Below are 121,896 nucleotides of genomic sequence, written 5' to 3' on the forward strand. Positions count from 1 at the left end.
CAGGCTGAATTTTAATGCATTTTACCCTCTTATTGTTTTGTCTAATAAAAATGTCCTTAGCTCATGACAAACACAATGATGAAAACTGATGGCTTGATATGCAAACTTTGACCCACAGCGATAGCCTACTATGGCACCAGCCGGGAAAATTCCAAGTGAAAACGCTTTTGACAATAAGCAATAAAGGAACAGCATTCCAGGGAGGAACTCACACTTGAGGCTGACAACTAGGCGAGAGATTAAAAAGGAGAGAGAGAGTGAATTTTAATGACTTGGAATGCTCTGGAAGATACGTCTGGTTTAAGTATCAAAAAATTGCAACAAAGAATGTAAACATGATAGAGCTTTAATACTCGTGAAACTCTAAAGGTCTAAAAAAAATGGAGAAGTTAAGTAATGTTTCATTGCTCCTTCATTGCATACCGTAATTTTAAATACGTCTTTGCCAAATTTAAGAAGGAAAGCTTTGGTCGGTCTTCTACTTGTTTTCTGTCGCTTATGAACTTCTCTAGGAGGATGACTTCTGCCTAGTTATCCTCTCAAACTAACTCCCTCTCCCACCTTGACACAATCGGGGCTGTATCAAATCCCCTCGTGCGTCCCGAGGCTGTCAGATCCTCTCCCCTTAGCTGCACAAAGTGTGACTTATACTTAAGAACATTTTGGAGTTGGGTGGCAAGGCGGAAGCTGTAGTGAGGGGTGACCAGCTGAAACACCACCTTTACCTGGAAGAGCACAGAGGTCTCTTTCAAATAAAAGGACAAAGCGGGACAGGTCAGAGGCGCACCCAGCTCAGCATCCCCTTGCTCACATGGCCAGTAGCAAACGCCTGATGGAAAAAGGGGAAGAGAACAAGCACAGCGCTGTGTTTCCCTTGGCATTAGAAGTTGTACCTTGGTGGGTCACAGCCCTGCTGGACTTTTGTCCCATGAATTTGCCTCGTCCCTTATCAGAAATTTGAACATGATTTCTGAGCCACCTGTCTAGAGAAAGATAATGTCTTTCACCCAAAGACAAGAAGATGACAATATTTTGAAGTCAGGAATCAGAAGGACCCCCAGGAGAATCAGGGCAAAGATCCTTGGGTTGGTGGCCAGGGTCCCTATCCAGCTTGTGCTCTGGTGCAAGAGCAATCTAGGGGACATACACATGTACGTAGAGATAAACATGACTTGTCAAATCCCACACGTCCACCTCAGTTAAAGGGGATGCCTCAACTAATATTCTTCTAATCTTCCTTTTCTAAAAACTCAGATCTGCCTGCAATTCAGAGCAGAAGCTGAAGGTGTTTTGTAGGGCTGAAGACTTATGAGGCTGTTATAACAATTAAAAGCACCAGGACCCAGACACTTCAGAGAGCGCACCACTGGTTTGCCCAAAAGCTCTAGATAGATTATTAAGGTTTCTTGTGGACATTTGACCATGAAGGTACTTGGTTTTTCTTCCCTCTACCAGCTTCTGCAGTCCCTAAGCACTAGCATTTATTGAACTCTCTTTTCTTCTAAGGAAAAAAAAAAAGAAAAAGAGGAAAAATTGTACAAAAAAATAAATCCTGCTTTTGTTCTGGATAAAACTAGGTCAGCGTTTTCCATCCTCACTGTCAGTTTTCTGCAATGTGTTTCGTACAAAGCATCATCATTCTGGCAAAAGGTATTTATGAAGTGAGCTTTGACAAAACAATTGTATATGTTTTTTTCCAGAAAGGCTTTGGCATCTCTCACTGCCAGGAAAGATTTAAGATCTAGGTAGAATTTTCTTCTCTCATGACGACTTGGCCTATATTGACCTAGATCTAACAGATCTGATATTTTAAAACCCCTTGTGCAGTAAAGCACTATAAATTGCAGCTGTTTAGAAATCCCCCTCCTCCATGGAAAATTTTCAGTGGAAAAAGTATAAATGTTCCCAGGATTTATTTTCACCCGGCACCCCCACAACCCCCCCAGTTCTTTTGATTCAGAGGCAAGAAAATAATACCACAAGGGAGCTGGAGTGTGCCAAAAATAGTACCCCATGGGACAAGGAGGATGCCAAGAACAGAGACTACCGTGGGCAGGGGGCATGACAGAGGTTTTGCTGAAAGAAATGAGAGAGCATTTTCACCAGAACTGGGGAACAAAGACAACTTTTTTCATTTCTTCATAATTTGCAACCAACTGGTAAACCAAGACCCTTTTCTGCACACATTTCAGTGCAATTACACACAGAAAAAAGTGATACTTGGAATTTAAAAATAAAGAGAAAAATATCTGTAATTTTCTTGCCATCTGTTTCAACGTGCACATAATCGGGACTAGTTAAGGCTTATTCACTCCGGGGCATTTACTCCATTGTGGTGACGCATAACCCACTGCAAAGGCAACGTCTCCACTTACCCCACTCTTCCCTCTTCATTAGGAATATGCTGTGTCTGTAGCAGTCTTGGAGCCCCTCACCTGTTCGATGAAAGAGGATTTGCAAGTATAAGATGCAGCTGGGGTCGATGCTTATCATCAGTTCTCCAGTCAGATCATCCCTTAAAAACAAATATACGAGAGAGTCATCCACTGCTGATACATTAAACAAGCACAGAAGATCTACATCAGGCACAAAGACAAAAGAAAAATGGACCGAGAGGCCTGGAGCTCGCTAACATCCCTACGTCCGGTTAATAATAGTGGGGTACAGGACTGATCAGCAAGACGGGAAGAGTTGGAAAGCAGAGACATGCACCAGAGAGAGAAGCATAGGAGACCTGCACTGGCAAGAGGAAGAGATGGATGAAGGACCATAGGACTGAAGTCAACAGGTTTATCTGTAGAAGCATTAGCAAAGGCATCACAATCTGGCCTGCATTTTCGCTGAGGTTCTTGCTCTTGGTTAGAGTCAGAGGAGAAGACAGAGTAAGACCTTAGATGGAAAGCGGGAGGAAAGGCAGAGGGGAGTTCAGCACATCCCACAGCTCTGGAGGCAAGGCAGGAGCCAAGACACAGCCATAAACTATTTAATCCCAAAAGCTTCTTCTGAACTGTCCTAAACCAAACATGCCACCAGAAAACATTCCTGCAGCCCCATAATAGTTCAGCTTCGCTCACAATAGCCACAGCATGTCCAGCAGAACAGCAAGGTTAGTCAGTAAATCAATATTATGTCAAATCCCAAAGTCAATCTGAGGTTGATTCATCTTGAAAACACAGCTCCCATGTCTTCAAACACAGCCAAATTCTTTACAGGAAAAAAGTCTCCGCTTCCCTGGGTGTTGTGAACAAGTAAATAAGTCTAGTAAAATCCAAACACAATTTGGCAAGATATAATATTTGTTGGAGATAATCCTACCTGCTGAAATTTCCTTTTAACCTCAGTGAAGACTCCAGTAGATGCTAAGAATAATCAGGACAGATACCAATTCTTTCCCACTGGAAGGAAGAGCGAACAGTCTTCAAAATATTATTCTTTCAGCTCAGAGCATGGCAATAAAGGAAAAGTTCTAGAAATAGTTACTTTGGGCAATTTTCTCTTGAAAAGTAGGCTGGGTGATTTTGGCTGCGGTAGGTCCCCCAGGGTAAATCAGCCCATGTTTTTCAGGCAATGGAGAACCAGGTTGTTCCCAGGTAGGGGGGCTGCAGATTCCCACAGCAGGAGTTGGTCTGGTTTCTCCTGAACCCACAGTGGGTTGGGAAGGACCATGGCAAAGCTGTTGTCGAAGTTTCTTACCAGTTGAAATCCCCTCACTACAACTTCTGCCTTGCCATCCAGCTTGAAAAGGGCTCTCAATTATTACAGGGCAGGGATGACTGCTGTGGTCATCTAAAGATACACTTTACAAATAAATTGCCCCGAGAGTCTGCAAAGAAGTTTTCTGGAAATGCCCGTTACGTTACACAAAGTGTTTATTCAGCTTCAATTAAAGCTCTGATCATGCATTAATTGTAAATTTTGTTGCAAAACAGCCTGAGTTCCCTGGCGATTAAAGGACTGATATCGCTATTATTAATTATCATTTGTAGCATGGAAGGCTGCAGTGCTATACACGGCACCTACAGAGGTAGGTGCCGTATATACCCTCTTGAAGAAGCATCCTTGGCCCTGGAAAACTTAGAAATCTAAACAGACAGCGCAGACAAAAGAACTGCCATTATCTTCCTTTTACAGATGGGGAACTGAGGCACAGAGAGATTAAGTGACTTGCCAACATCTGTGGAAGAATGGAGGATTAAACCTTGATCTCCTGAGTCCAAGTCTGGTGTTCAGTCACCGGACCAGCCTTCCCGCTCCTGCTAACGTGTTATTGCTATCATCTGCTCAGTGGTTTTTTCTACCCATTTCTACCTAATCCCTTTTCAAGGTAGCCCTTCAGGGACTGTTACTTATGTGGGTCAGGGCTTGATACAGCCATGCCGAAGAGAGACATACTGTTTCGTCCTGTGGGCACCACTGGCTCGGCTGGGTGGCATCGCAGGAGCAAGGACTTACAAAGTCATTTGTAGTTCAAGGCAGAAAAACCTGCCGTGAAGTCACTGGGCAGCAGGGAAAGAGGAGACTCTTTGCTGTGGCTTTCGCTGCATCTGCAGTTGCCATCCTGCAGAAGCCAAAAGAGCGTGTTCATGTAGGGAGAAGGGCTGTGAGACAAGAAGAAAAAATCTTGAAAGCTGTATACTGGATGGATCCCTGGGCTTTTATCAGTATTTATTTCTTGCGCTGCAATACCACCTGCAGGCCCCTGTCCAGGGCTGGACGCTGCAGAGAAAAGATGGTTTCACAACCCAAGGGGGCAGGTCCCAGCCCTCAACCTCCACAGGAGGCTTTCTGATGGCTAGGGAGGGTTCGGATGATGCTCTGCGCACACCGCCAGACAGGCATCCCCCATGCTGCATCACTGCACGCATTGTCCAAACCCATCCCCACAACCCAAACTTTGCCTTGCAAAAAAAACCTGTATGGAGAAGGGCTGCAATGAAAACAAGCCTCAAAATGGTCTTTGAGGTGGAAAGCTGCTGGTCCTCCCAAGGAACCAAGCAATGATTCTATTTCCCATGCCGTTCGCGAAAGGTCAAAACTTCGTCCTTTGCTGGCAAGTGATGCGTTGGCATGCGGACCCCAAATGGGGCTGCCCCGCTCCCCCAGCCCGTGCCAAAATGGGGGACGAGGGTGGAGGGTGCCACCGCCAAGCCTTCGCCTCAACGCCTGTCACCCCGATTGCGGTGGGCGAGAGATCACAGGCGAGCGGCGGTATCTGCTCAAGAGACATCAGACGGCGTCGGAGCAAGGGTAATCCATTTATTTTTAGAGAAGTTTTTCCACTCGGAGATCATACACACTGCAGATCACAGAAACACATGCAAGCATGAAATTTAATTTTTAAGAATTCTTTTCCTGGGGCTTCCATGTAAAGCGGCAGTGAATGGGAAAAACTATAATCATGACAAGACAATTACAGAGCAGTTTTTTGCTAAGCATGAAACTTTGAAAAAAATGTTTAAGGAAAGGGGAGGAAAAAAAAAAAACTGGAAAAGTAATTTTTGTCCAGTTGTCTTGTTCCACTGAAGCAGAATTAGACATCATGTCACATAAGTGACTTTTTAAGTAATAATCAGCTTTAAAGTACCTGAGGAAAAAAAAAATTAAAATGTTTGAGTTTGAACTACTTATCCTGGTCTGGCTCTTTTAGTGGCACAGCGTGTATGCAAATGTGGAAACTGTCTGCAACCTCCTAAATGCTGCAAAACACACGCGCTTGTGCTTTTAGCATGAAAGGCCTGGGATTTGTGGGATTATGGTGAGAAAGCAGGAGTGATAACTTTGATGTCCTTTAAAAAAAAAAAAAAAAAAAGGTGAAAAGACAGAAAACCGCGAGTAGTTTTTCTCTTCTTGGCAAAGCCCCCCAGGAAAGAGCTAGCATGGAAAATGAATCCCCTCTCATCTTCCAGAGGCAATTTCTCCTCTTCCAGTCTAAGTTCACCGACTGCGTGGGGAGCTCAGACGCTGCGTGTCTGAGCCCTGCTTAGCCTGTGGATAAACAGAGAGGTTAGTTTCTACAACAGGCAGCCACGTAAAACTTCTTAAGTAGCAAATATTCCCTGCAAAATAAATACCTATTGTACATCCGGAAACGTAAAATAGAACCAATTTGGTATCGGCGTGAAATGCCTGATCGCCGCCTCAGTGGTCACTGAGGGGAATTTTAACTCTGGGGAAGGTTTCTAACTTGCTTCTCCAGTCCTTTCTTGGTGTAGGTCTCTTCTGATGTAGCAACAACTGCTTAGAGGCTTTCACAGCTGCCCTATTCATAACTGTAGCATGCCAGCGGCGTTAAGTAAGAAATAGAGATTCTGGTAAAAAAACCAGCCCGTCGATTCACAGCGGAGGAAATCAAGATGTTTAAAAATTGCTCTGAAACTTTTCAGCTGTCCTTATTGAAGAGGCAAGGGTCTTACCGCTGATCACTTAGAAGGAAAACGGTATAAAGCAGAAAGTCTAAAAGGATTTACCTTGATTTTGTAGCATTGCAGCATCCCTTTGGGTCTCTCATCCCTGCACCAGGCAACGCTCAGCCGCAATCAAAGGTGGGAGCGCCCCGCTCAGCTCCTCCAGGTCTAGAGACAACACAGCAAAATAATTTGTCAAATTGTCAAAACTTAACAGACATGGTAGAGGAGCAGACCGGGGAAATTTGGATAGACTGTGCCTTCACCCAGTCCTAATCTCACCACTGGAGGCTGTAAACATGATGGGTAAAGTGACAGTCTGGCTACAAATCTGTCTGGCAGCTTCATTAGACATCTTTCGCCTGACTGATTAAACTGCATTTAAGACCCACTTTCATTTTTTCAAGTCTTTTGTTTAAATTAAAAGGTCATGTTTTCAAGCGAGTGATCCGCTGCCCTCTCCAGTCTCCTGCCACAATACAGTTACATTAGTACTGGTGTTGCACAAAGCGCCGTGAATAAGATCCACAGACACCAACAAATGTCGCAGCCAGCGGAGGTTACAGAAAGGGGTTTTTGTCTGTTCGTTATATGCCACAGCAGGGACACAAGCTTGAAAAGTCCCCCAGCCTCAAACTTGGACTATTTCTGCTGTGCACCGGGGGACTTGCAAAGAGGACTTGCTACTTTTGCAAATTTATTAAAGCACCCGGGTTTGCCCGGTGCGTCTCGCTCCACCTTGGTTTTGCTGCTTTCGGGAACTGAAAGGGATTTTTGGTGGTTAGACAGAAAAAAAAGAAAAGGACCTGGGATTTGGGGTCTAATGCTGCCAAGTGCTGAGTGCCATCTGTTCCCACTGGCTCCGAGCGGCCGCGGGGCTGCTCCGGAGCTCACGGGATGGGGCCCCGGCGCGGCGGAGCCTGTCGGAGCGGGGCAGCTCTCCAGAAGATGTAACACGGCGTCTTGGGAGCGCTCCCAGTTTACACCTCTGCGTCTCTGGCCCGCAGACAGACTGCACTTAACCTGCCGCCCCGCAGCCAAGTGCTTCTCTGAGCTCTCAGAAAACAGCAAGTGAAGCTGGGAGAGTTGTCCTGGCTGCATTTGAGACTTATGTACGTTTTATTTCTTACTAAATCTGAGGAGGGAGTCCCTTATTACCTGTGCTGGGAGGTGACGGTGCACTGAGCAGCGCAGTTTCTTACACCACGCTGATGCCACTGATGCTGGTCTAAAAAAATCCCCCGACCTCACTCGCGCTTTTCCGTAGGTTTTTGCTTGGCGGAGGGGAGCACAGGGATGAATCGGAGGGTCGAGACATGGAGCAGCCGATCCTGAGGAGGGTGATGGCTGAGCTGTCTGCTCCTCTCAGGTGAAAAGCAGAAATCAAGGGAATTGAACCAATTCAATTTGGTTTTTCGGCTGTCCTTATTGAAGAGGCAAGGGTGCTGGGTCAAATGCTGGGTCACTGCCTCGGCGGAGTCCTTGCTCCCTGCTCATAAGTTTAACTCTAGCCTGAAGGAGCCAGTTCAGCGCCTTGTACGACAGCCCGCGTTACACCAAAGGGGATGTAAAAGTTGACTACATTTTTACGAGCTAAGAGGAGCCTTTCACAAGCACTCTGCCACAGATGGCTCTGCTCTGCCCAGTGACCTCTTGTGCCCTGTTATATTCCCTAAACTGCAGTTCTGTTAATCGAGAACGTTATAAATGTGACAATAAACTGAAATGTAGCTCGGATTGCAATATTCATTGTGCCCGACATGCTTCTTTCCAAGTCCTTTTTTATAAATCACATTTCATTGGAACTTTGGCTATGAAATTGTACACAAAAATGTGTTTGGTAGAGGGCTAGTTCCCTTCTTTTTCAGATCCAGTTAAATCCTCGATAATCACTGAGGTTTTCAGCAGTGGTGGTGACATCAGAATCTCCCAGAAATAGTGTTTCTTTCGGATTGCAATGGGATTCGATCTATAACGAGGTACATACTGATATTGCAAATGCAACCCTGACTGTCTGCTGCATTTTTCACTTATGGCAAGGGCCAAAGGCTGGTTAGATACAACATCTACATTATTACTCTAAAATCAAGCTGGCTTTTCTGACCCACCGGCACGGAAGCTGCTGAAATCCTATGGTGTAACATTTGCTTTAGGACTACATTTCTCTAATTGATGGGCCTAAGATTCACATGCAGGTATTGACAGGAGAATAGACCCCTTAGCATTTAAAAGTAAATCCTTGACATTTCTATCTCATACAGTAAGTCCAATTATCCTCCTTTTGCTCTGTTCCCCAGTCAGCAATCTGAAAGGCAGAAGAAAATCCAGAATACACAGTAAAATTTTCCAAGTTGCGTGGATTGCTGTAAATAAAAACAGCGAATATGATCCAGCAACAAGTAAGAATATTTTGGATAGCAACAGGGCTAAAGCAGTGTTTAAGGCTTTTCTGAATGGGTTTGCTTTTGTAAAGCCAGAGGACATTTTGCTGCTGAGTGTTCATTTATAAAAATGAAATAAAGTAATCTTTCTTTCCCGATACCAAAGAGAAATGTTTCTGAATACCCTTTCCTTTTCTACACACAGGCTATGCTTTTTCACAACTAGCTGACTATGAATAGGCACAACCATTCCAGTAAGCCGTCAGTTTGCATTGCCAAAAATTATATCAGTTATCCAGGCCCTTACGTGTCATTTAATACCTACTTTTATAGAGGGGGAGATGAAAAGAACAACTACAATAAGATGCAGTTAATTATGGATATGTTTAGAAACAGTCTAATGAATAATAAACAACGTTTTATTTCCTCCGTCTATGACACAGTGGCAAATAATTAAGAATCAAAAGAATTCAAAGTATTAGGTAACAATCACAAAACTTGTGCAAGATTTTTTTCTGCTCAAGTTTAATTGGTTCATTGTTCCCATGAACTACAAACCACGGGGTTGATAGCGGTGCTAAAGTTTACTTCTATAAAGGAAGATTAACATATTCGGGAACTTTACCCTAATCCTTGTTTTGCGTTAACTCAAGCAGATTGGATTAGTAATTCTTACCTACCACCCACTAGAAGAAAACGGGTTTCTTTTCTCAGACAACTGGCTGTATTGTACCTTCCTGTGCATTATCTGCACTGAAAGCGTTCTGCAGAAAGAAATAATGTGAAGTGAAAGGGAAAAGAGTTTTACACTGTGATGGCAAGAAACAATTGCTGACGTTGCAGAGCCTGAACTCTACTGAAAGGGTAGACCTGTTCCTCTCCGGTTCATGTGCCGTTATTTCAGGCAAAATGAGAAGAAACCTTCCCCAAACTTCTCATTCAGGAAAATCATGAAAATGAAGGAAAGTTGATTTACTGGTTCTGATCTGGAGACCTGTGGGGTGCGCTGGTTTTGTGGTTCAGCTCTGCTGAGCGTTGGCTGTTCATGCAGGCGTTGCAAACCCACCGGGCTCCCGCGTGCTCAGTCCTGCTGGGAAGGGGGGCAGCCGCTGCGGGAAGCATCCCGTCCCGGTGATCTTCCCAGCGCGTGGATGTGGTGCAGTGCAGACCAACCACAAGTACCAGTATAACCCTGGGCCCGAGGAAATATCCCACTGAAGAGTTAGATCCAAGTGTTTCCCATCCAGCTGAAATCCCATTTTCAATACTGAACAAAGCCAGGTCTTACTTGTACTGAACTCAGTGCTGCATCTTCACCCCAGGAAAGAAGTTGCAGTTATTTGCTTTGCTTGCAACTGCTTCTATAGCCCAGACCCTCCTGCTCCCTCTCCATATGCATGACCTATCCTTCTACTCCAACAGGAGCAGGACAAGATCCCAACGAGAGATAAACTGACATGAAGGCCAGCAGAAGGACTTGATACCATGCAGGTTTCTGTGAAGCTTGGTAAGCCCCAAGCATTTTCCAAATGCTTCACTGAGGGAAATTCCCTTCACGCATATATGGACACACTTAGCCAGATCCTTTCTATCATTCTTCAACAAATTATGCCAGGAAATTTGAGGGTTTTTTGAATAAGCAGAATGAAACTCTTTTACACAGTGTTTATGAGCAATCCAATGCCCCAGGTGAACACAGCAGCTCCATGGATCACGTATAGAGGACCAAACCATGCAGGGCTGTGGAAGAGCCCAACATAAGTGATGATTTCTGTCCAAGCTCCATCCAACCACAAAACTGTGAAACTCCCACAAAATGTGGCAGCAGCACATAGAAGCAAATGCCAAGGTATAGAATGGCAACTCTTTGCTTGCTTGTTGGTGCTGGTTGCCTCTGCACCTCAACAAAGCTGATGGCCTTCCCAAAATGATGGAAGAAAATGAATTACTATTTGGGTGGCTTCTCTCTTTTTTATGGTATTAAGCAACGATTGTAATTCGGGATACCTTTAAAAATATTCAGTTGCTAGGACTTTAAGAGGTAAAGAGCTAGCAAACATATGTGCCCTAACTGTTGAAAAATAGTTGGTACAAGCACAACTATAGCGATGAGCTTTGTGCTAAACTACAGTGAGCAACAACAGGGATTTCAGGGGCAAAGAGCAATGTCACCTACTAGCTGTATGTGAAGGAGCCAACTGGCTAAATGGTGGCCCATTTTAACCCGGATTTCTAATTGGACCTTAGTAGTTATCAATAAATCCCATTTACTCACTAGTTATCATTCCTGCTCATTAGCAGAGAAGGATACTAACTAGTTCTGCACCTGGGAATGAAAGAGAGCACCTTGAAGAAGCTCCATCTATTTCCCCCTCCTTCCAGCCCGGTGCTGTCTCAGGTGGTCCAGGACTGATGCTTCCATTAAGCCAAGCTTGATATTTTGGAAAGCAGAAGCAGGCCACCAGAAAGAAAATTGTAGAGGCAATACTGCGGTCTGAGGTACCTCGCTTCAGTATCTCGAGGGTAAAAGAAAAAGCACCCACTATCCCCCTAAAACAGCAAGAGACACATGAGATTGACACCTAAATCTGCCTGGATGCACAAAGCAGACAAGAAATTCCTTAAAAGTTGATTTACTGTCCCAAAGGACATGGGGGCTGCGTGCCCGTCTCTGTCCCCATCTGTAAGCCACAAGCCCTGGTGCACCTCTGTTCACCAGCCCAGCTGCCTGCAGAGCGTTCAACCTCCGCCACCCTTCATTTGGCTACAAAAAATACAAATTTTGGGATGCAACATATATGCAGTGCCTCCCGCAGCAGGATCCTGACCTCAGGTATAGACCTGCTCAGTACAATTTGAAAGCTCGTTAGCTTATAGCCAGAGCTGTAGGGAGTTACTTCTCGGTGTCTGGGGAACAGCAAGGAAACCCCAGCGTGCCCCAAGGGTCCCGCAGAACTTGAAACAATTTCCCAGGGGAAATTTCAGGGTTTTCAGGAACACATACATGAACTACCTTTGAGTTTTGCGCTGCCTTCACTTGAAACCTTTTTCTTCCTGGCGAAACTGTTGCTTCTGCCATATCAATAAAAGAAAAATGAGGAGTGGATCAATAAATTACTCAGACACTTTGCACTACCCGTTAAGAGAGCTGCCAGTACGAATTTTCCACCTTCCTCCTTTTCCACGGTTTTCCACCAAGCTGTGCAAAACACACTGTGTATCGCTTACTGTTTGGGATTTTATGAAGAAAAAAATAAACAGAACCTCCAAGTACTAATTTCAAACTGTTGTAGTGAACTCTCCCTTTTTTTATTACATAATAGAGCCTTTTGTCCTCAGTTTTCCATCTGTTTGCTAAGCATTTTTCACTTGAAGACTCAATTAGGACAAAAAAACCCCACACAATCATTCAATTCAAAAATTAATTTGGAGATCAAGGGACTGACTTAGGCCTATACCAGTGACTAAAAGCGATTCAGGCTTTGTCACATGATCCAAGAGAACTGAGCAACAACAGTTTAGCTGCTTTAATCCTGCTTAATTTGAGTGCAAAGAAATTCACATGTGCTACTAAGAACATTTTGCGAGTACACTGTGTCCATTTTTCTGGGTCCCCACATCCAAAGACTTTGTTTCATTGAGAGCTCATGACATCCTTAATTAACAACCCCCTTGCAGACAAATGAAACACACACTATTTTGCAGAGGTAGTGAGCGACCTACTCAGAAAATATCCTGCCAAGGAAGAGGTGGTTTCAGATAACACATTTTACAAGCAGGAGTGATAGCAAAACCAGCACCTTTAGGGGTTTTGGCAGTGAAGTAGGTCCCACTGTGCCAGGGACAGCATAAAACGTCAATGACCCAAAGAGTAGATTTAAAGAAATAATACAGCTATGTCACGGGAGGTCTTAGCAATATAGCACTGGTTTTATAGCTTTTTGCACATGCTTTGCAGAGGCTATAGGGTCATGAGCAGTGAAAGGCTACCCCCCACCAGGTATCACCACCCGGCACGATTGTGTGATCCTGGGGACACACGACGGGGAATCAGCCCACCTGAAGCTTGGCTGCAGCCTATATCAATGGGGACGGCCAAGCAAATTTTCATTAGATGAAGGAAAACCTGCAAAAATCCCATCCGGCAAACAGACGCGCGCACACGTACCCTTTCCCTGTCTAATGCCTTGTGCATTTACTGGTTTTGGAAGAACTTAATTAAAGTAAGTTGTGAAATTTCCAAGGAAAAAAACGTAATCCCTTACAGTAAATGTGCTGTGATTGTTCTGGGTTCGCCTTCCCTCTCCCCCTTGACTGGTCTCATGGTGAGACAACATAATCTGAGAGATCAAAAAGCTGAAACCGGCCATGCTTGCTTTTCATCCTCCCTCCAACAAAGCAAATGGCAGTGGAGAGGACTTGAACTGCTTGATCCAAGCAAGCAGCCACGCTCATCCCTGGATCCAGCAGTTCCCCCAGTTCAGTACCTGGCTGCCCAGTTCAAATAAACGCCTTTCCTGGACACAAAGAGGTGTCCCTGCAGGAAATCTCCCTTCCCAGAAGCCAACTTCTGAAAATGTCCTGGCTTTGCCCTCTGCCTGCAAGAGAAGTGCAACATGAAGGTATAACATCTTTTCTTTCATCCCCTTCAATCCCTAGATATCTGGTGAGGAGTCCCTAGGAGTTGTGTGGCGTGGGTGGCAGCCCCCCTGCTTAACCTGGAGAGGACACAACTGTAATTCTTCAGCTGAAAAAAGTGGGCTGGGGCAAAGGGATGAAAATGGGGTGAGGAACCCAAAGAAAACTCCTGGGCAGCAGCCCTGAGCAAGGTGGGACATGATGGCTCTGTGCTCCAAGGCACATATTGCTCCCTTCTTGCTACCCTGCTGGGACCCGGACTCTCCAAGCCCGTGTTTCTAGATCTGTGACTTTTCTGAAGGCCCCGATTTTCCGTGGAACGTGCAGCTGCAGATGGAGTCCCACTTCCAGTTGTTGCACAGCAAGCATCACAGGCAGATAGCTGGGGTTTAGCACGGAGAAGTCTCAAGGGCCTCTTTGTCCTCACCTTTGCTTTAATTTACAGCTACGTCAAGATCTGTGGTTAGCTGACGTTTTGGGAAAAAAGTGCCCAGACACAGCCATTCGCAGCAATCGATTCATTTAAATTACCACCCTCCGAAATGCTGGGAGGTCGATTAAAGAAACAACCAAACGAAAGCCACAATGACAACGATCCTGTGGCTCTGTTAAAGAAAGAAGCCATACAGAAAGGTCTGTGTCGGAAAACCAACCAATTCAGCATCAAAGAGAGAAGAAATAACAAGCAAAGCTTGCCCTCCTCTCCTTACCGGCGCGGTGTATTTTATCTAGTCAGAGTGGCGGTGCTGGCGTGGCGCCAGGGATCTCACCGATAGATCCAAGCGGTGCTGACGAAGAAATGTAACCAAAGTAATTAATGATGGGGGAGGACTGACTCCTGGTGCTGACTGCGGAGCTGGGATCTGACTCGTTCTTTGCAAGAGTTAACCCCAGAAAGAGTCAATTAGAGCAGGACTTCCCAACCTTTTGCCACAAACGTTCTCACTTTCAATTAAAACGGCTCGCTAGGAACCCAGAGCAGCAAGTTTGAGTCAGCAGGCTGCACAGAGCATCAGGCTTCCCGTGCCTTTGTAGTTTCTGACTGTTTTTCTCTGACATGCCAGTTTTTAATTTGCAAAAATATTGTCTGGATATCACCCAGGATTTCAGATGGGTTTCAGCGCTCTCTGTGCTCTCTTCAATATTCTGGACAAGGTTCCAGCCTCTGCCGATTTTAGCAATGGCACTTGCTCTGATTTTCAGGACAGCACTTGGTTCTCCCTGTATTTAGGTCACTGCTGTCAATAAGGTCCATGTATGTTAATGCTGGGTCAATATTCTGGACCGCTGCGGAGATGTAGATGCTCAGTTCTGTCTTCTGGATGGGTGCGGGTTTGTCCATCCTCAGATCATAACGCAGGGTGGGTTTTGGGGTGTTGAAGCTAATTTCAGCCTCCTAGATTCATTATCATTTTGGTTCAGGTATTCTGGCTAAATTCAGTAACAGCTCTAGCCGGTTTCCCTCAATACAGAGCAAAAGCATGAGCTAGGAAATCTAGGCTGAAAAGCAAACTTTATTTGTTCTCTCTTACATCCTTTCTGTCAAAATAATAACATATGAGAGAACTGCAAAGGAATCAGGGTATTTTTATTTTTTCAATTTGTTTTACTTTTTTGTTGTTTCTTGGAGGAAATCTGAGTGTTCCTGAGCAAATCTCAATCTGCCACAGCAGGTCCAAAAGACTCAGAAGCTTCTGGCTCTTCCTGGCCAGCCCTACTGGCTCTGCCAACAGGCAGACATGGATTTACCCCTTGTTTTCCTTTACTTTCCCCTTGAACTTCCAGACTGTCCATGTCCTGCTTAAGGGGCAATATGCAGAATTCACCATGAGATGATACCGAAACCAGGCACAGGTTTAAAATAAAGGCTGATTTATTGCACACTGGAGTCTGAGTCTCTACTTCTGTCCTTCAAGCTCCTATTGCCATTTGTGCTGGAAGTCTGTAGGCAACTTCCACACAGGCAAAAACTCCACCGGCTTGCAAGGAGTCTCTGCGCTGTTTCCTTCACAAGTGGGACTTGGTTTTATTTAGCCTTGGTTTATGATCACGTAGAAAGACTGCATTTGCTGAGCATCAGCATCATAGTGGAGAGGTAACATCTTAAGCTTTATCCTCCATTTTGGTCCAGACATAATCACCCTAAAAACCCAAACTGCTGAATATTTACCCTATTACTGGAGACACTCACGGATTTAGTCTCCTTCCCCACACCCTTTTTTCAACACATAAAACCAAGGTTCATTTTCGTGACATTCTTTTATGATCTTCATCTCAATTGGAGAAAACATTTTCTAGCCTAGAGGGTAGAGGCTTTGCTTTATATTCTCAAAAGTAGCAAGTTCAAGTCCTGTGGTGAGGGTCACATTTTTTATAATAAACCCTTCATATCCTTTATTATCTCCTTGTTAAATGGTTCAGCACATTAATTATCGTTATCATCTAATATATTTTGCACTGAATGAAAATATTTCAACAAGGCTTTTGGCTGAAGAAGCAAAACATAATATACCATTTTACGAGTAATTTTCATGAAATTTTGCATGCATCCAGATCTTGTGAGCTAGGGAACACACTTTGTTTGAACTTTATAGCCTTCTCATTCAGTTTTCATTAATAATTTTTCCTTTAGTTCTCAATAGGTTTCTCTAGCATTGAGGGAACAATATCAGAGCCCTCCTGTAGCTAATTTAATATCTGTAAATTTCCATGGCTGATAAGCGACAACTGCGCAGACGAATAGAAAAGTAAAAGAGTGAATGTGGGAGAAAAAAAACGCAAATGAAAGTGGAGACTGCAAGATGCTACGAAGTGATAATCATTGCAAAAAGTTTGGCTTCATCAGGTAAAACTACTAGCAGAAGAACAGTGATTATTATTTGTCCTCTAAAAGAAAATCAAAGTTTTAAATTTGTTTGTTTGTCTCAAAAATAATTCCCTTGATAGAGAGAAAACACTTTCTAGTGGAGTTTTTCACCAGCCGCTGTTCTGAGCCATGCTCACATGCATCCCCAGCTTGCTAGAGACACTGGCAAGGACAGACGTGTTTCCTGGCCCAAGAAATCATTTTCTACCACACCTTTCTCTCTCCCAAAGGAAGGCTCTGACCCATACTCATAACTCTACTCTCTTCCTCTAGACAACCAACCCCCAAATCAGGATCCAAGCCACCTTGCCCTTGTCAATCCTTCTGCCACATATTTCATGACCGCTTACTTGCAAAACCTTTGCATTCCCTCTCTGAACTACGGATGATGCAGTTGGTCCCCCCCATCCTTCTCATCTCCCTAAGCCCAAAATCCAGCCCCTATTAATTACATTTTTGCCCATCCTCCTTGCCCCTGTGCTACTTCTTCTTCTCCCCATTCTGCTTTCCTCCACTCGTGCTCTCAGCCGCAGGCTTTGAGGAGCCCACAGCAGAATTTGGAGTTGGAGTTGGGATCAAGCAACTGCAAGAAGATGCCCAACCCAACTGTTGTGGATGAGCAGGATCCAGAGCAGCCATGTAACATGGCCCACCTCTCGCTCCCTGTCCTCCCACACCACTGCAGGCAGCGTAAAGACCTGACCTGCACACTCACATGAATCCCACATGCTTTGGTGACCACTTCAAAGTCTGAACACACCATCCTGGACAAGAAGCAACTCTACAAAAACCATAGAGAAACCCAGCAGCTTTGCAGTGTCTGATGCTATTGCCCTCTCCAGGGAAACTCCACCTTTAGTAGACACATTAGTTGCAGCTCTACAGCAAAAAAATCTTCCAACAACAGGTTTGCACCACAATAGCTTGGGGAAAGAGCCCCCCTGGAAAGGATACTCACGGGTCTATCAATTTAAGATGTGTTTTTAAATCCTTGCCTGCACAACATAACTTGTTCTCATGAACACTCCCAGCTGCACAGTCCTTTGTTGCAGCCATCAAGCACAATAAAAACTATACTGAGATAGAGGACAGTATATTGTGGGTTTTTTAATAAGGGGAAAGTCTGTGGAAGGACCACAGACCTTGCTGCACTTAAATCATCCCTCCACAGCAAACTGCAACTGGTCTGTAGAGAAATGCAAGCTGAAGTGAGCAGGGAGGGTGTAGTTCTGCTGTCACTGGACCTGTCACCTACAAGCCAACCCATCCTGTCCAGGCAGGATTGGAGCCTAACACTGGGCCACCGGAAAGACAGGACCTGCAGGAGGAAATAAATTCCCCTGGAGCCACGGGACCAACCATGGTGCCGGTCACCAGGATGTATCAACAAGCAAATTCTTTTCCAATCCTGCAAATACCCAAAGCCCTGGCACCCGCAGACCTCACATCTCTAATTAAAAATGGCCATGAATACTTCAATAAACAACGCAATCCATCATGTTCAGGACATAATAAAGGGACACGGAGTAGAAAAGAAGCTTTGCCCCTGTCCTGTGTGCCATACTGTATGTGTTTCACCACGGGGAAGCATGTGCTAATTTCTTACCTCTCTGCTGACTGCACTGTCCTTTTGCATAGTTGCTGCTAAACTGCATGAAAGGTATTTCTAATCTCGTGACGGTGACTGAAAAGGGTTGAAGGACACAAATTAAGTCTCATAGCAATAGAGCAGCCCAAGAATGGAAGGTCAGCCAGTTGACTCTTCCCAGAATCCCCTGAACAATGCAATTATTCATGAAGGAAATTTCAAATTATTTTCATTAGACTTCTGTTTTACCAATCTAACCAAAGTGATTAATTAGGGATTAAAATATTTACTCTGCACATGCTGCCTTGGCACGGCACTAGAATATTTAAGCATTGTGCTAAAAGGGTCAGCTGTCTCCAGTACTGTTTGGAATTCATTCTCTATTTTCTGTGTAAAAGGGCATTGACACTCATGTCTATACTACACTTAGGATCCCATTAGGGACACGGAGAGAGAAATGAGTCTCTCTTCCTGCCCTTGTAGGTGCCCCAAGCTCCCCAACTTCTTTACTGGGCTACTTTGGCCAAGAAGCAGGCAACAGCAGCAGCAGCAATGACTACAGCACGCTGTGCAGCAGATTTAAGGTTCGACACCTATTCCACAGAACCAGAAAGGAGGGAGATGCTCATGAGAACCTGGAAGGACCAGCTAGGAAAGAGAATGTTGGGATGGAAGACGGAAGAATTGGACTCAGATTTTGGTCCAGTTATGGATATCTTGCATGACCCCGGCCAGTTTCTTATTCTAACTTGTGCCTCAATTTCTTAGTTTTAATTTGGGGCTTGCCAGCAGCAGGGTGAGAATTTGTCATGCTCGTAAAGAAGAATGGTGCTTTGATTTGGGCCTGCCAGGGAGCAAAATACTCTTCCAGTGAGGTTATCAGGATGTGGCCCAGGGGAAGGTGACACTATTGCATATTCTGGTGTGGACATCTCGCAAATGTTTGTCCTTTCCTGAGCTTTGAGTCAGCATTAGATACAATTAACACACAGCTAGGATATGGTATACACTGAAGTGGGAGGTCACATTAGTGCAGAGATTTAGGAACCTCAGCCCTCTAAAAAGAGAAACATGGACTTACCCAAAGTGGCAAATGCTTTCACTGGGTATGAAGTTTAGAGATTGCTTTGCACCCCCCTGTGAAACCGCCTTGCTGGAAATGCCTTGCTTGCTGCACTCCCTTTCCAGAGCTGCAACCAGCAACCCCAGATGAAAGCCTGGGGCAAATGCCAATTCACGCTGACCTTCTGAGGCTCCTGGAATCGATTTGCAATTCATCCCTCACCCCTGTTTGTCTAACTAAATCCAAAGCAATGGGATGCGTAACAAGGAAAGACTCCAAAAAGGGTGAACACGAGAGACCATGCAACTGATGGTGCATCAGGCCACGACGGCTCAGCCAGTCTGCACAGGGACGATTGCATTCGCTTCAGCCTGAGGATTCGAGCGGTTTTGCTGGCATGGCAGTCTGACACATCTCAAGCAAGTGTGTGTCTCTGCAGCATAGTTAAAATGCACGGTACCTCAGAGCTGGCAAGTGCTGCCACTGCAACCTCACCAAGATGAAAAAGATGTATAACAGGATTTGCATTCCTTTCCAGACTGACTGCTGCAAGCAAACATTTCAGCACTTATTTGTTACCAATATTATTAGAAGTCTCGACCCATTTCCTGGTTGGGGCATGTTTCCTCGAGGGGACCGAAGTCACCTGTCACTTTCTTTCTCATGTTACTTAATCATTTTAGTCCAAGCAGTAAGCTGCCAATCATATTTAATATTTAGTCACCTTGAATGCATTGCTACTGATTAAATAGACTGCTATTTCAGTAAACAACGGATGAGAGAATACTTACAGCTTCATTATAATTATTCCACCAGATATTAGAGCATTATTCATATGTAAGTCCAAAGAATATTTAGGCCTTCTCCTATTTATTTCACAAACAACATTTTAATTGCTGCCATATTAGCAGAGCTATCAGTACTAATTGGATAATACCTCTTCAAAGATTTTTCTTATAGCAACCTCTTTCGCTTGCATGCTTTTAAAGCGTCTCTGTTTTTTAGGATCTCTGCTGATTACCCACAAAGAAATTCACCCTTATGAGTTTATCAGCCAGTATTTTTTTGGGACTGGTTTGTTGTCTGCAATACAGTGAAAACAAGGGGCTTCTACAAGAGGGAAGAAGAGGATGATAGGACAAAGCCTGTACTGCAACTCATGGCAGAGGCATGATGAAAAATCCAGGTCTTAGAATCATAGAATCATAGAATGGTTTGGGTTGGAAGGGAACTTTAAAGGCCATCTAGTCCAAGCCCCCTGCCGTGGGCAGGGACATCTTCAACCAGATCAGGTTGTTCAGGGCCCTGTCCAACCTGAACCGGAATGTCCCCAGGGTTGGGGCATCTACCGCCTCTCTGGGCTACCTGTTCCAGTGTTTCACCACCCTCATTGTAAAAAATTGCTTCCTTATATCTAGTTTGAATCTGCCCTCTTTTAGTTTAAAACCATTCCCCCTTCTCCTGTCGCAACAGGCCCTGCTAAAAAGTCTGTCCCCATCTTTCTTATAAGCCCCCTTTAAGTATTGAAAGGCTGCAATAAGGTCTCCCCGGAGCCTTCTCTTCTCCAGGCTGAACAACCCCAGCTCTCTCAGCCTTTCTTCATAGGAGAGGCGTTCAATCCCCCTGAGCATTTTCATGGCCTCCTCTGGACCTGCTCCAACAGGAGCAGGTCTTCTGAGATCATCCATGGCTTTATCCATAGTACAACCCCTACCCTGGGCAATGTACTCCTGGGGGCTTGGAGGATCCTTTTAGAACATCCTTGAGAAGTTCATTAGGAAAAGTAAACTGATATTGTTAGTAGACTTAAAAGCAGGGGTCTTGCTTCCAGCAGAAAATATCTTACAGGGTCCACAGTTTGGGAAGTGTTGGAAAACGATACTGCAGAATCACATTGAAGCTGGGCAGCAGGTTTTGACAAATTATATGTTTAATAAAGGTCTTTGCACTCTAATGGTAAATTTATTGAGTGGGCTTGGCCAGGAAAGGAAAGGTGAAGGAGAAATTTCAGAAAAATAAAGATGTTCTGTGTCACCACCATCTAGGCAGGATCTTCAGGCCTTGCTTCTACAAGGAAGGTTTTGTTCAGAAACTCAGCTAGAGCCATTTTTCAAAGGAACAGAAAATATATGTGTTTGTTTCGCTTCAGTGAGAGAAAATGAGAAATTTTTACTTAAGGTTGACCCAAACATTTCTCCTTGTTTCTTCCCAGCCCACTCACCTCCTCTCCTTCCTCCCTCAGAGTTTTTCAGTTTGACCACTGAACTGAAAAATTAATTATTCTTACAGCTCTATTAAAGGATGTCTTACGCCAGGCTGCTTACAGAACGGTCTAGCTGATGTATATTAAATATCTCTATTTTTTATTTGTTTTTCCCTTTCTTTTAACATCTATCTCTTCTTTTGATAATTTCAAAATGCCCAAGTGCTCATAGGGTGCCATGGATTGTATATTAAGCAAATATGTGCTAAAATAAAATAAAATATGAGCCCTAGAAACACCAATAATAATAAAGTTGAATTTGAACCGGAAAGGTAAAATTGCCTCATCACTTCGTAATCAGAATTTTGTGTTACACACAAAATCTTTAGGCACACATGGTCTTCACGGTGCACAGTGATGATTATCTGCGTAGGAAAACAGCCTAAAATGCAAAAACCGAACCTTCATGCAGCTCGTTAAGAGGAGCAGCACACAAGTAAAGCATGAGGAGTGCTTCTTTTGCCTTCTACTTCTGCTGCTGCCTTCTATTCGTCTCTCCTCACAGCAGTGCACTGTCCTGGGATGCTCCACTGTGTAGCAGCAGAAGAGATCCACGACCACTTTTCTGCAGCCAGCAGCAACCCACCTTTATGCACAAAGTGAGGCAATTCCAGGCTTTCGGCTGTTTCTGTTTCCAAGAAATAGCAAAATTTGAGCAAAGGAGAGCACAAAAGCATAGCTTCCATAGGAGAAACTTCTAAGCACAAGCAACGATATGGTGGGAAGAGATATCACATACAGCTGGGGGAAACCAGGACACTCACAGGCAAGATCCAGCAGTTAGGATAAAAGCATCAGCTGCTTCTTTTTGTAGCTCAGTCAGATCTTCCTGATTTCTCAGGAAAACTCACTAACCTTACCATCTTCTTGTGTAAATTATTCAGCAGGAGGGTAGGGAACACAGGGCTTAAGAAACAGAGTGAAGTGATCAACAGAATTAGTATTCAACTAGAACTAACTACACCTTGTTCTTCACTTGTCTCTCCCCATCCTCTCAAGGAGGTCTGTGCTTTGGTCACTCTCTGCTAAGGTCAGTTAAACCACTTTTCCAGCAGAAGAACTTGAAGATAGAGAAAGGCACAATTTTAGCCTGGGCAGAGGAACCCTAACTGCCTCCACCACGGACAAGGCTGTCAAGCCTGTGCTTTTCATAGCCACAAAGCCTCAAACGGATCTGTCCATTCCTACAATAGAGGCTACATGTCCAGCTATGAACCAGCAAGGCTGCGGGGTTCACTGCAGATGTAAAACCAAAGATGAGGCAGCTGAAGTAGACATGAGGCATCCTTGGTCTATGGGGTCCAAGCTGGGAAAGCCCTTCCGGAAGAAATTAAACAAATGTAGGGTCCAGCTGTATTTACATCACATCATAAAACATCTAATGCACTTGGAAGAACCTATAGTGAGCAACCCCAGGCAATGTCTTGCATTGCTGCAAGAGATGGAAATGTTCACAAATCCTATCAGCTGCTCTCCTTGCTTGGCTCAGCCACAGTAACGCTGACCACTGGTTCAAAACACAGACAACCAAAGGCTCAGATAAGTTACATTGCTATGTAACTTATTACATCATCTTAAGCGGTATTCCAGGGTATAGAATACACCCACTGTTCTTAAACTGACTGAAAAGGTCTTACTTTTTCCTCTCGTTTAATTTCAAACAGGTGTATGGAAACACTCACTTTCCAGCTAAGAGAGCTGGCAGGAACAAACATTAAAACATTCAGAACATCTTAAAGAGCAGAGTTAGAGCTTTTTATTGTTGTTTTATAACTTTGCTTTAATCAACTTTTTATCCATTGACTCCCTTGCAAGTTCCAACCAATATAATTAGCACTATCTAAATTAGTTATCACTCAAAATTACTTCCTTCTTGGAAAAAACAGTTTTATTTTAAAATTATAGGTGTTGCCATAGGCTATGCTAGAACTATATGCATGGGCACGTTTTAAGTAGATAATATTTTTAATCCTAATTAAAAAAAAAATTCCTCCCCTCCATAAAATGTTAAGATTTGTGAATGACCTTATTTTCATTTTGATAGACACACGGTAACAAGCAACTGATTTTCATTCATATACGTTCTCTGCACCTTCCATTGGAACACTATATTGTTCAGCTAAGGTCTTATATAAACTGAACACATATTTTCATTGTCAGGTTTGGTCTCATTTCATTGCACACTTGATAGAGAGCAGAGAAGCTAACGTTTCCAAACCTGTTTCAGAACCTGTTATTTACACACGGCCATCAGTAAGCAAGACTGTGTCGTCAGTAGGTGCCAAACACCATCAATTCCTATTGAATTCAATGCGAAGCGCAAGTACATCAGTACATCTGATAAAACATCAGGCGGCTCGCAGCAGCGTGAGCTGAGAATGGAGATGCTAAGATACCACATCTCCCAGATGTGGTTTTGGACCCAGGACCTACCCAGGGTGGCTAGTGGTCCTGGGTAACCCAGTTGAGTCACTTCAAAGCGACCAAACTGAGCAGTCAAAAGAAGTCCGCAAGATTGTTAGCTGGCTTTGAAAATGTTGGCCCTGATGGAAATTTTTAGGCACCCAAGTTTGGAAATACTGCCTGGAGATTTTATACATCCTCACATTGCTCAAGCCGATGGGAGGCATGCAAGCTCAACACTGCTGCAAAAGACCTGTTTGTGGATCTGCTCTGAGCAGATGACAGGATAGGCTTTAGCTGTTGATCTCCTGTTATCTTAAATCGATGTGAAAGGGGACAGCTACTCCTTTGGAGCCCCAGCTCCAAATCTGAATGTAGCTGACAGCCATGAGCCACACGCTGTGTTCTTGGAGCCCAAGGGGAGGAGATGTTCAGGGAACAGTTTACAGGCAGAGGACGACAAAAGACATCCCATTTCTCTGTGGAAGGGTCTTCTGGTGACTTGGGGATGTTTGCCTTTGCATTCCTTGTTGGCTCTCTTCCTCTTAGAGAAGAATTTGAGTACACCCATCCGCCTGCACAGCACCTGTTATTTATCCCTTGCTTAGGGAAAGAAACATGGGATGGGGATGCTGGAGAATGGCCTGAACTCTGAGTACAAACTCCTTCAAACACAGAAGAAGAGCAAGATGAAGCACAGGATGGGGGACGTTGGAGGAGACCCGAGCAAGACAGGCTGTGGGCACATGGCTGGAAGGTTAGCTGCAGTGCCTCACCTGGGAAAGCACTAGCCATACCAAAAGACCACTTTAATTCTTACATCGCAGTGTCCTTCAATGCTATACTGCAGCGCAGGGTACCCAGATCAGCTTTATCATTCACTCGATTCATCGCAGTAACTCACTGCAATAACAACATCCACCACAAACTGCCCCTTCCACGTATTCATCCTCCAGTCCCACTCCCTTTCTCTCTCCCAGTTTCATGTCATAGGAGTAAGAGTGGAGGGGTGGGAGGTGCAACAGGAATGAAAGCGACCTTATCATTTAAACGTATCATTTGAAATTTGGTGGAGAGAAAGCTGAATAATTTCCCACAACCTGAGGGCAGTGCTATCTTTCATCCTGACTTGTTCTGCTATTTACAAAAAACTGCATAATTACCAGAGCAAATGCCACGTCACAGCCTGCACCTGCTATGGGCAAGATAGAGAACATGTTTCTGAAAGTAATAATTAAATAAACCCATCCATCAATCAGCTTCATGTAGTTTTGTAGCTTCTGTGTGCTTTAAAAGGAGCGAAACAATGCATTTGTGCAACGAGCTTTCTCTCCACATTTTTAATGGCAATTATTGCATGTAAACTAGCTTTTGTAAGAACTACGAAGCAGATGGATGCGGTCTGAAAAAAAACCCAGGCAAATACACCCACTGGAAAATCAAAAAGATAAAAATGCAAAGACAGTGCGTGTGTAGTTGTCTGTATGCTCTGAAATGGTTCTTTTTAGCCTCAGCATCTGAATATTCCCAATGGAAATGTTATTATAAAAGACAACAGGTTGTTTCAGCAGAACTGATCAAAAAGTGTGATTGCAATTTCAGGCATGGTCCCATGATGTGACTGACAAACCCAAGCAAAAGAATTATTTTTTCCCAGCAGCTCACTCTCGAATAGAAGAGCCATCCGGGAAGAGATGAAGATGCTTGAAATCCTGGGAAGCAGTGAGAGGGTAAGGATGTGAGGAGAGGATTGACTGCAGGGAAGCATCTTCTCTTCTACCCTTCATTTCTCCTTTGAGCTATGCCACTAATGCTGCTACCAGATCTGCCGAGGCTGCATTCAAAGAGAGGATTCAGGCTTTCTCTGGGGCTGTAGCAGTTTCCTGATTCATCCTAGAGATGGGTGCTGGACCTTCACGTAGACAAAGACTTAATGTTTGGGCTCAGATATCTAGACGTACTCCACATCTGCCCATGTGCATCTTTCTACATCTCTTCATTACATATTTTCCTCTCTACCAAACTGACATCTGTGGTGCGCATGCCCTTTATATTGCACTTTAACGTACAACTAGGATGAGCAACTGGATGGGACGTTTATCCTGTGTCACCACTGGAGAGAGCCATATGTCATTCCTTCTTCTCTGTCAATGGACAAATTTACAGTATTAAGCCATTCTGCATCACAATTTTGGAAAGTTGCATGCAAGGTAGGATTATGAGGATTAAAGGAGTGGAGGGCTCTACTTCCCAGTAACGATTTGCTGACAAAGAAGCTGTTGGCAATTAATAGATTAATAGATGTTTCTGTAAATGTCTCATGAATTCTTACTGAGCTGAGTAAGGCAACGATCCCAGTTCACAAGCCCACCGAGCACTCTGGTCTGTGGTATTTACAGCTGTGGTTTGCAACTCTTTTTTTCACAACTTTTGATGCTTAAAATTTTACTGCAATGGTCCAGCCCCTGCCCAGTGTATTTAAACCAGTTGCCCATGTTGTTCTTTTTCATTACCTCCAAAGACCTTTCAGAAGCAGTTATTGGGTGACTTTGGAAAGCCTTGCTTCGGACCAAGCAAAATAAGCAAATCCTGACTTCAAAATGCTTATTTTTATTGCCAATTAAGTCTTTACAAAGTACTGAAGATTCAATTCCTGAAACACAATGTAGCTAGGAAGCATATTTGAAAAGGCACGACATTCTAAATGGGAAGGCAACAGAAATGGTTCAAGAAAATCCCAACAGATGACTCCTACAGGCAAACAGCCCTCAGGAAATACCCGTCATAATCACCTCTTCAGAGAGCGAGGAAATGACTTCTAGGAAGGATTTACTTCCTTTCCTTTTCAGTACCCTAGATATTCGGAAACTCTTCCTGAGATCTGCAGTGGTTCCTACTTAAAGGGTAATTTATTGACATTCCTAAGAGAGAATGCTTTAATTCACAAAATATTATTCATCAAAACGCTACAAAAATGGCAGTTTTATTCTGATCCTAATCTATAAAGCTTTTTGTCTATCTTTAAAGCTATGGTTATCTTGAAGTGCTTAGTCTCATATTCATTGCTTTTATAATTGGACAACATAGAACAATGGGAGATTTACTAGTTTATTAAGAACCAAAATGAATGTAATCCAATATCACCCTTTGTTGAAAGCCACCTACAAAAGAATTGCATGAGGATGTGAAATGAATAATCTTTCTTGGTTTTCTCCTCTTGAAAGCACTATAGTACCTTTCCAGAGCATAATAAATGGCAATACGTTATGGAAAATTACTACAAGTCTTACCAGGTAAACAAGATCAGTAGATTTTTGGGAAGTGGTGCAGCTTATTTCTGAAAAATGTTTTCACAGAGGAATCCTTTTTTTGAAATGATTCTGATGGTCCAGGCTTAAAAAAGAAAGCCTTAAAATCAACAATCTGGTTCTTGTTCTACAGACAATAATATGGTCATTCAACCCAAACTCATTTGTCTTTTTCTCACCATTAAAGATGGACTTGTGCATGAGGCAACGTTTCTAAGGTGGGAAACTAAAAATTTTACCAGAAAAAGGTAGGGCAATTCAGCACCAGGAAATAAACCAGAAAGAATTAGCTCACTTCACAAGATCTAAATCATCCTCTGCACCAGTCTCATTAGTCCTTTAAAGACTAACTGAATGATCAGTGCTGAGCAGGAATCAAATCTTCAACGATAAGAGCAATGAAAAAAAGGGAACAGTGTGTCCCAAAGATGCGTCAGAGTTTAAACCAAGTAGTCAAACAGACAAAGGGATTTTGATGCTTCCTTGCCATGGACAGAACTAATTTTTCAAGTCCCATGTCCTTTCTAGGTTGGGATGAAGCTAGAATAGGTTGAAAAAATATTCTCAAATCCTGGTTTGGATGAAAATGGACTTTGATTCTGCACTAAGCTCAGAAAGTGTCTTTTACCACCTTGGCCTCCTGCTTCCAATCAGAGAACCAATTTTCTATTGCAGTGCTCTATCACTGTTCAGCTATACCATTAATTACAACATTTTGTTCCCTGGCCCTCAAAGAGCTTTTATAAAGAAAGAAAATGGCATTGTGCCTATTTTACAATCAGAGAAAAAAAGACAAAACATTACTTTCTCCTTGTAGACTGGACCTTGAGACCAGATAAATGCAAACTGTTAAGAATCATTGCTGTCTGATACAAGGAAAGGTCTGTTCTCTGAACCAAGCGGTCACCAGGGACGCAGACCGATCTTCGGGTTTGATTTTGGTGCGTGTGTTGTTTCTTCAGCTGTCAAGCTGTCCTGTTGACCGGGTGAACTGCACACCAAAGAGGTGTCAGGCGGTCGGTGCCTGATCACACACACGACCTGTCACATGTATGGGTGTGCTGCTCCCTGAGAGGTCAATGGTGAAATAGCACTTGACTTCATTGAGTGCCTCTTTGGACCACTCCATCATTTCTACATTACCATTACTCATCTTCAATAATCTGCCTTTTCCTACCCAACCCAAGAACAACAGCACCATCCGTGCCCATTTGCTGTGTTTTGTGTTCCTGGGAGCGCTGACCATCTCCCTGCCAGCTCAACCAACTCTAACCTTGCCCTGTAGCTTCTGGGTTTGTTGTAATGCAAGTAAAAAATGCATCGAGCTACTTGGAATAGACCTTCAGAGAGGTACTGAGAGATTCAGGAAGGAAACCACAAAGCAGAGGTGTAATAAGTTAATTCTTTAGTTTTACTTTATTTAACGTGGTGTTTGTGATAGCCCTTATTCCTACCTCACTTTCCTGCACCATGAGCTTGCGGTCTTCTCATCTCCTGGGTGAACAAACAGGATGCTGCTGTCCACAAGAATGATGGGCAAAATCTCTTCTTCTGCAAGACGGGGTTCAGCTCCCCACCTCCAGGAGGGGTCTGGGCTGATGCTTCCCTGGAGAGAAAGATGGGAAAGGCTCAGCACACGGACTGCCACGGCTCAGCTTCTCCCTCCCAATGGCTAGTACTGGAAATAAGCACCAACGGCCACCGGGCTGATGCATTTAAATCCTTCCCATGCTGAAAGTCAGGGGCAACATGCTGGATTGGTGCCAAAGGCTCCACTGGCCTCAGCGGATCCTATGGGATCTCCGTGCATTTACACCTTGCAGAGAATCTGGCCGGTTCTCGGAAATGCCTCGAAGGAGAACTATCGCTTCAAGCTCCCTCAGGCAGATCATACCTAAGAACGTTTATCAAGTTAAACTTTACTTATTGGCTTAAAGAATAAATAAACGTTATTGTCGATTTCCCTGCTTTATTGCAGCTAATGGCAGGGCAGGATGTCAATTGTTTCTTTCCTCAGGACTTGTATGCTCTTCTGCTTTTCCCCATAGATGCTTTCTTATAAAGAGTAAAAAATGTAATGAATAAATTGAAAAAAAAAAATGCTTGTAGACCCAAAGAAGGAACGCATCTATTATAAAATAAAATCTCTTTTAGTAGCTATTAGAACGCATTAAAAATATTCACAGGACTCTCCCCTCCAGTTATGTTGCAAAAGCCATGCAAATAATAATTGTGGCTAAGTGCACTACAGTGACAGTCAATATTGTACTTCCCAAGCTAGTACTCATTATTCTTTATGGAACTCATGCATTTTGTGAAAGATCAAAAGGTTTACATATCATATAGAGTGCTTTAGGGAGTGACTTGCTGTGCACTTTAATGCGCAATGTTCCACAGCCATTTAAATACAGATTTCATTTCTCTCTTCTGTGTGATATTAAATTTGAAAAAAGAGGGAGAGAGAGACAAAATCGACTTGGGTACCTTTGTTCACCTCATGAAATACAATTTTAATTTGGTTCCGATACAGAAGTTTAATATTTTTATGGGATGTTATTGAATAATCTGCTAGGCTCAGTACTGGCCTTTGCTCAGGAAAGAGATGAAAGAAATCAATTTTTTTTTATGAGCGCTGCAGGCAAAATCATCTGCTCTTCCATACCCCGGAGAAGGGGACGGACTCCGACACATCGCTTGGCCTCCCTCCACCACCAGCTTCCCTGCAGCCTCCCCCAGATAGTCTAGGCTGTGCTCGTGGATGGAGGGTAACAGCACATGAAGAAGGAGCTGCAACCTATTTCCTTAGTGCAAGAAAGAAGGAAAATGCCGTGATTTCTGTGCTGCCTCAGGCTGCGGGAGACAAGGCAGCATCATTCTGCTACAGCCCGCTTGCGTGCCCTTGGGTGAGCCACTGCACACAGGTTCCTCTGTGCAACATGGAGACAAAAGCACTTTTTTACCTTGCCAGGATGTTGTGAGGATAAAGAAATACATTAAGGATAGCTGAATGGTCAGTTACTATGGCAATAGGGCCACACGGCTGCGCCGAGGGGCCTTGAGGCCATATTTGCCATGCCTGCACTCCACATATTCGTGCTCCTGAGACCTGCTCTTTAGCGTGGGCCCAGCTGTGGAAGGACCAGCTGCTTAGACCGGTCTCAGCCCCTCCACCTACTTTGTCTGTCCCTGTGGTTGTGTCATGGGGCCAAAGACAGGGTACGAGCCCTGGGGACATAGGAGGTGGCAGGCAGGGGACTGTTCCTTGGACGTTTCCCACCTGAAGGTGAGATGGGATCTACAGACAGCCTCAGCTACTCTCCTGGGAGACCTGGGAGTACACCAAGGTCTGGGCCACTCCTAAAAGTAAGTTTTTCATAATGATCTTCATGATCAGAGGAGGATTATAGATGAATACCATTTTTGGGTGGTACTTAAAGAAAAGATTAAAAGGAGAACAGGCTGTGCCACCCTGGGTCTACTCACCGGCAATGGGAGGAGTTGGGCACCACCCAACAAGCATATCTACACTAGCAAGGTCCAAGAAATGTATCCCTATTCCTCCTCTGAAGGAAGAAAAGAAAGGCTTCTGAACAAGTAATTAGCCCTTTATTTCTATGGAAGAAAGAAAAGGGTTTCATGAATAGGAAATCTACCCAATTTGTTTGCTTCTGGTACATTCTGCACTATTTTCCGAATGAAGCAAACGGAAAACCTCTTTAATGAAGCATAACTATATTGTGATTAAAGATTATTCTGTCTAAATATTGACTCAGATAACATTTTCTCAGGACGAACAGACCATATCCAATGAATCTGGCATCAAAGTCAGGAAGATTAATAGGAAAGATGAATTTTCGGGTTGTCTGAAGAGAAGCTTGACATGGCCAAGGCAACAGTCAGAGACTTTTCTCATTACTTATGAGATCCAGCCAGAGAATTTTCAAGAGGCTGTAGCTTTCATGTTCCATGGGATAGTTGAAAGCTCAGGGAAAAATAGCTCTGTCCTTCCCTTGCTGGTTAGCACAGAGATAGGAACGGAGCAGCAGGAATTTCTGTAAAACCACCCCATTGTCTTGGAGCACAGATTAACCAGGGAGTCTTGCAAGCCCTATTGAAGTACCACCACTGGTTCTTTGACCTGCACCTGCAGGTAAAATCAGAATAAGTCAGGCATACGGATACTAATCCTGGCCTAAACAATCCAGAGGAGAAACAGGTTGACTGGTGCTTGGGTAAAGAAAAGGGTAATTAGAGCAAAGGGTGTTTGGAAAGTTAGCTCAAAAGGGAAAAATAAATTTTCATGGATATAGTTGGTCTTCTGCCAATTTGCATGGTGTGACATTTTGTCTCTCTCATTCAAAAAGCACAGATTTGTGTTTCTGTAATAAATGAGCTTTATTCTCAAGAAGGATCCTGTTGTGAGGGAAGGCACGTGAAAGATTTTTGCTTTCGCCATTGTTATATGCATTACAGTCAGGCCCAGAGACCCCAGCTCAAACAGGATCCTATCTTGCTAAAAAATAAACAACAGGAGTGAATCTCTGCCCCAGAAGGCTTACCACATGGTGAGGGAAGGCACACAAAACAGGTAGGACACTACGATTCTGTTTGTTGGGAGCTCAGACCTTTCTCTCTCTGCCTGCAACCAGCAAAGCAATGATACCTCGCACAGAAATACCACCTCCAGGGCTAATCAACTGTCATGGATAAGGATATCTCAGAAATATGCATAAATAGACAGAAGAAGATGAATTTTTCCTACAAACACTTAACAGAAAAACCTTCCTGGGAAGAAAAAAAGCTCCCTGAGAAAAGTATTAGCTCCTTGGTCCAGGGGAGTTTTTGATCATTCTTAGGATTTTTGGAATTAAAAAAAAAATCATGACAACAGACTATGTGTCAAACAGAAAAGCAATGAAACTGCTGCAGCGGTATAGGCACGGCAGTGCACTGCAATTCAGGTGTCTCTTGGCCTGTCTGGTACTCACTTGGGCAGGGTGAGAAGCTGGGAGAGTTACAGGAATTATTTGATCAACAGTTTAATTCTTTGAGATTTAGTTGCTCATTTTAGCTTTCAAAACTCTTAAAAAGACAAGCTGAAGTTTGGGCATACCTCTAGGTCTTAGTGTGGACAAGTGATGGATTTACACTGTGGCCTTTTTACAGGGCTTTGGAGACGCAGACAGGCTTAAAGGAAAGTCAGGAAGAACTGGGAGGGTGTGGTCCAGGACATGAACCTACACCCGTTGGGCGCTTTAGGAGGAAGATCGTCTAAACCAAATTCTCATTACTCTACAACTCCATCTCTTCTCTCCATTCCTTGTTTGTATAGAGAGCGCTTTTAGTTCATGAAAAATTGTCTTTGAAAAGAGAAATTCCCCTTCCAGCTGTGAGCTCTTTCATTCCTCATTGGGTATCACCAGTGCTATGGATGGCACGCAAGTCCTCCGGAAACCATTTGGAAATATTTCCCTATAGCATTCTGCCACTGCATTTCCACCTTACCACCTGTCTAGCCCACCTAAACTTTCAAATTTCAGCTCCGTTCCCATTGTAAACTTCCCAAAGCTGGGCTCTGCAGTTGCAAGGATTTCTAGACGGACAGGCAGGAGAAGTGTGCAGGTTAGCTAACTGTTTGTAGAAGATAAAATTATTATTCTCTGGAAAAAACAACAACAACAACAACAGGAGAGACACAAAATAATAACCCAGCAGATCTCACAAGCCAATTGCCAAAAACCTTTACAGTGATGCTTTGTCTTCCTACCAGCTGCAGATCCCAGCCCTTACTGTGGGCTCTGCGCTGCAATACTGGGCTTTCCTTTGCACTAGAAGGAACTAGAAATAAAAGAAATACAGAATCGTAAAGCCTGAAATTAAAGTGGAAGAGCAGCGGGAGCGTGGCAGTAGTGGTGTTAATGCTGAAGTATTCCCTGGGAGCGCGAGCTGGCAAATGTAGTGGACACCCAGATATTTGAAATGCAGCCAAATAATTTGGCACATCTCTAACTGGCACAAAGCAGTCTTGGTAGAGCTTCCTACTGCTGCTGGCACTTTTACAGCTGTCTTTCTTCATCTTGCTCTTCCCACTGCAACAGCTACTCAACAGGTGTTTCCACAGACACAGTGTGTTTGGCAGCGGTAACCCTTCAATATTATCGCTGGAATACATTTTTCTCCCTCTCAACAGCATCGCTCGGGTCCGTTGCCCAGAGGCCGGCATGGCAACGGGGACAGCTGACCAACTGGATTTGGGAAAAGGGGGTTGTGTGTTTGGGCAGCCAGATGTACGAGTCGGTAAAGCAGTCGGAGAACATCAATGCTTGGCGTGGCCCTGGGAAGCTGGAATGATGCTTTACTGAAGTTTATCTGGAACCCATCTTCTGCTTACCTGGGCCTTCCCTGTTTTTTCTGTTCTTGCCCTGAGACCTCTTGGTCCCACGTCCATTTTCTTCATTGCAAACAAGTCCCCATACCTTTGGGTTTCCTGTCCTTGATTTTTCATAAGGATTGAGCGTTTGCTCAGATCACGATGGATTTTCGTTGCCCAACCCTACTCAGCCTTCAGCCCAAATGTGCTTAGAGAAAAAGACAGGAGAGCTCAGATCCTGGAGAAAAGCTGTGAACTGCAAGATTTTCAGACACAGAAAGTACCCAGAGAGATTCAAAGGTGAGTCACTTTGGAGTAGAGTTCATGAGAACATCAAAATTTACAATTGTCTTGTTTTCTTCTTTTTTAGCTTACCCCTGTAGTTTTTTGCCCTGGCGTAGCCTTTCCTGTTTTCTGATCTCATACACACCAAAGCAGTCTCAATTCCTTCAGCAATGCAGTCCGTACTTTGCTGAATGTCATCTTCTTTAGGTCTCTGGTACACGGTATATGTGAGAGAAACAATGCTGAATGATTTTCTTACGGGAGTCTGTGCAAGGTCACAAAAAGAGATTTTTTAAAAATATCTTTTGCTGATGTATATGCACATACACACACATATGAAAACATAAGAACGACCGTGCTGGTTCAGCTGAAATGTCTATTTGACTCATTATCCTGCCTCCAATAGCCACAGAAAGCAAATGCTAAGGCAGGTTTACAAACCAGACTGATGTTTCCATAGCACATTTTCCCAGTGTGCAAAAACTTCCCAGTGTGCTGAGAAACTTCCAGAGCAAGAGGAAGATGGTGCTTAATAGCTCTCAAACAACTTTCTTTCCATGAATTTATCTGCTTGCTTTTTGAACTTATGCAAACTTAGAGCACCCACAGATCCTGCAGCAAGGAGTCCCACCACTTCACAACGCCGTGTGCGAAGAACCACTTCTTTCTGTTTATTTTGACCCAAGAGTTTTGTATGGTGTCTCTAAGTCTTGTACTGGAAGAGGGGTGGAAAAACGAGTTTCTGTCCCTCCCAGCTTCTACAGCAGCCATGATTTATTTCACAGGTATGATTTTAGCGGTACGTCCTCCCTCCGTCCTCCTCCCTTTTCCACAAAGTGATTGACAGGGGCCTTCAGAAATTTAAGTGTGGAAATGTCCCTGTGGATCTTTACTCTCTTCCCTCCCCAGAACATCTCACCTCTCTGAAGAGTCAGAATAATATTTCTAGCCCCTATTTTGTCCATGTTTATATATCTATATGTAGACAGACACTTGCTAAACTACAGCTACGGCAATTAAAGAGCATGTCTCACGGTATCTCTGCCACAGAATAAAACAGTGCATTAAATCTTTGTCCAGAGCATCGTAAGCACTCACTCTCTGATTAAGGCCGGAAGGCCGCAAGGCTGTTAAAGCCCTCTTTCCACTCTCCCCAATGTTGCCATTAATATGTAAAAGCTTAAGCTTGCTAAAGGGATTATTTCCCATCCTATCTGATTGTAAACTGGCATTTCAATGATTACATGTATCTTTTTGTCATTTTCTCGTAAAACATCTTATTCTTGAACAGCATAATTGGCCTCTTACTAATGTTTAATGAGTGATTAAATCAGCATAAATGCAACATAGAGCTCTACATGGAAAGCATGTTTGCAACCTCCAGAGCCAGAAATGTATTTTTGCAATATAGGTTTTAAATCCTTATAATTTTCTAATTATGGCCTTTCTGGTATATTTCACATTAAGTACATGGGAAAGTAAATGTGAATTTGCCTGTATGAGCTCAGAAGCAATTCAGTCACTTATCATTTTGTTTGCAATTTCTAACCTACATATTAACAACACCTCTGTGATTTTCATTTAAGTATATTATATAATCTTCCCAAATTAAAAGCCAATTAAAATCACATAATTGCAGAGCTCAGGCAGACAAGTCCTTGTAGAGATGGCCAAGCAAGGACACTTCTTTGCACTGACACATCACATTAACCAGCCTCACGGAGAGACTCTAGGTTTTGCCCAGGCAAAGGAGTCCAAGTGAAATGAAGCAACAAATGTTTATCTGAGTGTAAAGAGAAATTGAAAGGTATTTCTTCAAAGGAGGGAGAAATATGGGAAGATACAAATTCCGTTTGCTGAAGATATGAGGTTGAGAGTCATTTAGGAGAAGTGGAAATCCTGGGGAAACATGATGATGATCTCAGGAGTCACAGATATAAGAGTAGTTTAAGAAAGCCCACTTTAAGAAAGGCCCCTTAGCTGACAAAGAACAGATGCATAAAACTGGGAGATGCTATTACCAGGGTGCTTACAGGACCCCAGCATCCTGTGACAGTGGAAAAGCCAAGTGCAGTCCTAGGGGATATCTGACCAGGAGATGGGGAAGTGTCACTGACCCTCTCCAGGGACACTGGTAGAGCAGGGAGCCTCATTCAGGAGAGATCCTCCCGTGTCAACAAGTGCAGCGGTGAGTGAGTCAGGGAGATGGGAATTTCAATCTTCCAAGAGAAGACGCAAAAACATCCAGCTTTCCCTGTAGAAATATGGCAGGGAAGTAAGCATAACAAAGCAAAGAAGCCTACTTAAACAGAAAACTGGCATTAGCACAAGAATATACCAGAACAAGCCAAAGGGTTGGAAGTAAAGGGTGGAAGTAAAGTTACAGCTCCCAAGCGCTAAGGTGCTGAAGCAGCTCTTTGACAGATGCTGCAGGGCCAAGAACACGCCCGGGTTTTAAAGTGAAGCTGGATTTGTTTATGAGGGGACCAGGGGGTCAGTTTTCCCTTCAAAGCTACTATCTGCATTGTTCAAAAAAAAGTCTGTTTACGAGATCAGGAAGCAAAGCGACCCTGCGTAACGGCATTCGTGAGATGGATAGAGCACGCGCCATGCTGCTGGGTTGAGCAGCTCTTCTAACCAGGCTGAAGACATGACCCACGCTGAGATACACCAGAGCTGAACACCTGAGCCCTCCAGCATCCTTCAGGCTCATTCACATGCCATGTATTCTGTTCTACTCCAGGTGCATTTAGATAACATCAGATGACAGCTTGGGTTTATATGGGGTGGTCGACGTTCGTGAGAGGTGAAGTTCATCGGATGGAATTGTCAAAGCCTTGTTTGAGAGTGACACCGTTGCAAAGGTTACTCTTCCAAGCACAGTCTGCTGCCTGGCTTTTCACTGCAAATCTGTACGAGTACCTGCTCACGAGTTATTGAACAAGAGTTAACGTATGTCAGCAAAGCTTTGCAAATGCTTATGCAGTGAAAATAGGGGCCAGCAGGTTCAAAGACAATGAATATAGGCAATTGCTTTAAGAATCACCACTGTTTACTCCCAAACAATTCAAGCTCAGGAAAAGCTGTGAAAAATATTTTAAGATACATGTGAAGGTCCAGTTAAAAACAAATGTTGGACAATGCAGGCCAGCAAACTGTCTGAAGATTTTCTCAGCTCTCTCTGGACTCTTACTCAAGAAATATCTGAATCTGGAGAGGAGAAGAAAGGGATTTTTTATCCAACCAGTCCAGTGTGATGCTCACCCAAATGTCTTTTTCCTTCTGCTCTCCAACAGCTGTAGCTATTCCTCCCATGTTTGTACGGCATGACTCCACAGTCAGGACTCCCTCTTTCTGCCCACTACCTCACCTGTGACCTTGTCCATGGAGCCCAGCTAACAGGAATTCTGCCCTGCAACCTGCTTCACCATGTAACCCTCCCATCTCTTGTTGCCCCCATCCACTTCTGGACTGCAGCGTACTCTCAAGGCAGTAAAAAAGAAGATAATTGAGTGGCCTGTTTTGGTGACAAATGCAAATGAAACAAAAGAAAAAAGTTTAAATAATTCATTGAAATGGCAAGACACTGTTTTATAGAAGGAATTTCAATATTTCAAAAAAAGGTAGGAAATTAATTTTCCGTTTTCTGAGGCATTCCTGTAATTCTTCAGAAGGGACAGGGCAGCCTTACCAGAAAATAACATGGTCCAACTTGTATTTCAACACTTCATCCAGCTACAACTGCACCACAGACTAAATCTGAGTTTGGCAAACGCTTTCCTGGTCTCATCATCTGGTTTACAAAATCACTGAGGGATTCTAAAGGACTACAGGCAGGTGGACTTTTAGTTGGCATCACAGTTTGGATTAATGGAATACTCTGCCCACCAGCAGGAGCAAGTGTTACAGCTCTCAGCAAAACCAGCCTGGACTTATTAATTACCGTTATAAGGAAGAAAAGGCAGGCACTGAAACAGATACAGATTCACCCATTAGAAATAACAAAAAGCCCAAGTAGGAAATGGGAAAGCATATTATTTTTACCAAAATGCAAGGAAAAGGTATCAACCAAAACTTTTGGAAATTTCTGGCCAACCTGTCTGATGTTGTCATGGCAAGTCCACAGGCTGAAGTTAGCGTTCCAATTTTCAGCACGATCCCAAGTTGTTTTTTAAATGATAAACAAAACCACAGTATCATATCATCACTCTTCAATAAGCCTTTGCCCCTGCATTCCCCTCTCTGACAATTCAGCACGGGGTGCTGTGGCTGTCTAAAGGGCTGCTCTGTTTTGCAGATCTTCTAAGAGATACTGAAATGTCCAAGAAAGATGTTCCTGGGGAAATACCAGGTGGAGAATTAGAATTGAATGTCTGAATAACCATCTTTCCAGCCAAACTGATGCAAGATGCCTTATTTGCATTTTATATAAACTCAAGTAAGCCAATCTTGTATTTTAGGAAAATAATGGTAATAAAATAGAAAAATCATGCAAGGTCAAACTCCTTCAAGCATCCACTGATCTGTCATTAAGGAAATCCTCATCAGCCGTGTTTGAGGGCTTCACGTGAACCATAACAGTATCTGCTAAGCTGCTCTGTTTGCACTCACTGCCACAGTACGGTGGTTTCAGTCAACACAGATACCTGGAGACGACTGACTTCAAACATTGTTTATTAAGCAAACATCCACCATACAGCTCAAAAGACAAAGAAAGGGAAGAGAAAAAGATGGGCAAGTACCCCTCTGAATGCGACTCAGGAGGGACACAAACCAGCCAAGGACATTGAAGAGTCAACGGCAAATATCCTATTGCCAGAAGCATTTGCCTAACAAAAGAGGCCAAGGATAAAATACCTGGTGTACCAAAACCTAGAACCACAAATGGACTTGGGTGTCTAGATTAAAAGCCCTGCCAAGCTGGTGTTTAACTCTCAAGATAATGAAATTCTCTGGATACTCCAGTTTCCACCAGAAAAGTCTTCATAGTACCTGAATTTCAGCTGCTGGGCACTCACTTGCCCATCCAAGTCCTGCAAAGCACTGGTGGGATTCTTATACTGGATTCTTCTAGAGAGGAAACAGGGAGGCTCTACTCAACCAAAAATAAAAGGGAAAGGACATCCTAGCAGTTAAAATGTTCTGTTACACCACCCCAGACTTCTCACATGTCCTGTACTGAACCTGATCCTGCTCGTGTAAAATTATTCAAGATTCAGAATCAGAGAGAAAACAGTTCTTGCCTGCATGTTGAAGGTACTAATTTGCCAGATCTGAAGGAATGTATAAATATTTATGTAAAGCAGAACAGTTTCTGTGGCAAAGATAGAGAGAGACTAAACTCAGAACACATCCCAGTGGCCGGGGCTTCCTTCCAGAAAGGGGTTGGAGAGGAGTTCAAAGCCCTGGTTCTTCTCACAGCTCAGGTAACTGCTCCCACATCCACCCAGTCACCTTCCTGTGCGTTCTGTAGGAAGAGGCTGTCCTGCCCAGGTACCTAGTGCCAGCAGAGTTCACCTGCGTGAACCTGGCGTTGAGGGAGCCACCATCACTGCTCCTCAGCATTTCCCAGACGTTGGGAACAAGCTACGCCTTTTTACCTCCAAGACCCTTCCCAGCCCCTTCTAACGCAACCTACTATCTCTCTATTGCTATCAACAATTAATATTGCCTCGACAGACCTGATTCCTGCCTTATTGCCTACAGTTCCACATGTGCTTTCTTCCAAGCTGCCTCTCATGCCTGTGAGGACATTCTTCATGTGCATCCTATATCTCACCATGCTTCCCAAATCTCTCCTCTGTGCTCTGGTAAGTCCAAATGGTTTGACAGCTGTCAGACTGCTGGATCAGTGTAACTGATGGCAACCGTGTCAGCCAACGCTGTCTCCGTCTTGTTTCCACCTTTCTACAACACTCCCTCTTCCACTCTCCTCCTATACCGAGGTTATCAGCTCCTTGCGGCAGGCATAATCTTTTTGTTCTCTACCCATACAGTACCTACACAACAGCACCCTCTGATTTTGAGACCCTGCAATATCATATTTGAGTGACAAAGGTGGAGCTCGGCTCGAGTCCCTTCCTATTTCCACCATTATAGCTTAGCAGGACTGCACTGCACCGTGCATAAACTGTGCGACCTAGGGATGTTTCCAGCTTTGAGGTTCAGACAAAGGCTCCAGCTGCATCCCTGACTCCATTTGGGTGTGTGAAGTCGGTGCAAATCTTCCTTCCCTGAACCTGATTTCCTTTGCAAAGAATCACAGCATTTATCTGTGTCATTCACTGACTCCCCAGTTAAAACCATTCAGGGAATAGGATTTGTGGGGCTGACTTGTTTTTTTAGCCCAGTCATGACCCACCCAAGACGTCCAAGAAAGATCTGGTCAGACAAAGAGCTCTTGCCTCATTCTTCAGCCCTTTTCCTGCCACGTCTTAGCCTCAGATCCACTTAAATCATGGGGAAGGGTTATGTTGTGTGGCAAGGTTACATGAAAGGGACACCATGTCTTCTGAGTCCTGGCAACTTCTTGGTCTTTAACCACAGTGGTTTAGTTTCTAAATAACTCACATTCCTTAGCTATTCAATCACATCATTCCTGTGAGAGGACACACCATTATTATCATGTTGTAAAGCCAGACGAAGGAAGCAGAGACAGACTAAGAGATCGCTCAAACTTATTTCGGTCATTTTAGAATGATTTCCAGGGGGTTACACATCTACGTGCTTTTGACATGACTTACCTGGAGAGGTACATGGTATAGTAAAGTCCTCCTTCTCTGGAAACATCAGCCCCTCTATTGCTCAGGTCACTCTTCTTTTGTTCACAACAAACAGCAGAGCCTGGAAAAAGAACTGGAAATGGAGTCAGGATTATACTTGTGGGACATTACAAAGAGGACTGTGAAATAGAAGGATATATGCAGAAAAGCAGAGATGGGCACGAGGCAGAAAGGGAATATGGAACATATAACACTCATTAAGAAAAGCATTGAAACCTTTCTGAGTTTCCCCATATGATGATGGCTGAAGGCTGTGCAACTGGAGCCCCTTCTGTACTGCATATTAGAGGGAGAGAAAATGCAAGAGAAAGACCAAACTAGGCAATAGGTCATGAAAGAGAAGAACAACATATTATCCTCCATTCATCTGCAGGGAGAAGAGATGCCGGCATCCCATTCCGCTCTAGAGGAAGGCTGGACAGTACGTCTCCTCACTGCCTCGTTGTTGTCACTGTTGGTCATCATTGCCGAGCAAGCGTTAGCAGTTGGTCTGTGTATGGGACTACCCTGTACCCCTCCTTCCCGAGGAGGATGTGCCCTGCTTCCTTCTCAGGGCAGAAGAACTGGCATGGCAGAGCCATCGCAGATGGGTGAGCAAAACCACAGCTGGCATTGCAGCTTGCGTTTAGACAATTAAATAGCCTGCCAGCAGCCATGCTTCTTGGAAGTGATCATGCCGTAAATATTTCACCGAGTGTTGCCCATAGCCATTAAATACTGACAAATGCTTCTATAACAAAGACTTGGTATCCGGACCTCAAATCTCTTCAGTCCCAAACTTGCTCCCATCGACTCCCATAACTCGTCTTCATCCTGGTAAGATCATTTTGGTGGGATTAGATCAACACAGCTGCACCTACTTCCTGCAGTTCTTTTTATTCTTTCTGCTTTCTTTTTTAATTCTCCAGGTTTTATTGTTTCTGGAGAATTTAATTTAAGGAAAAGACTTATTTTCTGGTTTCTGGGGTTTGGATTCTTTTTCAAATCAACAAAAAACCCCACAAACCTGTGCCTCCAGTGAAAGGAAAACTTTCCCTGCCAGAATTAAGTGGAGGTGGTAGAAACAAGGATATTTGAACAAAGAAAGCAGGAGTGATCACCACCCCATCGCTGGAGCACACAGGGAAAGCAGAGAGAGAAATGGAACAGCAGCAGTGAGAAATATGCATGCATATTCAGCCCCTTTGTCAAAAAACCTTGTGCTGTAGCATTTCAATTAACAAAGTAGGATGGTTTACCTGATAAAATGCTCCCTGTGTGAGTGTAATTACATATTTATGCCCCACAGAGATTTTTTAATTTCTCTTCAGTTTGTTTGCCTTGAAAGTATTTGTCACTGGAAATGTTCTTGATGTGTAATTTTTAAGGCAGGGTTGGCCAAATGTGTGGTTTGTTTTCATTTTAGATTTACTTCACTGAAGAAGGATTGGAAGATAATGTATATTTTCAGTGCAAAGAAAAAAAAAATCAATAAGAAAGGTGATACATCAACCAGCAGCAGAAAAAAATACATTCAAGTGCTGCTTCAGAAATTTCACTGGGTTGTTTTTTTTCTCTCTCTTGCTTGAAATATATTCTCAGGTGCTTGAAATAGCTTATTGTTCTGCCACTTTCATTTTGTCCTTGCTCCCCAAACACACCTCTTGTGTTTTCAGAGAGGCTGCAATGAACAGACAGCTTTTTGGTCATTATTTTCCTATTATTTGAGCCCTTTACTGAGCAATCCCTGCCTTGGAGTCTTGGTGCTGAGCACCAGCCCACCTCCAGCAAGGCGTTACAGATGCGCTCAAGCCTAAGCTTGCGAGCGATTGCATTGCGCTCGATAGGCTTCAAGTTACGCTCGTCTAAGTAGTCTGCTGGGTCAGGGCCTAGCAGAGTTTAACTGTTGTAAATTCATTGTCACGGCTCCGTTTAGCCATAGAAAAGCACAGTTAAGACTCGGAGAGCTGCTCGAATGCTTAGTAAAGTGCAGAACCCTAGCTCCCATCAAAACCTAGTCTGTCCTTGTTTGGTTTTCTTCCTTATTTTCCCTGAACCTCTTCAGAAAGGATGAGAAAGGATCCGAAGGTCAAAGGTGCACCAGTTTTGGCTGGAGAATAGCACCACAGAAGGTCACTGCTGGCCACGGAGGTCTGTATCTCTCTAAGAGGTTACTAGAGAGGTTTCCTCAAGCCACGCAGTAGTTCAGCCAGTGTTTGAGAAGCCACCAGTGTGTGAACCATTTTACTGAGGATTATGCTAGTTTAACCTTGCAGACAGGGAGAAAGTTTGGGTGGAGTCAGGAGGCAAATCTGTGAGACCGCATCCGCTTCCCAAAGAGCAGGTACGCTGCCCTGGGTGGTTCACTGGCACAGGAATGATGCTGCTGGGGCAGGCAGAGCTTTTAGCTCTGGAGATGACAAATATCCATATTCATCTCCTAGACCTGACAGCAATTTTTGACTCTGGCATGATTGAATTCATCTTGTAGACCTGGCGGAGATAGACGGAGTCATGAAGCTGGCTTTGCTTCTTCCTCTCAGACGGATCCCGGAGGGTCATAACGAGCATCTGCTCTGTCTCTTCGAGGATGCACAAGGCGAACTTGTGTTTTCTTTTTACTACCAGTGCGAGAACTCCAGGAGCGAGGCTCAGAGATGTTGTTTGACTTTGGTGCCTGCCAAACTGTGACACTTCCCTATCACAGCCAGAATTGTCTTCTCTCCCCCAGCTGTCCCGATGCCCGTAAAAGAAAAGCTCCGAGATGAAAGACAAAGAAGCTGGCTAAGGCCCAACACATGGTCATGGGAACTGATGTTGGGGATAAGGAAAACAAGCAAAGGAAATAGCCTAAAATCTCAACCCCTTCAACATGCCATCAGGATGACAGTGCTCTGTTATAGCTCCTATCCAATGTGGAATGGAGGATTTTTCCCCACTTTGGTTACCCAAGAAACGCAAACATCCTTTCAGCTACAAACCTGGAGCCATCGCCACCGTGCTGTATCTGCATTTGGTTCCTGCTCCACCCAAGGGTGATTGCCAAAATCCAATGGAAAACTGAGAGGGGTTAACATACAACGGGGAGAGCATTTTGCTGCTGCACGAGGTCCCTGCACCCCTTCAAACCAGGTGTTCACCTGCAAATCATTCACTGGGCCATTCCCATCTCAGACATCAACCCTGTAACCCAAGACGCGGTGTGAAACTGAGGCAAGCAGCTCTCGGGTGCACAGAGCCACATCTGACCACCCAGGCACACAGAAATTTGGGCTCTGCACCCTGGCTTAAGCTTCACCCATCCTGTTGGGTGAGATGTCTCACGCTCTTTGTACAGTTCCATGCAATGTTTTGCAAATGTTTGCCTAGACAAGAAACGCTACCATATGATCACAAGCATCCTCAGTTAAGCTGGACACTTATTAACTATTGCAAGCCTAGCGGTTAGCAGTAGATGTTCCAGCTTCCAGGGGCAGCCATTTGGCTCTCACCCAGTTCGAGTGCAGCTCCCCTGGAAGACAGCATCCCAGGGCTGCCAGCCAGCCCTGTGCCAGCACAAGGGCTGCTTGGCAGTCCCACTCTGGTTTTTGGAGAAAAGGTAGCAAGGACTGCTGAGCCAAGCATCACTGCACCCCAACCCTGCCTAGCCCAGCCCCATCCTGCAGCATGGCACCATGAGGAGTCATTGCCACCTCCCATTCTTGAAACCCCCACCCCCCGAGCTCCCAAACGCATGAGGTATGCCTGTTGGGACTCTTTACATGTGAAGACTTTGACATTCAGCCTGTAGGGACAGAAGAGACACCTGTTCATTGATTATGTGATCTCCTGAGATTCCTTCTGGCCCCATCTTTCTGCGATTACTCACCACCGCCTGCTGTCAGGATGGTTTTGCGATGCTGGCAGCTGTTTCCCAGCAGCTAGGCTGAGGTCAGGCACCAGTTAGTTGTTGACACCAATTAGTTCTGGCTTGAATGGCCCAAATGATCTGTTCATGTTGCAAGCTAAGACTACCAATTACAACAACAACAAAAAGCAACCCAAAACAAATAAACAAACAAAAACCACAGCCTCTTAAAATGTATTAGCTTCCCTTACTGTCTCAGTAGCACTGTAAAACTCAATACACTCTCTAGTCTTATGTTCCAGTGATTTCTTATTATATTCTCATGAGACAGACCTACCACGCTGCAGCCACGCGTCCCTCTCAGAAGTGAAAGGCTGCTCACAAGCTTCCAGTTCCAATTCTGGCGTATTCTGCTTCTTCGCCTACACTTCTCTTTGGCTTTCCCATCCTCTCTTTTACTCCTTAACCAAAGATGCTCTATCGGAGGCCCACGTCATTGCTGGGTATGAAAAACTCCTGAAGGATTTTGGTTTCTTTGAGAGGCTTGCACACAACTTCACATATCATCTTAGAAATATCTGCTTTTTTAAGCTATATGGTAATGCACACTGTGCATCTGAGATTAGAATATGGCCCTGAGGAACAAAACGCTCTTCTCTCTTTACAGCTGACAATGCATAGCTTATTTTTGTAAGCTCCACATTTTCAAGAGATTCAACTCCATTGTTTGGCAGCCACAGTTTCAAGGGAAATTTCCAAAGATGGTTTGACTTTGAGCATTGCCATTTCTACATCTGGGGTGCAAGCATTCACTGGGTGACATTGACCTGTGGCCTGTGTGCCCAAAGGTGGGCTGAGCATTTCAAAACCAGCTGGGGAAACCTCCAGCCTTCCAGCAAACAACCTCAAAAGTCTCCAAGAAGATGCACGTACAATGAGAGGATGCTCTCGGAAACCCCAAGAAGGTCGCTCCGTTCCTGTGGCCTCCACTTGCTGCTTTATAACAGCCCATCACCCACCACCTCCTGCCACCTTCTGTCATTCCATAGTGGTCCTAAGATCAGATCCAGCACCCACAGGTCCAAAGGGCAAGACTTTCTCAGGTAGGATTTTGACCAACCTGTTAGGCTATCGTCCTCTTCCCTTTTCATTACTGAAGAGTTCAGTAGAATTCTTGTCCTTTCTCTTAAGCCACAGTATGTAGATTTTTAAAAAAATGTAAAAAAACCCTGAGAGAATGGGGAAATAAACCATCTTTTTTTGGCTAACCTTATGGAACCTGAAGAACTGGTCACTCCTGCAGGAACAGTACGCATCTCACCTCAAAATAAAATTTATGTATCTGTCTTCTCTCCAGCCCAATCCTTCTGAAGCAAAATTGCCTTTAAGCTGCATCACTAACATCTGTACAGAAATACAATTTCAAAAGCAGAACAAATGGGGCAAAAATAAGGCAAAGTAAAGAAACTGTTCCAAATGGGCACATCACCAGCACGCAGGGGAGCAGACCAAGAGCCCCAAGACTGCGCGGACCTGGACTGCCACGCACAGTGTGCATGTACAGGGTCTACCACTCTCCTGGCCTGATCCTGCCCAGCCTCTAGTCTGCCACAATAACAGCAGCAACGATAATGAATTAAGTTCTGCCTGCAGTAGATGTGGCTATTTCATTTTGGCAGCGCAAATGTTGCTAAGTGAAAGCACGTCTTTCTGAACTGCCTTGCTCATGGGAACCATTTAATCATTATAGAGCAATTATAGAGGTCTTTATTCAGTTGTTCCTTAAGTCCTCATTCAGGCAAACCTATTTCAATGGGAACTGTGCCTGAAAGGGACTCATCAAAACCTGACCAGGAAATGGCCAGTAAGAGTAACCTATTTCCAAGAGAGAAAAACTCATGCATTACATCCATAATGGGTAACTTCTCATGAATACACCTATTGAAGTGTGTTATATTCATTAAACTCCATTTGGAGAGGAAGGGTAACCTTCCAGTTAACACAATTTCTATGGGCTCGTGAGAGCTAGGTTCTGTTCCTGGCTTTGACATAGACTCCCCCCGTGACCATGGTCACACCACTTCATAATTTTACCTTGGATTTAGCAAAATAGGTAATAAACCGGGACAGTAGTAAGCATCAGTTTAACTGTATTTGTGGACTACAGCCCCCGATTCCTTCTCTGCAAAACAGAAAGAAGAACAGAGAATTTCTCCTAATTTTTTTTTTCTCTGTTCACATTCTGAGGCAGGGTCAGTCTTTTATTCTGTGTATGCCCAGTGCATCGTACAATATGTCTTTGATCGGGGCTGTGCTGTAACACAGAGCAATAATGCTAACTGTTATCAATACAAGCAAACAATGCTGTGCTTTTGTGGCAAATGTCCACTAGGAGCTTGACTGAGACCATCAACATTTCATTTGGGACTTAAGCCCCATTTGAACTTGTCTCCCAAAGCGAGAGTTTACAAACACAATTTAGTCCCTATTTGAGCAGTGCTTTGAAGATGTAAAGTACTAAATTGTGTATCTGTATGTATGAGAGACAGAGACAGAATGTGTAATTTCTTTCTGCATTCAGGGAACACAAGATTTCCTTTTTTCCCCTCTTTTTGGAAGGAAGTTTACTGCTGAGACTATTAGAGAAAATGCAAATGTGCAGACTGTTTGTTAAGGCTCCAGGAGAGAAAGCACAGGCAGTTGTTACCATGAGTATTTCTAGGAAAACGGGAAATCTTTGTCTTTAAGTGTATTTATTTAGCTAAAGAAAGTTTGTACAGCTTGTGGAGAATGGTTCTGGAGGAAATTAAATTTCAGCTGCACCTCCGTATCACTCCTACACCTGCCAATCCTTTCGACCAGCTAGCGACGTCCTGCACCCAGGGCTCCGGCCCGCGAGTGCATTTGCAACGCTCACCAACGTCAGAGACGAGCTGTTGTGCAACCACCAGTTTTTTTTTGGTTACTTTTATCCAAGAAAGAGGCACCAACTGTACTCCTGCACACAACAGATTGCCTATTGCAACAGAACCCACCAGGAAAGCTCCCAAGAGCATGGGCAGGAGACATGAGGAATTTTTGAGGCAGATTCAAGAAAAAAAAGAGTTATATTATATGGTTATATAGGCTGGTATAGATGGATCCAAGCTGGCCACAGTGTAAGCCAGGTTTGGTCCAGAAGACATGGAGCCATATTAGCTTATTAGGGCTTATTAACCTGGACACAGCCCCATGCTAATGTGTCTATACAGCTTCCAAACTGGACCTAGCTTGTGTCCAACTAGGTTGGAGAGCAGTCATCGGTGTGATCCCCATGGCCACGCTTTATTGCGCTTTTCTCCCCATTTGCCTTCAACCTATGAAATCATTTCTCCATAAAAACGCTGCAGTACAGACAGGTGAAAATAGGTCCTGAAAATGGTAAGCCAGGACTCCAAACATGAGATAAACCAAAGGAGAGTTGGGTGTCCTTAGGGAGGGGGAGGTTGCAAGGTTTGTGGCCACAGATTTCTATCTGAAGGAGAGGCAAAGACCCTTGAAGAGAAGCCTGGAGAAGGAATGTGCACAGCACATCTTTCATGAAAGATGTGGTCAACCAACCTGCATAGTAACTTAATGCAACTATCAGAAGTTGTTTTGATGAAAAATACTCTCTAAACGAAATATTTTGGTCCCTCAGTTTGAAACCAATGTTTCCATTTCAAAATATACTTCCATTTTACTCCAGAAAATTGAATTGTAAGAGTTAAAGAAAAGTAACAAAATCCTTCAAACCACAATGAGGTATGTTGGCTAGGGCTCAAAGACCTTTAATTCTACCTAAAGAGACTTTTTTTTCTACTTGTTGGAATGTTGAAATTTTTCAAAAAAATTATATGACCAAAAGCATTTTTTCCAATTTTCATTTTTCATCACTGACACCCTTCCCCCCACCCTCTCCCCCAATCCCAGTTATCAGAAAGATTTATCATTGATTTCCTCAGAAGCACAGCCATGAGCTGATATATTAGTGTTTATCAGTGGTACAGACCCTTTCCTTCCACAAGACCTAATCATCTGCCATTAATATATTCCTAGTAATTGTTCCATAAAGATTCTGGAGCACAGAGTCTCAGCAGGTGGAAGCCAATGCAGCTGCACAGTTTTCCAGTACCACGATAATTTCAATAAGGCTGAGAGCCAGCCAGCCCTTTTACCCGTTAACCTTCTGATAATAGGATGCAAGTCGGTACCAGCAAGAAGGATAAGCAAGTTCCCGTAGTGCCCACACACACGAGCATCCCAACAACAGGACGAGAAGGCAGAGACGTAATCTCACATCACCAAGGCATTGCCAACATATTACGAGTGGAAGGGTCGGGTGAATAGAAGTGGCTGTAAATTTGGCTCTCCTGAAAAGTGGTCGGGTTTTGGGGGGTGGGTCGTTCTTGCTTTACTTTAAGTTTTGCACTTTTAGCAGTTTATACGTACCCCAGATACTAGGCATTCACTTCCAGGAAACATCTGATGTTCTTCTAATTTGTGCAAAATATTTGCTACGCTTCCTTGAAAAAAAAATAAAAATGTTATTTGCATTTCAGCAACACCAGGAAAGCCCAGCTGGAATCAGTGTTATATTTCACCTAGTGCCAGAGGTGAACCCTAATTCAAAGTTACAACATACAGGATAAACAGAGGATGGGAGGAACGATAAGTTAACAAAAATAAGTTCGTGATACAGCCAGCATTAGATTCCAGTGATATGTTTCATCTGCCTATATGTACCTGGCTACGTCTAACCTAATCACCCTGGGTTCTCTCTAAAGCCTCTGGAGATCCAATCAATAAAATCAACAGAGCATAGAGTGAAATTCAGTTTTTCTTAAAGTAGCTATCCAAAGCTGCTCAACTGCGTTGTACCCTAAACGCATCTTTGCTTCCCACCAGAACACAGGGTGACTAGCACAGCTGTATACATCTGGTTGACACCTAGACACATATGCTCACTTACTCAGCTGTGCACGTCTGGGGTTAATTTACCCCAGCTCTCTTGTCTTTCCATGCAGGTCCCTATATATTAAGCTGTGTTACCTCTCTGGCATAGGTAGAAGAATCTCATTCCTTCACCCTGCAGTTTTCTACTATGGTTCAAAACAAAGATCTTTCCCTCTCCAATCATCTTGAAAGTGAGAAAAGTGAGTGTACATGGAAACCCTTAATACAAATCTGTAGGACCCTAAAGAATTGCATTGTACTTGTTCTCCTGTTAAGAGATCAGTGTTTTGTTTCGGTTTGATTTTCATAGCTCATGTGTGCGCACACTCAGCACTGTCGGGGAAAAAAAAAAAAAGAGAAGAAAAAGGAAAGCTATCTTCAGGAGCATGATAAGTTATCTTTCGAGTGATATTTTTGTCCCCCATCTGAATTTAAAATGAGTCAGATCTGGATGGAGGAATGCCACTTGCTGCTTTATGTGCATACGTACTGCGCTGCATGTGATTCTATACAGGTTTTGTGTGTATGTGTGTGCATTATGAATGTATTAATAATGACTTTTTTGTTGTTTATGAGGTTTTAGTAGATAAAAAGGATAAATGTAGTGCACTTATACACAGCGGGACACTGGGATTAAAAAAAAAAAATGCATAGCTAAGAACCTACTTAATTAACTCATCTTAAGAAAATAAATTCTTCCAAACACCATGCAGAATTAAGACACATTCAGGCAGGTTTCTCAGAGACCAAAGTTGCAGACAGATGCCAAAAGGAACCAACAAATATTTCCAGCGAGTTGCCAATCTAACCTAATCTGTTTGATTGTGTTTGTAAATTCACGAGGCACCCAGCCGCTTATCCAAATACCACACTTCTGTGGATCAGGTCCTAAATTACGACGTGTGTGGCATATTACTTCAAGTACCAGACTTCGTTAAAGATCAGTCCCTTTCCTTATTAACGTCCACTCCTGCAGAGATGGAACTTCTGTTCAGAGGCACCGCGTCCTCACAGATCCCACTGCAACTTCTGCATTTAGTAAAATCATCCTTTATAGTAATTATTTTCAAAGTGAAAGTAAAATAAATCAGTAACCTTCCCAAAACGTAATTTCTTTTGCTATCCTTTAGCAAGCAGGCTTACTTTGGTAGGATATAGCTAACAGAAGAAATAGGTTTCCAGAATTACCCATATGAACACAGAAATATTGGTCTGAAGAAGGGAGAGAGACAAGGAAAAAAGTATTTATACACAGCTATTCTATTCCATTTATTCTCTACAGGACATACTGACATGCACACTCTTGGATGTGCCTTTATGGCATACAAAAGGGTTCGTTTCAAATGCCAGCCGAACAAGAGCAATCCATTTGACGATACATATCCATTACAGGCTTCGTTATGAATAAGGCTCAGAGAGGAACTTCAGTTCTCAAACCTCACCTTGCCTCCAAACTCTTCTCCTCTCAGGGGACATAACCTTCAAAATAGAGGAGTCCCAAACCAAATGGATCCGAGAGCTAGTGTTTCACCACAAAATACAATCTCGGTTTCAGAAGCAACATCCTACTATGCAGAAGAGCTAAGAATGTAGGAGCAGCCACTCATCTGATGTGAAAACCATTGGCTTTTTCCACTGAGCAAAACCACAACATGGCAGGCAGTCACAGAAATAGCTCTTACTCACACAAGGCTGTATTCTCCTCTTTTTTTTTTTTTTTTCCTGGGATAATATTTCAGTCTGTGCCACATCCATCAGGTCAAGTTTTCCCAGGTAGCTGGCAAATGCTAACGAAATATTCTCGGTAGTATTTCATAGTGAATCCTTCATTTTCCTAAGACGGACCTCATGAAAAAATGCTTCTTGGAGTGCGATATCCCACACCATCAACATCACCTCAATGAAACTGAATTATTTTAATTCTTTTTTTATTATACCCCCAACTATTTGATCACTGTCAAACCACCACGCGAGAAAGGCGATCCCAACTGGGCATTTACAATCCAGCATAATGTGCCATAAATATTTTTGGAGCACTTTGGTCACCTTGGAGGGACTTGAGAGAGATTATACTCTTTATTGCTTGAACCCCACAGGAGCTGCTTGATATGATATAGACTTTAGAAGGGGGTTGATGTCTGGGTGTGCAGGACTGAATATCTGTTTTTCCATCTGATTAATACAAGGAACCCACTCCTACCCCATCCATCTACAGAGTCTCTCCCCCCAGTTCAGTTAGTGATAACCACAAAAATGCTAAACAGAACAAACAAGGATTTACCCTAAAGTAATCTGCAGGTGCCACATCAGCCAATCTTCCCTTCAGATACACATACAAAAAAGATAACACACAATATTTAGCAATCCATTTTTCTATTCTGTTTCATTACCACCTCAATGGAATATATATATATATACACACACACACACACACATATGTATGGGGGCAGGAAGAGTGAAGATACAGGAAAACATAACACTGAAGTCCCTATAGTCAAGCTTATTGCTGCATAATCAGACACAAGTAAATCCAAGAATTTGCAGAAATTCCGAGCTGAGATCAAAACTGGAACTTGTTTTCCTTTCCCAAAACACTGTTTGACTTCAGGCCATTATAGCCTTCCACCTTATATATGTCCTCAAAAAAAATTGAACTGTGTAATGGGAACAGGTGCCAGTAATAAAGCCTAGAAATTCTATTTGTCCTCATAAGAAATTGTCATCTCACTACATAAGTACAGCCTGGTACTGACGATAAATATAAACAGCATTTTGATAAAGATAAATTATAAAGCAGTTCTTTGGTCTTCTAAAGAGACTGGGTATTGCGGACAGCTGTTTGGCTGCTGGAGCTACATTTAATGAGATTTATGCACAAAATTGTTTGCACGTTTGAGTGATATATTTCACAATGGCACTGAAAACAATTGGGTGTTGTGGGATAAGTACCTTTTACAGTATATCAAGGTCAAACCTTTTACTTGATGTACTTAACTAACCATGTAAAATATTACATCAGCAAGCCTATGAGGCACTTAGAGATATATTCATATTTGCATAATGTCCTCTGTAAGTTAGTCTGCAGTCCTTAAGGGTGTTTAGAATAACTGCATGCAAGAATATACTTAATCCAATCTCATTTTAGCTTTTGCTCTTTTAAGATTTCAAAATTAATAAATCCTCCTGATACTCCAAATTACCATGAGCTTTTATAAGCATAACTTTGTAACTTTAACCCATTTATGAACATACCCTACAGGCATATGTACTAATGAATAAGAAATAACATTAGAAGTTTAAAGATGGTCTCTTTATGAAGTAATGTAAGAAAATCCTGTTAGCTGGATCAAGTACAAAAGTGTGATTTCTTAAAAATAGAAAATCCTTCACAAAATTACTTGTAATTACAATAACCAAAGGATAAAAAGTAAGAATAGTTTAAGTATTGTGCATTATTTAACTTGGTACATGAAATATGTTTTATGTATATGTATGAAGCATGCAAATAGAAATCTGATCTAAAGTGTGCTCCCATGGCTACGGGTTTTTAATTTATTTATTTTCTATTGTGCTTGATTGCTGTCAAGAATACTGACAGATAAAGGATTTCAAATTACCTTAAACACTTGGTGCTTCTTCAAGTCAATTAAGCTCTTCTCTTGTTTGCCTGTAAGACATTGGGAAAAGATGGGGAAAATCTTCCTGGTCAAAGGTTCTCCCAGCATCCCACCAGTTCTCCAGGATCCACAAGCTAAATGCTTTCTTTGGAGAATTAAAAAGATGACAAAACCTCATCACAATAAATGGGTCAATAACTGACATTTCTCCTTCTGTTTGCCACGGGGTTGAAGCAGCAACCACTGCCTGCCCTCCGTCGGGAGCCATTACAACCCATTGAATGAAACACCCTGGCGACCAAACCCTGCGAGTAGGGGAAGGGAAGGGGACGGAGACCCAGACACCGATGCTGGTGGCTCATGGGAAAAACAGGCCGTGCAGGAACCGCATGGAAGTGGGAAATAAAGGTTCATTTTGCCCACCACCTATTTAATATGGGTGGAAAAAACCCAGAGCATCTCTTGCTCCCCCCCACCCCTTCCCACTTAAAGTTAAACATTAAATGGCCAAACTATAGGGTCCTCCCCTTTCCCAGTTATTACTTATTATGATAATCCATTTTGTTCTGTTCCCAGATCAGCTTTAATCACTATTCTCCTTGCACAAAATAACTAAAAAAGGGATTTTATCTGGTATGAGCAATCAGTGTGTATCATGAGAGCTGCTTCAGATCAATGGAGCTATGATACTAAGAAAAGCAGAACAGCTGGCCCTGAGACCTTAGGGTTCCCAATAGAGCAAGTCTGTTGATTTCCTAAGAGTGGCATTTCAGCATATCGAGAACGTATTGCTTTCAGAAGGAGGACAGGTGCAAGTCCCAGACGTCAAAGGAGTCACCCTTTTATTGTAAGGAAGCTGAAGTGTATTGACAGGTCTCACAAGGAAAGCCATTTCATTCATCACATGTTGACTTTGGCAAGTTTTTGCCCTGCTCAGTGGAGCAAGAATAAAATAAATTTAAAGCAATGACAACTGAGATTTTGCCAGGTGGGTGTGCTATAGGGATGCTCTACCGCTCTTCCACTGGATGTCACACTGACATTGAGCCGAATTCTAGACTTTCCGCAGACCAAAGTGGCTTTGTTCAGGGAATAATGCAAGGGCTGGTGGAGAGAAAAGCTGAGTGACTTCTTATTAAAGCAGCTTCAGATATCCAATAACTCTCTGAGAAGTGGGATCGTGCTTTGTCACAGGGATTGATGGGGCAAGACAGCACATAAAGAGTAATTCTTTAGCCATAGCAAAACAAGGCTGGGAGGGGATAGATCTGCTGTAAATAAATCTGTAGGTTTAACTACTGAAGCTAAAGGACAGTAATGCACATGAGCATAAGAAAGTCTTGATCTTATTTAGACTGGAAATTAGAGGAAGGTTTCAGAGTGTAAGATCAGAGAGGGTATGGAGTTGCCTAGCTAAGCGGACTAGGAGGACAGCTCTCCTCCTCCACCCAAGAAAACAAACCCCAGCTGGGATTAAAATGGACCTTGATCTGTTTATGAATGGCACTATAGCACATCACTGCATGGGTCAGGAGGTGACCTAACTCTATGACCTAGGAGGTCTCTTCTATTCTTCAGTTAGCAGCAGCACCTTAGCTGCTACCCACCTCTGCTACATACTAAGGCAAAGGATTTTGTATGGAACACAGGCCACGGCTGAGAATGACTGCGGGTATTTCTGCCTTCTGACGTTCTCCTGCCTCCCCTGTGCTTGCTCTGTCACAACAAAAGGGGACAGTGAAACAGGACTAAGAGACAACCTGAACTGGGCAGGTTTTACAGCACCATAGACGAAATCACCAGGAACTGTATTTATCTCAAGTCATTAATATTTGGTCTAGACATAGGACTGAAAGTGAAGCGATACATCATACAATGCTAATAGCTGCTGGAGACGTTACCCATGGTATCCCAGGAAATTCTTTAATAGAGGCAAGTTTGCTTGTTTGCAGAAGTAATTTCAGATCACTTCCCTTGCAAAGCCCCAGAGGCTCTTGGAGATGGTGGTTGAGGTGCTCTCCGCACTCCTCCTCTCCCCCATCTGCCTAGCAGGTGGGATGCCATGATGCGACTGACCTCGAGCACACAGGGCCTTCAGAGGGCTTCAAGGCCACCTCCTACTTTCCTTGGACAAGGCTGCACTGCAGTCTGGCAAAGCTCCCCTGCAGCAGAAACATCTGGATTCCCAAATCTCTGTCCTCTCAGTGGTGCTGCCATGCATGGCAATGGCCAGGGGTCTTCCAGCTGCTGTCCTCCACAGCGCTTGCATGAGGGATCCCCCATGTGTCTCATCCCTGTTCTCCACCTTCCCAGGCAGGGTATTGGAAAGACAGCCAACTAAATTGCTACCCTAGTAATGAAGAGGAACCCCTTCACAAAGGAATTCACACCATCTCATTAAAACAATAATTAAGAGTCTAGTCACCTAGACCATCTCTCTGTTCTTGCAGTCTACATTATCAACACTGAAAGTCGTCTCCTTCCCTTCAGAATCAGCCTCCACCAGAATATGGTGATGCCTGAAGAAATGGCAAGAGGCAGGTCAGGGTTTGGATGAGCCTGTTGAGCTTTCACTAAAATAATTCAGGTAGCTTTCATCCCCATGCCAATAGAACTTGTGCAAGGGAATAATTTTAAAAGAGCACTGTTAGTCTCCTAACACCCAAGAAAAAAAAAATAAAAATAATTAACTACTCTTCCTCCGGCTTGTGATCATGGATTCTTATGGATCATTAAGCTGGCCTTGCAAATGCTGGTCAAGATCAGCCTTCTTCAGACTACCATCACTAATTTAGAAAAAGACCAAACTGGAAACCAGCAGGGCTTCTTGTTCTTATATGGATGGTTATGTCTAGATGTTTACTAAGCAAAAACCCCTTCCTTTCAAAATATAGAATTAATATGAATCCTGAGTTCAGACTGTGCCTGTAGAAGATCTAATAGGAAAGTATGGAAAATATAGGAACAGCCAAATATAGTGAGCATGATGAAATCCAAATTGTAGCAATAGAATGCAAATGCTGAGTGTGAGTGAAGAAAGGCCAACTAAGCATCTCTGGGAAGGCCACGCTACAGGCATTCATCCTAGCGGACAACCAGAAGACAAAGAAATAAAATTGAGCATTTCTGAAAAATTCAGAGATCCATGAATTTTTACAGAGAACTACCAGCGTGTCCTTGACAGAGACAAAAGAAAGCAACTTTTAACAGCAAACAAAGATTTCTAATGTCTGCAAAGCCAGCAGTAAAAATATTATTTTGCGATAGAAAGATTATTCTTTACATCTAACAGTATGAATTACTGTCCACAGAATATACCTATTTGTGACTGCATAATAATTTTATGTACACAGTCAACAGCGTCAAACTGTACAGAGAAAAGATGTCAGTGAACCTTAGCCTTATGACAAGTTTGAAGTGACTTTACCACCGTATTACTGAAATTATCAAGGAAAGAAGAGTCTGATGTTCCTAAATTCCTTAAAGGATGAATAATTTAATTTAATTCCCACACTGAATAACAGATTTACTTGTAAATGCTCAGACTTTCATTCTGCACTCAGGGTAAGCACCCTGGCTTTGGGGAAGAAACACTGTGTTTTCTTTTATACACAACAGTAAGTTTCAGACAGCCCTTCAACTGTAAATCTCAATTCCCCTCATTTATTGGGCTATCATTGATGCCTCCATAACAGCAGAACTCAGAGATTTGAGAGTTTTGAAAGGGTTTAGATACACAAGACCCATTAGACTGATGGGGACCGTTCCTGTAAATCTTTCAGGCAGCTCTAAAACATTTCAGTCTAAATTCCTTCCCCCTCCCTTTGCATATTTTAAAGAAACTAGGCACAGCCCTGGAGAACAGCAGCAAGCGGAGAGGAGACTACATTATCATCAGCGTTAGCATGGTAAAACAAGAGAATTGGCTTTGCGTGGCAGGAAAGTTTAATAAAAGGCACTTAGAAGTGCCACCAGGTTTGTCCTGCACGCGTAGCTGCCACACATGGTATCGAGCGCGTGATGTTGCAACGCCATGCAGCACAAGGGAAAGTTAGCTGCATATAGTGGCTGGCCAGAGATGAAAATGCTTCCGAAAGACTGCAAGATTACTATTGAACATAACAAGAAAGATAAATTTAAAAAACTGAAAAAAGGAAAGAAATTCATCCCGTTTCAATTAAGTGGGAAGGCTGAATGGAAATATTTACTCCCAAATAGCACTATCAGCTTCAAGTCTGATTCTCCTTTAGGGGACAGAAAGTTTGATAAAAACGCAACACCCTGGTGCTGATTATGATAAATGCTCATCGAAGACATATTTTGGTGGCGATAAGGAGCTGCGTGACCTTGTGGAGACCCAGTGCTCCAAGGCAGACACTTGCAGCGGCGGCAGCCGCACCTCCATACAGGAGCAGCCCTTCTGCAGAAAAACAAATAAAGAAATAAGCTCAGCTCTGACACAAAACATCTTTTAACTCAATTACTGTTTACAAACACAGCCATGCTCCTGTCTGGGGAAGCAGAGCCCAGATACTGTCAAACTGGATAATGAAATGGGAAAGGAAAAGTGAGAAAAAAAAAAAACAAACCCCAAAAGCCTTCGCCCCAGCATCCCTCCTCTTCCTAGCCCTGGTCATTCGGAGAAACGCATCCAATCCCACCCGGAGATAGGGTAAGGATTGGCCTCCCAAGAGGAGCGGGCAACATAAAAGTCTGGAATGTACTCTGTCCTACACCCATCACAGCACGGCATTTGAATATTGGATTTAGTGTTGTGCTTCCACAGATATAAAATTAGGCCGACAGAAGTCTGGATTCAGGCCCTTGCTCCATACCGCTAACTTGTAGAGAGCCGGTAGCCAAAAGCATTTGGAACGGTTGTCTCTCTCCAGATGCTGCCATTCATTTCTGTGGGAACAAGACCACTTACATCTAATTACAGTTTCTGCTCAAATTAACAGGACAGAAATGACAGCAAAAAAAAACTTCTCTGGACTAACTGGGAGACCTTTCGTCGGCACGGCTTATAAAGCAGTTGACTTTCAAACACATGGATTTATAAGTAATTTAAAGTTCACATGTTTCGACTGCTCAGTTTGTCTCATCAGCATATTAAAGCAACAGCAAAAAGGTGCGAAAAGGGACATTTTTATTAAAAAGATCTCCTGCTTGTGAAAGATTGGTGAAATGACCATGCAGTCAAGTATGGAACTGGGATCGTCATGGCATAAAACATTGTTTTCATTATCAAACCAAATGCCAATTGCACATTACTTTATATGATGTGGACTAGAAGTTATACAAAGACACGTTTTCACTGATATTGCATATGGACTGAAACACATGTATGTAGTCTTACACGTGCATATGCATGTCTGTCACTTAATTGTGGAAATCAGGGCTAATTCCACTGAGGGGTAAGAAAATCTGCAGTTTTCAGAGAGACTCAAGCCACCCATGTACACCTCCCTCCCTTGCACTACATTTACCATCGGGATCATACCAGTAGTCCATCGGATGCAGAATATTTCTGCCCTTCTAAGTCCATAGGAATTTTGCTATTGTTGTCAGCTGGACTATGTTACCACCATAGGTGCTGACCAACTTTGCTTGGACTGGTCCAGTCATGAAAAGGATGGAAATAGAGGAAAGCGTAAGGCTATGAGATTCCTTCCCTCTGTTTCGTCAGGCAGTACTAATGCAGTGGCCACAGTCCCATGAGGGGTCTCCACGTCCTGCTGGTGAATCGACATCCAATTCAGGTTTCCTCCCTGCCAAATAGACAATTTGCACATGAAAATCATTCTGTGCTATTAATCATTATTGATTTATTATTCTGGTCAAACCTTGGATAGTTGCTGTCTCTCTTAGATCTTAATCAATGTGTGGTAGATAAAACCATTCATATAATTCCAAAAGAGGGGGTTACATCAACATAGTTAATAGCTTGATACATTCAATGGAAAATTCTGTTCCTTTTTTAACATAAATTCATAAGCAAAAAGGTTCTTTTGCAGTTCCTTACCAGCGGTGCTATTGCATTTGGGTATTACATGGATGCATAGGTGCAGCCCTGTTCTAAATAAGAAAGGGGGACATAGAGCAATGCACAGCTGTCATACAGTGTAGGAACACGCGCTGTCCCACTTACTAATAACAGCTGTTTAATCATTTCTAAGCTCTGAGTGACTTTACACCTGATACCTGCAGATACATACAAGCAAACACTTACCGGCTCGGAATGAGCAAATTACAAACTTGAAAAGGAATGGACAAATAAGCGTGCGCAGAAGGTACTGCTAGATACGGACCCGCTGTCTGATGTTACAGGTAGGTAAGGGTCAAATACAAGCAATGAATTACGCTTTATAGGATACTCATATAACCCATCTCAAGACTCGTACCACTGTCAAATAAATTCAAATGAGTTTGTGGCCGACTTCCAACATACCAGCTCTTAAATTTTCAAAGTTATTTCTCCCCCAGATTTCACAACTGGACACAATTTTAAACGATCCGATAGCCAGGCCCACCTCCTGACTTTTCCCAAGGGGCAAAGTAAAATCACAGAAACCATCAGACATCCAGTTAGTATGTGCCGGTTGTGAAGCTGATTATGGAGCAGGAATTTACCAACTGCAATGCACAGAATTTGACTTTTCCTTCTATTTCAGCAGCAGAGCCCTTAAGACACACCAAAGTAAAAATCCGTCTCTAGAAATATGGACTTCACCTCACACTGGCAGACTTTAAGAAACATTTCAAATATGAGAGGCACAAAAGAACGGGAGGAAATATTATACTATGTGGATCTAGACCAAGTTCATAGGAAAAACATGAATTAATTTTAACTGAAGCTTTTCTCCCCTGTCCTGCCTTTCCTTAGGAGAAAGGAAGGCTCTCCAGTTGCTCCCACTTAATTATTTCAAACACACAGACATGGTGTTTCAACACATTATGCCTGTTTAAAAGCGATTTTCAAACAAACACTGTAAAATCTATTGGACATGCGTAGAATTCCTTGCTAAGGGTCCAGCCCAGTTTCCATTGGAGTCAGTACTTGGAGTTCAATGGCAGTTGTGTTGGACCTTTAAGGTGAGATTTTCAAAAGCTTCCCAGTGACACACAGTGTGTCTACACAGTTAGTTAAGCTGTGTCTGAGCCTGATCCTTAACTCAGCAACCATCTGCACAGTTAACCCTCAATGCACCTATAGTTTGATGCTTGAAGACCTTCAGGAAGTGTAGGGTAAGAGAAGACCCAGCCCTTTTGGGGAGCTGTGAGGGAAGAGGCTGCGAACTCCTTCCATAGGTGGTGCAGTAGAAGCTCGGCTGAAGGAACAGCTTCTCAGGATGCTCCTCAGCTGGGGATGTTACCTCCACTGTTCGACTTTGCACTGAGAGGGGCTGCAAGTGTTCACATGGTTGGTGACAGCAAAGCAGAAACTTAGAAATTTATGAGCACCTTTGCAATGGAAGCACAGTTAACTAAGGGTACGTGAATATTGCCACTAGAGCCGAAGCCATTTGTATACTTAAAATTAAGGTATGTTCATCAATTCTGCTGAATCCAATCTCCAGAATCTCCCTAAAAGTCCTACGTTCCACAGAATCGATATCCCAGCCTACCCTCCAGGGAGGTTCCTTGGAGTAGGGAACCACAGCAGTACAAATCCATTTTTATGTATTTTTTAAAACAAGTTAACATAGGTTTAGTTTCCTGGAATTAAACTCACACTGGTAGTTATAAGAAGAAACCAATAGGTATGAACCAGGTAAAAGAGAAAAGAAACTTTTATTTTCAAGCTGCTAAAAGATTCAAAGTTGTTTTGTAAGGGACTAGCTAGATGTTGATTTTGTTTTTCCAGTAGAAAAATCACAGAGCATTGAATTTGTGTAACAAGGAAACAGACAACTATCAATTTGTGATCAGCTTGCACCATCTTAGCTTTTCCCAGAAGAGATTTCTTTCTAGCCAAATATTAGGGATATTGTCAGTTGCTTCCAAGGATAAACTCCTGGAATAACAGCCATAAGTTGACAGGTTTAAAGCTTTATCTAGAGGGAACATGACAGGGAATGTGCAACAGAACAGATTTTTCACTTGAGACTCATTCCAAGAGCTGCAAAACTACAACAGTTCCCAAAATGTAGGACAGACTTCCTCAGGTTATTGCCTTACACACAAGTCCACACAGCCAACGATTAAAAATTCACAAGAACATCTTGTCATATGGCTCAGCATTCAACTTGCTTTCCAGTCTCTGAATCTAATCTTACCTTGAGCATTCCTTATCTCAGGAGGAAGCTAGTCTTGCAGTTAAGACAGGACTAGGCTGCAAAGTCACAAAACTTCAAGTCCCGATCCTGCTTCTGAGTTTTGAAGAACTTGTTTAATCTCTCCAAGGTGCAGCTTTCCATATGTAGAATGGGGATAATACCATTTGCTTTTGATTGTCTGGTCAGTCTAAGTTATTCAGGCAATAGTTTCTTACCATATATTTACCTTTTGCTTTGCGGAGCAGGACATCCAATGCCATTGGACCCCTTAAGCAATGCAGCAATGTTGGTGAAAGCCAGTGAAATAATAAAATAATGCCAAAGGATATCATGGCCTATGCAGCTTTTAAAGCCAGGTTAAGACGGAAAACTCTCCAGAATGTTTAAAACAAAATTGATCCTGTCTTGAAGACCATGGATCAGCTACATCATTGCTTCTCAATATGGTTCGCCACTTAAGAACTGTTTCTTCTCTCACCCCAGTATGAGCTCCCAGGTCTGAAGGGATTTCATCTCCAATTTAATGTTTATTGCATGAAGACCAGGAAGGCATCACTGAAGAAGGAAGTCAGTTTTGTGTCTCCTACCCCAACAAAAGCTGAACTGAATTTCAACCTAAAATTGATGGGCCTGGTGGAGAGATTTCAGGATGAAATTCTCTGGCTAATACAGGCCAGACGTCAGGACAGATGATCACAGTAGATCCTGCTAGTCTTACAAAAAATTGGCTAATCCACTGTGGCCAACTGTCAGCTCAGGCTCATGAGCAAGCAGTGATTTCTTACTGTATCGACACGCAGGCCACTCAAGTAGTCGTCACAGGGAAGCCTTTGCAAAATTCTGAGGAGCAAATCATCCTAAATATTGCAGGCCATTCGGTGATTTTTTTGCACATCGGAGAAAGGGATGTGTTCGGAAGAATACAGCCTGCAAATTGTTCACCCCATTCCACTAAGCCTACTAAATCATCTGGAGGTGTCCCAGTTAAGCAGAACTACAATCCCTATTAAGTGGCACTCATTGCCACTAAGCATCCTTGGACTTACGTGATTTCCCTTGTAGATGTCTGGATTAAGTGGTTTTGCCAACTAAGCACCTCCTTTTTCTGATTCAGCGGAGCGTACTGAAATGTATGTATTTTACTGCTTTATATATTCCAAATAGCACGAAAACTGGCTGGTTTTGAGGAAATTAAAATACAGTTTATCTGTTGCGCAAATTTTCAATACACGTGAGCTCCCAATGCATGTGGAATACATTTCACCCCATCTATATATATGCTCCTGCATTATGTATATAGTGGTTTTCAGAGAGCACCAAACAGCCTTCCCATGCACTTACCCTGCTCTGATAACATTCTTATGAAACAGAAGTCATATGCTGAACGTTGGAATAATGTCAGCACACAAAGGAAGGGAAAATAAATAAAGAAAGAAAACCAAAATCCAGGCACCTTGAAGCAAAGCTCTGAGAAACCGTCTGTCTCAATGGAAAATCCTACGGCTGGTGCATTTGGCCGCTTTCAGAGCGTAGTTCAGGGAGTAATGCCTCTTTCACTGGGCACTCAAAGCTCTAGAGTCACATCTGTGTGTGCTGGCGTGAGATTGGCACGCTGCTCCCGCTGATGAAAGCTGAAGCGATGGTGCCAACCAGGGAAAAGCATGGCTTTCAGGATTTTTCCTTTCTTTCCTTTTGCTGCAAGTATTCTAATACAGTGCCAAGGCGGCGAAGAGGCGAGTGGACACAAGTTTTCTTTGGAGGACGAGGGGAATGGAAAGAGGAGGGGTGTGGGGGGGAAAAGGCATCTTGTCTGAAAGCCGAACCTGTCATAGAGTTCTTTCTTTTTTGACGATAACAGAACAGGTCAACAATGATCTGGAAGGCAACAGAAGGTTTGCCTTTAACTTCTGCAGAGGCAGCTCCAGTCCCTGTGCCTCTGTGTGGCAAGCACACACACCCCCCAGCCTTGAGCGTGAACGTGCTTGATTTTCAGAATATGATCTTTACAGATTGCTGCTTTTTCAGGTGAGGCAGATCAAGCACTCATAGGTTTTTAGACTCATGCGTTTGACCCAGTGAAGCACTTCGGCACTGATGAATTAGGGGCTGCAAAGCCTAACATCCAGGCGCTTGGTCCCAAGAGACCCTACAGCTTTGTGGTGCATGCCTAGGTTCCTTCATCAACGGACGGCGAGAGCTGGAGGTCTCTGAATTTGGCTGATGAGTATTTTGCAGCTCGTGCTTAAAACAGTAACTCTGTCACCTTTATTCAGCATGGTCCAAACAACTTACACTTCCATTTTTCTCCATCCTTTCCTGAGATTAGTCAAGGAACAATATCCACATAGGCCAGTCTATAACCCGAGAGATGCAGACTAGGTCCAAGCTGCTACCTCCACCACAGGATAGCAGGGATGGGTCAGGGACATACACTTCAATTTCTAGGTAGGCTTGGATTAATAGGAATTGATGCTATGGCCCACAATTTGAGTCCTAAAATAGGGCTTATTCAGGAATAAATGCAAGACCCAGCGCTCTACTCTTCTGATAGAGCAGAGGCTGCAAATTGTTTGAAACCCAGGTTTTAAATATGGTTCCCTAAACATCAAGTGGAAAGCAGGGCCAGGAAAACAATACACACCTTACCTCTTGAAACAGCATCACCAGAAGGAAAACAGCTCATGATTCATGAGGCCAGATCTCAGGGAGGTTTTCAGTGCCTTCATAGGGGAAGATAAAAAAAAAAAAAAAAAAAAAAGAATTTGGAGTTGCAGCAGGACTGAGATTTCAGCTAGCCTCATTCTCATGCCGTGTAAAATATCTGAGAATAATTAAATCTGTTCCTTTTCTTTAATTAGCCTTGTGTCTTATTAGAGCAGTTCACTGCCATGTCTATTTACTTGATTATATCTCCTCCACACCTTTGCCTTCCCTCATTCACCTAATCTTAACATCTCTCTTTTCCTTCCCTTAAAGCTCTTTATTTTAATGCTTTGATGTTATATTGGCTTCCTCCCCACATGCTTTGTTTAAAAGAAAAACAAAGATAGAAAATCTATACACAAAACAGAAGATCAACTACATCTCGACAAATCAAGCTTTTAAAAAGTCAGAAAAAGCAGGTTTAAAGATGAAAGTTCATTCTTAACCCAGCTTCCTTCTTCAGACACCTTAATATGATCTCTTTATGTAACTGTTTGCCAATTAATTCAAAATATAATGCAAGCTGCAGTTTTGCATAGAGACATGTATTCATTAGGTTTGTGGAGAGCATATAGTTTTCAGACTTCGATTGATTTTTAAATCTCATTGAGATGTACAGAACAAGACATCTTTTAAAGACATCAATTGTCCAGACAACCACTGTTTAAATCTACAAATTTACAAGAAACACATGTTTTTCACACGGGTGGAAAACAGGGTTACCCTAGAAGAATGGTAACAACATTTAATCTTAGACCAGTGACAAGTCCTGTTCAAGTTATGACCTACATATGGAGAAAACGGCTGTTCATCATCATAGAGTTTGCCTTTCTCAATACGTTACCAAAGCTTAAAAACAGGGGCCATGTCCCAGGCTATGAGAGATCAGATTCCTGAATATGTAAGATTACAACCTGTAAAAGTTGCCCTGGGCACTTGCAGTTATCATTTTCATCCTCTTGAAAATGCCCTTGCATTGCACCTATGGTACGAGGACATGCGGCTTTACAGGTAGACACGTATCTAAAACCAGCCCAAATAAAAACAGGAATATGAAAGTTCTTTCCCACCAATTCTGCTTGAGAAACACACGTCTTAAACTGAAGAGACAGTAATTGCAGGGACAGAGGTTTCACAGGCACCATTTGAAAGGTCCTTCTGATTTCATACCTAAATAGCGATGCTATGCCAAAGTTGTTCAGCTGATCCTTCATACAACACCTTGCTGGCATACTCTGAAATACAAGGAAAGACAATAAGAAGCCATAAACTGTGGAATATGTTATTAAGGTTTACTGGCATCTGTTTCAGGTACCCAGAGTATTCATTAAACAGGATAGGGTTTAATTGAGCTCAACAGATTTAATTTTCAAGGATTCCTGAGTGCAATCAGGAGTCCAAACCCCAATGCCTTTCAGTTCTTTCCACTCTTGACTTATTGAAAGCGCTTCGAAGTCCCTGCCCTGCTTTGCCTCCAGCTGCAGCATCGTTACTGAACAACGAGACTGCAGCATGTGCTGCAGATGCAGCCTGAGATCCCACCGAAAATGGAGCCACTGCCTGGAAAAAATGTCAAGACATCCAAATCCTGATATAAACCAGAGTATTCCCTGCATTTTTCACACGTAAATGGCCTGAAGCATCAAACATGGTCCCATGGTGTCATATTTAACAAGACCAGGTAGGAAGACGGCCAGAATCTTTCTCAGATACATTGCAGTACACACTGATTAGCTTCCAAGTGAGCTCTCCTCTGCAAGCCTCACGTTTTAAAAATTCCTACCCAGAGATTTTTGTCACATCAATTAAATGCATTAGTGTATAGAATACTAAAGCTAAAACAAACTGCTAGTTGAGCATTATCACCCATAGGATTTGGTTGGAGACCATACCAGCTCTGCAAGCATAAAGACAACCTCAGACCCTACTATGTTCTTCAAATACATAATACAGACCTTATGTTAGAAAGGGTACAATAATATGTCTGCAGACAGAGCTCTTTGAGTGTGGTAGGACTTAAACTTCTTATGCCCCCAGATCTTAGGTGACCCAAGCCAGGCGGAAAATGAAAAATAAGCTGAGAAGCAGATTGACGAAGGAAGCGGATTGACAATGAGAGAGGGGGCACAGCACAAACAAAAAGCAGAAAAAGGAAAGCATGTTGCTATCGGGTGAAGTGGTCAACTTTTGGCCAACCAGTAGAAGAGAAAAGGAACAGAAGAGAACGTCTGTTACCAGCAGCAGAGACAAGGCACAAAACAGAAGGGCTGGACTGTGGCCCAAACACACTCTCCCCTTGCGCCAGGAGAGGGCCAGAGGTGATCATACATCCTAGTTGTTCTACCCTGCATGCAGGCATCAAGGTCTAAAACACCAAAACTGCAGCTGGGTATGCTCTGACCGAGTCCCCTTGCTCCTTTGGCCACCCTGTTGTTACCCCAGCACCTCAGTGTGGATGGCAAACACCTACTCCACAGGCACTCACCACTTGGACCTTATTTCCTAGTAACAGACCAGACCTCTCGGGACTTTTCTCTCCCAACATGTGACATCTCACCGGCTGAGTTAGAGGACCAGGAAAAGCTGGGTTGACGGTTGGACTCGATGATCTTAGAGGTCTTTTCCAACCTTAGTGATTCTATGATTCTAAGCTGAGTGCTTAGCTGCAAGCCAGCAATATGCCTCTCCCAGGGAGAGCACAAGATGCTGCGGGGACAGAGGACCCGAGCCACAGTACAGCACCGTGGTCCTTCTCACAGTCCAAGACCCTTCTCTCGACAGCTACAGCTGGCTCACAAGGTAAGAGAGCAGCACGGGGCAGCAGCACTGCACTGCAAGAGTATGAGACACCGGGTTTCAATTTCAGGGAGCAGGAGCCAGCTCTGAGCTTCACATTCAATGCACGAGACCAGAAAAGTAGTAAGGAGGTGCTCTTAGCATAGGAATGAATGGATGCCAGAATACAACCTTAGACCTGGTTCAGGGAGGGTCCAATGGTGTCCCAAAATCTGATGCCATTGGGGGGGGGGGGAAGGAAAAAAAAAAAAAAAAAAAACAATCAGCAAAACCTGTAACAAGGTGACAACATAGCTGGATTCCTCAAGAGTCCCAGATAATCAGGATCCTGGCCCTGCCCTCTTTGCTCAGACAAAACTACTGAAGAGAGGAATTTCCTCTGCGACAGAGCGTGCTGGAAGCATGCCCAGGCCCACCACGGCTCCATCCCAGTAGTTCAGCGCGGAGCCCCCGGTGCTATTCACGATCAAGAGAGTGAATTCTATAGCCCCCTGCTTCCCCCTGCCCCGCTGGCAGCCAAATTCCAACACTGGCGTTATGCAAATCCAGCTCAGCCCCCCTGCCCCCCAATCCTTAGCTCTATGCAATATTTTATTGAGCTATTGTTTCTCTAGGACAGTACAGAAAACATCACGTATTGTCCTCCACTGACAGTCTCAAGCCACAAAAGAAGATATTCTTGCCCTCATGGATGAGTTTTGCAAGCACACAGCACGTGCTTATGCCCCATTCATGGTAGCACGCTCTCACGATGTATGGTACACCAGACTATAATCGAGTGCAGCCTATTTCCCCAGCTGATGTGTTACCCTAGGCACTGTCCCAACAGCGGGCTCCCCCCTCAGCCAGCTGACAGCCAGCTTCTCCAGCATCCAAGGTGCAAAACCATGCACCCAACATCATCCACTAATTGGCCCATTGCAGCTTAGAGGCAGCTGCATTCCCTGCAGACGGGGTTGTGTAACTGGGGTTTAAACACGTATATCCTACGCCATCGGGCTCTGCCGGGGCCCTCCGTCAACTCGAGGAGCCAGCGTGTACGTCCAAAGCAATTACAGAAGCATGCCTCGTCGAGGCAGTTCACTGGTGTAGCAACATTTTATTTCTCCCACCTGACAAAATAAAAAGCAGGAGAGAATTATTTGTCAGCTCAATCCCTGTGTTAATCTAGTTGCAAGTATAATGTGATTTCCCTCCTGCCCCAGTAGTAGGTATTGCTACACCTTACATATGGATCATTTTAATCTAATATAATCTGGCTGGCTAGAAAGAAGGTTTCCCTCCACCACAGCTGCTTGTGATTAATGCTAAATATACATGCCAAGCTTCAATCAGCAAGAGTGTGCATCTTAGCTAGTCTGTATTTGGTAAATCAACAGTAAACCCTATAAAATGCAGAAGATGCTGAAAAGCTTTACATGCTTAAGTTATATCCAGCTTTTTTCCAAATGCTTCCTCTATTTGCCATTTCTAATGTATCATGATCTGTTACTTCGTTTCTTTAAGCAAAATTGATTTAGAAGCTGCTGATCACAGAAGATAAGAAGTGTCACCTCACCTTTACAAATAACAAACCCTGGACAAATACTCATTAACTGTTTTGTCCTCTTCATTTTACATTCACTTACTGTGAACTTCAGCAAGAGGAGAAGCATTTCTGTTGAAACTAAGAGCAAGCACATATGTTATAATAAAAACCACAAAGCCAATAAATGATAGCTTTTTAAATCATTATTAAATACAAACATGTATTCTTATTTCACTATAATTATCAAACTAGGATTAATATAATCTTGTATATTGCTTCCCTTCATGGTGAATTAAATTATGTAAAAAGTCTCCCACTAGTATTCTTACTCAGCAAGAAACATTTTAATTGTAAATTTGCCGTTTGGAGTCTTCAAATTACACACACTCGCACGTTAAAAAAGGCCAGTACTACGGATACTGAGTATCCACTAATCTGTAAATAGACTCCCAGTCCAGGACTCATCTCTGAAATGTGGCATCAATTGCAGAGGCTCCCATTTAGTTTTAGTTGAATAAAGCCATACTAGATACGCAAATAACATCAAACTTGCCGGATTAGAAAGGGGCACCTCGTGCTCTAAATCATGATTGTCAATCATCACCCAGGATTAAGGGATATAGTTTAAAAACCTAAAAGCAAGCACTTCCTTTTAACTTCTGCCTACTGTGCATTTTGGATTATCGCCCAGAAACAGCATTACTTGAAACAAGGCTGCCTCCCTTCTACCATCTCAGGGAAGTGCATCCTTACCATCTGCTAACCTCTGTTTGGGGAAAAAAAAAGTCTCAGCAAAGCATACAATTTAGATTTGAGATCTACTGCTGACTGTGATTATATTTATAACTCGCTTTTCACAGAAAAATGGGGGGTTATTTTTGGCTTAATAAGTGCTTTCTGAACACAGTCACCATTCTTATCACAAAGATGTAAGGCAGTTAAAAACCAGACCAGCTACTCTATTCTTATACAGAACTGGCAGCCTTCCTGAAGCACTGCCTTTCACATGAAGGGTTTTGAGAGAATTACTTGGAATGCCTTTCATTGTACTCCTAAAAACAGATCTGCGTCCCATGGATAACTCCACCTGTCCTCTTCAGCCTTCCTACTCTGTCCCCACCTCTCCCTCCGCCACTTCTCCTACGATCCCCTGGATGAGCTACAGGACACTTCGGCAAAGCTAGAGTTGCCACTTCGAAAGTCTCTCCTTCGCTGTCAGAAAAGGCCATGGGGGAGGGAGATCGGTCAACAAATGTTAGCGCTGAACGTGTATGCCAGTTCAGGGAACTGAGCTCACGGTTGGGTCAGAAACTGGGAATAGTTTATGGGAACAGTTAACAGAACTGGCGGCTCTGTTCGGCCGCTAACTTATCACTTAGTACCTGATTTTCCAGGCAAACAGGTATGTGGTTTTCCTTCTTTGATGTAAAATTCAGGTTATTGGTTATTTCTGCTCGAGAACTGTCATGCCAACTGACGTACCTGCACATGCAAGTTATATGGAGAGCTAGACACAGATGAACACTTGTGGGACTCAAGTGTGGCTAAATCCATGTAGAAGAGAAGGTACACAAGGAATCAGGCCGAGAGAGTAGCTGTCTACACGAACAAGGACCTGTCCGCTCTGTTTGAAGGCATTTCCATCTATGGGTCTGTGCTTCCATTTCTTTGGCTACTACCAGAGACAACAATACACATCCCATCACTCACATCCATCCTCGTGGACTCAGCTAATGCTTGCAGAGCACGGAGGTATGCCACGTTATAGTACAGATCCGTTCAAGTTATTCAGGCATGTAAAGCCTCTTCAAAACTATGGGATTTAAACACCCGATACTTTTGTGGATCTGAGTTTCTAAACTGGATGCTGTAGTGTTGGGTCTACTCAGCCTTCCGCTGCAGATACCTCAAATGTCCTAGGAGGTGATTCTCCACAAGCAAAGGTTTCTTCCTGCATCTGTTTATGAGTGTGTCTCCCCTTCTCTCTCTCTCTGTATATATGTATACTTATACACAGGTACACGTATGTTTATAACATTTTTAAACATATGGTATGTAATATAGTCAAGTTATAAGGAAGAAAAAGACAAACTAGAAGAGAATAAAGTATCATCACTGCTATCTTATTCTATAAAAATAGGATTAAATCAACTTCCACCGCTAATCAAAATCTTTTTCAAAAATCAATATTTTTGGAATATCTTTATAATTAAGATGCTCACCAGAATCTGGGGACAAGGGTCATATCCTCAGCTGGTGTAAGCTGTCACAGCTGCACTGACTTCATCTGCACTTCCACAATCTAAATGAGTCAATGGTCTTGCCCCTAAGGTACAGTTTATGGCTGCATACTGATCAAAGAAAATATACACTGGTCCTTTAAGCAAGAAGGGGAGAAAACTCAGCTAAGGCTAATCTTATCAACATATAACCTTTTAATCAGATTATTGAAACAACATGTTAATTTATGAAAAGTTCAGCATTCTATTAAATTGCAAACAACGTAGTGAATTGCAACCCAACAGGCTGCTTCATTGAATTCATGCAGCCACTCCTGGCAAAGGCATTCCAAATTTGAACTTAATTAATATTCCTACTCCTGGTTTCCATAGTTTCTTTTTAAACATGAGTACCAGCAGAAACTGGCAGTAACTTTACCCATATTCTCAATAATAACCCCCCTCTGGCTGTCAATATGTATGAAAGGAAAAATTTTTTGCATACCCCAAACAGCCTGTCATTTTCCTGTCTTTTGTCAAAAATGTGTTGGCAACTTTTTTTCTCTTTTTTGCTTACACAGCTTAAGATGCTTAACTGTTTCTCTGCTTGGGTTACGAGCGAGGCACCTTCCCTCCTTTGTGTATTGGAAAGAGAGATCAGTAGCCACGCTCCTCCAACCTCAGATGAAGCCACATTGCAAAAAAACCAAATTTCACAGAGTTGGGGGGGGGGGAGGGGAACTTTCCTTGGAGAATCAGGAACTTCAGCGGCTAAAATGCTTGGGGAAGTGTTTCATATTTTCCTTCCTTGCCTAGGAACTTCAAAAATGGCTAGTGTCCATCTTGGACCAAGAACTTATCATTCCAAATATGCTTTAAAGCTATTTTTCTATTCCTCTATAAAAGGGGACTGCCCTTCATACAAGCAATACCTGAGCTAGCCGGAGTACCAGAAACACGGACCAAGAAAGTCTCACTCACTCACCATCTGGACAGAAAGCAGGAGAGAAGCGCAGCACTGGATCGCACTTGGGCAAGAAGATGGAGGGAAGAGACATTCCCATCAGTGCCCTGCTCCCATAGGAATCTTTCTAGAGGGCACAACTCCTGCTCTGCAGCTTAACAACACTTCCCCTTTTGCATGATGTGGCCCCAAAACACATCTTTCACCGTCACGTGAGCCTGTTCACCAAACGAACCCCTCATTCACAGTATCTGACCCATTATCCTCTGACTTTTGGGGAGTAGTCTTTGTCTTTTGTGCTGGGACAAAAGAAACATAAATATCATTTGGGAGGGTACCCATAGAGCAGAGGGCCCCCATGAAGAATTTCAGGTAAAAATCTGCATAACAAATCCACCCTGAGCTCTGGGCTGCTACAGGACACTGTGACAAAGATTAAGCCCCCAAAGCCTGGGAACCAGTTACTTCAGATTTATGCCTTTGAACTGCTGCACAGGAATAACCCTGAATCCCTGCCCACGGCGAGTTCGGTGTCCCTGTTTTATCTGGCCAAGCGAACCCCAATTATTTCAGCCAGTGTCGGACTGAACCTCACTTGCAAGCAGAGTTGACCAGCTAAGCTTTAAACCAGGTGCAATTGAGGCGATGCTAGCTAGCAGGTGGAAAACCAGTGAGAATTGGGGATGGGTTGTTACCCAGGGATTTGTGATTTATTCCAGTTCATAATTCAATGGCCCTATAGACTGTGCTTTTATCTGGAGGACAGCTTAATGGCAACAGTTAAGGCACTTTTCAGCAGTTACCTGCTAAAAGACTAGTTGTTCCCTTAACATACTGATCTTGCGATGCCTTGCATGTCACCTCCATCACAGCATTCACAATTTCCTATGTTAGGGACTACACCTAAAGCTTTCTCCTAAACTGAAACCAGCATGTAAGCTCAGGGTCTCACCATGGATATATCCAAACTGATTCTTCTCTTTGAATTTCTAGTGGTGGGTTTTTGTAGCCATTGGTCCATTTTAACCAAATGTGGCAGAGGCATAGAAAATTTAAAAAAAACAATTATGCTCCAATAAATTTTGTGCAAAACATTCAATGTAAAGTTCAGAAATACAAATTAGTGCCTCCCTAAAACAAAGGCTACAGAGCGAGCTCAGCACTACTTTGTTGTTTATCCCATCTGTTGACCAGTTGAAATGTGTGAACTGGTATCCAGTTAGCATGTATGTTAATATATGAGAGATATGTGAGATGTTAATGCATATCTCACAAGGATCGACAACACAGATGGCCACTCATCCACCCAGAAGTTGGGGGACGCAGCATAGCAGAGAGATTAAATCCAGAGCGATTGAAGGGAGTCTTAGGAGTCTTCAGGGGGAGGAACCTGTTGACACCATTCGCCAGGAAACCAGACTTGGTTTACTGCATTGTTCAAAAAGCAACCCTTACACAAAAAAGCAATTAACACCCCCGTGACAAAACAGGACTTGGATACAATCAACAAATCAGCCTTCTGCCCCTTCCTTCCAGTGCTGTTAAACCGATTGTTCTTTATGGCCTGAATTCAATGCTGACCCTGCTTTAAAAGTAGGGGGAGTGGACTTTCTGAGGTCCCTTTCAATCTGAATTATCCCATGTCTATCATATACCTAGGAATACAAGCAGTAAGACCTATATTTGCCATGCAGCTAAGTACAGCCATAGTTGAACTAGCCAATTGCAAAGGTTAGACTACAGAAAAATCCAAGTCAATAAAGATTAAGCTCACATATGATAAACTGGCACAGCGAGTCTATGGCATACTCTCAACAGGTACAGGAGACAGATAGTGATACCATGAACCACCTAATCAAACATTAAGCACACCAAGGCAACCTTGGGCTGGACAGGACCCATATTTCATTCCATCAAGGCTGATGTCAACCACAATTTCCAAGATTTTGCAGAATAAGAAGCCTGCCTTCAGGGTACCACAGTGCAAAAAGGTGATCTTTCATCCTGTCATTCCAAATTCTTCTCTTTTATTGAGTTGAATCAACTAGGCTCTGTTACCAGTTGCCTCCTGTGTTGCCAGACGGGGAAGCTCAAAGCCACCTGTGAATCAGGAGGGGACAAGATGACAAGCAACTGCTTGACTGATAAAGATCCTATTCTTGGAATAGTTCCTGTCTATCCTGCCAAATATGCCTTGGCTGAAGAGTGTGTGGTGGCTTGGGAGGAGGGATGAAGGAAAGGGAGGGAGTCAGGGAGGAAAGCTGAGGATCAAAACTGCCTCCAGGTAAGGTAGGCCCAAGGCAGAGTCAAAAGAGAATGGCAGGTCAGATGGAAGCACCCTAGGAGAGACTGGGCATCTGAGAGGTTGACTAGCCAAACCCAGGATTTTCTTCAGAAGGAGATAAATAATTTCTCCTTGATGTTGGTGGCAGCCTTTAGGGACTCTCAAAGTCCTAACCTGAGGGAATTGGTTTAAAAAGAAAAAAAAAAAAATCATCAGGAAGCCCAAATGGTCCTTTGATGGGACAAAAAGATGTTTTGCGGTTCACAGTTCATAACATAGAGAAAGGCAAATATAATGGCTAGAAATACCATTCATTGTTGCACAGGGAAAAAATTTTCTAATTCTTCAGCTCCCCTGGGAAGGACAGCAGACATTATTTCTGTTATGACCTGACAAGCATTAGCTAGGAGATGGATCCTGGAAAACAAGAGGGTGGAAGTAGTGAGGACATATGAGGGCACAGCTCATATATAGAGCCTCGCAGGAAGCAGACAGACCTGAGATGCACCACAACAGAGTGCTAGAGTAGCTCTGAAATATCAAAAAGCCTGAGAAGCCCCTCAGACCAGGACCAGCACCGCAGAACTCCACCTATGAAGGAAAGTTCACTGTGTTCAGTGTGGAAGAAGAGATCCAGAAAAGAAACTTTCGAGGGCAACAGAAGAAAGTCGATTTCTACAAGAAGCCAGTGACGGAACAGATGGATGGCATCTGTAGATTGTCTAACTTGTATCGTACCTCATTGTGCAGTCTTAGACAAATGCACAATCATCAGTCGACCAAACGGTCAGATAGCAGCTGCCACTCATGCAGGCAGAGCTGGGATCCAAGGGGGAGCAAAATGAGAGGGTCTGTTCTTCTCTGCCAAGGACCAGCAGGTGTGGAAGGAAAGAGATGCCAAGCAGAAGGGAACCAAGCTAGAAGAAAACTCATTTTGTTTGAAGTTAGCCAGTGTCAGATTAAAGAAATCAAAGACTTGTTTAGAGTAAAGCAAAGAGAAATAAAGGAAGCATTTTTCAGATTTCAGTCCAAGCCTTTTGTCCAGTTTAACCTCTTTTCTCTTGTTCCTCCATTTGCTTGTTTTCTTCATCAGTCACAACAGAATGGCTCCTCCAGAAGAGGCTCATCCCTTGGCTATGAGATCACCAAAGAGACCAAGATCAAAGCAATTTAGGAAGCACAGTTTTCATGCCTCCATCACCGTGACACAGCACTGTCACTGGAGATAAATCCATAAGCAATGCTGTGCCACAGCAGCCAGAGTTACTGTGCAGCCTTCGTAAAGACAACTACTAAATAATGAAAGCAGTATTTGCCTGCTATCAAATTCTCTGTTCTCTAGTCTACCACCAGACTTCCAAATGAAACAAAATCAACTCTAGATTCTTCCATTTGCCAGGGAAAATGAAATCCAATGAGCCAAGCAAGCTGAAAGAGCTGAGTTTATTATAGACAGTCTTCAGGGGTCAGAATAACAAGTACCAGTGGGCTTCCTTGGCCTCTACAAGTAGGTGAGGCCATCTTACTTTTTAGGCATCTCATTTTAGCTGGTCTAAACAAGTGGCTTGAGTCCTTTCATAACTGATGAAGCAACTGAGACTCTTCTAGGAAGCAAATCATCTGTCCTATTTTAGTTCTATGCCAGGATGAATCAGACTTTGGAATAGCTCCCTTCTCTCTTAGTCCATGATATAGGGAGCCTACACAACTAGCACAGTAGACATTTAAATTCACAGAATTTGGTGATATCAGTCCCCCGTGATGTTACCATGCCTTGAGAACTGCTCCACTTTCGCCTCTTTTGGCTCCAGTTATGTCTTGCATGGCAGTGCAGAGTAGCTGTGTTGTCTTCTGCAATCTTGTTTCATCGCAGAATTGGCTCCGTTCCATTTTCCCCTTGGAATCCACATAGTCTGACATCCAAAAATAACATCCCACTAAATTAAAACAAAAAATTAAAAAATGTTGTGTCACTCTCCCCTAGCTTCCTCAGCACATCTAGTTCTTTCTATGTCTACTTTATACAGAAAAAGTTCTGCTCAAGAACGAGAGCCATTTCTCGTCTTTTATGGCATGAAGCAATTTGCCGGCACTTAAAGGAAAGTACACTTCAATTCGAAGTTCAAGACAAGTATAAGAGTGTATCTGACAGCACACTATATAACTCATGCAGTTTTTTTAAACCAAGTTGACAGACTCTTACAAGTTCTAAGAGTAAAGGCCAGACATTTCCTGAGCCTGATTAGGACCTTATTCAGTCCTGGAAATAAAGAACCAAGATGAGCTCTCTGCTTTAGCTGACATTGCTGTTGATTTCTGCCCTTGCAACGTGGCTGAACAGTTGAGCACTAAGCACTCCCGTTGAATCATTATATTTTCTGCCTTCTCTTTTTAAGCTAGGCCCCTAACGTTTCTAAATGTACCATTTTTACATGAAACAAAACAGAAAACTGCCCGCCTTCCTGATCGTTACCTCATATGGTGGGCCTGAATTGAAAACACCAACATGGAGAGAATTACGAGTTGCACAAAGAATAGCTTGGGTTTTCTCAACGTGCGCGGTGTCTTAAATGGGAAACAAACTGTTTTGGATCATATCGCTGCCGCACCAGGCGTTCACCTTCTGGTGGTCTGATCTGAGGGTACGTTCTGGAATAATTTCCTAGAGGGAAACTGAATGCTCTTTCACGTCCTTCCCCTCCTCCCTACACACAACCGGCAGTATTATTCCTACAGGATCGTTATTTATTAAGACCAAATAAAGTAATTTCCTATAAAGCAAAGTGCCTTTGTAACGTAAAGACTTCAAAGGGATCTTTGCCCTTCTTTGAGGGACTGCCATCACCTTGGACATATGTCTTTTCGTCCCCCAAAAGCCACTTTAACCTACTTTTCAATTTTCAGAAAAGAGGCATTCTTTGTTGCTAACAAAGGCACCACCTTAGCACCTCACTCGCCAACAAATTAAGTGCTATCAGCTAAACACGCTCCACTGTCTGCTCTGAGTTATACACCAGTCATGGTAGGTTTTAATTTGATTAGTGATTGGGCTAAAAGCAGCTAAATAAAAATTATAATGCCCAAGAGCCACTTAGACTTGTTCAGACACTTTAAATACCAAATCCCTTCAGCAATATAACATTATCTTTATAGACAAAACTGAGTTTAAAAGTACAAATCTAATTGATCTCAAGTGCATTGGAATTACTATATTTAGGCATTGGATTATGTACTACAGAAAGCCTCGTGCTATGTAAGCAACAAAACTAATTGTGGAAAGACAAAGGTATGTGTCTAACGTGCTTATGGACTTTTAAAAATTCATATTTTCATTGAAGCTGGCAAAGTTACAGCTGCTCACACCAGCAGTGAATTTGGCACAGCGCCCTATATGTTGAGCGAACATAAGCCAGCTATTTCTGGTCTCCTTCAGAAGACCTGGACTTCAAGCCCTGCCTCAAAATTACTATTTAAGGCTCTCACTGTTGCAGGAAGAATAAAGTAAATTAAAAAACAGCAAGCTGATTCTCAACAGCTAAGCAAGACTTTTTCTTTAGTCTCACCTGGGGGCTCAGTTCATGCAGGCATTTATGGCAGATGCTCGGACACCACAGAAGGATGCCATTACACATTTAAAGAAGCTTTTCAAATGTAATACACTATTTCAGAATAAACAAGTTACATAGACGAGAGGAAGGAGCAATCCATCCCCACAGCCACTTCCGAGATTAATATATATCAGCGTGTACTAAAAAAGACACAAAAATGGAGAGACTCACTAGTCCAGTTGAACTTCCGTCTGGCTGGACAGGGAATTTATTTCAAAGTCTTCAGATGGATGCATGGATTCTGGCTGCTTTGAACTCTGCTGTTGCATGCAACTCAGTTGCCTGCCTGCAGACAGACATCCCTGGGAGGGAAAAGCAACAAAATCAATTTTTTCCTGAATACAACCCCATATCTGCAACTCGGAACAAAACAAATGTCAAGAAACACTTACAGACAACATAATTCAAGATATCCCTCTAAAACTCAGTGGCTCACTGCGTGTTGCACTTCCCGTTTAATATGGGATTTTCCAGTGACAACAAGGACCAGAGAGGGCAGGAGTGAAAGCAATTTGGATCAGAAATTCCACAGAAGAGCAAAAATCTTCCTAGGTTGAAGGGTATTGTTTGGTTTGTTTTTTTTTTTTTAAATGAGAAATTAAAACCACACACACTGGGAAACAAAGTTAAGTTAAATCTAGCCCAGCTTTGCACATTTTAACAATTCACTCTGCTGTCTGTAGAACACAGCAATATAAATATTGCTATCTCTGTTAAAATGAATTATTGACAATTTTAATACATGTTGCACAGTACATATTAATATAGAAAAATACATGTTATCAGCAGTGCAATGTTGACCATGTACTAATCCATTCCACCTGCTCAAATATTAGTGCAAATAATTATATATTTGTAATGCATCATTGCTGTCTAGTTTGAATCTCTGCCTCCAGAATAAATGTCTCTTCTCTGAAGTTGTTTGCTATTATGAGTAAAATGTTATATATTCATACTCAAATTGACTTTAGGTGGATAAGTAAAATGAGCGACCTTCAAAAATCCACTTGTCTAAGACTTAGCAAGTCATTTTAATGAATTGTTTACAGTAAAATGAATATTATAAATATGTTTCAAACACAAACTCATATTAGCTGGTTTCTTTACAACACTCAAATACCACGCATCAAAACAGTGCAGAGTTCAAAATGACCATCTTCAACTGGCAGCATCAACTGAGGTGAACCTTAACCATGTCTTTCAGCAGGAGTTACTTACCCTGACACCGTGCATTTTATCTACCTATGAATCGATTCTGGAGAGAAGATCTCACCTTTCTTTTCAAGCAATGAGGTGGCCTTGATGAAGCTGGACATTGGTAGAACAGCAGCTCCTGTCCCCCACGGACTGATGATCAGAATGGGAAAAGTAGACGTACAACCAAGACACCACAAGGGCTCATTTGTGCCAGGCTATGCCCTTGGCTAGAAGTGAAGTTGGGACAGGGCTGAGAAGGACAAGAGCAGCCCTGAGAACAGATGAGGTGGGCTTAAGGTGAATAAATTGCAAGGGAAGACTGTGGTGCAAACAGCCAGTTGACGAAGGTGTGGGGAGCAGAAACAGCCCCAACAACTTACAGAGCCCCATTGTGCAAACAAAAGGGGAGGAATGAAAAGGACCGACATCTCTTAGTCCGTTCTCTCCTCTATCCTTGCTAAATCCAGGTTTGAGAACAACAAAACACAGCATGAGGCTGTTTTCAGCAGCCACTGCTGCCATGATGCCTGTCTCCCAAAACAGCATTTGTTCTTTCACGCTGTGGCCCCAGCAGCCTTATGGACAATTTCAGTTTTCAGTGAAAGAAGACCGAGAAGCTTTAACACTTCAAGAAGAAAAATTTGGAAGGATCAACTTTCAAATAATATTGTATATTAGAAGATCAACTGAACAAGCCGGCACTTACAGCCAAGTGTCTTATGAGACAGTCACACAGGCTATACTCCAAAATTACATTACTACGGTGGAACAATCCTGAACCTCCAAGGATGACAAACTGTAGCTCAGAGCTACTGGACCCTTTTGGGCAGCCTATGCAGGACAAGCAAAGATCTCTTCTGTAGCACAAAGGTGACACAAAAGCCTCACGCTACTCTATGCTGAGGCTACACAACCAGAGGAGGGCAAGGGCAGGCAGAGAACGTGCGTGCTGACCCCTCACAGCAGGGGCGAGCTGCTCGGCTGGGACCAGGACAGGCTTTAGCATGGCAAGGGTGGGAACTGCCACAGCCTGCGGCTCGGCCAGCGTTGCAGCCTCTGCTCCAAGGTCTCCTCACTTCAGAGGGGAAGTAGCAGTGCAGATGAGCAGGATTTGGGACCGCTATAAAGTAGTCTCAAATTTATTTTCATCCCAAATCAGGATGAAAAACTTAAATTACAAATAAAATTTCAAACTATCTTGACCCTCAAGTATCAAAACAATTCATTTTGGTTTATTAAGCTGTTCTCAAAGATACTCTTCAGAGGTGGCTCACCTTTACATTTCATGTTACTTTCCTGGCACATTACCTAAAGGATGCTGAAGCTGAGATACCTGACACTTTTCCCCCAAAAAATGGCTGGTCCCTTACATGAAGTTTCTATATAATGCACTGTACAGCCAGGTCAGGAGAGAGCATGTAGTAACAGAGACCTGCAGAGATGAGAGAATATGGGGAAGGTAGCTGAATAAAGGGGAAGGGAGCTAAACTCCTTCTCCTACCAGGCTACCATGTGGATGAAGAACCGCTAGATAATATGTAAAGGTCTCCTAGAAGCCACACTGCAAAGTTAAAAGTTTCTCTTTCTCCAGTAGTGTGGTAGCAGAGGGGAAAGGATAGTGCGATCCTGAGATCTGGAAAGGAAAACAGGGCATAGGGACGTAAAGCTAACAGAATAAAAGTAGAAACCAAGGCTTCCACATGCACTAAAGGGCTGTATTGACACAGAGTAAGCAGTGCCCCATACAAGAGAAAAGACGACAGGCAAACACAGCTGCTTCCCCACTCTAAGATAAGCAGAAGACATGGTATAGAAATCTCCTACCACCAAAAGAAATTAGGATGGAGGAAAAAAAAAGACGAGCAAAGCAGTGAACATGACTGGGCAGGAGATCTGGTTCCCTCCCCTCCTTAAAACAGGTGTAGAAACACTGGGAAAGAAAAAACAAACAGAATACTCCAATGTAGATAGCGAAACACAAATCTATCTCCACTTACAACTAGCACAGAGGTGGTGGTGGTGGATAATGCCTTGAAGCCATTATCCAGCAGAAAATGAGGACAGGAAAGGGGCTCCTACCTTTCAGTTGTCCTCTAGAAGAGTAGCTTTTGGTGCTGGCTTATCCTCCCTACTGCTCCTGGGACAAGAAGTGCAAAGGAGGAGTGCTGCTACCTGCATCTAAAATTAGGCAAGCAATTATTTAGATACCTGCTTCTTTCGTACAGGAAAAACCACCAGCCTGGTTTCCCTATCCATGACTGGTTAACTCAAGTGCTGATCCAAATTAAGAGTTATTGCCGTGAAAACTTAATCCAAAGAGCACCCCTCTCTGTTTTGGAATATGCCATGACATCGAAAACTGAGTACGCTAGATTTACTGACATGCACATATTGGCTGAGAAACCTGGAAGTACGAGCTTCTGAAGAACAAGCCAACATGTACTGGACCTGTGAAGGAACCAGACAGGCCTCTCCCCCTTAAGGGCACTTTGTAAGATGCAGCATTTTTGCCACATTTGCAACATTTCCTACAGAAATGGAGCAATCAATTCAGACAACACTCAATCACAACACCCCAGCAACCAGCTAGATGGCAGAGGACTGCTCCTTAGGCAACGGAAATTGTGAGTTATCTACGGCAGTTAAACACTGAAGCATCCAGTGATTTAAAGCTAAGAGGAAAAAAAGAAAACAAAACCCAAGTTCTCTTACCGATAGCGAGATAGACTGATCTGCCACCTCTCAACACCGCGCCATTCTCAAGTCAAGTGTCACTTACCATTCTCCAGATCGCTGTAGCCTTCAAAGAAAAAAAACAAAAGCTCAGCTCTGGCCAATTCTCCTTCCCTCCATCAGGCTGCATGTTGCTGATGCCTTTCTACCCCTCACAGAGGAAATAAGCAGAGCTCACGTTCACAGCATCGCTGCCTACCCTTCACGGCAGATTTACACTCGGGTGTGGATGGCCTCTTCCTGTTGAATCCAACAGTTTCAAGATGAACGAACAGCTCCACGCCAAAGTATTTTAGCCAGTCCCCCTCATCTAGAGGCTCACTTCATTTCAGGGTGGGACATAGCTGTGAAGAGATTTTAATTAGAATCCTGCTTATTCTCCCAGGCTGAAGTGTACGTCAGGTTTCTCTTACTCACATTTTAACCTCCTCCTTCCATGTGCTGTGATACTTCATTTAAAACTGCTTGTTCTCCATATCCTTTTAGTTCATGTCTTCTTCACTTCTTACCCTCTTATTTCTAAATATCTAGACCTTATTTTTCCAAGCACTTCCATTTCCCCGATTTTTATATTTTTGTGTTGAGAAATATTCTTACAGAACACCAACTCCTTCCTGCCCTCTGTGCATACACAAACAGAATACAATACCAAATCGTGTTAATAAATTATAGGACTTGTAAAAACACAGCTGATTTTCCAGCCTACAACAGTTTACTGCAAAGCCACTTTCACCAATTGTAGACAACATAATTACACACACACATACACACCTCCTCTCGGGCATTCATTTGGCTGCCAGCCTGTTAAATGCCTATGTTCTAGGAGCGAACATTAGAAAGGCAATACTTTTAACTCATTACAGGAACATTAAAAGGCATATTTGTACTTTGGATAGTACTTTATTGTATTCAGAAGCCACTGGAAATGTTTTCCCAAATTACATGCTATAAGAGCTCTAAACTTAAAAATGTGTGAAAATTATAGTTCCCCGCCCTATCCCAATCCAATCTGTATTGTAAAGTAAACTTACTGACAACGTAGTCTTCTCTAGAAATAGAAACTCTTTCAGTGTGTGCATGGGGAGGTTTTTTAAAGGAAGGGGAAAGGGAAAGCTCACACCAGTGATAAATTTGGTCAGTAAAATTACTTTTATTCTTCTTTTTTTTTTTTTTAAATAGAAGGGCTTATACAATTGAGTATAAAGATATTTGAAGAACATGGAAATGAAATGAAAAAAGTGTCTGGAGGAAATTCTTTTTATTGAGGAAGAGTTTACATATCTAAGTTTAAGTATTCACCTACTTTTTGCTGCCTCCTGTTAACAGGCAAAATGAAAATATTGCACTGGGCATATGCATGGAAAACACAGCTAATGAAGCAAGAAATATGGTAAATACATTTCATACAACCTTAAAATAATTCAAATAATCATACAACAAATTCTGAAGCACTTCTGTGATCTGCAATCTTAAGATGATGTTCACTGTTCTGAAGTGTTTACAAATTGACACTTTTTTGTAGAAAGATTTTGTATTGGTTAATAAAACCACAGCCTTAAAATTGTTGGCTTTCAGTTACAGAGGTAACAGAGAGGTATCATCTGAATTCACATCAGAGCTTTTGAAAAAAAAATGGCAGCAGTACAAGCATGTGCCTCCTCCAGTGTCCAGAACTCTTTGTGGCTTTGCCATGGCCAAGGAATAGAGCTACACAGCTCGACGAAGCAGCCAGTCTCCCCGAATACTTTGAGACAGTCTGGCATCCGTTCTCTTGTTTACTGATATAACACTCCGCTAAATATAAAATGAAGCAGAAGAACCTCAACTAACCAAGAGAAGTTCCACACAAGTCTGTCAATAGTGGCTACACCTGGGAATTCATTAACAAAAGAGGAAAATAATTTTATTTGACCAACCCATAAAGTAGATTTATAGAAACACTGTTCTGAAGATGGGAGAGAAAGAAGTTTCCATAACATACGCTGAGCCCACAACAGAAATAAAGTGTTGCAGATGATTTGTTCAGGGATGATATAAGTCAGATTGAAGACACAAACCACAGCAGTTCCAACCTGTTTTCCGCAAGAGCTCACTCCGAACAAAGGTCTATTTACAACAATTTTCAACTGCTTGTGGAAAAGCTACCCCAGATGTTTCAACACCACTGTTGCTTCAATTCACTATATGCACACTATGGGTCCATCTCAGAAACACCTTGAATAAACGCTGGAGCACAACGGACACAAAAGTAGCCTGTCTCCAATATTAAAATCATGATCAGTGGAAGAGAAGCTTTCGCACACTTCAGCATTTTATATTGCTCAGGCACTGAGAATCAAGTATCTTCAGCACAGGAATTTTCAACTCTAGGTTTTTGCTAGAGCTGCTGTCCATTCCTCCCAGATATGAAAAACTGGGCTACATTTTATCCTTTCACTTCGTTATAATTTGAATTTATTTACATACAAAACAAGAGACAGGAGAAAGCTCTGTTATATTAACCCAACAATGGGAACCTTCACCTTGTAATAAGAATGCCTTAGGCAAGGCAGCTGCGTTTACTTTAGGAGCATATATAAATTCAGTGTGCCGGTATCAAACAGAAACAATGTCAGATCATATCATGCCAATACATTCCGGTGGGCCCTTGACTATTAGGTACAAAAAAAAAAAAAAAAGGCCAAAGAACCAAAAAAACCCCCAAAACTTTTCACCACTTTAGTCGTGTTGAGAATGCTACACAATTAATGAATTACATCTTTCTGGGATAGTGTTGCTTTTACTCCTACATCTCAAAGAAATTCCAAGCTAATTAATTAGAGCAAGAAATTACATTGAGCAGGATAACATTTTAAATGAAAGAAATTACTTAGAAACACCAATCAAAGATAATTTGATTATGATTAGCTGTGCTGAAGTCTAAGTCATTAAAATTGATGAAGAATGTTTTTACACTGGTCTATTCTATGTAATCCATTACCTACGCTATGGTCTGTAGTTCAAGTCTAACAAATGGTATCTGATAATTCAATATTGAAGACTAAAATACTTTCAATGCACCACTTGCTTTCCTACACTGACATGTTTCCAATAAAAAAAAAAATCAGTAGCAAGTAGATTTGCAAAATTCTTCACCGGGAGAACTTTAGCTTACATGAAATCTCATTCAGATTTTTACCTGCTCGCCTTCTACATAGTCATGTTTAAATATGGCTGCTGCTTTATTCTGAACAGTCATTATTCCACAAAAGTTACAACCATGGTTTGGTAAGAAATCATTTCCTGTGCGTTCTAACAACTGAGGCTTGCCCAAAGGTACAATATTTCTTGCCATGCTCTCAGCTGAAGTGACGAGCAAGACGAGCAGACCTATAATCAACACGCAGCTGAACAAAGGAGTGAAGGATGTTCTTGTCCAGATTAGCAAGTTGTTCTCCTGAGCAAACTTGCTTTAAATTATCCGGGGCTACAACCAGAAGATTGCAAAGTGCATGCAAGGTATCAAAGAGTTGTAACACCAGCGCAATCTGTGGTCAAGAGAAAAACAGAGAAAGACAGATATTAAGAGTTAGAGTTGCTTGAACTCTTGTGATACAATGTCCACCTAGATTTTCAAAAAACTTCCTCCCTACAGAGGATTTACATCCATCATTGTCTCCTCATGTGTGCATAAATATATATAGACACACACACACCTACAGGGAGATATGCACGCATGCAAAGTTATACATAGAACACATAATAATGCAAACTCCATTCTTCTTCAATATACACACATAGCCCGCAAGCAGTAAAATGGTATCAGGAAGCTGCTCTTTAGGACATGATAAAAAACTGCTGGTATAGTAACAGAATATGTAACATCAGTATACAACATGGTGATGTTCAAACAGAAACAAACTCTTTATGAAGAAAAAACTTCTGATTAAAAATAGTCCTGCTACTAATTTCGGCATGGCTGTACATCACCAATCTGTACATTCTTACCTTGAAGTCTTTGGCACACTTCCTGTATTCAGCCACGTCACAAATAGCTAACATGCCTCCCATGCAACTGTAGGAATATTGCTGTAGGTGTTCATAGATAAGTCGATGAAAACGAACTCCAAGCTCCATCAAAACCGTGTCCACATTCTTACCATCCATAGAATTTCTAACCTTTTCCACCTGTTTTCTAACATAGCCACAGACTTTAACACAAGCCTAAATAAAAAAAAAGAACAAAAGAAAAGAATTGGGTAATTCACTTTCAAGAAATCTGTTCTTCTCACATCATAAGCTGAACATCAGTCACTAAGTCTTTAAAGTTCCCACAACACATCATTGCAATTAGTAATTTTCCAACTAATAACTTTCCAAGAGTTTTGTATTTGCCACAAAAAGATGCAAAAATGCGAATAGAAAGATGGATGCAAGACAATATTCAATTCAGTTATAGTTCATATCAGTTCAGAATTTGGGCTTTTAATTCAAACAATGATCAAAGGGTGGGGGGGAGGGGGAAGTGATTAAAAACCAAATTAACAGCTATGCAGGCATCTTCACCCTTCCCACATAGTACCAGACTCTACGTCCTACTGCTCCACTTCTCCCATTCCCACCTGGCTGCAGGTATTCAGGCAACGCTCAGGCTTCTTCCCCTTGACTGCAGTTTGTTCTCTACTCCTCTCTGCATTGTTCCCTAACAAGAGTCCAACGTAACCCCGCACTACAGCTTCTCAGCAGCCCCTGGGCTGGGATTCAGAGAGATTCTGTGGTATTCACAACGTTGTGCAGCGAGGAATGTTCATGCCATACCCGTGATGCTTTGTCATGCTCCTGCCATTCTAAGAGGAAAAAGCACCCAGCAACTAGAGAGTACCTGATAATTGATTTTCTGAAACTGATAGCTTAAAGCTAATTATCAGCTAGAAACCTTGTTCCCAACCTGGGCCTCTTGGGAAGGGAAAGAATGTGACAGTTTGTCCAGCACCTACTGATTTGTGTCTGACACTAGATATGAAACTGCTAATGTTCCTTTTCAGCTTGAGAAAATAGTCCACAATGGAGTTTGGAGGTGCTTAGTGCAAAATGGAGTAAGTAAGTAAATTAATCAAATGCACATGTTGTCTAATGCATGTTCGGTAAGGAACATCCTGTACCTGATAACACTCATGAGCATTTGAAGCTATACTGATGAGCTGGGACTTAGTTTACTTACATTAGTATATTGAATCAAAACATTGTTTTCATCTTCTGGTTTAAAATCTGTCTTCTTTTGCTCTGCAGCCAAGATGTGCTTCATCTGTCCAATCATACAATTCAGTGTCCTTTAAAGTTACAAATACAGATTGGGTTTTGAAGGGAACATTTTAATTTCCTTGATTTTTATATTTACATGTACTAATATGATTCTATACAAAAGCAAGCAGCATCAAGCAATGAGGAGAAAAACCCACTACCTAACATTTGAGTAATCCACAGAAGATACACTAAAAGCAAACATTTATTATAAGAAGCAAGCAGTACTAGGATATGTCAAAGGAAATACTTCATTTAACAGACATGCACACACACATATGCACTCTTCTGAAGTTGCAATGCAGTTCTATAGAGAAGATACGCTTGATTTTATGTAAGCAGTTAGAAAAAGGAGAATCAGCCAAAAATAACCCAACAACTCTAAAAACTTTTTCCTCCAAGTTCAGTGTCTTGGAGCACAGCACACAGCATGCTGGCCAGCTGGTTTTAAAGGGGACACATTAATTGTAAGTTAATCCATTCAAATCCAGCTCTTCGGAGAAACTGGATAGCATTCTTCAATGCAGAGGGAATCAGAAAGCCAAAGGAAGCATTCCAAAGAGTTCAGTAGAATTAGATCACATTGTGTATTACTCGGAAGCCAGCATCAGAAAACACTTGGAAAATGAAGGAGGGGGGAAGGAAAAACTTCTTCCTTTGCCAGACCTTGGTATTTCTCTTGTTCTCAGAAATCTAACAGAGTTTTACAGTGTCATTTATTTCTCCCTCACAGGATTTATCTTTTCAGAACATTATCTAAGGTCAAGGCCCTTGGTTTACTTTAAGTCCAAACCAAAGGTCAAACAGCAAAGCAGCCGAAAGAGGCTGCATACCTCCCTCAGTGCCTACCTTTGCCAGGAACCTCCCTCCCTCTCTTTTCTCCCCCTCCCCTTTTCTTCACCCCCCTCACTCCTCCAACCTCCACGAAGAAAACACAGTCAAGGCCATTACAGGCCTTGAAGGATTCAAGCTGGGGTGAAGGGGAAGAGAATATATATATGCAAAGAGGGGAAAAAACTTCTTTTCTACGCATAGAGCTCAGCCTTGCATTTCAGGTGTCCTTCATTCAACAATCCACATACTAATAGAAATTTAAAGAAATTATATCTTGCATTCTCCTCAATTTCCATTTTCAATAAATACCCCCAGAAGGCTGTTTACACAGAATACAAACTGAAAGAAAACCAGTTGAACTAATTTTGTTTGGCTAATAAATCACTTTTACAGAGGTAAAGAATTGCTATGAACGCCATTCAAGAAGCTGCTATTGGACTTTCTCAGATTGAATAATGTTGAAACCATCAACATTTAGAAATTTGATTTTATTTTTTAAGGTAAATCATTCCTTTAAGCAAGACAATAAATTCTCAACAGCATCAGTGGCACCACAAAGCAGCATGTAAGCAGGCACACAAACAAATTTTACATGTAACATTCATCTCAAAACTAATCTCTCTTTTATATGTGCCAAAGCACGAACGTTTTTGAAGTCTCCATCCACAAACCTTTGAACATACCATTTTCCAACAGGGACTTGCTCTCCTAAGCCTTACTATCACTTTTAAGAGATTAATTATTTTACAGTTACAAACTATTCTAATGCTGATGACTGACATATATCTGTCTAGATCTGAGCTTATGGACTCAATGGTTCAAGTATTTCAAACTTTGTGTTTAAACCTCTGAGGTCACTTCCAGCAAGAGCAGCTAAAATCTCAATTGCCAGTACACATCCTCTATCTCCACCTTTCTTTTTGCACCTGCAGAAAACGCAGGTGCAAATAATGTATCAAATCTCTTCCTCATCTCTCTGCAGAAAGTACCCAGCAGGACGCAAATGCAATGCCTGTTTTTCCTATACCGTGCTGTTCTCATCCCTTTACAGTATGGTGTGATCCTTACAAGAACTTCAATAATAATTTCCAGAGTAGCCCTTGTTACCCACAGGATCGCTTATTTCCATTAATGCAGAGAGAAAACAGGCACAGAAAGCTTAGGTAACAGTTCTAGGTTGACAAATGCCACTTTGAAATATGGGAACGCTACATGCTTCCCGGACCAAAGCATAGCATCACACAACTGTTCCATTTCCTAATATTAAGCTAATAATAAGTTTGTTATTTTCCTCTGCTGCAAAACAGCTATGATTTTAATTTACAATTTTTATAGCTATCTCCCCATTTTTATTTGGAGAAATGGAAAAAAGAAAGATTAAATGAGTCACTCACAACCTCAAAGCCAGTCAATGTCAGAATCAAAAGTATTCCAGGTCTACAGACTTCTATGACTAGGTCTAATCCATAGCACTGCACAGATTCAAGCAAATCATCTAACCTATTTTTGTCAAACTTTGCTCCTAATGGAAATCCTGCAAGTCTTTAACCTATTTCAATCATGATTCCTCCCTCCTTTAAAGGAGAAAAAAGTAGTTTGAGACAGTAAAGTAAAACTGAATTATTGCACTCTCTCAACATAACCAAAATCCTTTAATGTCCTTACAGAAGTATTTATGGATCAGAAATCTGCCATGGAAAACATGACCCTCTAAACAAACAAAAATCTAAACTTCCTATGCACAATAATGCATACTTGTGGATTTTAAAAAAAAAAATTTCAAAAAAACCCAAACAATTTTGTGTTCAGAAATAACTCATCCTTAAAAGGAAAGCTAATATACATCACAAAGGAGTTTTACATGAATTAATGATTAACAGAAAGTTTAAATCTCTACTTGCCTATCAATGCCCATATCCAGCTTCACTTCCATTTGTTCTATGATATCCTTTTTCTTCTGAAGGCATTCAGATAATTTAGGAGAAGAACTGCAACAGTATAAAGGGCATGTGACAGTGTTAAAGTATCAAAAAAAATTTGTCTGATGAATGCGCTACTTACAACAGGATTTTGTGAACATTTCCCATCCCATCAGAAAGGACTAGTTTAGATGGAGTTAGCTGACTTCAGAACAACAAATCAACAGCCTGAACAGCCATCTGACCCTGAGCAGGACTTGCTGAGTGCGGATGGGCAGTACTGTAATACGCTTTAGGCAGTATTGTGCCCACTGAGCAGTGCCTCTCAGCTGCTGCCAGCCCCTGGCAGGCGAGCGAGCAAACCCAGCTTTTCACGCACACTAATTCACAGCACATCGGTGTGCTCTACCTCGAGTGTATCCAACCCGTGGCTCCCAACAACATGCAGCTTTCATGTAGCTCGCATGTGGCTCCCAAGGCATGGCCAGCTGCTCCCTCTCCAGAGCCTGTGAGGTACCCCAGGAATCTCAGCAGCCCTGATATTGCCAGCTCAACCCCAGGTGCAGCCACAAACCCCCTGTAGTGCTGGCCTGTAATGCAGCAGTGAGGTCTCCAAGGAGCAACTTACCTCTCCTTCCTATCAATACTCTTGGAGCTCCCTCTCTCCCATTAGTTCTCCAAGGTACCGATTTGTTTAACCTCCCTTTTTCCCCCCCTCTCATTACAGCATTTTGTCTTCCCACACATCTAGCTGAACCACTCCAACAATAAAATCCTCTTAACAGAAATGATGAAAAAAAATTGCTTTCTTCACAAAAATGACCATTCACAAAGGAAATACTAATCAAAATAAAGTACCTGATCAATGGCATCAGATGATCATTGAACTGCTTGTCAAATAAATGGAAAATAGTATTGGCCTGGTGGACAACATCCAAGAAATACAGATTTGCATTCTTTGAATCAGAAGAGGGAATGCCTAAAGCAAAGAAGGTTTCATTAGGATTGTAATGATACGCCGTTCATATAATTAGCATGATGATTTTTTAAATATGCAGAATTTTTCCATGAATGCTTAGATCACAGGCTTAGAGTTTCAAAAATTTACCATGGTGCCATATACAGAATACTTCCCATAGCTATATCAGGTAATAACCACAAGCATAGAAATATCTTGCTTTTAAAATTTCTAAAAGCAAAATGGAACAGTCAATTTAAATATTTCTTCAGAACACGAGTTTTATGCTTTCATGTAAGAAAGAGAGGTTCTCACTGTCAAGATTTAAACTTCTTTAATACAAGCAGTTTTCTTATTTACTGTCACTCTTTAAAATGCATAGGTACACCAACAAGCATGGAATTCTTACAAAACGTAAGACACTAAGCCTTAATATAAAAATATTCTCCTGCTATGGCAGAGAGAACAACTAAAATCAGTAGGGAGTGCTGATGTCCCAATTTATGTGACACAAATGTTTCTGAGGACAGTAGCATGTTTCCATCTGCGCATCAATTCCCCAAATGGAAGTTACACTTTAAAAGACATTAAATGCTGACTCTCAAATACACAAAATGAATTTCATTTAACCAATACATTCTGAACAAGGCCAATCAATAAGACACAGCAAGGACCTGCAAAAATCACCTGCACAAAAAGGCCAATGAGATGAAATACTCAGAAAATATTATACTCACCAGCAAGGCCTGTTTCTAATGCATAATCAATGTGTTCAGTACATAAGAACTCTACAAGCATAGAAAAAATTCTGAAAGCATTCTTCGGTAAGTCAGATGGATCAGAGAGCTTTAAAGAAAAAGAAAAAAAATTTATCCTAAAGGTCAGTTCTACATACATTTGAAAGTTTATCCGATATTGCGTAGGGGATAAGCTTAAAATGTAACAAGTATTCCAGAATAATTGGAATTTTATTCTAAATTAAAAGCATTCATACAGAGAAGTATTCAGGAACAGCCTTTAGTATCAATAAACCCTTCAGCATTAACAAGTAAACTAAAGCCAACATACCACAGGATGCTGCAGAAAGCAAAAGTATAAACAGTTTCTAATAATAAAATAGTAATAATAATAATAAAGGAAGATATTAATTAATAGTCCTTAAAACACAATTGTCCAGATGTAATCTCAGGAATTACCTAAACTGCATACCGCTGGATGCTGTACACAAAGAAAGATGACTCTATCCATGCCCTGCCTTTTTTCTTTTTTACTAAGCTTCTGCCACTGGCCATAGTCAAAGACAGGACACTGGGTTAGATGGGCCTCCAGTTTTGCCCAGTGCAGCTGTTCTTTTATCACCGCCACAGTACTGCAGAAGAATAATACAGACTGAACTTCAGCTACGTTTATCACAGTTCAGCTGGAGTCAACGGAGCATGAAAATTTTTATTAAGTGAAGTAATGCCCACATATACACACAGCATCTGTACCTTCATGAGCTGTAGGCAACATGGGATTTTGGACAGCAACCTGTCAGTAAATCCCTTTTCTAAAGAAAAACGCGACAGGGCTTTTGCACATAAGATATACGGCTTTGGTTTTTAAGGAATTATGTGAAGACATTATGAAGCTAGGAGTAAGAAAGATTACTATTGCAACTCAAGTTAATTTACATAACAACGCTGCCAAAGATTTCTGCTATATTCCCAAAAAACCCAAACCAAAAACCCCAACAACAAAACACCATTACAGGGATTTCCAAACACCGAAATGTTGCAATGTACGGTTACATTCAGAATTACCAACTTATTTTTTCTAAAGCAGTCACAGTTGGGACACAGCATACCTGCATGCATCTGTCATGTGATATAAATACTCAATTAGCTAGTCAGGGACATATTTAACTTCTCTTTTGCATAGTGAGTTGCCCTGACCACAAACAAAACCCTAGCAGCATGTATGACATCAGAGAAATTATACACCTTTAATTCCAAAAATCTCCTTATATGCTGAGATCCATTTATCATTGGTTTCCTGGTTTCCACCCCCAATACCTACAATCGTTTTCAGACCAAGTATGAAAAATTCTGATCCCAGAAGGAAGGGGGGGGGGGGGGGGGGAAGAAAAGGAAAAAAAAGTAGTTGTGCATAATTGGAAAAAGTTAGTTTATATCATGAATTTAACAACCGTTTCTAGCAACTACCATATTGAGAAAAATAATGATCTACCTGCTTGCCCTGCAGTCACTGACTTTCACTACTAGGAAGGTGGTCATCTCAGTGTGTACAGGTAACGGTGCTGTATCTGTATTTTGTTATATCATTGGCCCCTCTAAGTTTATAAAATATCAAAACTTCTAAATATCTAAAAGGTTAACTTTTTCTGCACTAAGCTGATTTAGAATGTTAGAGGCATTAAAATTTGTTAGAAATCAGTGTAGTTAGCTAATAAAAAATCCCTAGCATTTAAGTTTGCAATTAAATTTCAAGGGCTTTCATTTACACTAAAGTATCAGACAAACAGTAATTGACAAGCAGTAAAACCAGTGATTTAATCAGAAGGAAAACACTTTTTTTTGTTAGACTAAAGCATTTAAAGAACAGTAGAGGGTTACCAAGGTAAACCATGTTCAAGATTATTCCTCTCAGCATTTTATTGGTGATATTCTCTAATGCTAGAAGAAATGGCATTTGACACAGGAAAACAACTGTTGAACTATTCTCCATATTTTTAAAGCAGGAAAAAAATTTACACTAAAGGCTTCTAGGCTTCTCAAGTCTTGGGTCTAATTTAGAAAGAAAAGCAATGCAGGGAATAGGTTTAACCCTCCCCACTTCTTCCAAAAATAGACAGTATTAAAACCCAGAAAATAGAACTAGATCCACATTTAAAATCAAACCCTTAGCTTCCACCATCACCCTGATTCAGTGAAAAATACAAAAGAGAATTAATTTGTTTAATAATGTCCTTCCTTTCTTCCTATCACACTTCAACTGAAAATTGAACCTCAAGATTTAATTTCACGCACAAAATTATATCATTAATGGAGATCACAGGAAGCAAATTTACCCTGTGACATCTTTCAAAAGCTTGTTTAGTTTCTTGCAAAAGGTTAACCACCACTTCTTGTGACAGAAAAGTTTCTCCGTGTGTGTCAATACTTGGCCCCAACGGTAAGTTTGTACGTTGCCTTATTCTCTCTTTGAGGTCTTGAATACTAGAACAAAGATATACCAAAAGAAGATTTCACTGGATGGAAATTTTGATGCTCAAATTCAACAATGATGTAGGATATTTTAGTTGTTAACTTAAAAAACAGAACCCAAGACACAGTTTAGGATATGCAAGCATTAAGACAGTTTTGCAAGCTTAAAAAAAAATGCCAGTAAATGCAAAACTACCACCTCTGATCCCATGGTCAACTGTGTTCTATTCATGGCACGTTCACACCATGGGAGCAGCTATTCCCCATTGCGGAATAAGAGTAATTTCAATTGAATCCTATGGCACTTATGCTCTGTGGACAAAGTTTAGCCTCCATACATTCTGTCCCATTGTACTTTCAAAACACTAATGAGAACTCTCTCATCCACGCCCACAAGTCCTCTCATCCTCATCCACTATCTCAGCAGTCCTGATTTAGTCAAGCATGCTCCAACACATTACCATGCATAAAACAACCCATAAAGTCAGTCACTACAATCAATTTAATTTTCCCCAAGAAAATTAAATTTTCATCCTTGTTTCCTAATTCATTTAATTACTTTGCTGCTGCTGTTCTCTCCAAATCACTTTTCATTCCTGACACACTGAACCCAGTAGCTCTTTGAAAGGTGCAGTAGTCTTATCACCTCTGCTTCACACAAGTTCTAATTCTTCCTTTCCCACTTCTCACTACTCCTTTATTAGAGTTTCTCTACCCTGAGGATAATGAAGTCTTGTTTTACCTTTCTCTAAGTCCATTGCATCTTCTGGGCTCATTAAGAGCTTTCTCACTGACATTGCTATGGTCTTTTCCCCTTCCTAGGTCTTGGGAGGGGACCACAAGACCTGGGCAGGTGAAAAAAAATGTATGCTTTTAGATACACACATATACATGCTTTAGGTACCTTAATTTTGCTTCAGTCCTTTTGTGGATCTGGATCCTAAGTTGAAACATAGGTTTAACTGGTATTTTTCATTTCCCATGAGCGTATAAATACCATGCATCACCTTTCACGTGTACTGAGAGCAACACACTTTTTAGCAGAAGTTAACATAAAGTGATAGCAAATTATAAAAAGCTGTAGGTCATTTTAGAAGCCTGCTCTTTCGCAGTTCATCACTGTACATCTGACATGGCAAATACTACGCTTCTCCCCTTAACCCTCCCTTCCATTTTAAAACTACAAAACTTCACAGAAGAAACTTACCCTCCAGTGCCAATGGACCTCTTCTGGTGGTTTTTGGAATCATAATAGCGTTGCAGAATCATAGCACTCCTACTTTTCAAATAACCAATTTCCACCTCAATGTAATTCTCCAAGTAGGAAATGAAAATGGATTTGATAAGCTTAGACAAGAAAGTCTGCTTATCAGTACCCAAGTTAAATTCCATCAATTTGCTTGACAGATTAGTAGTTCTTTATGCAAAAGAAACAAAGAAGAGGAGAGGAGGAAAAGGTTGAATTTGTATGAATTACAGCATTACATGTTTGTAAAGTACATAGCACAACGGAATCCTGATTGCGATTAAGACTTCTAGCAGCTTTACATTTAAGTAAAGAATTTCGCATAATTCATGTTTAATTACATACAGTACAACTGCAATCAAATAAGTCGCCAGTGAGATGTGGAGGACTGGCTTTTGCACAGTTTTAAAATTACTCTCAAAGATCACTATGCTAAATACTTCCCATTAAAAATAATAATGGCAATTTTAAATTTTCTTTAGGAAAGCAATCGTTGTAAAGGTTAACAAAAGGCCACAAAGGTTGTAAAGGCCACAAAAATTTTCCTATTTTTATGAGAAGTTTACATTTTTGGCGTCCTACATCTTGATAATAATAAATCAATCTCTTACAAGAGAATATCTACAACAGTAATTTCATCATCATAAATACCTTGTATATAGATCATAGAGATTCTTAAGATACTGTTCTGCATCTGATTTCCTGTGTTCTTCTAGCTGGTCCTTTACATAACTCTGTAAAATTTGGGTACATCTGTTAGAAGAATAACCATCAGCCATAGGTCCTACTCACTCCTTGCTAGATTATACGTAGTTTACTGAAAAGTGTACATCTTACTTAAGGTAATTCATATATTCTTTGGGTTTTAAATCTCTAATTTACAGATCCTGCATTATCTACAGATAGAGTTAAGCACATCTTTTAGAAGAAAATCATTTAATAATACAAAGCAGTAGTGTGTGAAGCAAAGACAAAAGACAGATTGCTTTGAAAACATGCTTGACCAACAAACACAAAATCCCCTCTTTTCAAGCATCAAAAGCACTGGAGGCCCTAGGGTCTTTTCTGCACAGGAGATGCTTACATATTTGCTTATCATAATACATACACAAAGCAGATACAAGCTTAGAGCCTTCTTGTCATTGTATATTTGGATAAAAATATTATTTACCATAAAATGAGTCAAAACTGACACACAAATTTGGAGTTGAAAGACAAGCTCAATCTCTACACCATCATGAGAATAACAACTACAGGGAAATTGCTTTTTGCAACGAATAATCACGTTGTTGACTTTACACACTTAAGTGAGTGTATACACAGGATGGAAAACTTAGTATTTTCAACTATTCCAAATTTTCATATAAATATTGCATTAGCTGCAAGACAGTATTCACATAAGTGAATAACATAAGTTATTTTCGCTTATTCAATGCTAACCTCACACAGGAAACCCAATTCCAAGAATGAACAGATTAAAGATATTTATTAAATGTGAAACTTCTTTTCCTGACATGTTCTTGGTAGGAGGCATACAGAAGAAGTCAAATATGTGTATGAAGTCTATGAACCCACCGATTCCCTTATAATTTTACATATTGAATTTGAGTATTTTCAGTTGCACTGTATTCAGAGTACAAGCAGCTTTATTTGATATAGGCTTGATTATCTGTCTGAATTGTTACAGAGCAATCAGCTGTGATTCTACATTCTTATACAAGGTTACAAATATTGTAAATTCTCATTAATTGTTATTACTAGATACAATATTTTTGGATGAAAAGTTTCCTCAATGAACTTCAGCATGTTAAAATCTGAAATACCTGAAGTTTAACTTCAAAGATATTTTGAATGAGTTTGGCTAGCACGGTCTCTGGATTGCTAAAGACTTCTCCAACTTGCTTATTCACTCGCTGGCAGAGAATGGCTGCATCTTCAAAGACGTCATTCCTCAGGAATGCACCCTAGGATTTTAGAAGCACATTTCATAATATATTTACAACAACCTATACGACTAAATAAATCAACACCCAAAGAGATACATGTAAAACAAAATGCATTACCTCTTGACACTGTTTTATGTACACATCAACGCAATGGGAATAGCCCTATTGGGAAGGAGCAAAACAACTCAATGTTAAAGCAGGTTCTCCATGCTTTCAGTATAGAATGAAATCAAGGAAATACAACCGCTGTGAAAAAGTTATTGCAAAAAAAAAATAGATTCATCGAAAGTGTAGACTCTTTCAAACCCATTTTTGTCACAAACCTAAGGTAACGTCACTTATCACCACTCTACATGGTGATATACACCACAGGTTTCAACACACTTTCTCAAGCATGAAAGTCAGTTCACACACATAAGAAAAGATTATCTCAGAATGGTCTCTACTAACACTGCCTCCAATCCCCCATCATCTGTATCTTTTATTCCCCTGCATTTGATTTCAGATGGAACATCTCAGTATTTTTAAAGTTATACGTGTTATCTGATATGGTAGTTGAGCCCATGCAAATATGTTCACTTAAAAGAGGCGCTTATTGTATCGTGGGTTATTTTATTGATGGATTTAAATTAAAACTCTCAGTTTTTACCTTAAAATGAAGCAAAACTGCTGCTACTTCTCTCATTCTGGAGATTTCGCCTCTCCGCTGTGCACTGGTAAACTCTTGAATTAGCTGGCACTCTAAGTCGTGGTACTTACCTGAAAAGGAAAGGGGATAACAACAAAAATCCATCAGGCTATGTAATACAAGCACTGGCAAAAGCTGTAATACTGACAGTATTGCACTTCTTTAATCATCTTTAACAATCCACATATAGGAATATGGATTGAACTGGATAGATAACTTACTTGCTATCTTTGATTTTACTTCAGAAAACCTGTTAACAACAAAAATACCATGATTAAATTCAAATCCACATCGTAAGAGAAATCACAGACATCCTAGATCATGAGGAACAGGCACTCTAGTTAAAAATGAAAACACGTAACACAAAGATGACAGAAAAGTTACACACTTTATATCCATAAAAACCTACAAGCATCTAATTCAAATCTAGCATTAAGTCAGCACAGCAAAATTATCCCATTAAAAGTCTGTTAAGCAGTTTAGGATGTGTATGTGAAGATGATCCTACAACATGAGCGTGTGAACACAAATTTGAGAATAGAGGAGAGAGAAATAAGCACACAATCCATCTCAAAAGCTACATAAATCACAAAGTAAAGCACCAAAAAAGTAGACAAGGGAAGCATCAGAAAATTATAGCTATGTGAAGATTTTTTTTTTTTAAAAAGATATTCAGATGGAATTTTACCTGTCAAAAGGCAGTTCCTGTGCAATCAAATGCAGTTTCTGAATAATATCAGCTGCCTCTTTAATCTGTTAAGAGTAAAACATGACAGAATTATTAAAGAAGGTCCGATTGTGGGCTATTCCTTTCCTCCCCCTCCACTGTCCAATTTTCATACATGTAGTTCCCATTTCTAAAGGTGGTTGAGTTGATATACCCGTGGAAGAGATCACCCCCTTAAAGTTCCTGTATGTACTTTTATGACACTTAAGGTATTTTTTTTAACATAAAATTATATAGGTCAAAACATGATAAAAAGTCTTTTATTATATGTTCACATTGGGCATGTCTGTGTAGGTGTTTAAGCTACCTGGACAAATAGCTCATCACTGCACTATGCCAACATAGCTATATGGCTTGCAGGCCAAAGATTCCTCAGGGCTGATTAGATCAGAATGTGGCTAGAGCAATCTCACGAAAACTTGTACCCTTCCATTTGGGAATAAAATATATAGCTGTAACATAGACCCGGCTGAACATTACACTTTACAAGGGATTAGGATAAAAGTCTTACTGAATCACACCCAACCGGAAGAGATCTCTGTTGAACTCAGAAGTGAAATGGCTAGCAACCCTTTCAGACATGTCAGGAAGAGCACTGGGGAATTCTTTGCAATTGATGAAATTAGCTGTATAGCTGTCTCCAAAAAAGCCATGACAACACTTGGCATGGAGAAGGGAGGAAGGGGAAAAAGGGGATCAAAGCAGAGCATAGTTGGAGTACCTCACATTCTCCCAGGGAAGGAGAAATGAAAGCTGTATTAGAAATTATAAACTCTGAGGTCCAAAGCAAAGATCAGGATGAAAGTTAGTTAATCATGCATACGAATAGTCGCATGAATACAAAAGCTAATAAATAAAGTTAGCGCAGCAAATTTCTGCTCTGTCCTGGACAGCACAACCTTTTACCATTTATTCTTCCACGATCTATCAGCATGGGAAGTGCACCTAGTTAGCGCTTAGTGACTGTTTCACTAAAACTATAGAAAACACCAATGTGAAAATGTGGGGAACGCAGCTGGTTGCAACTGAGGTTCAGTGGATTTAAGCACAGTGTGTTGACTGGCCAAACCGGACACAGCTCTGGGATGGTTTTACAGGCTTTATTATGCTGTCTTGGTGACTGGAAGGCACCTTGAAGGGGGCAACGAGAGCTCCAGCTACTACATTCAAGCAAAACCTTTATAAGTTGACACAATGGAGAACATGGAGAACATGCAGTTTATCTTGTTCTTCCTGTTAGTCATGTTCCAGGGAACTGGAGTGAGAGGAAAGGAAGTAATGAAATCCTATTCTCCCACCACTTAGAGCAGGTTGGGATTAAAACTTCTCAAGAATAGAACAAGACACACAGGTAAGAATACAGAGCACAGGCATTACACTAGGTCGGTTGTTCAGAAAAAATAGGGGCTCTCATAAAGTATATCCATTCTGCTTATTAAGAGCAGCTTATGTTTTGAACTGTCAGCTTACAATAGCCTCTTCAGTCAAAAGCAGCTACGCTCCTCAAATAAATCCAATGAAACAGCAGTTATTTCTATTAGCTTACAGCTACCTTAATACCTAAGTAACAATTGTGATCAATACTGATGTCATTAGAATAGTCTATATAGTAGCAGTTAGTCACCAATGTTACAAAAAAAAAAAAAAAAGAGAAAGAAAAACAACAAGCCAACCCACAAACAAACGCAACATTTTCTTTGTCTCCTCTTCATACAATAGCTGTTAACTAACCTAGATTTTATTGAATTCAGGGCCTTTTCTACTGAACAACAGAAGCCATGACAAATCAATTCTCCATGGCTTCTGCTTAAATCTGGACATATCTAATTTTTAATTGAATCAGGCTTCTGTAAACTATTAAATCAAAATAAATATAGATTCTGTAAAATACAATTTTAAAGGCTATAACATATCTAGAAAAAAAAACAGTCCGAAAAATCATGGACAAATAATGGCAAGAAAAAATTTTAACACAAAATATTTTTATGAACAAGTTAAAAGGCATAATGGAATAATGTTGAGTACAGAACGTAAATGAAGAAAAGGATGTAAGAATAACAGTAAACACATTAAACACAGGAAAATGCCACTGCATGATAAACAAGTGAGCTGCTAGATCATTTTGATAGTTTAATTGTTTTAACTGAAGTGATTTGCTCACTTCAAGACTCTTCAGAACAGGAGAGGGACTGGTTAGCTGGCAGTGCAAGGGAAATTGTGAGGATTCGGAGGATGAAGACACACGATACAACATGGGACAAGACAGCAAAGAAAAACCTTCAGAGAGACAGTAAGTTAAAAATTGCATAGTACAGCTAGGAGACAGTAATGTGGGAAGCAACAGCTTGAGTGTAGGGAAAAAAAAAAGGAATCCAACAGATTAAGAACTGACGCTACTGAGAAAAATATGAATTCCCTAGGAAATAACTGCATTATAATTCTTTTCTTGCCTCTCCTTTCACAGTATTCCCTGCCCTCAATGTCTCAAAGAAAAACCCACACTTGTGAGGGATGGCATAGTACAAAAAATCATAACATCCTCCAAAACACTATCTAAAACCCACATCAGTTCGAAGATCAGAAGACACTGGCAAAGCATTAAGGTTTTACATTTAAGAATATTTGTTATTATCTCATACTTTAAAACTATTTTTAGTTCAAAGGTGCATTAAGATGTGATAGCACATGTCTAGGCAGGTTCTTTTATAAACACTACTTCTACTTACAATTTAAACTAGGAGGCAAAAAGTTACAGAACCGTACTAACCCACCTTGACTGAAATTAGTCTCAGTAAGATAACTTGTATCCAGAAAATCTTGTTTGTGTTCCCACACACTTCCTCTGCAGAAGACTTCTGGCCTTTACTACATTTGTCTTCCTCCAGATTTGCTGAATATCTTATTATTATTCAGGATGTATAAAGATTAATTTGTATAACAATTTCCAGGTTTACCCTACTTATCTACCAGTTTTTTCATATCCTCCAACAGAAAGTATTACAAAACTTTAAGTTATAAGTAAAGTGAAGGTTGAATTCTATATGAGACTTTTCAGCAGACAACATATAATTCTCTTTAACTCATGCTTTGTTATTTACTATGTTGCCATTAAATATTTTTAAAACGCATGTTTTATTTCTACTTAGGAAAAAAAAAAAAGAAAAACTTATGCAGATCTGGAAAAGGCTGTCCATAGAAGAACTTTTGTTATGCTGAAACCTTTCTGTTTTCCTAGGAATTCAGAGAAGTTTTTATGTGCTCCCTCTTTGATTAGGGCAAACTATCAACTGGTAATTACCATATATCCACAGATCATGAATTGAAAGTCTGCAACTTTGCAACTGACTTTCTGGGAATACAACTATATGAAATGATTAGTTTTTCATTTACCTGAGCGATACCTTCAGCTCAGTAGAGAAGGGATGACTATTAACCTGCTCTCGGGCCCTTTATGAGCTGCATTTCAAGCACATATTTTTTTGCTGAATGTGCAAACCAAGTTTTTGCTGTTCCCACATACTGTAATTTTTTCCTGACTACAATCATACCACTGCACATAATTTAAGGAGAGCGGGAAGATTCTTCAGGACACACCTCAAAAAAACCCCCAAACCAACAACTTTACTTATCTTTCAAGTTGCATAGGGAAATTTAATATGTGCCCTTTTGCTGACACTCTTCCTTCAATTTATTTCTATTAGCCACACCATTCAGATTATATTTGCTTCATGAACATACTCTTGAAGCATAAGAAAAACAAAATGCTTTAACATGTCTTTGAAGTTTTCCTGCCCGGTTCCTCTAAATTCAGAGGGTGGAGACATAACCACAGGACTATACAAAGCCCAAAGGCATGCTGTGACAAAAAGGTATCCAAGGCCAGTGGACTGACCCAACAGAGTAAAGCTTCACAAAGAAGTTGTATTCAGAAACGTTCTGCATTACAGGGTGGATCTGAGGCAAGGGGTTCAAAGGAAAAAGGCAGATATTGTATGCACTCTAAAGTTGCCCTCCCAGCATTTCTCAAATCTCTGATAATTTCATAAAATGAAAAATGCCAACATTGCCACATTAAGCATCACTGAATACAAATGCTTTATCAGCAATCTGCAGCCTAGTGTTGTTAATTTACATTTCAGAACAATGAAACTTTAACAAGTCAGTCACTCACTGGTTTGAAGTCTGACCATGGTAAGTCATGGTAGCAGCTTGTAATTAGGGCAGTACTGCTTATTGCTTTGAACTGCTTTCATCCCGCTGACAGCTCTTACCTTTTCAGAGTTTGTAAAAACATCAGACTTCAGCTCTCCATCCAGAAACTCATTAAAGTATTTCATCAGCTTCTGAGCCTCCACAGCCCGCTGCCGTGGCGTGTTTACCCCCTCCAGTTGGTCGCCAAGGTGACAGACCTTAGTTGCTACATAGCTGATGTGCTCATCTAGTTCTTGGAAATGTTGGAAGGCAACCTGGGAGAACATAGACACGGACACAAAACTCATGATTTCCATTTACGGTACTTTAGGAAACACTAGATTTACTTCAGTAAGAAGCATAGTGAATGCAAGCATCAGCTCTCCAGGTGCTGTATCTCAGAACTACAGAGCTACTTGGAACCGCTAATTAAGTATACACAACTGCTTAAAGTTTAGTGTCTTCCTTTAAACTATTGTGAAGACTCGCTACTTTCAGAATAGCTAACACTCAATTAACGGAACATGCAGATAAGCCCCCTTTGACAGGGGAAATTGTTTTCCATCAAACCCTCTATTCTTATCTCAAATAGTAGCACGCTGTACCAAGAAATGTTAATAGAACATGCGATGCTTTTAAAACTTCCACAGCTTAGCGCTGACTATACTCTTTAGATTTTACCTGGTTGCTTTTCTGCAGCTCCTGTACTTTCTTGGCAAATTCCTTTGCTTCCTTCTGGCATTGCTGTTCTAGTTTCTCCACCTTTCTCTGAATCCTTTCATCCATTACCTGTAATTCTTGGATATGATTTACAAATTCTTCCAATAATCTGATTTAAAATAAAATACAGGAAAGCAGACTTTAGTTTGAAAGACATTGTCTTCTGCAGACAAAAAACCTCAAAGGAAAGAACTTGCCTACAAGGCTGATATAATCATGCCTAACTTACAAATGCTATTTTGTTTTAAACTAAGCACCCTAGTTGTGTAGAACTCTATGCCTACATAAAAACTATGGGATCACATAAAAGGCAGGCCAGGGGAGAGGGGAATACCCAGGCACCAATCACTCAAGAACATGGCTCTGCTACAGGTACAAAAATCCCTATATCCCCATCTTCCCTACATAAGTCTCATACGGACAAGGACAGCTTAGGCCACTACATCCCTCCAATGCAAGGGCTATAACAGGAAACTATTTTCTACTGTATTCTACATGTTACTGTAAATTTGTAAATCAGCATCCTATTAACAGGCAATGAATACAATCATATAGTCTCATAATGTTGTCTTAGTTATAACCATGTTGCTTCCTGACTTCACTTCTTTTCTTCCTATAACATATACCATTTTAAGGTGTTTTTTTTCCTGCCCTTTCCCATCACCTTGATTTTTCTTTCAGACTCACATTTTACTCTTCCCAAACATAGTACATCTGAACGCATTCTTAAATTTCCTCTATTCTTTTTCATTCCATTCTCAATGTCTCTCCCTTTCTCATTCCTGTTTTTGTCCATTCTGTCCCATTCCAGTCACCTTTTCAGCTTATGCTTTTCTAAACATCCCAGTCATTGATGCTCAGGGAATGGATTATTCCCAGATAGCCACAAAACTCATGCCAATAACTGAAAACATATGAAAGATTTGAGAAATCTGCTGTCCAGGTTTAATGTCAAAGCAGAAGAGGAAAAGAAACGGGAATCCCTTCCAGGGAGCGACTTCAAGATTACTCAGGAATCTGCATTTTCACATATACTCTGTTCAGAAGGTATACTGTGAAAGTGAAGCCCTTCCAACCTGCAGCGCTGCTGAAAGGCAGAATGAGCACACTGTTCCTCTCCTGGCTCCCCATGCACAGGCTAGAGACTCTCAGCAACCAGAAGGGAAAAGGAGAACATATTACTCTACCCTCACATGACTTCTTCCCAGTAACAACTTACAGTACCTCTCTTGGCCAACATCTAGAGCTTTCTCCAAACAACACCTAAATGATACTAATGTGATTCTCTTTAGTTGCATGGAGGGTCACCGAATTTTCAGTTTTCACTTCTGCTGCTAAAATGACTGGCCTTTACCCTGCTGCTTGGAGCATGTGAACTGCCTTTTTGCTCATTGTATTGGTCTAAAAACCTATTTCAAGTGATAGCTTTACAACAGTAAGTGACATAAAGGCACGACTTATTAAAGAAAACTGGATTGGGACAGATGTTTATAACTTCTTTCCTCCACTTCCTGCTTGCCAGAAGCCCAAGAGTAAGCATGTTGCATTAGATTCCACAGAAAACCACAAGGAACGGACTTAAGTTTACAGAAGTATTTTTAAAATAAAATTTAAATGATAGGAAGTGACACAAAGCATACTTTCAAACAAAAGCCTACAGAAGTGCAAATAGTTTCTATTCATTTTAACAAGCTGATTCAGTTCAGTTTGGGGTTTGTTTTTAAACAGGTATTGTGCCAACTCAGCATTTATTCAGCAAAAGTATTCAATATAGTGAGAGAGGAAAGAATCCTCAAGTAGAAGAGGTAGCTGCTGGTCAGGTTTCTCAGAATAGAAATAAAGAATCCAACACTCTTTATACCAAACAAAAGCATCATCATCTAAAAACAGAAAAGAAAAAACATACATCAAAAGGTCTGTTTCTTTTTGATATTAATTTTGGCTCCCTGCCCAATACTAGAAGATCCCACAAGAAAAATATTTACTGTTGCAGGATTCTCCCACTTGTCCTGAAAAATATGAAAGCGCTTCACAGAATTTAACACAAGCAAACCAGTAGAAATATAGAAGATGGGTTAAATTGAGTTGGTATTGGTACAAATCATTAACTACCCTAAAGTATATACTAGGCACAACTGTGGGGAAAGAGCTACAGGAAGTAATGTTGTGTATTTCCAGGCTTCTTCCCATTTAACTCGCTTGTAAAGCTCTGCATAGGATATAGGCCCCAGACTGAATGTCAAGGGTTCAAGCATCTTGCTAGAACTCCCAACAATATCCTTCCTCTTCTCATAGCTCCAAAGAGCCAGACTGCTCCAGACTGCTTTGACCATACTAATGAGGCTTTTTGTATCTGCTTTCGGGTAACAACTGCTTGTCTATGAAGTCAGTAATTCCTAAACTTCTTAAAGAGTTCTAGCTCAGGTTACTAGAAACAATCTCAGTCTAGAATAAGATCCTGTAGGCGAGAAGTCACTAAGGAACAGCTATTGCACTTTTGAATTCTTATCACGATAATCTAAATTAACATTCAGGTAGCTAAACTTTTTGTGGAGCCTGCTAGCTCAACAGTGTTCCAATAACCATAGCAGGAAGAAGGTCAAGCTCATCTCCCAAGTTATAATCATGTGAAAAATAAAAACACTTAAGTTAATTACATCTCCAGAAAGAATACTAATACTAGTACAAAAGCTAAAAAGTAGCATATTTGAAACAGTCACTCTTTTCAAAACAAAAGAAGATCCAGAGGTTTGGAGTACAGAAGCTTAGATGTCGAACACTGCTGTATAAAACTGTGCATCTGAGTTACCGATGCACCACCCAATGCTGCCCAGCAACCAGAAAGCTGGCTTCTGAGGGTAAGGTTTCTCAACAGAGCCAAGCCAGCTCACCACGACCAAAAGAAGGTCCTGCACTACCTCCCCCTTCCCCACTTCCCCTACCCTAGCCTTGCTCCTTTCCACACCCACAGTCCTTCTCACCACCCGCTGACAGACACATAACCTCCTCCCTTTGCACCTGCTCCCAGGCTCTTCCAGTCCCCCCAAATTGCTAACCCAACTAGAAAAAAAGCTGATTTCTTTTTCTTGTCAGGTTAGTTTTCTGACATTTCAGTGAGTTAGATTAGCTTATCATGAGATCACGTGCCTAGAGCTAGCTCAAGATGAGCCATCACAGTGTGCAGCTAAGAGCAAGGAAGAGGGGCACAAGCCCATCTCCATTCAGCAGCAACAAGCTGTTCATTTGATTCAGACAACACAAATTCACACAAATTCAGTTTAAAACAATCTAAGTCAACATTGCCATGTTCCTGCCTTTCTTCCCATCCTACCAGTTTGTGCCCTTTATTTGCACCAGGACTGTAAACTAACGGGTCTTACAAGAAGCCAGCTCAGGGAGCTAAACTAGCAAGAAACTCATTAAATTGACTTAACTATCATAGCAGTGAAGCCTCATATTATGCTTTAATCCGGCAACTCTAGTGCTTTGGAACATTCATGTCTGACAAGGACAAACAACATCAATTCTCCTTCACTCAAAAGAGGTCTAAATCAGAAAGTGACTTTCCCTACTCTTGTTACTGAATAATTGGTTCTGAATAATTGGCTCATGGTCACAAATTCTAGCAATTCTCCCAAATGAAAACCTCCTTGGACACACACCAACACTACATACAGGCTTTTTGTTATTTGTGTAATAAAACAGTACAATTAGAGATACATTCACTTTGACCATTATGCAATTTTATTTTACCTTTTCGGATCAAAAGCTTCTCCACCTCTGGAACCTCCTCCAGGTGTTCTCCATGCCAGGCGTTCAATGTATTCATCTGCCACAAAAGGCTCCTAGCCACAGAATAAAAACTCCTTACAATGTGCCACAGCAGGTTGTTCCTTAAGCAGCTGCTCACACATCATTTTGAAAGCGTTTGGAAGCTTTACTACAATCAAGAGCAAGTACAGTGTTGACAATTACTCCATCACCTCTTACATTTACGTATTTAATATAGAGAACACTGTTCTTAATATAGTGGGTTTGAACATCTAGGCTAGAAATTGCCAGACTACTAGCAAAGAATTTGCTGCAGGTCTGTGAAGAGTTGGCTCTAAATTACCTGTCCTTATTTCCAGGTGAGCTTATGGCTTGTCATTACAAAGCGTCTGAACCGTGCAGCAGCTACAGTGATTCGAGATATTACATCACGAGACCCAGCTGTCAGCTGTGCAGCAAATCAGATAGGAGAACTGATCTGTCTAAAAAATTACATGGCAAAGTAAGGTTTTTTTGCAGTTGCTCAACTCTGATGCAGTTCACAACATGGCATCACAAGAAGAACTGACCAAGGCACTGCCCCGTGGCAAAAACAGTGCGAGATTGCCACTGACACTATGCAACATCAAACTGTAGCTGCAGAAACAAAGCAGATAAAAAGGAAAAAAAAAAAACAAAGCAAGCATAAAAACAGATGGTGGACTTGACTTTCCCAAGAAGGAAAAACAGGGCATGAGTGATGCTAAAAACAAGTTTTTTCCCATAATATTTGCTGGATCTTCCATAAAAATACTGCACAACGGAGAACAGTGAAGATTATTTTTCCCACCCAACAATGTTTTCTGAAGGCAGAGACCTCATTATAAAACCAAGAGCTCCTATTTTATTTGGCCTAATACTTAAGCCAGCTCAAACATTTCTTCACATAGTTAATATTAAATACTCAAAACATAGTCCAACACCTATCCTTTAAAAAACTAGTATTTATCACTTTAGCTTCACTGTTTAGGTGCTAACATCAGCACATCTAGGATCAGTAAACAAAGTATTCTCACAACCACCAGGATTTCATGGAAAGCTTTTAAATTACATGCAGCAATGGTTCTAAAACTGTGAACAGAGCCAGGAGTGGCTCTAGTTAATAGTGGTATTTGCTACAACTCATTTCTGATAATGAAACATGTGAACATGCCACCACTGCTTTTGATAAAGCTTGGTTTAAAAAAAGTAAAAATCATAAAAAATAAACAGACCTCCACAGGTCTCAAATTGGTTCTTGTATCAATAGGTCTAAAACCGTGTCAGAAGTAATAGGGAGGGAAAAAACAGCATCATAGTATTATTTTAATAACTAAAAAGAAGGGTTGGAGAGCAAATATTGGCAGTTCAAGGTTTGTTGTTCCCCAAAAACACATTATGCCCTATCCAGTCAGGCCCAGCTATTAAACAGAAATATAAATTTTTTTTAAATATACTTTGCAACATGCTGAATCCTGCTAGACAGGACAGAAGTTTCACCCTTTCAACAGATCACCCAGTAACTCCTCATTCAAAGACTGACTAGAGTAACTGTGTTTTGCTCAGCCTTCCTGGTTAAGCTTCAAAAATAACTGGATGATACTACATACAATTTCTGTACAAGTCACTCATCTCTTTAACCCAGTTCTTCCTGATACACAACGTTAAGTTTCCTTTATGTGAATCCTTCTCATCAAAAGTTATAATGCAATGTTTTCATACCAAGTGTAAATTCTCTCCTTATGTCATCTTTACATCTAAATGTTTGGGAACATTTTGCAATTTTAATTATAGGTGAAATGAGCCATTCAATACAGTAACATTCCCTTCAGGGGAGTCCTCCAGCTTCCTAATTACCTTATGGCTCTTCGCGGCACTTCTCCTTTATATGAAAATCACAACCACAATCTTTCCTCTGAAGATCCCGTAATTCAGCTGGAGTACCACTCTAGTTACAAGGATACCAATGCAGCGCTATGGAAGAACCACACAGCACTATGGAAGAACCCTATATAAAGGGTGCACTGTTTATTGATGCTCTCTGTGTGTGTATAATATTTCCTACATTTCTCCTTTCCTTCAGATGTTTGCACTAAAAGATAATTCACATACACACACACATAATGACCTTGAATTTTTTTTTTCTTTTTTTTTTTCTTTTGCAAAACAACATTTACAGAATTTTTCTGCAAGCTCATCAAAGCCTCCTCTCCTAAGGAAATCTGACATACATGCCCTAGACTCTCAAAAAAATAATTATAATGCCAATCTTGCTCTATCCATTATGCCTCTATACTCCTCTAAAGCTCCCTCAAGTGCATGTGTACCTGCAGCTCCCTCCCCTGCATCCCAAAAACTAGCCAGGCACCATGGCAACAAATGCTGTGGTTAACCCCAAACTCGGCACCACCCAACCAGCCAAACTGAACCGGCAGCAGCCCGGTCCCCTCCGCTGCCTTTCCCATAGCGCGGGCACTCACGTGCGTCCCCCTCTTCCACAACGCATCCCATCTCCCAGTCTGCCTCTCTCCTTCTGCAACATCTGCTATTCTGCAAAAATTATAAACCTGCATTTTGTTTTAACAATTTCACACATCAGCAAGGAGTGTTAATTAGTTTAGTTAGATCTAAATGGTGGCAGAATCACTGCTATATGCAGGTGTGGTAATATTTTAAAGGGGCATAACCTGGAAAATACCTGTTTTTCAAGAACACTTACAGAGGAGACCTGTCCTTCAGTTTTTTTATCATACAAACCCTGTTCTCTATTACTTAAGAAATAGTAACCGTAGGGGATATTATTATGTGCAGAATACTGACCAACAGAGAAACAAAACGAGCTTTTTCTTCCACATTTTCACAAAGGGTGTGCTAAAAATAATCTATTTGATTTATAAAGAATAAATGAAGTTCAACAGTGTCATTTTAAGACATGACTTCACACATTCTACTGCAAATCCAAAACTTTTTGGTTTTCTTTGTATATCTTATCTTCCATATACATTTGCTCTTTTTAATGCTATCTTGATAATAGGGTTACCTATAGCTACCTGACAGCCTAATTCCTATTTTAAGTCTCCTACCCAGTTCTGCAGAAATTGCTGAAAATCAGCTATTACAAATGTCATTTGCAAGTCCTTTGCTTGTTATCAGATGAGCCCCAACAGTCAATTTCTTCACAGCTTTGAACTTCCCTCTAGCTCTAGATGAATTAACATGATCCTATCCATTCAGCCAATACTCCTGATTTAATAAGAGATATGCCTGAAGTGGATGATAACCTGGTTTGATCTGGTCTGTATAAATGAAACTAAACTGGACCTAGCCACATTAAAATCCAGTTTAGAAGTAATCGTTAAATTACGCTTCGAGTTATATGAGGGAGAATTGAGTCCATGTTGTGTCCATTTTCAGCACAGATCCTTCTACACAATGTCACATATCTATACTGAAAATGACTTTCAAACACACTTTCATGCGAATGTTGAGGCAAATACTACCCTCAGTACGCAGCTCAGGGTTACTCCCATAATAAGCATATGTTTTCATAGCACTTCATGGCAGTGACTTCAAACTAACATAGTAGGCAACATTAATTTAGTGAACGCCAACAAAACCTCTCTTGCCTTTGGAGTGAAAGAGAAGCGAAAGCAGGAGAGAAAGAAATACTGGTTTCCATATTGGAAAACATAATTTCAAGCCCTATTTCGAGGCAAAGGTCTCACCTACTTTGCAATTTCATCTTTATTCCTATTGCAAAATGGAACAAATTGTTGCATGACCCAAAGCAGCCAAAACATACAGTTTTCTTTCCACATCCAAGTTATCTCAAATTCAACATCCTACAAAGAACAGAACCGCATTGTCTTCACATGGAGAAATCAATGGACTCCTAGGGCAGCCAGAGAGGTGTAGAGAGGGTACAAAACCTGGCATCTAGCTGCTTAGAACAGGGTATATGTATTAGTCTTCCTATTTTTTTAAACCATGCAAGCCAAAAGATGTGAGTCATAACACTCATGTGTCATAACAGTGATTCATAAATACAAGTGCACACAATGCATTTATATGAACCACAAAGGATCTTCCAGAGAAACAGGAAGGCTGGGCAAAGCGTGTCCCAGTGTTAAGACACCAAATGAACAACCGGCTCCTGAGTGACTCAGAGAGCAAATACAAGATACCTGCTGACGATACCACATCCCCATGCACTAGCAAGTGGGGACAAACACTTTCTGCTAATCACAGGTCACATCACGAGAGCCTGTGGTCCAGGCCAGGAGAGAAGAATTTGCCAGACTCTTGCTATATTCCTACCCTGCTCATGCACAGCCGTGGGCAAGCTATCTGCCTTCTTGTGCCTCAGTTCCACAGCAGCTAAAGGGAGGGCAAAGTTATTTCCTTATTTCAGAAAAGTAGAAGCTGTGCTGAGATGCCATGGTGCTGGGGTCAACTGACTGTGTGCCTTCGGGAGAAGAAGAGTCACGCTCTCTGCTTGGGTCGGGCCTGGCATGGCCTGTGACCCTGCTGAAGGCAGGACCCCATCTGCTGCAAAGACCTAGGAGCCCCAGGGGAAGGAAGCCCCGGCGTAAAAGGCATCGAAAGCCCTCGCCTGAGGGACGGTGAGGGACTGCATCCTCCCGGGGCATCACCCACGCTCCCTCCCCGCTTCCTCAGGTTCCGGCATTGCGCCGCTCGCCCCCCGCACACGCCCTCACCCCGGGCGGGAGGGCCCGTTTCCCTCCCCGCGGCCTCGCCGCCCGAGCAGGAGCTCGCCCGGGGGGCTGCGCCCCGGCCGCAGCAGGGGCAGGCCGCCGCATCCCCTCAGAAAGCCGGGCGGTCCCGCCACCGCCTCCCGCCCCCGGGCCCAGCGCGGCCCCCTCCGCCCGGGGAAGCCCACAGGGAGCCCCGGCGCTGCCCGTACCCACCTCGAAGAGCTCGGCCGTGGTAGCCATGGCCGCAGGGAGGGCGGCGGGGCTCCTCAGCGGCCCGCCGCCGCCCCGCCGCTGCCGCCCATTGTGTCCCGCCGCCCCGGCAGCAGCAGCAGCCGCCGCGGCGCCGCCTCCGCCCGCCGGAAATGGGCCTGCGCCGGGCGGCCGCCGCCGCGCGCAGCTCCCGGCCCCTCCCCGGCCGCGGCCGCCCCTCCGCAGCGCCCCGGCCGCCCTCAGCGCCGCCGCCGCCATGGCCCTGCGGGCGCTGTGGCTCCTCAGGCACGACCCCGGGGCCGGCGGCGCCGTGCTCTTCTCCAGGTAACGGCGGTGCGCCGGGCCGGGTGCGTGTGGAGACCCGGAGCGGGGAGGCGGGGACCGGCGCGGGCCCGGCGGCTGGGCAGGCCCGCGGGTCAGGCCGGGCCGAGTGCCCTCAGGGGGGCCGGGCTCGGCGGGGCGGCCCGGGCTCGGCGGGGCGGCCGCCTCTCCCCGGGCTGCGCGTCTCCTCGGGCTTCTGGCCCCGGTAAGGGGGGAAAGGGAGAGAGAAAGCTCGCAGGTTCGCTTCGGAGGGCGCCGGTGCTTTCAGAGCAGCCGGGGCTGCCTCGGGTCCCCGGAACAGATGCAGAAATACCGAAATAGTCTGATGCCTCATAAATCCCTTGGCTCTTCAAAGCGCCGCTGGCCACTGGACGTTCCAGAACCCGATTTTGACAATTTCTAGGTTCAGATAATGTGCTTTTCACAACCGCCTAAATATTTTGTTACAACTTCTGCATTTTGCACATGACTTTTCTTTCTCTGTTCCTCTTTCTGTTAGTTACTGTAAAGACTTTACCTAGCTCTGCTCTGACCTTACATGGAAAAGGACAAGGTAGTGATTATGAAGTACTGTTAGATGAACAAGCGGGGAAAGTAGAAAGTGTGTATTTTGCTTATATTCTTTCCATATTGTTCCGTACTTGTACTAAAAGTACAGTATTTTCAGGCAGAAATTTAACTTTTCATTTTATTTTAATTTTTGCATACAAAGACAGTTTTTTTAAGTTCGTGAACCAAAGGAGGACTTTTTATTCAGAACTCTTACAGAGTTTTAAGTAAGATTTTGGGGTAGGCAGGCTGCTTTTGTTGTCTGGCAAAATTTGTTGCCATTTCCGTGTACTCTCTGTGATTTCAGAGGGCTCAACTCCAAAGAATGAGAGGAAAAATAACTGGGGGGGTAGGAAAAGGAAGAATACTGAGACCTGGATAAAGAAATGTGACCTACAGTCCTAGTCTGAATTCAGTAAAACTGAAGCGGGAACCTAAAAGGAGGCAAAAACAACAACAAAAAAAAGAGCAAGCAGGCTATCTTCCATCTTCAGGTGCAGACAGATCTCTACATTGGACATTCCTCTGATTGTTTTAGGATTAGTATTATGGTCCTTGTATTACCTACAAGACTAGAGATGAGGCCTCCCCTCTACAAGAGGGGAGAAAGAGAAAGCCTTGTCCCAAAAATCTGAGAGTGTAATCACCATGGAGGAAGGGGGGGCTAGTGACAGGGATATGTGAAGTAACTTGTCACACAGTAAGCGGCAGAGACAAGGAATAGCTCTCCTTTGAAAAGGGCAAACTATACTTGATACTTCAAGTGATTTCCAGACTTAGATCTTTCAAGTTCCCAGAGGAAATAATAGGGCTGTGGAAACCCCAAGTTTATCCTCCTAACTGACCTTAAATTCAACAAAGCGCACAGACAATATAAAGAATGCCGGATCACATGGAAACTGTTGGTTTCGGGACTTACGCACTCAGCTGGAGATACGTGAGCCCTGATCTTTAACCTCAGAGAAGACATCTGGGACATCAAAGCATTCCACTTTTTTTGAGCTGATCATAACTTAATTCAGGCAACAAGTATGGTCTCTCTCTTGAATCACCAAAGCTCATTCATCCCTGGAAACTTTCATCTTTTTAAGTTTTCATCACCTTCTAGAAAGGAATACTGAAAAACTGAGATCTGAAGGGCTAACTAATCATCTAATGACTCAGCTAAAGCTGGGAAGATTCAGTGGGAGGAGAAGATGGCTGTGGCACGGGGACAGCTTCAGCAAATGGAGCAGGCAGACTGGGACATAAGTAAGACAAAACTAGACTGAAATACCACCTCTTCCTTTGTTTTGGAAACATCAACCAAAAATAAGAGATGCTCACCAAGGTTACATGTAGCCTCTTATCAACAACTTTGCTCTGGAAGGCCTCATAAATTTTCAAGCTGCAAAACCACTCTGTTTCTTTGCTCTTCAAAATAGGTGTGAAACTGCAGGGAGGCATTTTACTGTCATCTGTATGTATCCTGTTTACGGATCTCGTAGCTCTGGCTTCTCTCTGCCTGTGCTTGCTTTTTCCTTACTGGGAAAAAAAAAAAGCAGCTCTAGATGCCTGATTAAGAATCAAACAAAAAAGCAAAGTCACTGAAAATAAGCCTGTGGAAGTGTAGCTGCCTCCAGCAAGAGACTCTGCTACTCAGTTAAGGAAAGATTGTGTAGGTGGGACTGAAAGGCAGCAGGATAAGAATGATACAAGTGTTCAGGAGCAGAAGGGGAGCCCTACATATGGAGGTCATAGATAAAACAAAGTACCACATTGCTGGGATTACAAGTTCCATGACAATTTAAGAAACAGACTGTCAATGTGTCTTTAAAAAGATGGTATAAAAAGGGGAATAAATGAAGGCATTTATGTATCTGTGTATTTTTTCTCCCACGTTTGTGTGTAAGCATGGCTCTGGGCTGCAAACAAACATGCAGCCTGAGAGCAGATCTGCTACAAGGTGATTCATAAAGTGATTTAACTAGTTGCCTGTCGTGTAACCTGTGATAAGCACTTTGAGGGTCCGTGGATAACCACTGAGGAAATCCATGAAAGAGAATGTAGAAAAGCCAGCCTGTTATCAAACTTAATGTAAGAGAGACTCAGGGGAGTCTGTAGTTCCAACAAAGGATGAAAACCAATGCATTAGTGGAAGTAATAATTTTTCTTTTTTCTGCTCTTTATTAAAAGACAACTCTTCACTTCCTCTTGATAGATTTAGGTTAGCTTGAGAAGAAATTCATCCCTCTCTCCTTTAAAAAATAATACTGCTTCAGAAGAAAAAATCCCAGAGGTAGCATTAAACAGCTAGTATGATTTTTCTCAAACATTATCTCTAGGAAATTTGAAATGAAATATATATGTTGATGCAATGTAACAATTTTAAAATATACAAAACCTTGTGTCTCTGTAACGTGATTACATCTTAAATACTCAAAAGTAAAAAAATTAAATTATGAAGCAGTCATAACAGCTTTAAGTCACCTGTATTGCACTTGCAGTGTGGAATCCATTTCCCTCCTCCCCCAAAAGCCATGCAGCTCTTGCTGAAAAAAATGGACTTATGTACAGTGAAATCTTTTTGTATTTATAATATTGTAAAGATTTCTAGTTAATCTTGTTAATCAGTTAAAGCAACTGCTGCAGATCAATTGTGTAAGCTCAGAACGGCAATGAAGAATCTGTATATAAGTAACTTCCATTATACTGTCTCATAAATACAGTATTTAGTAGAGTAGCAAAGCAGTAGCATCCTATATCTAGGCAAAAAGCTGTTATAGTTGAATTTTATTAGGTGGGACATCCATTTTCTTAAATGGCTGAAAACTTGTCTTCAGTGTGATCTCGCCTCTTAGAAATTTTTCGCTGTTGAAGTTTCGCTGCACTGGTGTGAGTCATGCTTGGGTTCATTAGTGTCATTTAAATATCCTATACCTTTGTGCAACAGGAGGGGTAGACAGACAGATTCACATTTTATTAAAAAAATAAGTGAATGTATTTGTTCAAAGTTTCCAGCAAAATTCCACCTGCTAGAATGAATCCTAATTACTCATGAAATAGTTTTATTGACAAAGATTTAGATTCTGATCCCCTCACTGTTTCTGTTGGGATGCTGCTGGCTTCCCCTTGAAGAAGTTTACTTTTAGGACCAGGAGGGCCTTTGGGAACTATTTGAATACCTAAGAGAAACCCATCCTTGATTATGTCAATGTTCCAAAGATTTTTATAATGCTTTTGCATTCTCTGACAGCCAGAAAAGGGATTGCGTGGTTCTGCTGCTAGGAACTCTGTTGGTATGATATTTTGGGTGGGAAAAGATGAGTAGCACTAAGACGCTCTTATTTCCATGTCACAGACGTTACCCCACTGTTGAAATACGCGCCGAGACCTTCAACGGGTCAACACATGTGCCTGTACCATCTGACAGCGCTTTTCTTAAAGCCCTGCTTTTTGAACTGAGACTCGTAGATGACCATATTTTTGTGAAGCATCGCGATACTTGCACTCGAATCAATCATTCATCGGTATATTCAGTTCGCACCGAAGGAGGGGATCTCTGGCCCGTGCTTGCTTTTCAGAAGAGTGGTCTGATATATGCGTGTCTGCCGCTGGTTGAGGAGACCTTGGAGCCACGGCCACCCCTCCTCACTGTTAGTGGGCTCTCGCAAGGACTGGCTCTTTTGTTAGGCATTGTGGACTACATCTCTCCAAGTCGGAAAAACGAAGCTGAGATGAGTGCGAAAATAGGCCAGCTTCGATATTTGCTTATACAGGCCTGTCCGCTTGGCACCCCCTTAAACACAAACATACGCAGCTTAAACAGCTCGTTTGATGACATTCAGGAAATGCCTACAGATGAGAATCAACCGGCTTGGAGATCCAACACATATAAAGGCAAACCTCAGGTTAATGTCTGTATCACTGAAAAAGTCAAGTGTATGCAGTATGACAAAAGAGATGTTGCGGACGTGTGGCAAGTTTATGGAGCTGTAAATTGCAAGGTGAGAGCATTTTATGTGCAAGTCTGACCAAAGTATTTTTCACGCAAGCCACTGGGAAAGTAAATACTCGTGCCATTTTACTTTGGTATGTGATCAGTGAATTTCTAAGACTGTAATATTTCAAAGTGTAACGAACTATTATATATTGGACTGATGCATTAGTGTTTTTTATTTTGATCTTTACTGGGTTTTTCCTGCATGCTTCAGGCATTTTTTCAGTAACTATTTATGGGACTTAAATTTCCAGCAGTAACTACATTGCTTGTATTTTCCCAAATTTTTCTTATTTTAAATGAAATAGGGAGAAATCATTTCATACAGTCTTTGCATATAGAGACTAAGAAATGGCAGTGCTAACACCAAGTTTATTTCCAGCTATCTAGTAAGAAATGTGTTAAATAATGATTAGAAACAGAAATTAGAATTTCTGAATGAGTCTTCTACAAGTGTCTTTATATAAGCATTTTTAATTAATTTTCCCATCAAATGAAAGTTTAATCTTCTATCCTACTATATTACAACAACATTTTGAATACACAATGCTGTTTGTTTGGCTGGCATAAGAAGCATTGATACAGAATCTGGTGAAAGAAACTGGTTGTATAATTATTTTGAATGTTTTTGTATGTGACAATGGTTTTCATTGTTTAATGTTAAAAATTGGGAAATATTGACTAAATAGATCAATAATAATTATGAAATACATTAAAATTTGTGTTTTCTGTAATTGATGTATTTAACATTCTTTGTTCTGAATTATGCTTAGGAAGCAACTATATTATCACAATACACTGTACTTGTAACTGCCAGTGTTTTAGGAGGAGAAAGGCCTAATAAAGAGGATCATGGTGATTTAATTATTTGCAATAGGTGGGATACTCCTCTCCGAAGGAAGCCGACCTAAGTACTGCGCTTCCGAAGACTCGGTTATTTCCCACCAGCCACGCTGGTAGGGATTATGTGGGTGAACAGCTTCCTGCTCTCAGAGGGACAAGTTTCTAGGTCATCTTGCAGAGTGGATGGCCTTACATAAGAAGAAAGCCCTGGTGTAATCGTGCACTGCTGAGCTGGCACGCGGAGGGACGAGACAATGGATGCGCTGCACATGGTTGCCGTGAGAAAGCTGACATGGGACCACGGTGGCCATTAATAGCATGCTTGAATCCATTAAGCGGATGTTGTAAAAGTAACTGAATTAATTAGACTATCGCCAAGTGTGTTTATGTAACGTTCATAATGATGTAGTTATACAGTAAGTCCTTGGCTCGCTTATCTGCTGTTTTCTTGCTAAAGATTACTTGTCAATTAAAAGACATGTAGCTAAGACTGCATCTCTAGCCCTACTGTGGGAAAGGCTACAGAAATGGGAAAGGGACTTTGTTTTCAAAGTATTTGTCAGTACTAATGTTTGAAGCCAGCTGAAAATTTTTAGTGTGATTTTTTTTTTTTAATGCTTGTATTTGATTTTTGAACATCTAATTCTGACTTGAGGGAGATACTTTAGAATAACTTCTTGACTTCATTTTTTCAAGTGTGACATAGAGGGATCTGCACCAAATGTAACGCTCAGTTTGAATCTCCCCACTAATGGTCCTCCGCTCCAAGATATCGTGGTCCATCATTGCGTGACTTCTGTTGACCCTGCCATGCTGATGTCCAATAGTGCCGAGCCACTGGATGATTCTGTGTATAACGGACCTTACAAATTTCCTTTCATTCCTCCTTCAGATTCATTCAACTTGTGTTACTACACTTCCCAGGTAATAACATCCCTGACCCTCGTTATTTTCCAGTCTTCAAACAGGAATAAAAATACCTATGTTGTTGAATGTGTCTGAATGAGTTTCAGTCCGATACAGACGGGTAGAATGTTTTTTATACAATAAACTGCTTGGAAGGCACTTCAGGACTTGAGTCATCTGAGTCACGTTCAGGAGGTGCCAGTACCTTTGACAGCTTGGCATGGCTTTTCTTACTTTAAATGCCGTACGTAGATGCCTGAATCAGACAAAATGAATCCAGGCTGAGATGTTCAAGTGCATATACCACAAATCTATGTATCGCAACCAGCCTGAAGAGTTTCGCCCAGTCAGCAATTAATATGTCTTTGTTATTTTTTAAAAGTACTTTAGCAATGAAAACAGTATATAACTGATCTTACGATGATGGTGTTCATTTATCTTGACAATTAATATAGTTTTTTCCAGGTTCCTGTTCCACCAATTTTGGGATGTTATCAACTCATTGAAGAGGGATCACAGTTAAAAATATCGGTTAATTTAAAGCTTCATGAAAGCATAAAGAATTCTTTTGAGTACTGTGAAGCTCGTATACCTTTTTTCAACAGGTAAGAATAAAGAAATCCTAAAAAAAATTCTTCCATTTCTCTGTGATCTACCTGAAATGAACCTGTCAGGAGTCAATATAACAGATTATGCTCCATCAAAGTACTAACAGTGGACACCGACCTTGCAAATGTCGGGAGGTCCCCTTGGAATTCTTGTAATTTCCAGAATACAGAATTGTACCAGAATATTTGGTAATGTTCTGAATACTTCCGTTGCGCATCCGGTTTCCCTGTTGTATTTTTTCACACTGTGACACACTGCCACAATCCTCCAGGTGGATTAAGTCTCGAGATCACTTCCAACCCAGGGTTACCTGTTCCTTAAGACTGCTAATCCTAGCTACAGATCAGCTTATCAAAAATACAGTTATTTAAAATTAAAACGATAGTTTTCATTTAAGCCTCTCTGACAACTGCCATGACTACGCCGTCACATAATTATCATGAAAATTTAAAGATGAAATGATACAAAGTTGCTGATGCTGATCATATTGTTAGTAAAACACTATCGGTGAACTAAAGATCAACAGCTCTTTTATGATTACTAGGTTGAGACCATGGTGATTTCCTCCTGCTCTGTAATTTCTTTTCATAAATTAGCGGTGTGCTCAGATAGGTATGTTTTGTCTGTATGCACGCAAATAATGTCTTTCAGGATTTTGTTGCTTTCTTCAACAAAATGGGTGTTAACAAATACTGAATGATACTAATTCCAATGGTTTTATTTCTCCTCTGTCATATTGTAGGGGCCCAATCGCTCAGTTAGAGTACAAAGTTAGTTATGGCCAACTGGATTTGTCACGAGAGAAGAGCCTACTGGTTTGGGTCATCGGTAAGCAGAATACCCTCTGTGCACTCTTACTTCCTCCCCCAGTCAGTTTTGTATAGTGTAGGTACAGCTGTATAATTTCTTATAGATGCTGTTTCTGGCTTTAGGACAGAAGTTCCCTAAATCTTTGGAAGTTTCTCTGACTGGAACCGTGTCTTTTGGCACTGCAGGCAAAGAGCACCCAACTGATTATGTTTGCACTGGGAACACTGCTTATGTAAAAGTAAGTCGCAGGCTCTGTGAAAAGAGGCCTTAGTAGTCATTTTTTTATTATCTTAAATTGGCTACGAAGATACGTTGATTTTAAATCAGACATAATTATTAGCCTCTTTGTTCTCAGCATGGAGTTTTCTATTTTCTTGCTTACAGGATTTGACATCCTGTCATTTTGGAGTACGCTTGCACACCAAGAGCATGTAACACAGATTGCCACTATTTGCGCAGCAAGCATGACAATATATATCTGATTGTGTTTTTCCCTCTCTTTATATAGCTGTATTTTAGGATCCCAGACTTCACACTTACTGGATGTTACGTAGACCAGCATTCTATTCAGATCTTTGTACCAGGAAAACCCAAAATTACTGCATGTGAGTTGCCAAAAATGTCATTTATTTAACTGAAACTGTGTATTGAAGTTATGAACTGGATGTCAATGATTAAAATCACGTAGCTAAAGTTGGACAAAGCTTTCTCCTGGTTTGCTTGGGGCATCCCAGAAATTTTGTTCTCTGCTTTGTATTTTATTTTTCTGTGATGCTTAAAGCATCCCTGGAGTAGAGACTGGCATCTCCCTTTCAGATGAAAGCTCTTATTACTGAGTTACAAAGTCTGTCTGTCTCTTGGGCTCTCTCCCCTTCATCCTGTGACATTTTACTATGCTCTGTATAATGGCAGAACTTTTATTGGGGAGGGCAGAGAACGCCTCTCCGTAGTCTGGCCCCTTGTTTAGGACGCTTTTGTCCGAGACGTGATATGTGGATTGGCAATACCCAGGTACAGAACTCAGCTCCTGCGTGCAAGGTGAGATTGTTGCTGTCAGTGTCATCACACCAACATCCCTTGGTGGATGTGGCTCTACATTGAATCTGTGGAGCAGAAACCAAATCTGCTTATTCTTGAGTTAAGACATGACTACTTCCAAGTTTGCACCAAAAATATACTAATTGGGAACACAGTGGACACTCATTAAATCTAAGCAGTACTGTCTAATGGAAGCATTTTTATTTGTTGCTGTCTATCTGTTGCAACTTCTGTCAGTCATGTTAGCAGAAGTCTGTAAATGCCTTTTGAAAACTGTGATCTACACTGTTAATTTTGTGACAGGTCACATTCAGTCCTAAATGGTAACACAAAAAAGCAACATTTTCGTACTGTATGTTTTATATTGAATATGCAATTTATATTCATTGAACAAAATCCAAGCCATCCACCTGCTTTTGACTTAACCTCTGTTTGAATTTTAAGCTCATGACTGATACATTAGTAAAGGTAATTGAAGCTGAGACTTTAAATGTGTCATTATCAGAAACGATTTTCAAATAATAATAAGAGTCTTAGAGTTTAAAGAGGCCATTATACCTTTTCTGTAAACTAGTAAGGCTGGATTAGTAGTCTCTTAACTTGGATGAAGGAATGTCTGATTGTAAGGCACCCTGTAATGCTTATTTTTCTTGCCTGTGTTGTGTTTTGTTTTTTTTCAGCCCGGGAACTGATTTCTTCCAATTACCTCATCTGGAATTCCAAAGCACCAGCACCTATGGTGTACAAAACCTTATTTGACTAATTTGCTTTTGAATTATTTTTGTATTTAAACAAAACAGACAGCTAATGAGAGTAATGTCATGATACAGTGAAAATAAATATTCTCCAGCACTTGGACTTTGTATGTTTGCTTAAAAATTTCTGTTGAGGAAAAACAAAAGAGGTCACTTCCCTTAAAAACGTAAGTTGGTTTTAAATTGTTTAGTCCTGGATAACAACTTAGAGAAGATAATTTGAAATGTACTTGCCGTGGCCATTTTTACTTGCCCTTTTAACGTTAACTGGTACAAAATAAGTACCTAGTGATACAGATCCAGGCTGGTACGATTGGGCATGTCTTCTGGGAGGACTCCCCATTACTTCACTGGTTTTGTAAACCAGAGAGCTCATGGGACGTGAAAGCTTTCAGTGTTTTAGTCCTGTCCTGAAGTCACAAGAATCTGATTAGACCCCAGATTAACAGGACAGTTAAAAGCAAGAGTTCCGTTACTTTTACGAGATGCGTACAGAATACATACGAGTCAATAATTTACAAGAATGTTAAGAGAGGGAGTACGGCATGAGCGGCACTTCTAAAAGTGGAGACGATACA

At 41.8% G+C, this 121,896-nt stretch overlaps 2 protein-coding genes and 1 long non-coding RNA gene across 6 annotated transcripts; 1 reads left to right on the forward strand and 2 right to left on the reverse strand.

Annotated features, from left to right (window-relative positions):
- Positions 1-58,361: 58,361 nt before the first annotated feature.
- On the reverse strand, positions 58,362-74,081 carry LOC142082621 (uncharacterized). The gene is made up of 5 exons (XR_012673761.1): positions 70,871-74,081; positions 69,557-69,746; positions 64,921-64,985; positions 63,689-63,767; positions 58,362-58,539 (listed from the first exon to the last, which is right to left on the reverse strand). It is a non-coding gene; the product is annotated as an uncharacterized LOC142082621 (long non-coding RNA).
- Positions 74,082-82,227: 8,146 nt separating this feature from the next.
- Positions 82,228-111,665, reverse strand: EXOC5 (exocyst complex component 5). 3 transcript variants are annotated; one of them, XM_075150804.1, is made up of 18 exons: positions 111,512-111,665; positions 106,548-106,639; positions 102,756-102,903; positions 102,155-102,349; positions 97,845-97,909; positions 97,378-97,406; positions 97,118-97,227; positions 96,586-96,630; positions 96,346-96,486; positions 95,174-95,256; positions 94,484-94,693; positions 93,141-93,288; positions 90,808-90,916; positions 89,971-90,091; positions 89,095-89,181; positions 86,280-86,388; positions 85,067-85,282; positions 82,228-84,606 (listed from the first exon to the last, which is right to left on the reverse strand). In XM_075150804.1, the coding sequence occupies exons 1-18, from the start codon at positions 111,536-111,538 to the stop codon at positions 84,418-84,420; spliced, it is 2,124 nt and encodes a 707-aa protein (XP_075006905.1). In that variant the 5' UTR covers positions 111,539-111,665; the 3' UTR covers positions 82,228-84,417. The 3 variants fall into 3 exon arrangements, with proteins under 3 accessions (XP_075006905.1, XP_075006906.1, XP_075006908.1); XM_075150805.1 differs by lacking the exon at positions 111,512-111,665 and adding an exon at positions 106,909-107,011; XM_075150807.1 differs by lacking the exon at positions 102,756-102,903.
- Positions 111,666-111,705: 40 nt separating this feature from the next.
- AP5M1 (adaptor related protein complex 5 subunit mu 1) lies at positions 111,706-121,421 on the forward strand. 2 transcript variants are annotated; one of them, XM_075150808.1, is made up of 8 exons: positions 111,706-111,832; positions 115,719-116,364; positions 117,897-118,124; positions 118,572-118,711; positions 119,458-119,543; positions 119,648-119,763; positions 120,034-120,130; positions 121,244-121,421. In XM_075150808.1, the coding sequence occupies exons 1-8, from the start codon at positions 111,765-111,767 to the stop codon at positions 121,324-121,326; spliced, it is 1,464 nt and encodes a 487-aa protein (XP_075006909.1). In that variant the 5' UTR covers positions 111,706-111,764; the 3' UTR covers positions 121,327-121,421. The 2 variants fall into 2 exon arrangements, 1 of the variants encoding a protein (XP_075006909.1); XR_012673760.1 differs by lacking the exon at positions 121,244-121,421 and having other exon boundaries at positions 119,629-119,763.
- Positions 121,422-121,896: the final 475 nt, after the last annotated feature.

This window comes from Calonectris borealis, chromosome 5, assembly GCF_964195595.1.
Source record: "Calonectris borealis chromosome 5, bCalBor7.hap1.2, whole genome shotgun sequence".
In the NCBI taxonomy this organism is placed as follows: Eukaryota; Metazoa; Chordata; class Aves; order Procellariiformes; family Procellariidae; genus Calonectris; species Calonectris borealis.

What these genes read in the sequence shown, in the direction of transcription:
- AP5M1 (XM_075150808.1), top strand. Translation starts at nt 111,765, where the DNA reads ATGGCCCTGCGGGCGCTGTGGCTCCTCAGGCACGACCCCGGGGCCGGC. An exon ending in CGTATACCTTTTTTCAACAG is followed by an intron (nt 118,712 to 119,457) that starts GTAAGAATAAAG and finishes GTCATATTGTAG; the next exon opens with GGGCCCAATCGCTCAGTTAG. An exon ending in AAAACCCAAAATTACTGCAT is followed by an intron (nt 120,131 to 121,243) that starts GTGAGTTGCCAA and finishes GTTTTTTTTCAG; the next exon opens with CCCGGGAACTGATTTCTTCC.
- EXOC5 (XM_075150804.1), bottom strand. Translation starts at nt 111,538, where the DNA reads ATGGCTACCACGGCCGAGCTCTTCGAG. An exon ending in AGGTCCATTGGCACTGGAGG is followed by an intron (nt 93,289 to 94,483) that starts GTAAGTTTCTTC and finishes TCTTTGTTCTAG; the next exon opens with TATTCAAGACCTCAAAGAGA. An exon ending in CTGGATATGGGCATTGATAG is followed by an intron (nt 86,389 to 89,094) that starts GCAAGTAGAGAT and finishes GTAACTTTAAAG; the next exon opens with GACACTGAATTGTATGATTG.